The sequence below is a fragment of the Anolis sagrei genome, chromosome 3 (genome assembly GCF_037176765.1).
Source record: "Anolis sagrei isolate rAnoSag1 chromosome 3, rAnoSag1.mat, whole genome shotgun sequence".
Taxonomy (NCBI): Eukaryota; Metazoa; Chordata; class Lepidosauria; order Squamata; family Dactyloidae; genus Anolis; species Anolis sagrei.
Genome location: NC_090023.1, coordinates 265,270,352 through 265,395,902, shown reverse-complemented (window position 1 = coordinate 265,395,902; position 125,551 = coordinate 265,270,352). Strand labels below are relative to the sequence as shown.

The 125,551-nt window shown below is 43.1% G+C and overlaps 3 protein-coding genes across 5 annotated transcripts; 1 reads left to right on the top strand and 2 right to left on the bottom strand.

Moving 5' to 3' along the window:
- Positions 1-13,143: 13,143 nt before the first annotated feature.
- On the bottom strand, positions 13,144-43,850 carry EIF4E2 (eukaryotic translation initiation factor 4E family member 2). Of its 3 annotated transcripts, none has more exons than XM_060767331.2 (8): positions 43,742-43,850; positions 41,534-41,648; positions 36,303-36,437; positions 28,701-28,805; positions 27,019-27,171; positions 25,564-25,700; positions 21,081-21,161; positions 13,144-13,621 (listed from the first exon to the last, which is right to left on the bottom strand). In XM_060767331.2, exons 1-7 carry the CDS (start codon positions 43,825-43,827, stop codon positions 21,116-21,118), a joined length of 777 nt encoding a protein of 258 aa, XP_060623314.2. In that variant the 5' UTR covers positions 43,828-43,850; the 3' UTR covers positions 13,144-13,621; positions 21,081-21,115. The 3 variants fall into 3 exon arrangements, with proteins under 3 accessions (XP_060623314.2, XP_060623316.2, XP_060623315.2); XM_060767333.2 differs by having other exon boundaries at positions 41,587-41,648; positions 43,742-43,831; XM_060767332.2 differs by lacking the exon at positions 21,081-21,161.
- A 10,028-nt stretch (positions 43,851-53,878) lies between these two features.
- LOC132770407 (cytochrome P450 2A5-like) lies at positions 53,879-80,247 on the bottom strand. Its single transcript, XM_060767334.2, has 9 exons — positions 80,035-80,247; positions 76,613-76,775; positions 74,889-75,038; positions 67,819-67,979; positions 63,746-63,925; positions 60,829-60,970; positions 57,100-57,287; positions 55,242-55,383; positions 53,879-54,421 (listed from the first exon to the last, which is right to left on the bottom strand). Exons 1-9 carry the CDS (start codon positions 80,200-80,202, stop codon positions 54,228-54,230), a joined length of 1,488 nt encoding a protein of 495 aa, XP_060623317.2. The 5' UTR covers positions 80,203-80,247; the 3' UTR covers positions 53,879-54,227.
- An 18,245-nt stretch (positions 80,248-98,492) lies between these two features.
- LOC132770408 (cytochrome P450 2J6-like) lies at positions 98,493-124,522 on the top strand. The gene is made up of 9 exons (XM_060767335.2): positions 98,493-98,673; positions 101,496-101,658; positions 107,778-107,927; positions 112,186-112,346; positions 113,950-114,126; positions 116,521-116,662; positions 118,667-118,854; positions 122,638-122,779; positions 124,341-124,522. The coding sequence occupies exons 1-9, from the start codon at positions 98,503-98,505 to the stop codon at positions 124,517-124,519; spliced, it is 1,473 nt and encodes a 490-aa protein (XP_060623318.2). The 5' UTR covers positions 98,493-98,502; the 3' UTR covers positions 124,520-124,522.
- Positions 124,523-125,551: the final 1,029 nt, after the last annotated feature.

The window sequence follows — 125,551 nt, the reverse complement described above, 5'->3', positions numbered from 1 at the left end:
CAAATCAATGGTATTTCCCGTAGTCACCTATGCATGCGGGAGCTGGACCATAAGGAAGGCTGAGCGAAGGAAGAGAGATGCTTTTGAACTGTGGTGCTGAAGGACAGTGCTGAGAGTGCCTTGGACTGCGAGAAGATCCAACCAGTCCATACTTCAGGAAATAAAGCCCGACTGCTCATTGGAGGGAAGGATAGTAGAGGCAAAGATGAAGTCCTTTGGCCACATCATGAGAGAAAGGATAGCTTAGAGAAGACATTGATGCTGGGGAAAATGGAAGGCAAAAGGAAGAGGGGGCGACCAAGGGCAAGATGGATGGATGTTATCCTTGAAGTGACTGGCTTGACCTTGAAGGAGCTGGGGGTGGTGATGGTCAACAGGAAACTCTGACATGGGCTGGTCCAGGAAGTCACAAAGAGTCGTAAGTGACTGAACAAATAATCAACAACAACAACAACAATAATAATAATAATACCATTACAGCAGATATAGGGGTCATACTGAATTAATCTCTTTCCAAGTAATATAAGTCTTGGATTGCAATGTATTTTCTTTGTTGTTTTCCCAGAACTCCATGTTTTTTTGAAGTGAGCTGATGTGGATGAGCTGTGTAGCAGATGGCCGAAAGAATAATAATACAGTGGGTTGTTGTAGGTTTTTTCGGGCTATATGGCCATATTCTAGAGGCATTCTCTCCTGACGTTTCACCTGCATCTATGGCAAGCATCCTCAGAGGTAGTGAAATCTGTTGGAACTAGGAAAATGGGTTTATATATCTGTGGTATAACCAGGATGGGACAAAGAACTCTTGTCTGTTGGAGCTAGCTGTGAATGTTTCAACTGACCACCTTGATTAGCATTTGATGGCCTGGCAATTGTTTGGTGTGTCTTGTTACCACTTTATTTATATTATGCCTCATCTCCCCAGAGGGACTCAAGAGCTGATTACAATACATATTTATAAGGCAAACATTCAATGCCTTTTACACAAATGACATACAACACACAGATAAGGTAATGGCTTTCCCCTTTTCCATTTCTAGTGTCTGGAGACAATGCTTGTTAGGGCATGTAAGAAATCAGTTAGTGTGTGTGTGTGTCAACTGTAAAACAAAAAGCATGAAGCTGATTGGTTGGGCTATGCCCAGGGAGCTAGCTGCCTTGGTCCTTTCACTATTGGCTGCTACTTCCCGGCGGATGTCAAGTGGTGCAATACCGCCTAAGCGGTGTAATTTCTCCAGTGGTGTAGGGTGCAGACACCCCATGATAATGCGGCATGTCTCATTAAGAGACACATCCACTGTTTTAGTGTGGTGAGATGTGTTCCACACTGGGCATGCATACTCAGCAGCAGAGTAGCACAGTGCATGGGCAGATGTCTTCACTGTGTCTGGTTGTGATCCCCAGGTTGTGCCAGTCAGCTTTCGTATGATATTGTTTCTAGCACCCACTTTTTGCTTGATGTTCAGGCAGTGCTTCTTGTAGGTAAGAGCACGGTCCAGAGTGACTCCCAGGTATTTGGGTGCGCTGCAATGCTCCAGTGGGATTCCTTCCCAGGTGATGTTCAGAGCTCGTGATGCTTGTCTGTTCTTGAGATGAAAGGCGCATGTCTGTGTTTTAGATGGGTTGGGGATCAGCTGGTTTTCCCACCAAGGTGGTACCTATTGATCTACTTGCATTGCGTGCTTTTGAACTGCTAGGTTGGCAGAAGTTAGGACTGTACTGTCGGGAGCTCACCCCAACTCGTGGTTTCAAACTGCTGACCCTCTGGTCAGCAGCTTTTCCTGCAGCTAGCGGCTTTAACCACTGTGCTATACATAACTCAGAACTGAACTATATACAACTGAACTATATACAACTCAGAAACCTTTTTCAAGGCGTCTAATAATTTTGCCCATTTGGTACACCTTTCTGGTATTAAATGATTTCGCTTGTTTTGTTAGATCATTTAATATGTGTTTAAGCCGCACCTTTTTAAAAACTGCTTTCTATTTTAAATTGATTTTATCCATGCTGAGATCCATGCGCATGGGGCAGAATTATAAATTTATTGAGAAATAAAATGAATCGTAAGTAATAAAATGCCAGAAGAGGAGACCGTCTGCTGGCAAAGAGAATCACCTTGCTACCAAAGTGGTGTCAATTTGCATCACTGCACAGAAAACATCCCCCCAAGTTAATCATTTTCTCCATATAATAATTCCTATGCAGCAGTTAAGGACATCAACTACCATGAGAAAACTATACACGCAATCTGGTTTATTATTCTTCCCAACGGGGTTTCCCGACTATTAGGAAGCCCATTTCTTTTTTGATTGGGAACAAATTGTTGCAAATATTCTTTCCGTTCCTACTACATATGGCTCCACTAGGTATTTTTTAAGGTGACCCTCTCTATGGGCTTAAATACTGCAGAACATTGTGGTCTGTACCCCACAATTATTTCACATACTCCCCATCTACAGTCCTAGTCCATCTACACCAGTGTTTGGGAGACCTTCAAAACTCTGGCATAGACACTGAGAACTAGGAAGCCCTGGCCTGTGAGCACTCCAGCTGGAGGTCAGCTGTGACCACAGTGCTGCAGAATTTGAAGAGGCACGAATGGTGGGCAAAAGAGAGAACCATGCCAAGAGGAAGGTGCATCAACCCAACCCCGACCAGGACCGCCTTCCACCTCAAAACCAATGCCCTCACTGCAGGAGATAGTAAGTAAGTACACCTTTGTTTCTCAGCCTGGGGGTTGAGACCCCCCTGGGGGGTGTCACGAGAGGGTGTCAGATGTGTCGCTGAAGACCATCAGAAAACACAGTATTTTCTGTTGGTCATGGAGGTTCTGTGTGCCAAGTTTGGTTCAATTCCATCATTGGTGGAGTTCAGTATGCTCTTTGATTGTAAGTGAACTACAAATCCCAGCAACTACAACTCCCAAACATCAAGGTCTAATTTGCCCAAACTCCACCCATGTTCACATTTGGGCCTATTGAGTATTTATGTCAAGTTTGGTCCAGATCCATCATTATTTGAGTCCACAGTGCTCTCTGGATGTAGGTGGACTATAACTCCAAAACGCAAGGTCAATGCCAACCAAACCCTTCCAGTATTTTCTCTTGGTCATGGGAGTTCTGTGTGCCAAGTTGGGTTCGATTCCATTGTTGGTGGAGTTGAGAATACTCTTTGATTATAGTTTAACTATAAATTCCGGTTCCGGTGGGCAAACAGCTGTAAGATCTCAAGCTGTGCCAGCTGAGGAGTTAATCGAGCGAAATCTAAGGTGATCAATTCCCCAACCCTCCCAGTGTAAGGAGATTTGGATCTGGAACAACTAGGGGTCTTGAATGAGACCTTAATGGTCCAAATCGGCCTGAGGGAAGAGAAAGAGGCTGCGGGGCAACGAGGTAGAGCGCCGCCATTACATCTCGGCAAGCTCCCTCAGAAATAATATCCTACCTGATAACTAGGACCCTGGTATTGCCTCTGCAGGGTCCTAGCTTCCTTCCCTGGCAGAGATTGAAACTCTCCCTGCCTATCTGCCTCATTTAATCAGGGAGGAGGCGGGGGGAGCTCAGGTCGACTGCTGCCTCTGCTGAGCCAAGGGAAACTCCTGCGCCAGTACTCCGGCTGGCAGCTTCTCCTTTGACAGGGGGAGTTAATGCCCGCTAGCCCCTGCGAATAGCTTTCATCCGCCATCAGGGGAGTTGAGACACACCGCAGGCCTGCCGAGGTGACGCTCCTCCATTTGGCCCTCCTTCCTGTCGGGCCCATACCATCAGAGGCAGCCGAAGCTTGAAGCACTCCGCGGGCCCACCAAAAAGAGGCTTGGCCTGGCCTACAGAAGAGGAGTCTCCATTACATCACCACGAGGCTGCCCACCCGCCTCTCTGGATCCAGCGTTTTGGTCAGCGTCTGTTATTGCTGCCATCGAACTCATAGGAACATTCGACATCTGCCAACACTGCCATCTCTGGCTAGAGGTGTAAATAACAGCAATACTATCCACTGCCATCGAACTCATAGGAACATTCGACATCTGCCAACACTGCCATCTCTGGCTGGAGGTGTAAATAACAGCAATACTATTCATTGCCATCGAATTCATAGGAACATTCGACATCTGCCAACACTGCCATCTCTGGTGGGAGGTGTAAAGAACAGCAATTTATCCATTCTGCTGCAGGAAATGGTGCTACGCTTTTCAGCCATTGCCCACGTTATAAAGACCATCTCCCACTAACTGCACCATCTCTTCTCCTAGGACAGTCGAGAAGATACGGGGTCCGGGCTGAGGGTGCCGGTTTGCTCGTTCACGGGCTCTGCAGCTGGGTCCTTTGTTTTGAATCGACTGCCCTAGTTGAGTGACTTTAGGAATCGACAAGGGCACTGCTCTGTTAAAGCACTTTAACCTAGCACTTTAAGTCTGTTGGCCCTATTAGTACTGTGTCTTAGATAATATCAAGTATTACTGTTAAGCACTTTAACCCAGCACTTTAATTTTGTTGGCCCTATCAGTACTGTGTCTTAGATAATATCAAACATTGCACTGCTAGCCTGCACTTTAATCCGTCTGGTTTTGCCTGGTCCCAAACCATCATTACTGCTGCTAGACTGATTGCACTACAGCACTCTAGACAAACGTTGTGATTTACCTGGCCTAAGTCCTTGCTGTGATTTACCATCTGTTTCGCGACAGCGCCCTCTCTGGCTGGAAGTGCAATAACACCTACCTTTTGGAGTCACTGCCCACAATATATAAGACCAACTCCCTCTGACTTCCATCAGATTCTCTGGACGGCCAAGAAGAACTAGGGACCTGGCCAAGGGGTGCCGGCTTGCTGTCCACGGGCCCTAGAAGTGGGGTCCTTGTTTTGATTGGCCCACTCTAGTTGAATGACATGGGGACATCTATGTGGGCACAGACCTTGAGCTACTGAATTATTAAGCACTTTAGTCCAGCACTGAGACCAAATGGGTCACTAGAATCTGAGCCATAGAAAGTCATTCAGTTCTGTAATCTAGCACTTTAATTCTGCACTTTAGTCTGCCTGGGTTGCCATAAGCTATTAACTGGTTCAGAGCCAACAAGCTGCTGTGAGGTGTGGTATTATAGCACTGTAGCGCTTTACTACAGCACTGTGAATTTCAAAATCGCCTGATGTCATCGCAGTTGTCATTTTTGGTAACGCTGATAGTCCTCTCTGTTAATACTACTCAAATGCACTTTACTGGAAGCAAGGATGGGGCGGACCCTAGGGGTTTAGAGTTTTATAACCACAACAATGTCTGTTATGATTATTATGCATTAACATCTGATACCGCAAGTGAGGAAGTGAGAGGGAACTCCCCTGGGACGGATGGTTCTATGGGTGTGGGGGCTGCTATAGAGGTGGTGACAGGTAGAGGAAGATACGGGAAAGGGAGAACAAACTACTCAATCCGATCCAAAATTTTCAGCAATAATTTGGCAAACCTAAAATGCTCTAAGAATGTAAGACAAAAACAAATCCGGCCCAAAATTTACAATAGAACATTGGCAATCCCAAAGATTACCCATATTACAACTTCACAATCAATTCGGCCTGAAAATAATAGGAATATATTGGCGATTCCAAAAAAAAATCCTCCCGACAAGATACAACTGAGATGTCAGGATGGTGGTCCTTCTGGGCTAAGGGTGGTGCTGTTCAATGCCAGGTCGGTAAATGGGAAGTCCTCCATTATTCGAGATCTAATTCAGGAGGAACAGGCCGACCTGGCATGTATAACGGAGACCTGGCTGGATGAGGGGGGAGGTGTGAACCTCTCCCAGCTTTGCCCGCCAGGTTACTCTGTCCAGCACCAGCCAAGGCCCGGAGGGCGGGGAGGAGGAGTGGCAGTGGTCTATAAGGTTTGTATTCCCCTAATCAGGTGCCCCATCCCACAATCATCTACATTTGAGTGTGCCGGCTTCAGGTTAGGTGACCGGGACAGGATAGGGATTCTGTTAGTGTACCGACCACCCCGCTGCACGACAGTCTCCCTTCCTGAGCTAGCAGGAGTGGTCTCGGACATGGCGTTGAGCTCCCAGCGGCTTATAGTCCTGGGGGATTTCAATGTTCATGCCGAGACTGCTCTGTCAGGTGCAGCTCAGGACTTTATGGCCACCATGACAACCATGGGCCTGTCCCAACTAGTATCTGGTCCCACCCATATCGCTGGGCACACACTGGATTTGGTCTTTTCGCAGGGATGGGGTGATAGTATCGGGGTGGAGGAGCTAACCATCGCTCCTTTGTCATGGACCGATCACCACCTGATTAGGTTTAGACTGACTGCTCCTCCCAACCTCCGCAGGGGTGGTGGACCCATTAGAATGGTCCGCCCCAGGAGACTTATGGATCCTAGTGGTTTCCTGACGGCTCTTGGGGAATTTCCCACCTCCCTGGCTGGCGACCCTGTCGATGCCTTGGTCTCTCACTGGAACACCGAGATGACTAGGGCAATCGACACAATCGCTCCAGAACGCCCCCTCTCGAGTAACCGAGCTAACCCGGCTTCTTGGTTTACTGAGGAGCTGGCAGCAATGAAGCGAAAGAAGAGGTGGCTAGAGCGCGTGTGGCGCAGTAACCCGACTAAATCAACCCAAACACATCTGAATACCTTCTTAAGGTCCTACGGTGTGGCAATAGAGGCAGCACAAAAAACATCTTTCGCTGCTAATATTGCATCTGCGAAGAATCGTCCAGCTGAGCTCTTTCGAGTTGTCAGGGGTCTGTTAAATCCGCCGAAAAGCGAGATCCCTGACAACTCTGGAGCTCGCTGTGAAGCGTTTGCTCGATTTTTCGTAGATAAAATTGGGCGGATTCGGTCGGGTTTTGACACCACTTTACCTGCAGTCTCTGAGAATGTAACGAGAGCATCTGCTTGTCAAGTTTTATTGGATTCTTTTCAATTAGTTCAGCTTGAGGATGTGGACAGGATCCTTGGAGAGGTGCGGCCTACCACATGCATCCTAGACCCCTGTCCATCCTGGCTTATAAAAGAAGCCAGAGGGGGTTTGGCGGAGTGGGTGAAGGTGGTGGTTAATGCCTCCTTACAGGAGGGCAAGATTCCAGCGAGTCTAAAACAGGCTATTATCAAACCGCTGTTGAAAAAACCATCACTGGACCCCACTCAATTAGACAACTATCGGCCAGTTTCCAATCTCCCCTATTTGGGCAAAGTCCTGGAACGTGTGGTGGCAGCTCAACTCCAGGGATTTCTGGTAGACACTGATTATCTTGATCCGGCACAGTCTGGCTTTAGACCGGGACATGGAACGGAAACAGCCTTGGTCGCCTTGGTAGATGATCTGCGCAGGGAACTGGACAGGGGGAGTGTGTCCCTGTTAGTTCTCCTGGACCTCTCAGCGGCCTTCGATACCGTCGATCACGGTATCCTTCTGGGACGACTCACAGAAATGGGACTTGGGGGTACTGCTTTGCAGTGGCTCCGGTCATTTCTTGAGGGACGGTCCCAGAAGGTGTTACTGGGTGACACCTGTTCGGCTCCACAACCATTGTCGTGTGGAGTCCCTCAGGGATCTATTCTGTCCCCAATGTTGTTTAACATCTACATGAAGCCGCTGGGGGAGATCATTCGGAGTTTCGGACTGCGGTGTTATCTCTATGCAGATGATGTCCAGATCTGTCACTCCTTTCCGCCTGTCACCAAGGAGGCTGTCCAGACCTTGAATCGGTGTCTGGCTGCTGTGTCGGACTGGATGAGAGCTAACAAATTGAAATTGAATCCAGACAAGACAGAGGTCCTACTGGTCAGTCGGAAGGCCGAACAGGGTATAGGGTTACAGCCTGTGCTGGATGGGGTTACACTCCCCCTGAAGACGCAGGTTCGCAGCTTGGGAGTGATCCTGGACTCGCCGCTGAGCCTGGAACCCCAGGTCTCGGCGGTGGCCGGGAGAGCTTTTGCGCAATTAAAACTTGTGCACCAGTTGCGCCCGTACCTTGGGAAGTCTGATCTGGCCACGGTGGTCCACGCTCTTGTTACATCCCAGATAGACTACTGCAACGCGCTCTACGTGGGGTTGCCCTTGAAGACTGTTCGGAAACTCCAACTAGTCCAGCGTGCGGCAGCCAGATTGCTCACCGGAGCGACATACAGGGAGCATACCACCCCCCTGTTGTGCCAGCTCCACTGGCTGCCGGTTCAATTCCGAGCACAATTCAAGGTGCTGGTCTTAACCTACAAAACCCTATACGGTTCTGGTCCAGTGTATCTGTCCGAACGTATCTCCCTCTACGTCCCACCTCGGAGTTTGAGATCATCTGGGGAGGCCCTGCTCTCGACCCCACCACTCTCACAAGTGAGGCTGGTGGGGACGAGAAGCAGAGCCTTCTCAGTGGTGGCCCCCCACCTGTGGAATTCACTCCCGGGGGAAATCAGAACAGCACCAACCCTCCTCTCCTTCAGGAGGAGGGTGAAGACATGGCTGTGGAACCAGGCCTTTGGGCAACCAGGCAATTAGACAATGACAACCAAATAAGACAATCAGATGTGTGAGATCGGCAGGATTGTCGAAATGGAACCAAAACAGATCTTTGAGTTAATTGTACACTGATGGGTAGGAGGAAGTTCCAGGTTTGTATTGTTTTTACTGATTTTATCATTTTACTGATTTTATTGGATAATGTTGAATTGTGGGAATTTGTACTGTTATATTTTTTGTGATGATTGTTTGTGTAGCAGGCGTCGAAGTGCGCCTTGCAGCTGTAAGCCGCCCTGGGTCCCCTTCGGGGTGAGAAGGGCGGGGTACAAGAACCCCAAATAAATAATAAATAAATAAATAAATCCCAACAACTACAACTCCCAAATGACAAAATCAATACCTCCTCCCCAACCCTACCAGTATTTCAATTTGGGGATCTTGGGTATTTGGTCCAGTGAATGAAAATACATCTTGCATATCAGATATTTACATTACAATTCATAACAGTAGCAAAATTACAGTTATGAAGTAACAACGAAAATCATGTTGTGGTTGGGGGTCCCCACAACATGAGGAACTGCATTAAGGGGCCGCAGCATTAGGAAGGTTGAAAAACACTGATCTACACTATAGAATTAATGCAGTTTGGCACCATTTTAACTGCATGGCCCAAAACTATGGAATCAGGGGAGTTGTAGTTTTTCAAGCTCCTTTGGCCTTTTATGCCAGATAATGCTGGTGCCTAATCAAACTACCACTCCAAGGATTCCATAACATTGAGGCATGGCACTTAAAAGTGATGTCAAGCTGCATCCATTCTACAGTGTAGATGCACCACTGGAGTTGCGGTGGCGCAAAGGGTTAAATCTTTTTGCTGGCCTAACTGTTGACCTGAAGGTTGGCAGTTCAACTCTGCAAGACTGGGTGAGCTCCAGTGTTCTGGCATGGCAGTGCCAGGAGATTTTAATTTATTTGCTTGCATTGTTAGTTTGCATGAATCTATTCAAGCTATGCTTTTTTTGCAATTGGGTAGCTTTCCCCAGGTTACAATCATAGGGCCAACAACCTATCAATCATCATTAGAGCCTTTAGATCTGCCCCTTTCTCCAGGTTTTGGAGGGAAAAGTGGACTTTTAGTTCAGTCTCACAGTTTGGAGCCCTACAGTAGATGTGTAGGCTTTTCTCTACCCCACCTGTAAAAAGCTTCGCTTCTTACAGCTCTGCCGGGGTTAAAGAAATAGATCTTACAGCTCTGCTGGGGTCAAAGATATAGATCTACAGCCAGCTTTTGCTGGGGAAAAAGGAAAAGCTCTGCAGCTTTGCTGAAGAGTAAAGTTACAGTTCCACAGCCTTCGTGGAGAAACTAAAAGGACACCAGTTTGGCAGATCTGCAGCAACCATTGCCTGGTAAGGGACCACTCGGGCTATCCATAACGCAGCTTGGAGCCGGGAGTTGGGGCCTCACGCCAGCAGGGTTAAGAAAGATTGCTCAAGGAGGGGTTGGAAGGTTTCCCTAAAGAAGATGGGAACAGTTTATCAAGCAGTTGCCTGTCCCTTGTCAGCAGATCGAGAAAGCTACCACGTTTTCAAGATTATATGGCATTTTGTTCATTTGTTCGAAGATTTAAGCCTTAATAAAGAACTTTGTTGGACTTATTTCAAGCCTCTACAGAACTCTGCTTTGGGAAACCTAAGGGACCCTTTACTGAGGCACCCCGGTGTCCCGTTGGGCACACAGAAAGCACGTCCTACAAACAGACATTATCATAGGCCCAGCGCGTGACAGCACATCCAGTCTGTCAGCCCCAACTTCCCATGTGGGGACATGAGAGAAGCCTCCCACAGAATGGTAACACATCCGTTCATGTCCTGGACAACATTCTTGCAGATGGCCAATTCTCTCACACCAGAAGCGACTTGCAGTATATTCTCAATTTGCTTCTGACATTATAAAAAAAAAAACCCCCACTGGATAGGGAGGGAGAACCCCAATTAATCTTTTGCCATCCTGCTTTTTTGCACCTGCTTTTAAAATGTCCTAGATGGCCTGGAACAGATAACGAAGAGGGTGCGTGGCTTGGCATCTTGGTCATTGAGATACTGATCCCAAACCTGATGAAAAAAATATGCCAAAACCACTTTCAGACTGGGGAATTAAAATATTCAGAACACTACTGAAGTGGCTCTGAATGGAAATTGAAACCAGAGGGAGAGACACCTTCGAAACCCGTCTTATCAATGTACTTGCTGCAGGAAGGCAGCATTTTCCAGATTGAACAGCAGGCCTCTTTCCTTCGCAGGGGCTTGTGAACCGCATGCGAGAGCAGATGAAACAGCAGCATTTTGTTCAGGCCACAGCTGGGAGCGGGAGCGAGAGTAAACCCTTAAGTGCCATCATTTGCAAAACAATTAATGTTACGTGGCAGGTAGGGGACTGCAGCGGGCAGCAGAAGCTTTCTGCAGATGGATATTTCGTCAGCTTAGAGTGCTCAAGTGCTATTAGACCGGGGGAGCAAATCCCCCCCAACCAATATTGGAAATGGCAGGGGTCGTGTGTTTATCTGGAATTATTAATGTCATGATCACCACCATGGTGGCAACTTGCTAGCTAGGAAGTAGCAGCAAAATCACATTTGACTGGGACAAGATGAGTATCAAAGGATTCTGACAAGTATATATGGGAGGCGGAAATGTAGTGTCTAGATTGGTAGGGCCAGCATATAGAGCAGGCATGGGCAAACTTTGGTCTTCCAGGTGTTTTGGACCAACTCCCAGAAATCCCAGCCAGCTTACCGGCTGTTAGGAATTGTGGGAGTTGAAGTCCAAAATACCTGGAGGACCAAAGTTTGCCCATGCCTGATCTACAGTATAGAATTGATGCAGTACATAGAATCATAGAATAATAGTATCAAAGAGTTGGAAGAGACCTTCTGGGCCATCCAGTCCAACCCCATTCTGCCAAGAAGCAGGAATATTGCATTCAAATCACCCCTGACAGCTGGCCATCCAGCCTCTGCTTAAAAGCTTCCAAAGAAGGAGCCTCCACCACACTCCGGGGCAGAGAGTTCCACTGCTGAATGGCTCTCACATGAGTTCTTCCTCATGTTCAGATGGAATCTCCTTTCTTGTAGTTTGAAGCCATTGTTCCGCGTCCTAGTCTCCAGGGAAGCAGAAAACAAGCTTGCTCCCTCCTCCTCCCTGTGGCTTCCTCTCACATATTTATACATGGCTATCATGTCTCCTCTCAGCCTTCTCTTCTTCAGGCTAAACATGCCCCGCTCTATAAGCCGCTCCTCATAGGGCTTGTTCTCCAGACCCTTGATCATCTTAGTCGCCCTCTTCTGGACACGTTCCAGCTTGTCAATATCTTTCTTGAATTGTGGTGCCCAGAATTGGACCCAATATTCCAGGTGTGGTCTAACCAGCCACCTTAAAAACTCTGGCATAGACACTGAGAACTGGGAAGCCCTGGCCCTTGACCGCTCCAGCTGGAGGTCAGCTGTGACCAGCAGTGCTGCAGAATTCGAGGAGGCACGAGTGGAGGGTGAAAGAGAGAAATGTGCCAGGAGGAAGGTGCGTCAAGCCAACCCCGACCGGGACCGCCTTCCACCTGGAAACCAATGCCTTCATTGTGGGAGAAGATGCGGATCAAGAATAGGGCTCCACAGCCACTTACAAACCCACAAGAATAGTCATCAAGGAAGACCATCTTACTCGTCCAACAAGGGATCGCCTAAGTAAGTAAGTAAGTAACCAAAGCGGAATAGAGGGGCAGCGTTTCTTCCCTAGATCTAGACACTATGCTCCTATTGATGCAGGCCAAAATCCCATTGGCTTTTTTTGCCGCCACATCACATTGTTGGCTCATGTTTAACTTGTTGTCCACGAGGACTCCAAGATCTTTTTCACACGTCCTGCTCTCGAGCCAGGCATTGTCCCCCATTCTGTATCTTTGCATTTTGTTTTTCCTGCCAAAGTGGAGTATCTTGCATTTGTCACAGTTGAACTTCATTTTGTTAATATTGGCCCATCTCTCCAATCTCTCAAGATTGTTTTGAATTCTGCTCCTGACCTCTGGAGTATTGGCTCTTCCTCCCAATTTGGTGTCATCTGCAAACTTGATGATCCTGCCTGTATGGCCATGTTCTAGAGGCATTTTTTCCTGACGTTTCGCCTGCATCTATGGCAAGCATCCTCAGAGGTAGCGAGGTCTGTTGGAAGTAGGAAAAAGGGTTTATATATCTGTGGAATGACCAGGGTGGGACAAAGGACTCTTGTCTGCTGGAGCTAGCTGTGAATGTTTCAACTGACCACCACCCTGGTCATTCCACAGACATATAAAGCCATTTTTCTACTGCCAACTGACCTCACTACCTCTGAGGATGCTTGCCATAGATGCAGGCGAAACGTCAGGAGAAAATGCCTCTAGAACATGGCTATATAACCTGGAAAAACCTACAACAACCCAGTGATTCCGGCCATGAAAGCATTCGACAATACATTGTAGTATACATATTTTGTAAATAAAGATAAAGTACCGCTTTTGTTGAAAGCTGAATTAATGAGTCCGGTGTTTTTCCAACTTAGTACCTTCAAGAAGAACTTGCAAGGTCGAAGCAGCTGAGATAAGAACCGTGATTTATCTCAACTTTTTTTTGTCAGACACAACAATAACAAGAGGAGAGAACAGAGGTCTAATCCTTTATTGGCAGAAGTGGAAAGGGGGAGGACGCCTGCCAATTATCCTGCTGCCTCTGCAGTGGAGACGCTTGTAATACTGGAAAAACCCTAGGCAGAGTGGCCTATGGGAGAGGACACCTGCCCTACCCAACCAGTCCTGAGCAGAAGGCAAAGAGGGAGGCACTCCAGCTCCTCCAAGGGAAGCACCACACCAACACCTGCTCTGCCAGCAAAAAAGGTTTAGGCCCCAAAAGGTCAGTCTTTTAATGTAGATGTAAAAAGAAAGAAATGCTTGGGGAGGTCAAGGAACTAGATAATCCTGCACATCTTTCCCAACCAGGACAAATGGCAGGGTGCCATATGAAGACCCCCAATGCCACACTTTCTCAGGGCCGGATGGAGCAGGAGGAGCTGAGTGCTGTAACCCCCTCGCCTCCTCCTCCTCATAGTGCGATCTTGGTATTTCGGAAGCTTGAATTATCCCTGAAAAACAAAGGAAGAAAGGAGATTAGGACACATAACAGGTAAAACAGGGCAAGCTGTGTTTGGCCTATGGGGCTTGAAGGCAAAGCTATTGAAGGTTGGCTATTGAACTAGAACTAGAAAGGTCTGAATTCATATTGTTGCTCAGCCTTGACATTTGTCTTATGACTTCTAACATGTCATTCTGCATAAATCACAAGATTGTTTAAGGAGAAGGAAACATGAATACTGTCAGGAGCTCCTTGGAGGAATTTTGTTGTTGAAACCACAAGTTCTCTTGAAACCCAACTCCAAAAAACAAAAGCCAACTCCTGAAACAAAGATAGGAAAAATGGAGGCATCCCATGCTTCTGAGCCAGTGTTTCTCTGTAGACTAGGATATGGCTGGGTCCCAGGAGTGAAAAATCTGCCCAAAACAAAATGGTGATTTGTGCCATCACTAGAACATTAAGTAGATTGTCCTTGAAGTCTCTATATGCAGGTTCATGCCTCTCACATGTTTATGAGCAGAGGGCAAGGAGAAAAATGGGAATTCTCATTCCTTTCCTTCTTATCTAAGCTAATGGCACACTTGGGTCACCAACACATGTCTGGTGTGATCCAATGATCTGATGAAACAGGCATAATACTCCCTGCTGGGCCACTTTCTATCCATGGGATCAATTATTGCACATCCAACAAAATATGTTCTGCCTAGGTATTTTTAGGTTCTCCAGCACAACTTTATGAAATTCTTGGGCCAGAAGTCATCACTTCAATAGGGTTTGATGTTCTCCACAGTTTCACATATTCATGTGAAGTCTGAGAATGTATCCACTGTGGATAAGGGTGTGTGTGTGTGTGTGTGTGTGTGTGTGTGTGTCATACTGTACACCAGGGGTCCTCAAATTTTTCTAACAGAGGGCCAGGTCACAGACTCTCAAACTTTTGGAGGGCCGGATTATAATTTGAAAAAAACATGAATGAATTCCTATGCACACTGTACATATCATATTTGTAGTGCAAAACACTTAAAAACAATACAATAATTAAAATGAAGAAGAATTTCAACAAATATAAAATTATTAGTATTTCAATGGGAAGTGTGGGCCTGCTTTTGGCTGATGGGATAGGATTGTTGTTGTTGTTGTTGTTGTGTGCTTTCAAGTTGTTTCAGACTTAGTTTGACCCTGAGCGAGGGCCGAGCAAATGACCTTGGAGGGCCGTATTCGGCCCCGGGCCTTAGTTTGAGGACCCCTGCTGTACACAAACAAGCGCCATTTCTGAATTTTGCACAGAACCTTGTTTACTGGAGCTGTCGATCCACTCAGATCATAGTTCCCCTAACTGTATAACTTGGGCCCCTTCCACATTACATATTACACAAATTCAAGCCTTTGATGCCACTTTAACTGTCACAGTTGCATCAGATGGAAACCCGAGTTTTTTAGTTCTGTGAATTGCCTGTCAGAGGGCTTCAAACTACAAATCCCAGAATTGTGTGTGTGGTGGGGAGTTATAGTTGTGAGTTAAAGCAGCATCAAAATGTCATTAACTGTGTGGCATTGAGGGACTGCAGAGTAGCATTCTCATCTCCTTTGGGCTAGTAGTAGTCATAATAATAATAATAATAATAATAATAATAATAATAATAATAATTTATACCCCGCCACCATCTCCCCAAAGGGGACTCGGGGTAGCTTATATGAGGCCAAACCCAATAACACGTTGCAGCAAAATAAATACAGAATGACAAAAATAACATCACAATAAAAGAAGTTATTTTATTGTGATGTTAGGGTGGATGTTAGGGAAGTAATGCTACCCCTCTATTCCGCTTTGGTTAGACCACACCTGAAATATTGGGTCCAATTCTGGGCACCACAATTCAAGAGAGATATTGACAAGCTGGAATGTGTCCAGAGGAGGGCGACTAAAATGATCAAGGGTCTGGAGAACAAGCCCTATGAGGAGCGGCTTAAAGAGCTGGGCATGTTTAGCCTGAAGAAGAGAAGGCTGAGGGGAGACATGATAGCCATGTATAAATATGTGAGAGGAAGCCACAGGGAGGAGGGAGCAAGCTTGTTTTCTACTTCCTTGGAGACTAGGCCGCGGAACAATGGCTTCAAACTACAAGAAAGGAGATTCCATCTGAACATGAGGAAGAACTTCCTGACTGTGAGAGCCGTTCAGCAGTGGAACTCTCTGCTCCAGAGTGTGGTGGAGGCTCCTTCTTTGGAAGCTTTTAAACAGAGGCTGGATGGCCATTTGTCAGGGGTGATTTGAATGCAATATTCCTGCTTCTTGGCAGAATGGGGTTGGACTGGATGGCCCAGGGGGTATCTTCCAACTCTTTGATTCTATGATTCTATGGACCAAGAAATTTAGGGTGGATGGACCAAGAAATGCATGGGCAGTGAAAATATTTCCAAAGCAGAATCTAACCAACACTAAGGAAAGACCTAAAGGATTTTCAGAGGGAGGAATTCAATCCCAACTCTCCATTGGATTGGATGAAAAGGCGGAGAGGTTTGTGAAGGTGACCTCTCTGAATGGTGGCCATTGTACCTTCACTCTCCTGGTAGTTGTTGAAGTGAAAAGAAGCTCCCTAGGAACTATGGGAGTCTGGCCACAGTTCAAATATTCCTGAATGCCAATATAAGGCACTCACATCTGCAGAAGGCGATAAAACCTCTATCTCAATACTGCATTGAGATAAATTGAACTGGGGGCTTTGCTGGATTTTTTGGTCTTTATTCTTGGTTGCTCCCATTAATGGGTTTTAGTGTTTCAACGGTCAGCCGCTGCTGGCTCTCTGGGTAACACAACCCAAGGCTTCTGTTGTAATCCAAGAGGACTTGGCTATCTGTTCAGAGGAAGAATTTGGCAAAGGAGGACAGCTTTGTGTTCGGGAAGGTCACCGGAGAGCCTTTCTAATAATAGAGACCATTTTCAGGCAGGGCTTCAATCAACATTGTCATCCTGTTGGCTCTGTGCTTAAAAATGAGCGAACACACAAGGCTCAGAGACGCAAGGGCCAATGCCCCAAGCCTGCTTTTGTCAAGGAGATGGACTGAGCAGATCAAATAACACTAGTTCAAGGCCAAGATGGTGAATATTCAAAGTGATTGTCACATTTAATGACGCAGACTCAGGCAGGAAGCTGGGAAGATGCACAGCTTCTGCCTCCCAATTTGGGTTCATGGGTTTGTTTTGAGTCTTATGAATGGGCAATGCATTTTCAGGCAAAATGGGATATTATTATTATTATTATTATTATTATTATTATTAATTTTATTTCTATCCCATCTTTCTCGCAGAGGGAGAAAAGCCCCCATCAGAAAATGGACTCATTCCCAGCTCTTCTATTATGGAACCATCCTCTAGATCAGGTATGGGCAAACCCAGGCCCGGGGGCCAGAGTAGGGTTCTTCTCTCAGGCCCTACTCTCTCACCATCATATCCTTCTTGCCTTCTCTCTTACCTTCATCCTTTCCCTCCCTCTTTCTCCTTCCCTCTCTCCCTTTCGCCCTTCCTTCCCTCTCTCCCTTTCTGACCTTCCTTCCTTCTCCCTTTCCTCCCTTTCTTCCTTTTTGACTTTCCTTCCTCCTTCCCTTCCTTCGATCCATCACACTCTTTCATCCTTCCTTCCCTTTTGTCTTTCCTTCCTTCTCTTTCCTCCCTCCTTTCCTCCATCCATCCCTTCTACCCTTTCATCCTTCCTTCCTTCTCTATTTCCTTCCCTTCCTTCCATCCATTCATCCAACACACTCTTTCGTCCTTCCTTCCCTTTTGTCTTTCCTTCCTTCTCTCTTTCCTGCCTCCATCCATCCATCCCTTCCACCCTTTCGTCCTTCCATCCTTTTCTCTTTTCTTTATCCTTCCTTCCTTCCTTCATCCTTTCTTCCCTTCTTCCCTTTCTTCTTTTTCCTTCCTCCTTCCCTTACTTACTTCCATCCTTCCCTTCCATCCTTTCATCCTACCTTCCCTTCCTTCTGTGTTTTCTTCCTACCCTCTTTACCACTTTCTCTTTCAATTCTTCCCTTCCTCCCTTTCGTCCTTCCTCCCTTCTCTCTTTCCTTCCTCCTTCCCTTCCTTCCTTTTTGACTTTCCTTCCTTCCTTTCATCCATCCATCATACTCTTTCGTCCTTACCTCCCTTTTGTCTTTCCTTCCTTCTCTCTTTCCTTCCTCCTTCCCTTCACCCATCCCTTCCACCCTTTTGTCCTTCCTTCCTTTTCTCTTTCTTTCTTTCCTCCTTCCCCCCACCCCTCTTTCTCCTTCTATCCTTCTCTTTTGTCTTTCCTTCCTTCTCTCTTTCTTTTATCCTTCCCTTCCTTACTTCCCTTCTTCCCTTTCTTCTTTTTCCTTCCTCCTTCCCTTACTTACTTCCATCCTTCCCTTCCACCCTTTCATCCTCCCTTCTGTGTTTTCTTCCTACCCTCTTTACCACTTTCTCCTTCAATTCTTCCCTTCCTTCCTTTCGTCCTTCCTCCCTTCTCTCTTTCCTTCCTTTTTGACTTTCCTTCTCTCATTCCTTCCCCCTTCCCTTTCTTCCTTTCATCCATCCATCCATCCATCATACTTTCATCCTTCCCTCCCTTTTGTCTTTCCTTCCTTTTCTCTTTCCTTCCTCCTTCCCTTCATCCATCCCTTCCACCCTTTTGTCCTTCCTTCCTTCCTTCCTTCTCTTTCTTTCTTTCTCTCTTTCCTCCTCCCCCCCACCCCTCTTTCTCCTTCCATCCTTCTCTTTTGTCTTTCCTTCCTTCTCTCTTTCTTTTATCCTTTCCTTCCTTACTTCTCTTCCTCCCTTTCTTCTTTTTCTTTCCTCCTTCCCTTACTTACTTCCATCCTTCCCTTCCACACTTTCATCCTACCTTCCCTCCCTTCTGTGTTTTCTTCCTACCCTCTTTACCACTTTCCCCTTCAATTCTTCCCTTCCTCCCTTTCGTCGTTCCTTCCTTCTCTCTTCCCTTCTTTCTTCCCTTCCTTCCTTCCATCACCAGGGAGCCAGTCCTCTTAGCAGGGAGTGTGAGCATGAGGCCCCCAAGTTTAAGTTTGCCCATGGCTGCTCTAGATGCTGCTGGACTACAACTCCCAACAGCTCAAGGATGGCAGAGTTAATGGTAAGAGAAGCAGTTCAATGATATCTATAAGACTAAACAACCCTCAGAATGGGCACTCCTTCATTGTAAGAGTGGGGACGGCCACCAATACAAGATGACTATCCCATCTGTACTTTCTGCATTTCCACTAAGCCAACCACCACAGGAGATGATGGCAACACAACACAACCCTGTATCCATTGGACAAGTATCTGCAATCTGATAAAACATATCCTCTCTTGGCATTTTCTAGGACCTCCAGCATGATTCTATTATATTTTTGGGGTAGAAGTCATTTCAATGGCATTCGCTATTATCTGCAATTTTGCAAATTCAAACAAAATCCAGGAACGTATCCCGTCATGTTGTACAACCCCATTTCTTTTCTCTCCTCAGCTTTTAATAAGCCCCAGTTCTGCAGAGCCAGGTCAGTTTCAAGAGATCACGTTGGGCTCATGCAAGCTGCCAGCCCAGCCCCGTCCAGCCATGTGCTTGTCAACCCCCAGCCCTCCCACAACATGCATGCTGCTCTTGCAGGCAATGGAAACAAGCACACGGCTGGTTGATGTGGGCTGGGCTAGCCACACGTGAAAGGTCTGCAGGAATGTGGCCTTGCTCCGTTCCCATTCTAGCAACTGGCATTCTCACAACACAAGCAAGCAAAGGCAGACCTCTCAGCCCCACAAGGCCTCCCCTTCTGACTCAGTAGCCGTGCAAACAGGCAATGAGGAGCTGATTTCCACGGAACATCTAGGGCAAGCTGCTCTTGCCAAGGGGAAGCTAAGGGTCACCTACCAACAGGTTTACAAAAGCAGTTTCTACTTCCACTGAGTGCCATGTTTGACTATCAAAATGAGTATTTGGGCAGAAGGAAAGAGATAGTTTGGTGAACTAATATCAAAGCAGCATTGAGTCGTAGCAAAGGAGGATGACACAGCTGCTTTGGTCATATACTTCGTACATCATTAAGGGTGAAGGGGCAGCTTGAAAATATGTTTAATAAATGCCCCAAGTATGACCTTAAGAAATGTATCTATCTTTTTAAAGGATGAACTTAAGGTATAGCTCCCCATATACAAGGGGTATTTTTAAAGTACGGTCCGTTTTGATGTAGACACTAGTAGTTTGCGCGCATACCGCAACGAGCGCATGCGTCGTGTACCGGCATGCCTCGGGAACAACTGTGCTCAGTTTCCGCTCTGTAGCTAACCTGTACGGTTCTGTTCTGTGCTTTAAAAATGTTTAAGACTATCAACTCACCCTCCGCATGTGAGGTTTATTTATTTATTTATTTAGAAGTTTTCTATACCGGCCTTCTCACCTCGACGAGGGACTCAGGTAGGTTTACAGCATATAAAATACAATAATATATAGGTACAACAAAGTGCAAAATCGTCACATATTAAAATAGTACACTGAAATACAATAAAAACATAATCACTCAGTGATATGGTTTCTGTCAGCAAGGAACCTGCCTACTGCAGAAATCCATCGACAGATTTGTGAAGTGTACGGTGATACTGTTATGAGTGAAAGCAAAGTGCGTAAGTGGGTACGACAATTCAAAGATGGTCATGACAACATCCATGATGAGGACTGCTCCGGCCGCCCTTCTTTGATTACAGATGATTTGGTGGCTTCAGTTGAAGCGAGGGTTCGTCAGAACAGGCGCTTCACAATAACAGGTCTCTCAAATGAATTTCCTGATGTGTCGAGATCAATGCTTTACAATATTGTTTCTGAAGACCTAAAGTTTAGGAAACTGTGCTCCCGTTGGGTCCCGAAACTCCTAACAGAGGACCACAAAAACCAAAGATTTGAGTGTGCGATCAAATCAAATCGTCTGTAATCAAAGAAGGGCGACTGGAGCTATCCTTATCATGGATGTTGTCAAGGCCATCTTTGAATTGTCGTACCCACTTACGCACTTTGCTTTCACTCATAATAGCATCACCGTACTCTTCACAAATCTGTTGATGAATTTCTGCAGCAGGCAGGTTTCTTGCTGACAAAAACCGTATCACTGAGCGAACCTCACATGCGGCGGGTGAGTTGATAGTCTTAAACATTTTTAAAGCACAGAACAGAACCGTACAGGTTAGCTACAGAGCGGAAACTGAGCACAGTTGTTCCCGAGGCATGCCGGTACATGACGCACACGCTCGTTGCGGTATGCGCGCGAACTTCTAGTGTCTACAACAAAACGGACCTTACTTAAAAAATACCCCTCGTATCTTGGGTATGTATCAAGGCTGGAGGGAATGGAGGAGCAATGGGTCTAGCCCTGCACCCATGTGTACATATGCCCAGGAAAGGGGGAGGCTTCAGCAGAGAGGTGTGCCACACAACCATGTAAGAAGAAAGATGAGGCCCTACCCTGGGTGTGTGAGAGAGGGAGGGAGAGCGTTCACTCAGCGACCGCCGCTGTTCACCAGGCCGTGAAACTCTTCCCAGGCCCTGGCAAGCCAGAGGGGAAACAAAACACAAAGAAACAAACAGAAAAGAAAAAATAATAAAAGGGAGGGGGAGAAAGAGAAGAAAACAAACACACACACACACACAAAGAAAAGAAAAGAAAAAAACGAGCACTTCAAACCAAAGGCTTAACTCTGAACAAGAGCAAAGACAAAATCGCGTGCAGTTTTTGCAGGACTTGGCTGAGGGCACAAAGCGGTATTGGCAAGAGAGCCCCAGCAAGGACAGGAAACAGCCCTAAAAAGGCAGCCCTCGTGTCAGAGTTGCAAGAAGCAGCTTGGGAGCTATTCGTCTCCTCCCCAAATGAAGCCTGAGTAGGTGTAACAACATTTGCTCACATTCATTCCTCCTTGCCCCCTTCTCCTCTCTCTTACGCTCCCCATCCCTTGTTGTGATTGTGCCTTCACCACTGGAAGCAAAGTCCTTGGACCAAAGCCCTGCCCTAATGTCACTTCAGTTACTTACTCTGTAAAAATTCCATGCATCTAATAATCTTGAATTAATAATAATAGTAACAAACACAAAAATACAGCAAATCACTAGGGAAGCAAGTAAGATGTGGCTGCTGGTCAGTCTTAACTCGGTGTTGGCTGCTTTAAAATTTTAGGCTTTCCAAACCTGATTGAACCTGGCACCTGTCAAACCAAAACCCCAACACATTTGGGCTTGACCACTTCTATCCAGCTCAGAGCTTGGAAGGATTCTAGGTGCTGCATCATTTTGCAGGCTGCATGTGAGTCTGTTAATGGATAAGGTTTTTGATTGGAAAGGGGAAGGCAACTGTCACCAGTCATGTCTTGCCTTAAATCTCCCTTGCTAATGGCACCTATAATAAACATAAAAACATCATTAACTATCAGTGGCAAAAGCTCTTTCAGATAAATCTTGGGGAATAGCGGGGCTGATGTCGCCTCCACTGGCAGCGCAATTTTTCTCACTGATGAGCAGAGTGCTTGGGAAGGGACAAAATCTGTGCGCTCTGCTAAATCAGATAAATTAATATGATGTAGAGAGATGATAGCTCAGAGGTAAGTGGCAGATCGAACGACTAACAACAGGCCTAATGGCATTCTTCTGTTGAGGATCATAAACTCAAGACTTGGAAGGGCCCACAAGGGCCATCTCATCCAACTCCCTGCCATGCCGTTATGCACAACTCAAGCACTCCCAAGCGATGGGCATCCAATCTCTTTTAAAGATCATCAAAGGAGGAGACATTACTACCCTTGGAGGTAGCCTATTTAATTGTTAGACATAGAATTTTTTTGCCATTTGAGTTTCCTCATCCACAAGCCCCTTGCAGGCTGCATTGCCCACTTCACGCTACTCCCAAAAAAGAGAGTTGGCTATTATTCATGGTTCCACCCAACCATGCAAAGTCAGGAAATGTATCCCTTGTAGATAGGGGTGTCAGAAATATTACAAAAATATGTACTAAAAGGGCTAAATGGATGCAATGACTCAGTTCTACATAAATAGGTATGTCTGTATCGTAGTAGGTCTCTGTGTTAGTTTGCCTCAGTGGGAGAAAGGTCTCAGTCTGTGAGAAGGTGTTGGGACTCAGCCTGTGTTTGAGCCTGAATCTGTTATAGTGTTTTCCCCTTCTAATGTTTCTGGGTCTGACTTGGATAGTGAACCTGATGTGAGCAATGTCAATGAGGATGAGGCGCAAAATGGAGACACTTTGGACAATAAGGTAACTGCAGACTCTGATCAAGAAGGGTCAGGGGAAAGGCTAAGTTCTCATGAAAATGTTCCTGCAACAGAAAGACAGGAAAGTTTACTCCCTTCTCCAGGCTCGAGCTTGCAAGATAGTTTCACACCTGCTGCACCTATTGAGGAGATAGATAAGACCGTCTGGAAATCAGCCAGAATCGTAGAGAGGCCCAATGTTTACGCAGGTCAGAAAGAATTCGGCAGTTAAGGCCAAAAACTGGGGGGAGTAGGAACCAGTTTTTGGGACTTAAATTGAGCTCTTGGGGAATTTTCTTTAGACCAGGCATCGTTTGGTATCAAGTCAAGTCTCCTGGATATTCCTGTTTCATGTGGCCTCGCCTCCAAGGATTCCTGGCTTTTCAAGTGGATTGGTAGTGGCTAAGTTCATGGTTTTATATTGAAGGTTTTTTGGTATTTCTCTGCATTTGGATTATTACAGCAAGCTTTTGGAACTTTGTTATTATTCTTATGTTTATTATTATATTATTCTTATTCTTATATTTGGCTTTTTGCTTTTGGACTTCTATCAGCTTTACATTCATCTCTTTTATTGGCTCAGTTATTCTTCAAATAAAAATGACTCTTTTTTCATCCAAGGTGTTGTGTAATTAATGATTAGAGGGTCCTGTTCCTGCTCTAGGGTGCAACAGAAGGCCTCACAGTGTGAGGTTGGCCTTAGTCTGTGAGAGACACCTCCGTGTGAGGTAGGCCTTAGTCTGTGAGATAAGCCTCAGAGTGAGGTAGGCCTTAGTCAGTGAGAGAAGCCTCCATGTGAGGTAGGCTTTAGTCTGTGAGATAAGCCTCAGTGTGAGGTAGGCCTTAGTCTGTGAGAGAAGCCTCTGTGTGAGGTAGGCCTTAGTCTGTGAGAGAAGCCTCCGTGTGAGGTAGGCCTTAGTCTGTGAGAGAAGCCTCAGTGTGAGGTAGGCCTTAGTCTGTGAGAGAAGCCTCTGTGTGAGGTAGGCCTTAGTCTGTGAGATAAGTCTCAGTGTGAGGTAGGCCTTAGTCTGTGAGAAGGCCTCAGAGTATGAGAAGGCCTAGTGTGAGAAGCTTCGGTGAGAGGAAGCCCCAGGTCGAAGGCCTCATGTCTGAAGCTCAAGTTTGAAGGTTGAACTTTCTGCCATGAAAACCTTGTTGTTGTAAATAGTAAATAATGCAACCATATTATTTTGCTATAAAGGAAAGCCTCCTATGGAAGAAATAACATCGGTCTGTGTGTTTTTGTTCTTTTTATCACTCAGGGCTACTGGTACTGGGTCACACTGCTACTGCTAAGTTACTCTGCTATGAATTTATGAGGAGGGTCTTTTGTTGATAAGCTCACTCACCCAACAAGGGAGCCATACTGTATATATTTTGTGCACAAACAACGCAGAGACCCTTTTATATTTGTTCTATGCCTCCTTAGGAAGACCTTGTTTCTCCCCATCAAGAACCATGGCATGTGAACCATGGATTGAACAAGGTTCACCTGAAATCTCTGCCCAATTTTTCCTTTGGTTTTTTTCCCCATCTTCTGACTATATGAATCTCTCAGGGCTCATCCATGTGAACCGGGCTGAGTCTTTGCTTACAGCACCCTTAAGTGAAAAAATATTTTTTTCACATTCTTCAACCGCAATCTGAAAGCTCTTTTTTAAAACAAGCAGCAGCCCCTCATCACTCTGGAGAAAAATAAAAGTCATCTTGAATGGCTCAGCATGATAAACTAGAACGGTCTTATCTAAAATACAGTTGTCCTCTCTGTTTACTATAATCCTCTGTTCTGGTTAAAGAGCCTCTGTCATGAGGGTGGTGGAAGGATTTAATATACAGCATTTATTATTATTAGAAATAATTTGAACAGCGCAGTAAATTTACATAGCGCCTTCCGGAGAACATTTATAAATCTAATGCGCCTGTAAATCCCTGTTAGCTTTTCTATTTTATTGCTCCAGCTATGCAGTGCACTCAAGTAACACCCTCCCCTCCTTGCACCTTGGCTTGAAAGAGGGAAAACACACAATCCCACTGCTGCAAACCAAGTAGCCATTTAGAAGAAAAGGCTAGGCTGAGAGTTTGCAGAGTCTGTTTTGGGAAATGCTCCTTTCCTTGGATGCTCATGGGTGACAGATCCTTGGGGGGAAAATTGGTCATGGTAGAGAAGAATGGCACTTTACTCCCCATCTCTGATCTTCCACCAATGAGGGAGACCAGATATGTCCCCAAGCAGTGATTCACAAACATGGCCCTCCAGATCTTTTGGACTCTGAGATTCTCTGACCAATTGCTGGGGCTTCTGTGAGCTCAAGTCCAAAACATGGCTTCCATATCACCCCACCTGAAGCAAGGTTGAACCTGAGACCTTCCTTTATGTCCCTATAATCTCCCAGAGCAGAGCAAGTGTGCGTTTCTTGGAAGGCTGACAGATATAGGAAGAGGGAAAATCTGAAAGCCACTAACCAAGGTCACTGACAGCAGAAAAGACTTCAGCACTCAAAATAACGACCCTGCAGCCAAAGCAGTTGCACAAAGTAGTAGGAATGCCCTTTGCCAGCCACTTGGATGGCACCCAGAGGTTTAAGACACATACAAGGAAGGCCTTGCTTCATTTTAAAGCTGTGCCATGCATTCCACGTGGAGGAGCCAAGCATAGAAAAAGCAGTATTTGCTCATCCCACCCTGTACGTACTTGATGCTGTCTGTGTGCGTTTTGTATTCCATGATGGTGTTAGGGGGAAGGTTGAGCACTCGTCGTAATGTGTCCCTTATCCGGGCTGTGGTTGCTTGGTCACTGGCTGTCTTGTTCCATATGGAGATGATATCCTCCTAGAAGGTGACCGACGGGAGGTTAAAAAGTAGAGACAAGAGGTCTACACACCTAAGTCACCAACTCTGCGCCCTCCACACGTTAATAATAATAATAATAATAATAATAATAATAAACCTTTATTTGTACCCCGCTACCGTCTCCCGAAGGACTCGGTGCGCCTTACAAGAGGCCGAGACCAAATACAATAGTAAAAACAACAGCAACAACAAACAACAAAATAACTCAAAAAACAAAGCAATAACATTAACCACACACAATGATGCAATTAAAATCAATGGCAGGGCCAAATGTAATAGAATCATAGAATCAAAAAGTTGGAAGAGACCTCATGGATTTTGGGACTTACTGAACCACTTAGAATCATAGAACCAAAGAGTTGGAAGAGACCTCATGGGCCATCCAGTCCAACCCCATTCTGCCAAGAAGCTGGAATGTTGCATTTAAATCACCCCTGACAGATGGCCATCCAGCCTCTGTTTAATTAAAATTAAAAGTGCTGGGCATGACCAGGTGGAGTGTTTGGAGGGGGATGGGCATGCAGATATCCTGGATCTCTGATAAAGTGCGTTGGGACATAATGCTAGGAGTTTCCTTATTCTGGGAAGGCACACTGGAACAACCACGTTTTCAAGCTCCTCCAAAAGATTGCTAGCGACGGGGCCTGCCTGATGTCCTTAGGGAAAGAGTTCCAGAGTCGAGGGGCCACCACTGAGAAAGCCCTATCCCTCGTCCCCACCAATCGCGCTTGCGATGCAGGTGGGATCGTGAGCAGGGCCTCTCCAGATGCGGTCACGCAGGTAGGCGGGTCCCAAACCGTTCAGGGCTTTGTAAGTAAGCGCCTGCACCTTGAATTGGGACTGGAAAATGAATGGCAGCCAGTGGAGCTCCTTAAACAGGAGGGTTGACCGCTCCCTATAAGGAGCACCAGTTAACATCCTGGCCGCCGCCTGTTGGACCAATTGAAATTTCCGGGCCATTTTCAAGGGCAGCCCCACGTAGAGTGCATTACAGTAGTCCAATTTGGAAGTGACTAAGGTGTGGACCACCCTGGCCAGATCTGCCTTCATGAGGTACGGTCGCAGTTGGCGCACGAGTCTTAATTGTGCAAAGGCCCTCCCAGCCACCACCGACGCCTGAGCTTCAAGCGACAGTGATGAGTCCAGGAGGACACCCAAGCTGCGGACCTGTGACTTCAGAGGGAGTGTAACCCCATCCAGCACAAGTTGCCACCCTATACCCCGATCCGGTTTACGATCGACCAGGAGGACCTCTGTCTTGTCGGGATTGCCCTCCCTTGCATGCAGGAACACTTACCTGAAAACGAACAGATACGACTGCCCCACAGATCTCTTCCCCCACCATGAATTGTTCCCCCAGCATTGCAAGAATAAGGTTCTCCCAGCAGCGAGATGCTAAGCCCTTTCGAAGGCGGATAATCCACTTGCCCCCATTCTTGTTGGCATCATCCTAGGGAGAAAGGAAGGGAGGAAACAAGTTACTGCCTGAACTATTTCCCCATCTGTCTGATACTAAAAGGACAGGACGTGAAGGCCGAACAAGGTAATTTTCCTAGCAGAATTAATCTAATGAATAACACCAATTATAAGCTGACAAGTAAAAGATGGGATCTCTTGTATTGATTAGCCTCATCTTTGAAAACAGGTGCCAAAATATTTTTCTGTTACAGTATATGAATGTATATGATTAAATTTTTGTAAGGATCGTCTCCTGTGTGTGTGTTGAAGAAAAACACCTGGATAATTGAAGCAATTAAGCTTGAACCACTCCCTGAATGTAGTATAACATGAGGAGTATTTCTGGTGGATTTTGGGACTTACTGAACCACTTAGAATCATAGAGTTGGAAGAGACCTCATGGGCCATCCAGTCCAACTCCCTGCCAAGAAGCAGGAATATTGCATCTAAATCACCCCTGACAGATGGCCATCCAGCCTCTGTTTAAAAGCTTCCAAAGGAGCCTCCACCACACTCCGGGGCAGAGAGTTCCACTGCTGAACGGCTCTCACAGTCAGGAAGTTCTTCCTCATGTTCAGATGGAAGCTCCTTTCTTGTAGTTTGAAGCCATTGTTTTGTGTCCTAGTCTCCAGAGAAGCAGAAAACAAGCTTGCTCCCTCCTCCCTGTGGCTTCCTCTCACATATTTATACATGGCTATCATGTCTCCTCTCAGCCTTCTCTTCTTCAGGCTAAACATGCCCAGCTCCTTAAGCCGCTCCTCATAGGGCTTGTTCTCCAGACCCTTGATCATTTTAGTCGCCCTCCTCTGGACTTACTTCAAGACTTGTCTCCTTGCACCATTGAGGAAGAAGAAGATGCAAGGATTTAATGCATAGGACTTTGTGTGAGTTTTATTTCTGCAAATGGACTGAGTTATTTTCAAAGCTGGATATTTTTGTGAAGCTGCTTATTTAACTCTGCTACCTAAGAGTAAATTTTCTTTTTCCCATTTACTTGGCTCATATTTACTCTTTGTGGATGAACAAAGGGCTGGGAAGTCTGGACAGGACTACACAATTACTGGATTAGCTTTCATATAAAACGCAACATTTTCTTCATGGCTTTCTCACCGTTCTTTCCCCCCACTTTCCTCCACCTCCCTCCTATCTCTTAATCACACAATCAAGAATTCTGTACCAAGGGAACAAAAATAGACAAATGTTACAAAGGTTTTCATGGCCAGAATCACTAGAGTGTTGTGTGGTTCCCAGGCTGTATGACTGTGTTCTAGCAGCATTTTCTGCTGATGTTTCGCTGCACCTGTAGCTGGCATCTTTAGAGGATCTGATGCCCAGAAACCACACAACACTCCAGTTACATAGGTCTCTTTCATAAGAAATGATCAATTAACAGGTGGAAAACTAATGTTATGAGAAATTGGCCCGGGAGTGAGACCAGAACAAGTCTCTTACTGGTGGGCCCAAATACAACTTAGACTCCTCAAGCATTAAGAGTCTGTCTTAAGGAGATGTCAGACTCACTTCCCACATGGGTTTAATTCCTTCTTTGAAAAGATGAAAGTCGCTGTGGCCTGTCAGGTCCCCAGGACGGATCATGTGGCTGTAAAACCTCCAGAACTGCTCCACCTGCAACAAAGCACACATTCACTGACTTCAACTGTTCCTTTATTTCCTGGAAGCACTTCAAGAACCAACAGTAAATGGCCCCAGTCCAGAGTCTGCCATTTTGAATAGTACTGGCTCAAAAAAGAAAAAGGAAAGTCTCTTTTTGTTCTAACTTCTGCTGTCCTACCAGCTCATTTGACCCACTGCCACATTTTTTCTACTCAGTCGGTTATTTAGCTATCAGAGCAGCATCAGGTGGTTTGTTATGTGGTCCTTGAAGTCTCTGTCACCATTGTACTCCAGAGCAGGAACACCTCTAACCTTAAACACCACGCCAGATTAGTAAAATCAGCAAGCAGTTTATTGACAATTATATGTAGGCAAAGAAGTACGAATGTATTCTCCCCTATGAACCATCAAGAGTGTCATCTGGAGAGGCCCTGCTCTCGGTCCCGCCATCTTCGCAAGCGCGTCTGGTGGGGACGAGAGACAGGGCCTTTTCTGTGGTGGCCCCTCAGCTATGGAATTCCCTCCCAAATGAAATTAGATCTGCCCCCTCCCTCCTGAGCAAGCTAGTGAAAACCTGGTTGTGCAACAAAGCTTTTGTGGAATGATGTCTGATCATGGTACTAATGGTACTGATCACAATATATGGACTGGACATACAGACTGAGTTGGACACGATTTTATCCTGGCGAACTGCTTTTATGTAATTTTATGTAATTCATGTAAAGTAATTGGTAACTTAATGTTGCGTATTATGTTTTAGATTTTCAGTGTTAGCATTGAATCTTTGCTGTTAGCTAGTCTGAGTCCCTCTGCAGAGGTAGAGAAGATCGGGATATAAATGTTTTAAATAATAATAATAAATAATAAAAACAGTATAGTCCCAAGATAAAAAAAAATAGTCCATGAGCTTCAAGGCACAAGGTAAAACACAAGATTCAAAGGTACAAAATCCATTAAACGAGGCAGCGTGAAAATCCAATACACATATCAGAAGCCTGGCATAACTTGGTACATGAAACTAGGAACACTTGGAAACAAGACCATCATCAAATTCCAACGTTGACGAGACTGAAGCAATTTTAACCCGTGTATCAATAAAAAGCCTTTCCTGACCACAGAACTGAAAGGAAAACATTTCTCTTGCCCTTACAACCAGATAAGCGTTTGTTATCTCTCTTTTCCTGCAGACGAATTGACCTTCATTACGCCTGAGAACTTTGCCTCTGTTTACAAAAGACATTCTTTCCATCTTCACTCTCATTAAATTCTGCACCTGACAAATCATCTTCAAAAGACAGTTTCTCCGAGAAAGACTGTTAAAGGCCTCTCCCAGGAATGTGACCTTGTGAATCTTCATGAGACACCTCGGGCCTCTCGTATGGGTTTAACTCAACCCCAGGCAAAGCCTCACCCCCATTGTGTTGTCCCCAAAATTAAATACATCTCATAATTGTATGCTGCTAACTCTAAGTGGAGTCAGCACTTGTTAGGACTTGTTTGTAAGACTTTTAATGAATATTAGGTGCTGTAGGCCAGCGGTTCCCAACCTTTGGTCCTCCAGGTGTTCTGGACTCCCACAATTCATAACACATGATAAGATGGCTGGGTGTTCTGGGAACCATTGCTGTAGGCTATATTTCAGAGGACTGGCAAAACTATTTCTAAGTATTCCAAGGGTCACCATAAGTCAACAAGCAACTTGAAGGCACCCCCAAGATCTAACCTTGGTCCCTTTTCCTCGAATGCTATAGGCCAGAACTTCCATAACATGGGGAAAGGTGCTGTTAGAGATTCTGGAAGTGGCAGTTCAAAACAAAGAATCTCCGCCAAGAGCAGAAGGACTAACAAGGAATGCTATGTGCTGTAGGCTGTATTTCAGAGGAAGAAAACCACCTTTGGAGATGCCTCCTTGCAAAAAATCCTATAAAATTCATGGAGTCCTTACACAAGTCTTGAAGGCGCACTCAAAGACACAGTTCTGCAGAGCACTGCTGCCCTCTTGGGTCTAAACATGGATTTGCAGCACGTTTACTATAAGATGTTCAACCAATCTTAAGCTAGTACACCTCCAAAAAGGTTCCATTCCACTGAAGGAGTTTACTTCCTGCTAAGTGTGTCCTGGATTTATGTTGAAGGCTGTATGCAAGGGTGACAGAAACACTGGTATGAAGCACTATATCAGCATGGAGACCAACTCATAGAATAAAAGGAGTATGAATTTTGTACAGTCACGTACTAGTTAGGATAAATCCTGACTCATACATTGGTCTCCTACTCCAACACACATACTATTATACCACACTGACTCTCTATACTTCTATATGTTGCTTGTTGATGTATGGTGAATAATCCTTGCTTTCTTAAGCAAGGAATTCCCAGATTTAGTTTTGACAGTTCCTTCCTAGGAAATAGTGTCAACAGCACCACAAATTCAATGGCAGCCTAACATCCAAGTACTAACCGGGGCTGGCCTTGCTTAGTTTCCAAGATCAGATAGGATCTGGTGCTTTTAGGGTATTCAATCTCTCTCTGTGTGTATGTACTTTAAAGTCTCCTCTTGTTGACGTATGATGACCCCATAAGAGTTTTCGCAGGCAAAGTAGTTTGAACAGTATCTTCCTCTGAAATATTGCCTACATCAACTGTTATTCTTCGATGATCTATCTATGTATGAAGCAGGGCTGACTTTGCTTAGCTCCCAAAATCAGACAGGATCTGGTGACTTTATGTATTTGGGCTTTATATATTAAAGTAGAGTCTCGCTTATCCAACTTTCGCTCATCAAACATTCTGTATTATCCAAGGCAGTCTGCCTCCTGTCGGGATACACATCTGTTTCAATACATTACCATGTTTTGGCGCTATATTCATAAATACAGTAATACTACATAATGTTACCATGTACTGAACTTCTTTTTCTGTCGATTTGTTGTAAAACATGATGTTTTGGTGTTTAATTTGCAAAAACATAACGTAATTTGACGTTTCATAGGCTTTTCCTTAATCCCTCCTTATTATCCAATGTTTTCACTTATCCAACATTCTGCCGGGCTGTTTATGTTGGATAAGTGAGACTCTACTGTAATAGTGAAACCAGGTATTTATTGTTGATGGCTATGTAACCAAAACAGGGCTACTGAAAAACAAAAGGGAGTCACCAGCAAGTTTAGGGAAACCCAAAATTTGCAGGAGTTTGCATCTTAGTTTTTCCCTGCAACTAAGAGACCACTTCTCCATTTTACTAAAAAGACACCAGACCATTACAAGTTCAAAGGAATGGAGGGAAGTCTCTTGAAAGAACACTATCTGGAACACTTCACACTGCAGCATTTATGATGGAGGTAACATCTAGTATCTAGTACTCTGCGCTACAGTCATTCCAATAGCTAAGGAGGCCCCGGTGGCACAATGAGTTAAACCCTTGTGCTGGCAGGGCTGTTGAACGAAAGGTCAGCAGTTTGAATCTGGGGAGAGGGGTGAGCTCCCTCTGTCAGCTTCAGCTTCCCATGTGGGGACATGAGAGAAGCCTTCCACAGGAAGGTAAAACATCTGGGCGTCCCATGGGCAATGTCCTTGCAGACAGCCAATTCTCTCACACCAGAAGCAACTTGCAGTTTCCCAAGTCGCTCCTGACATGAAAGATAAAAATTCCAATAGCTAACTGGTTTAAATTTATATCCTTAGTTCAGCTGTTGGAAAAGAAGGCACATTCCTCATTTGGGTGGATAAGAAAAACAAAAATAAAAGTACAAAATTTGGGGCAGTGGTGCATAAAAGGAACTGTTACTAAATTAGTTTCCTACCACACCTTCCTGCAATTTAAACATTTGTGCTGCCAGGTAAATTTCAATTTCATTACACCAAACCTGTTCTGCGAGTGGGATTTTTTTTTCCTATTCAACAAATTCCAACATTTCTGGCCAGGCATTACCAGGGCACTTTCTAAGTGAAGCATGCATACAAGACAAGACTGACTGAGTCAAGTGAACTACTGTTTCTGGTTCATATTCTGTCTTTCATACAAAAGGTTTTGGACACTTTAGAATAGTGATTCCTAGCTAGGAAATTGCCCTGGGAAGAATTTTAGCCCCTAAACATGCCCTTGACTTATACATGAGTATGTATGGAAATTGCTTACCATCACTTCATGGTATTTTATATTTTAAATAATAATAATAATAATAGTGTTGCGCAGATGATTCATTGGAACCTGTACCACAAATACCATCTGCCTGCGATAAAGAACTGGTGGGATGACAAGGTGGAAAAAGTTACAGAGAATGAACACGTCAAACTCCTCTGGGACTTCCGAATTCAGACAGAGCATTCTGGAGCACAATACTCCTGACCTCACAATCATGTTAAAAAACAAAGTTTGGATTGTCGATGTTGCAATCCCAGGTGACAGCAGGATTGAAGAGAAACAACTGAAAAAGCTGACATGATATGAGGATTTAAAGATCGAACTGCAAAGACTCTGGCACAAGCCAGTCAAGGTGGGCACACTGGGTGCAGTGCCTAAAGATCTTGGCCTGCACTTAAAAACAATCGGCACTGACAATATTACCACCTGCCAGCTGCAGAAGGCCACCTTACTGGGATCTGTATGCATTATTCCCCAATACATCACACAGTCCTAGACACTTGGAAAGTGTTTGACGTGTGATCAAACACAACAGCCAGCAGAGTGATCTTGTCTGCTGTGGACTCATCTTGTTGTGTTTCAAATGATAATAATAACTTTATTTTTATACCCCACCTCTATCTCCCTGATTCAGGGTGGTTTACAAAGGGACAAGTCCAGAGAGCACAGAGTTAAAATGTAATGCAATAATAATAATAATAATAATAAATCCAGACCAAATAGAAACATAATTAAATAAAACATAACATGAAAACAGTACCATGGGAGCAATAAAAGTGCTGAGTTCAGAGGTCTCTGAGTTTGTGCAATATTCCTAGATAGAGCTAAGGGAAAGTGCAAAATTCAGTTGCAGGGATAGGAGAGTAATGTCTTTGGGCTTTATGATGTCAGGATTGAATAGTGGAGGGCCATGCTAAAGTGCCAGAAATTAGGTATGAAAGGGCCATTTCTATGGAACTGCCTAATCAAAGGCACAATGGAACATCCATGTTTTTAGGTTCTTGCAGGAGGACAGGGTAGGTGCCAGTCTGATCTCCCTAGCAAGAGAATTCCAGAGCCCGGGGGGGGGGGGCACCACTGAAAAGCCCCTCTCCCTCGTCCCCACCAACCACACCTGAAACGATAGCTGATCTTAGGGCTCCTGTTGGTTCATAGGGGAAGATGCGATCACAAAGATAGGCAGGTCCCAAACCATTTAGGGCTTTTTAGGGAATCACCTGCACCTTGAATTGGGACCAGAAACTCATTAGCAGCCAGTGGAGATGTTTAAACAGATGTTGACCGCTCTCTGTAACTTGCTCCAGTTAGTAATCTGGAAGTTAGTAATTTAGTCCTATTGCAATGTTTATTTCTAAGTATTTTTCCCCAGGTTTTTTTTTTTCTGAAAACAAAATAGTATATTTGAACAGATAACTGTCTATTCCAGGGATACATTACAATGACATATTTCTATATATCTATTCACATTCTTTAAAGATTCATTCGCATTACATTTTGTATTTTTTTCAATAATATCTGATTGGATTTGCTCAAATAAATAGTTATTCCAATTTTCCAGATTCCATTTTTTTCATCTCACCACCCCCAGGCTATTACCGCCTTTCCTGCTAAAATCATTGCTTTAAATAAGTCTTGGTTCTTCACAGCAATGTTTTTCTTCCCTGTAACTGCCATTAACATAAATTCCATATTGACACGGATTGTGATTTTGAAAAGTTTCCCCATTTTGCTAATTATCTTATCCCAAAAAGTTGTTGCATTTAAATAGTCCCACCACATATGTGCATACCAGCCTTTCTCTACTTTACAGCGCCAACACATTGGGCTTAATCCTGTTCCCATATTTGCTATTTGAGCTAGTGTCCTGTACCATTTCCAGATAAATATCCTTTCTAATTCTTTATATTTTTCCATTTTAATTTTCTTGACCCCCTTCTTTACTTCTAAGAATGTGTTGAATTGCATGTTAAGGTGCATTGAGCCCCAATTTTGGGGAAAAGATGGACTACCATTATTATTATTAACAACTAGCCATCCCCTGCCACATGTTGCCACAGTCTGTATATATGTGTTTTGTGTGTGTATATATGCATATATGTGTGTATATATACTTGTGTATATATGTGTATATGTGTATATGTGTATATATGTTGTTTGTTGCATGCGTTGTAATGTATTTTTTTGTTTTTTGGCTTTTTAAGTCTCTTCTGCTGTGTTTTTCAGTGTATTTATGAGTGATGGTCACTTGCTGGCCCGATAGGTGTCTTGCACAAATGCATCTGGCGGGGACGAGAGACAGGGCCTTCTCGGCGATGGCCACTCGCCTATGGAACACACTCCTAAATGAGGTAAGATCTGCTCCCTCCCTCCTGGCTTTTAGAAAGAAATTAAAATAATGGCTTTGGGATCAGGCCTTCGGACAGTAGATGTTTGTAGAGTTTAAAGGATATGGACTAGAATGACAATACGACTGGTGAGACTGTTTTTATTATTTATTGTTTTAATGATTGCTTATGAACTGTCTAATTATGATTTATGTTTAATTGTGGTTTTATTATTGTGGTTGTTATGGTTTGGCATCACGTCAGTGTCCAATGTATGGCACTGAAGTTTTGTCAGTTATGTGTAAACTGCTTTGAGTCCCCTGCCACGCGTTGCTGTGGCCCACATGGGGGTTCTGTGTGGGAGGTTTGGCCCAATTTTATCGTTGGTGGGGTTCAGAACGCTCTGTGATTGTAGGTGAACTATAAATCCCAGCAACTACAACTCCCAAATGTCAAGATTCTATTTTCCCCAAACTCCACCAGTGTTCACATTTGGGCATATTGAGTATTCTTGTAGAGTTTGGTCCAGATCCATCATTGTTTGAGTCCACAGTGATCTCTGGATGTAGGTGAACTACAACTCCAAAACCAAAGGACACTGTCCACCAAACCCTTCCAGTAGTTTCTGTTGGTCATGGGAGAACTGTGTGCCAAGTTTGGTTCAATTCTATTGTTGGTGGGGTTCAGAATGCTCTGTGATTGTAGGTGAACTATAAATCCCAGCAACTACAACTCCCAAATGACAAAATCAATTTTTTTTGCGTGAAGGACATACATTGGGTTGTTAGGTGTATCGTATCCAAATTTGGTGTTAATTCCCCCAGTGGTTTTTGAGTTCTGTGAATACCACAAACGAACATTACATTTTTATTTATATAGATAATAAAAAATAACAACAAGGCATTTCTAAAATAATGGATATGGAGGAAAGTGGAGGAGATCCATTCCTCTCTATATGCAGATAACACAATATACACGGGTACACACATATTCAAAACCAGCTAAACTCTAAATAATGACACAAAGGCAATGAGAACTCACGGAAGCAAAGGTGCCAATTTGTTTGATGTTCTGTTCATAACTCTGAGAGCTGGTGGGCCTCCCAGGCGTCCGTCTGGAGTACCAGAAGGTGTAATTATACTGCAGAGGATGCTCCGCAGGTCCTGGTACCACAGCCTGTGGGCAGAATGAAAATAAAAACTCATTTCTCCATAGGCACATCCAGGAAGAGAAAGCTGAAAAGATGTTTGGAGCATTAGAAGCCTGTCCATTCCTGACAGCACAGAATGCCAAAGAACAGTTTAGCCCCATTTTCTTTGTGAACTTCCATCTCTGTTAACAGCCTGAAACAGACCATTATTCTGCCAAAAATCGACTATACTTCAAGGGCTTATCAACCCTCTGCACGCTTGAGTTTTTCCAAGCTGGACGAGACTGGGCCCCACAAGGAATACTTTATATTTCTTGATACCAATTAATCAGACAGTTCCAGTTCACGAACTCTGCCTACCTCTCTCCATGTCTCCAAAGAAAAGAGATAGAAAAATCCCACCTGATGTGGTCATGGAGGCTTTGATTGCCTCTCGATGAGAGGAAATGGAATGAAGGAAATCTGGAGAATTCCACCCAAGATTTCTAAATCAGGCAACAAAACCAAATGGCTGCAACTGTTATGCTTGTTTTTAATATTGCTGGGTCAAAACACCAGCCATCACAGCTCCCATTTAACAAAGAATAAACCAGGAGAATCTGGTTTTTCCTTTTTCCTAAAATAGTCACAAGATACCGAGTCTAATGGGAAAGTGCCCTTGGCAAGCAGATTAAAAAGCAAAGGAACACAACCAGGGAGATTATTACAACAGAATTAGTGAGGGGCTGGTTCAAGCCCATCTCTTGCACACAGGAGAGAAGTGGAACAGATGGTAGATCTCCGTCCTGAAATGCCATAAATATTCAAGCGTAAGCCCCTTGGGGCTGAGTTCTGTAACAGCTGTTCTCTGTGCATTTTGGTAGTCTAATACACATAAACCCTGAACTTAGAGTAAGTTATAGTTCACCTTTAAAATCTGACAGTTTTAACATGAGCACAATAAAGGCTCCCACAATTCTGTCAGGGAGCATGGGCAAGTACAAAAAGAGTTTGGGGTACAGTGGTTTGAGTGTTGGATTAGTACACTGAAAGGGTAAAGGCAAACGTTTTCCCCTGACAATAAGTCCAGTCATGTCTGACTCTGGGGGTTGGTGATCATCTCCATTCTAAGCTGAAGAGTCGGCGTTGTCCATAGACACCTCCAAGGTCATGTGGCCACCATGACTGCATGGAGCATCATTACCTTCCCGCTGGAACAGTACCTATTGATCTACTCATATTTGCATGTTTTCAAACTGCTAGGTGGGCAGAAGCTGGGGCTAACAGCAGGGGCTCATGCCGCTCCCTGGATTCGAACCTGCAACCGTAAGCAAGTTCAGCAGCTCAGTGGTTTAACCCACTGCACCCCCGGGAGCTCCAACACTGAAAGAGCAGGGTTCAAATCCCCACTCAGCCATGGAAATTCACTGGTTGAGTTTGGGTGAGTGGGGAGAAATGATGAATGTGTATGAAAAGCAAAGGGAAATGAAGAAACAGTATTTGTTTAGGTGGGTTTTCCCTTACCATCCTCTGACGCTGAAAGAGCGTAGTTTACCCAAGATTACTCAATATAATAATAACAATAATAATAATAATAATAATACGAAATCCAGCATATAGATCTAATTTGCTGTGACATACTGTGCTTTTGTGTCAATAATAATAATAATAATAATAATAATAATAATAATAATAATAAATCTTTATTTATATTCTGCCCTCTTTCCCCGAGGATTTCAAACAGACAAAAAAGGCAAACATTCAATGCCTCAGTGCAATACCAGATACAAACATAATAGCCCAAACAATTTATAACATAACGTCTACAGGTTAAATAAAATGTAACCTAACAAAAAATTACCTCAACATAAAATCTAAACATAAAACATCTGCATTCATTTATAGACGCCAACAAAAAATCATTAAGATATGTGAGTTTATTATGTGGCCAGTGGTGTTAACTGGGCAAACATGATCTGACCAAGCCTGAATACAATAATACTTTTCAGTCAAGGTTCTAGTGGTGGTCTCTTATCATCTAATCCTCCTCCTCTCTGTATGCTAGTGAGCAAATGTAAGTTTTCAGTTGTTTTTTGAAGTACAAGAAAGAGGGGGCAAGCTTTCTTTCTTTAGGAAGGGAGTTCCTGAAGTGGGGGTGGCCACGAAGAAGACCCTCTCTCATCAGCTGTGCTTGAGATGGGCGTGGGACCGAGAGCAGGTTCTCCTCTGCTGATGGCAGTCCCCAGGTTGGTTTATAGGAGATGCGATTAGTAAAATACCCAGAACTCAAGTCAAACTAGGAAATACATCTTCATATGCTAAATAGATAGTCACTTGCTTGATTTGTTTTAAAACCCTAAAATGTGTCAGACAAAACACTGGCCTTCTTAAGGGCTATACTAAACAGATACTAATATAGTTCCATTTATATTACTAGAACAACAAAAAGTTGGTTATATTCTCTAAAAACATATTGGTTACTTGTTTCTACATAACACATACCTTTATATGGGGCACAATACCTTTACACATATACTTCTAAAGTTGTATATTGCACCCACAAAAGAAATTATGCAAAAAAATAATAGACCATCATCCCTGGATATCTGCATATGAATCCAAATAGTCAGATAATAAAATGAATTAATTGTTTCTTTGGAACTGGCAACAAGGACATCTGATGCAACCATTCTAGCCGGTATTGCACCACCTGACATCCGCCGGGAAGTAGCAGCCAATAGTGAAAGGACCAAGGCAGAGACATCTCCAGCTCATCCCTTGTTTGGTTATCAGCCAGCACGTCAATGACTTAAAACAAGAAATAGTTTTCTAAGATCTACAGATACACTTGCTGGAACACCCCAGCAAGCAAGAGTCCAAAAGTGGCAGGCTCAGACCCAGAACCTCAATCAATGGCTGATACCAAATGAGAGACTCCCCCCTGGGCACACAGAAAACAGGGCAACTTGGAAGGCGCTGAACAGACTGCGCTCTGGCACCATGAGATGCAGAGCCAACCTTAAGAAATGGGGCCACAAAGTGGAATCCAAGACATGCGAGTGTGGAGAAGAGCAAAACACATACTGCAATACAACCTGAGCCCTGCCACATGCACAATGGAGGACCTTCTTGCAGCAACACCAGAGGCACTCCAAGTGGCCAGCTACTGGACATTTAATCAACTACCAAGCTTGCAAACTCTGTTTTGTCTTTTTGCTAAAAATTTGTTTAAAAATGTAATACAATTGTCTGGTTGATACTGACACGATAAATAAATAATATTCTAAAAGTGTTGAGCTTTCTAAAACAAATACAGCAAGTGGCCATCTATTATCATGTGGAGCTATGTCTCTTAATTTGCCTTCACTGATTCTGAGCAAAACACGCTCTCTCAGCTTCAGAGGAAGGCGAGGACAAATCCCCTCTAAAACAAATCCCCTGCAATAGGTTTGCCTTAGCATTGCCACAAGTCAGAAATGACATGGAGGCACACAACAACTAATAGTGCAAAATCCCCTGGAAAGGAGATGGCAGTATGGTCCATCAGTGCTACTCAGGACTCCCAATGTTGTTTATGCTGATGACTGTCATTGTCAGGGCTGATGGGAGGATTTGCCTGCAGGCTGTGTTCCTCAAGTACAAAGGTTACATTTTTCACACAGAAACATTGACATTCATTGATGTACCAGAGGACATAAAGAGATGATTGCAAGGAAAATGTCTGTGGTTCACAGCCGTAAAAAATTAGGATTGTCAAGATTGTTTTCACACTACATGACATTCTGTTTTCACACTACATGACAATCACAATATGACATTGTCCTGTCCAATAGATCCACAGTTCAGAGATAATTCTCAGCCAAAACCCTGTAGTGTCTCATCATACTATCAATCCCAGGATCTTATGGCACTGAAATTGGAATAGTGGTACTACAATTCTGAGTCCCCCCTCAGGGGTGAGAAGGGCAGGGTATAAATATATGAAATAAATACATAATAATGTTAATGAACTCGGTTGTTGTATGCTCCATGTTCTAGAGGGGACGAGAGAGAGGGCCTTCTCAGTGGTGGCCCCCCGGCTGTGGAACTCCCTCCCTGCTGACGTTAGACAGGCCCCCTCCCTCATGGCCTTTCGAAAAGGCCTGAAGACTTGGCTCTTCGAGCAGGCTTTCAACTAAGTGCTATGTTAATGGTATTGACAACCGGAACGAATTATGACTACGAGATTGACTATGATTCCATAATATGACGGAGCGGATGTTTTAGTGTAAGTTAGATGTTATGTATTAGTGATGTTAGTTGTTGTTTTGATCTCTTTGTAAAGTGTCTTTTTTGTACTGTACACCGCCGCGAGTCGCCCTAGGGCTGAGAGCGGCGGTTAATAAATGCAAGAAATAAATAAATAAATAAATAAATAGAGCAGGGGTCCCCAAACTAAGGCGAGAGGGCTGGATACGGCCCTCCAAGGTCATTTACCCAGTCCTCGCTTAGGGTCAACCTAAGTCTGAAATGACTTGAAAGCACACAAGAACAATCCTATCTCATCATCCAAAAACAGGCCCCCACTTCCCATTGAAATACTAATAAGTTTATATTTGTTTAAAAAAATCTTCATTTTAATTATTGTATTCTTTTTAAGTGTCTTTTGCACTACAAATAAGATATGTGCAGTGTGCATAGGAATTCATTCATATTTTTTTTCAAACTATAATCCGGCCCTCCAACAGTTTGAGGGACTATGACCTAGTTCTCTATTTACAAAGTTTGAGGACCCCTGTTCTAGAGGCATTCTCTCCTGATGTTTCGCCTGCATCTATGGCAAGCATCCTCTGAGGTAGTGTGAATGAACTCCTTGTATTGGGAATTGGACTTTAGAAAATAAATCTCCACATCAACAACTCAATCCTTCTAGTGAACTGTAGAAATGGTGTATTACCTGCATTACAGATTCTGCTTTCAAAATCAACACACTGGAAAAGTTTGCACTGTTTTCTTTCACAAGGAGATAAATGGAATAGAGGCCTGATGGGCTTTAATATGACTTATTCACAGGTATCCTCTTGGTTCTGGAGCAACAGGTTAAAACCCCCCTGTCACAATCCTCCACTAGACACTTCAGTCTAGGGAAGAGGCAAGGACATACCTTCCTCTTGATGCTACTTTGGGATTTGTCTCTATCGTTTTTTTCCTTCTCACCATCTTTCTGTGTGCTGTTCTCTTCATTCTGGTCATGATCTCCACTGTCATCATCCTTCAAACTAGCAAAGAAAGGAAGGAAGGAATCAGTTTGAAAGCATGAAGGAGCAACTATGTTTAGCATAGAACAAAATCTAAAGGACAGACTGTGGTTATTATTAGACCAGACTGATGGATTCAGGCTACTGAGACAGAGCAGAGATTTTTAAAAGAAGCAGAAATTGCACTTTGGATGCTGAACAAGTGTCCTGTTACTTGTCCTTTTCTGTTCAGTCGGGTAGTTCTGAAAATTTGGTCCTCCACATGTTTTGGACTTCAGCTTCTATAATTTCTAAGAATTGGCAAAACTAGTTAGGGACCAAATTCCAAAATAGCTCATGGATTACAATTTCAGACCACTGATTCAATGTGATAAAAGAACTTTTCTGCATTACCATCCTAAGAATTTGTGGGTTTTACATGCAGGGAAAACATGGACAAATTCAGCTTCAGAGTCGTGGAAAATGGGAACACACAGAATGAACTGAACAGATGCATGTGTTTACACCAATTTCAAGTGCAGTTTTTAATGCAAGTTGAGGATCCATTATTTGAAATGCATGGGACCAGGAAATCCACATTTTGGGTATTTTTGGTTTTTAATCATTGCAAATGCATAATGTGAAATCTTGGAGGTAGGACTGAAGTCCAAATGTGAAATTCATTCATGTTTCATATGCACTTTACACACATAGACTGAAGGTAATTTTATACAAAATATTTTTAATAATTTTGTGTATGAAACAAAGTTTGTGTACACTGAACTGAACCACCAGAAAGCAGCAGTGTAACTATCCCAGCCACTCATGTTGAGCATTTTGGAGTATTTTGGAATCTCAGATAAGAGATGCTCAACCTTTAGTACTTAGTTACCTATCCCTACTGTATGACATTGTGTAGATAAGGTAAATGGTAAGGTAAGGGAAAAGCCATTGCACTCAACTTCACTAGATGTTAAACTAAATAGATTGGATCTGAAAGTGCTTCATTATTGGATGGCTGCAGATGTGGCTAACAGAAAAATGTGCACATTTCAAATGTGTGTAAAAATACAGCACAACCAGACACAGTCAAAGGGGGAAATCTATGCACACAAAATCAGACTTTAATAAATCACCCAAAAGAGACAATTTCATCTTGTAATATTCCCTAATGTGGACATAGGAAGAAGTCAGGAGATATTTATTTATTTATTATTTAGGACATTTATAGCCCACCCTTCTCACCCCAAAGGGGACTCAGGGCAGCTTACATAATTGGCATTATTCCATGCCCAAACAGCAATATCAATTAAAAGCAATTAATCAACCATTTAAAACAACATTATAACAACATATGTAAATATTACATGACTATTGTGCATAGATCCAAAGCCAGAGAGTCAAATAATCATATTCATCAATCCAGGGCCAATTCCTGCTGTAATGCCCAGCACCAACGGCCACTCTGGGGCCAGAATAAACAAGGGGAGCCAGGAGGACATTGCCATCTTGTCCCCTGTGACATCAGCGCCCCTCCCCCAGCAATAATGTAATATTATGTAGTACTAGTGTTATGAATGATGTAATAGTACTATGGTAGTTATGTATTATGTAGTATGTTGTATGTATTTATGACTTGTAAGCCGCTCTTCTGGGGTTATTATTTATTTATTTATTTATTTATTGTATTTTTACCCTGCTCTATCTCAACCCCGAAGGGGACTCAAAGCGGCTTCCAAATTGGCAATAATTCAGTGCTACATTACAACATACAAAATACATTGTGCATTAAATCATAAAAGAGCAACAAATAAATATATTTAAATAAGCAGTTGAGATATAGCACATAACCCCTGAAATCATAGTCCAAAAGCCATTCCAATCACAAGTTTTGATTTATATTTACAAACAAGTATTTCCAAACTTGGGTCCTCCAGGTGTTTGGGACTCCAACTCCCACAATTCCTAACAGCCTACCGGCTATTAGGAATTGTGGGAGTTGGAGTCCCAAACACCTGGAGGGCAGGCCCAAACTCGACCAGGCCTGTAGGAATGCCATTGAAAACTGTCTGCTCCTTCCTTTGATTTAGGATGTTGCCTTGAGGCCTAAAAGCGCCACTGAGGCCCGGACTCACGCGTCGAATTTGTTGTTCATCCTCTTCGGTCGTTCGCCAGCCGCTGCTTTGCTTCTTGCCCCGGACTTCCGCTCCTCTGCCTCCATACGCTCCCTTCACTTCCGCCCAGGCGGAACCAATCTTTTTCCGGTTGCTGTTTCCACCCGGACCCGGGACTACAATCCAGGCCACACTACTTCCTGTGGGCCGCTCTTTATGCCGCGAGTTGTCTATGGTTGTAAAATTAGCCGCGTTCGAAAGACTCGAAAGACCGCTCCCCGACAGGCAGAGATAGAACATATAGAGTGGTATCTCTGTACTTCTAGATGTGATATTTCCGGGTTCACTTTGGAACATTGTTTCTTATATATATCGACTTGTAAACTTAGGACAACATTTCTCATAAACATATAGAATCATAGAATCAAAGAGTTGGAAGAGACCTCATGGGCCATCTAGTCCAACCATTCTGCCCAGAAGCAGGAATATTGCATTCAAATCACCCCTGACAGATGGCCATCGAGCCCCTGTTTAAACATATCTCAACTTGTAAACTAATAAGATTATTGATTATTGACCTAGATCTCAACTTATAAACTCAGGACATCATTCCTTATAAAATAAAATAAATCTAAATAAAATAAAATAAAAATAAATCTAAATTATTATTATTATTATTATTAAATAATAATAATTATAGTTTATAATATTATATTATAATAAGTATACTATTATTATAAAATAATAATTTAGATAATAAATCTAAATAAATAAAATAAAAATAAATCTAAATTATTATTATTATTATTAAATAAATAATAATTATAATTTACAATATTATTATATAATATTATAATAATTATATTATTATTATTATAAAATAATAATTTAGATAATAAATCTAAATAAATAAAATAAAAATAAATCTAAATTATTATTATTATTATTATTATTAAATAAATAATTATTATTGTGATGGCACACCAGGAACATCTAATAAGAAACCTAAATGTGTCTGGCTATTTTCCCAGTGACCATCGATATGCCCTAATTACTATTATTCCCCCAAAATAAAACTCTATAAACAAGAATAAGTTTAACAATTGTTTACTAAATAATCAAGGTGAATTACAACAATGTACAAAGGTGAAGATTAATTATGATGGTATAACTCTGAGGTAAATATAACTATACACTATGGGGAATGATGTAACTATCTATCTATGAACTATCTATTATAAACTTTAGGGCAAATACTATCTATTCTATCTATCTATAAGGCATTTACAAACTATCTATCTATAAACTCTAAGGCAAATACGGCTATAACTATTCTATGTATATGTACTATCTAATCTATCTATAAGGCAAATCTAACTATTCTATCTATGACTATCTATCTATAAGCTTTGGCAAATACGTGATTAGGATGGCCTGTTCAAATTGCTAGGCCAGACCAGACACTATCTGGCAACTATCTATAAGCTAAGACTAACAAAGAAAGGGAAACAAAGTTCTATAACCAGCCCATTCTGGCTCTGAGTCAGAATGGGCTGCACACCAACCGAGCTCGGCCTCTAGGGGGAACCTAAGCTCTCCCCTAAACTTGGTAAAATGGAACAGTCCAACTGAGAAATAAACAGGCCAAGACATCACACTCCCCGCTCAAATTTGGAACAAATTTGCATATACAAACTATAACAAATCACTTTATACAATTAAATACAACAAACTTTAAACTTTTAATAAAACCACCAAGTCTGTGATAAGTCTTTGGTGAGTATCAGTCTTTCAGTTGGAGTCCGTCTTGATTGGAGTCTTCCTGATATGGTCATCCACACTCGGACACTCTTCTTGGGTGACACCCATAAGCCAATAGTTCCAGGAAGCACTTTGGTCCTTTAAAGCAATGTCTCATACCTTGATGTCCTCGTTGGAGTGCTGTCAAACCTTTCTTCTCTGGAGTTGACTCAGGAAGCTCTGGAAAGGTGTTGTCCTTTGAAGAACCTGGGTCTGCGAGGCATTCGGAACCCGACAGCCAGCTGGAATGCAGCAACCTCCGAGCAGACGCCCCTCGGGAAATGATATCTGCAGGTCTCTCCTCAGCGGCAACATGAATCCACCGACTTGGCTCAGCACAGGAAATGCTCTTGTTGCTATCTGGCCTATTGCTGGTATCAGGCACAGTGTTCGGCTCCAAAGGAATGGAATCCTGACAAGCTGACTCTTTAAGCAATGCCTTCTTGTGGGATGGCAATGCTGCAGGGAACACTGCCTCTGTCGCCTCAAGCTGCTCAGAATCACAATGGAATGCATGAGCACTGGACCCCAGAAAATCTGGGTTGCAGCCACTGGAACATGGAGCCTCTTTCTCAACAGTTTTGGCAAGCAGCACCTGCTGTGAGTGTGGAAGGCTAGGTGGAGTGCCAGATGTATCACTGGAGTCAAAGGCTGATCTCACTTTGTCAGGCTTATTGTCTTTAAAAGGAAGGGGAGCTATCCAGCTTCCCTCTTCCGACTGCACTCCTTCTTTGCTTGGAATGTCCAGAAGTCTTTGCTCTTCTTTGGAGAAGCTCAAATCATCACCCTTATCTTTTAAGTCTCTCTTGGGGCTTTTGAAGAAGGAGGGGTTCCAGGCCACAGATGGCATGGAAAACATTTGATTTCGTGCAGAAAACACTGCCTTTTCCCTTTCTGCACCTTCGCCCTGACCCAAAGGAGACACACCTGAGGCTATGGTTTGATTGGCGAAGGAATTCTGGACACAAGGTGCATTGTCCAAAAACTCCACTTTAACTTCTTTCTCAGGTTTGGGGTCAGGGAGGGACCAGGTGGCAGGAACAGGGGAACAGGTGGAGAGCATAAAGGACTGGCTCCCCGCTGTAGACTTCTGCACTTTGACAGGACCCTCATCTTCATGAAAGACTGATGCTGATGGCTGATGGTTATGCTGAGGTGCAGATCTTTCCCCCTCCGCATTAGGCAGATCCTCTATTGTGTTGGTATAGATAGGGCTTAGCTCTTTGGTGGTGACATCTTTGTCAGACAGGAGAAGAAATGACATCTTTGATTCGATGTCCTCCTGAGGCAGCAGCTTAACATTTTCAGGAATCAACTCGTCCTGAAAAGCTTTGGCAAGAATTTTTGCCTTAACTGCAAGCTTGACCGCTTCTTTAGCCTTTTCAGTTATATTTCTTTTGCTTTGTAAAGCTGATAACTGGGCTTCCATTTCAGCTTGCTGAATGGCCTGTCTAGCTTCTAGTTGAGAGAAGTCTAGCTCTTTCACAGCCATAGCCGATTCAGCTTCTGCCTGCAATATTTGCGCCTTGAGCTTCATCCTCTCAACTTCTTTGAAATGTTGAGCTGCCACAGAAGAAATCTTACTGCAGGAAGATGAGGCACTTTTGCTGGAATGTGAATGGTGGCTAAGTGATCTGACACTTAGGGGACGCTGAGGGTAGAAACCCTTGCTGGACTTGGGGCTTCTAGGAGGGGATAAAGAGTAAGCCTCCCTCAGCTGAAATTCCTGAAGCCGAAACTGTGCAGCTTCAAGCACGGCATTAAATTCTCTTTCTTTACTTTGATAGTCCAATGACAATGCTTGCAGTCTTGCTTGGGCATCATCATCATTGATGTTTGTAAGGACTTGTTGTTGCCTTTCTATAATAGTTTTCCAGAGTAAAAAAACTATCCTGGAGCTCTTCTTTATGCACTGCTATTACCTCAGGGTCTCTGGAAGCTGACAAGGTGTTCATGCTATACTGCACGTGTTTCCAAGCACTTTCTGCCTTCACAATTAAACGACTTTCCCTTTCTAGCAACAGCTGTAGGGCCTTCTCTGTGGGGTGCCTAACCCTATGTGAACGGGAAATGTGTACATGTCTGTCTGCACTTCCATCAGAAAGCCCATCCATTCTTGTTGTTTGCTGGTTGCCGAGGCAACAACTCTATATGGGTGAAGAGGACTGAGTGTGAGGCAAAATGTTCACACAGCCTGCTGTCACCACCTATACTATAACAGCAAAACAACAATTTACTGGAATAGGTTTAAGAGTATTGTAACTCCTTTTCCTCAGAAAAATGCGAAAACAGGCCCCAAAACACCTTTTCCCGCTCTTTCTAAACTATAAGCACAAATCCCATAGAAATCTATATAGGCAAAATGGCTGCCGCTTCTTTTTGAGGGGACAATAAGGCTGTCACAGTTCTGATGTTATTATAGTAGCCTTAAAGGATGAACACAAAATGGCTGCCAAACTGTAAAAAACCCCTTTTGGCGCCAAATGCCCCCTTAAGACAAATAGCAGATGCTAGCCTTGCCCCTTTCACTCTCTGACAGGAAACAAGCCTCCAATATCTTTTAAAAGGGCAGGCAGGCAGCTTTTTTACTTTAAAAGCTGCCCCTAACTCTCCTTACTATAAAATTATTCAATTTAGCAACACTTCACCCAAGTATTCCCACAACGTTGCTACACCTTCCAATGGAAAAGTGGAAACAGTGCCTTTTTCTCTCACACACACACTGAGGGAGTGGGCTCTCTCTATAAGCAATCCGAATCGGCTACAAGGCCGATCAGGCACCTAATCACTGTGAAAACAGTGCTTTTTCTTCTCTCACACCCCCTTTGCAGGGAGTGGGCTCTCTCTTATAACTTTCTATAAGCAATCTGAAACGGCTACAAGCCGATCAGGATCCTAATCACTGTGATGGCACACCAGGAACATCTAATAAGAAACCTAAATGTGTCTGGCTATTTTCCCAGTGACCATCGATATGCCCTAATTACTATTATTCCCCCAAAATAAAACTCTATAAACAAGAATAAGTTTAACAATTGTTTACTAAATAATCAAGGTGAATTACAACAATGTACAAAGGTGAAGATTAATTATGATGGTATAACTCTGAGGTAAATATAACTATACACTATGGGGAATGATGTAACTATCTATCTATGAACTATCTATTATAAACTTTAGGGCAAATACTATCTATTCTATCTATCTATAAGGCATTTACAAACTATCTATCTATAAACTCTAAGGCAAATACGGCTATAACTATTCTATGTATATGTACTATCTAATCTATCTATAAGGCAAATCTAACTATTCTATCTATGACTATCTATCTATAAGCTTTGGCAAATACGTGATTAGGATGGCCTGTTCAAATTGCTAGGCCAGACCAGACACTATCTGGCAACTATCTATAAGCTAAGACTAACAAAGAATGGGAAACGAAGTTCTATAACCAGCCCATTCTGGCTCTGAGTCAGAATGGGCTGCACCAACCGAACTCGGCCTCTAGGGGGAACCTAAGCTCTCCCCTAAACTTGGTAAAATGGAACAGTCCAACTGAGAAATAAACAGGCCAAGACATCACAATTATAATTTACAATATTATTATATAATATTATAATAATTATATTATTATTATAAAATAATAATTTAGATAATAAATCTAAATAAATAAAATTAAAATAAATCTAAATTATTATTATTAAATAAATAATTATTATTATAATTTATAATATTATTATATAATATTATTATAATTATACATTATTTAATAAAAAATATTTTATAATAGTATTTGCGATACATTCTATTTTCATATATATATATATAATACTGCATAAAATAAAAATAAATCTAAATTATTATTATTATTAAATAAATTATTATTATAATTTATAATATTATTATATAATATTATAATTATATTATTATTATAATATAATAGTTTAGATTTATTTTTATTTTATACAGTATTATATATATGAAAATAGAATGTATCACAAATGCTATTATAAAATATTTTTATTAAAATAGGCATGGATTCATAGGCTTCATAGTCTACCATTTTGCAGGTAAAGTCGCTCAGATACGCCTTGAGCTCGACTCCAATTCCATCGCAGTGCCTGAAGAGGTGATGGAGGCATCTGCTTGTCCAATTTTGTGGGATTCTTTTAGGCTTGTTCTCCCTGAAACCGTAGAGGAGGTTCTTGGGGCTGTGAGGGCGACCACCTCACCTCTAGACCCATGCCCATCTTGGCTCATTAAATCTGCCAGGGAGGGGTTGGTTGACTGGTTTGTATTGATTATCAATGCATCGTTGGAGCAATGGATTTTTCCATCTGGTCTGAAACAGGCTGTGGTTCGCCCACTCCTCAAAAAGGCTTCCCTTGACTCCACGGTGCTGAATAACTACAGGCCAGTCTCCAACCTCCCTTTCTTGGGTAAGGTGCTGGAGCGGGTGGTCGCCTCGCAGCTCCAGGGCTTCCTAGACGATACCAACTACCTAGATCAGTCACAGTCTGGTTTCAGGCCTGGTCATGGCACTGAGACAGCCTTGGTCGCCTTGGTGGATGACCTCCGCAGAGAGCTGGACAGGGGGAGTGTGACCCTGCTGGTTCTCCTGGACATCTCAGCGGCTTTTGATACCATCGATCATGGTATCCTTCTGGGTCGTCTCTCTGGGATGGGCCTCGGGGGCACGGTTTTGTCGTGGCTCCGGTCCTTCCTGGAGGGACGGACCCAGATGGTGAAGCTGGGAGACGCCTGCTCGGACCCCTGGCCTTTGAACTGTGGGGTCCCGCAAGGCTCCATTCTGTCGCCCATGCTTTTCAACATCTACATGAAACCGCTGGGAGAGGTCATCCGGAGTTTTGGAGTTGGGTGCCATCTTTATGCGGATGACGCGCAACTCTACTACTCCTTTCCACCTAATTCCAAGGAGGCTTCTCGGGTGCTGGACGAGTGCCTGGCCGCTGTGTCGATCTGGATGAGGAAGAGCAAGCTGAAGATCAATCCCGACAAGACAGAGGTCCTCCTGGTCGATCGTAAACCGGACCGGGGTATAGGGTGGTTACCTGTGTTGGATGGGGTTACACTCCCCCTGAAGCCACAGGTCCGCAGTTTGGGTGTCCTCCTGGATTCTTCGCTCACACTTGAGGCTCAGGTGTCGGCGGTATCCGGGAGGGCCTTTGCACAATTAAGACTTGTGCGCCAACTGCGACCGTACCTCGTGAAGGCTGATCTGGCCGGGGTGGTCCACGCCTTGGTCACCTCTAGAATGGATTACTGCAATGCGCTCTACGTGGGGCTGCCCTTGAAGACGGCTCGGAAACTTCAATTGGTCCAGCGGGCAGCAGCTAGGATGCTAACTGGAGCTCATTATCAAGAGAGGTCTACCCCTCTGTTTAAAGAGCTCCACTGGCTGCCATTTATTTTCCGAGCCCAATTCAAGGTGCAGGTGCTCACCTACAAAGCCCTGAACGGTTTGGGACCACCCTACCTGCGTGACCGCATCTCCATCTACGAACCCACACGCTCACTCCGGTCATCTGGGGAGGCCCTGCTCGTGATCCCGCCTATGTCGCAAGCGCGCTTGGTGGGGACACGGGACAGGGCTTTCTCTGTGGCGGCCCCCCGACTTTGGAATGCCCTTCCAAAAGAGCTTCGTCAGGCCCCTACCCTAGCAGTTTTCAGAAGGAACCTAAAAACTTGGCTGTTCCGATGTGCCTTCGCAGATTAGGAATCCCCATCCCAAGTCCTAGATGCACTTTAGCACAACTATTGTTGCTGCACACTGCACTTTTAATCTTACGTTCCTCCTGCCATCTCAGCACTTTTAACCCTGTACCCCATTGCGCTGGCCGAACCAGTTTTAATAATGTCTTGATGTATTGTCATTGTGGTTATTTTGCTTAATTGTTTTGATTTACTTTGTTTATTGTTGTGTTATGTTTCTATTGTATTGTATTTGAGGCTTCGGCCCGTGTAAGCCGCATCGAGTCCTTCGGGAGATGCTAGCGGGGTACAAATAAAGTTAATAATAATAATAATAATAGCTCCAGTGAACATAACAGAGTTACACAATGTACACAATAATAATAACTGTAATAATAATAAACTTTCTTTAAATCCTTCCCTATCTCCTGGTGGGGACTCAAGGCAGTTTACAACAGGCAGCAGTAAACATTCAATAGATGTTTGAATAGATGTTTGAAATGGATGAGGACACAACATATCTGACGAAAATCTTTTATTGATATTTTCCAATACATTTAAAATATTCTTATTTCCCATAGACTCACAGGTTTCTTTTTACATTCACCTACAGACTTCGTATCCCACAGTTTTGAAAGCGCTAATTTATTTATTTATTTATCTACAGTATTTATATTCCGCCCTTCTCACTCCGCAGGGGACTCAGGGCGGATTACAGTGTACACATATATGGCAAACATTCAATGCCAATTTTGACATACAAACATATACAGACATACACAGAGGCTATTTAACTTTTTCTGGCCGCCAAGGGAGCTGTCGCTTTCATCGGCCACCTACGACGCTGATGAAGCACTTCCGCATTCCCCGCATGCTTTTTGCTGGAGTGCTTTGCTGGAGTCTTTTTTATGGCCTCATAAATTAGTTAATTTAGCCTCCCCACACTTTAAGGTGGTACCTAGTTTTCCTACTTGACAGATGCAACTGTCTTTCGGGTTGCAAAGGTCGACAACAGGCTGCACACAATTAGTTAGAAACCCACTCCAACCTGGGCTGGCTTCAAACTCATGACCTTTTGGTCAGAGTGATCTTAATGCAACTGACAATCCCGGTGCTAATTAAAACAATGACTTCCAAATCTGCTTCCCTCTTTTGGTGAAACAATAAAGAAATGCTGGAGGAATAAAGGTGCAAATTACTAGATATGAGAGGTCAAATTGATTTACTGTCACATCTGTCCCAATTATAATTCAGGAGATGTGGTCTAAAGGTAAAGGTAGTCCCCTGACATTAAGTCCAGTCATGTCTGACTCTGGGGTGTGGTGCTCATCTCCATTTCTAAGCCGAAGAGCCGGCGTTGTCCGTAGACACCTCCAAGGTCATGTGGCTGGCATGACTGCATGGAGCGCCGTTACCTTCCCGCCGGAGCGGTACCTATTGATCTACTCACATTTGCATGTTTTCGAACTGCTAGGTTGGCAGAAGCTAGGGCTGACAGCGAAAGCTCACACCGCTCCCCGGAATCGAACCTGCGACCTTTCAATCAACAAGCTCAGCAGCTCAGTGCTTTAACCCACTGCGCCACCACTAGATGTGGTCTAGTTTATAACAATAATCCAGGTCACTTGGTAACATGGCAGCCCCTGGTGGTGCAATGGGTTAAAGCCTTGTGCCAACAGGTCAACCATTCGAATCCGGGGAGAACAGGTTGAGCTCCCTCTCTCAGCTCTAGCTCCCCATGTGGGGACATGAGAGAAGCCTCCCACAAGGATGGTAAAACATCAAACATCCGGGTGTCCTCTGGGCAATGTCCTTGCAGACGGACAATTCTCTCACACCAGAAGCGACTTACAGTTTCTCAAGTCACTCCTGGCACAAAAACAAACTGTTCTGTCACCACTGGGCCTATAGCTAGTTGACTTTAGATATAGGATGTGTAACCTTTACCCAGCGGGAAGCCAGGGGCCCTAGGAAAAGTTCTCAGAGGCTTCCTTTACAAAAGGAATCTTCAGATGGCTTAAAAGGTACAACAAAGTCTTTTATTAATGAATCCAACAGGAATTGTAAAGCTTTCTTGGCAAAGTATCAGTTCTCTCAAACTTGTCCACAGGGAACAGGCACTATCTTCAATAACTTTCTTCAAAGGAAAATTCCCCTTTTTAACTTCTCCCAAGGCTAACTAAAATCCAACCCTCACTGGTGTGGGCTCCTCTGCCAGGCCGAACTGTTTCTCGAAACACTGAGAAGACCTACCAGACAGGCAATGGATGTTCTTTAGAGTTTAAGGCTGTCTTCCTGGAAACTCTCAAGGCTGTAGGAAGGAATCCCTGGAGTTCTTAGGAGACTCTTAAAGCAGTGGGAATGCTTCCCTGGCATTCTTTCCCTGGAGCTCTTAAAGGTTGAAGCCTTTGTACAGGGGAAGTAAACACATCCTATACATTGGCTACCTTGCTGTGACTGATTGGAAAAAGCTCCCCTCCAAAGCATAGAAAGGGGGTGGAACCAGGGAACCCAATGATAATTGACAGGTGGCTTGCCCTATGAATGCAGCCAAAAGAAGCCACCTATCTGCAGAGTCCCTGAAACTTAGAACTATAAACAAACACTCAGTGCAAAACACAAAATTGGAGCCCCTGGAACAGCCGTTCCAGAACACAAACAAACCAACCGAAAAACGTGATATCATAATCCCACTGGAGTGAAGAAGATGCGATGATGAAGAATCCTTCTCCTACTGGCAGCAATATAGACATCACTATGGTGCAGAGACGCAAAACCTTCATAAATTTCATTCTCACTAGTAAAAATGGAACAATTTTTCCATTTCCTGCTTGAAACAAGAAGCTGTCAAGAATTGCACAGTTTTGGACACAATCTACATTTGGGTGTATTCTGTGCAAATGCGTGTGTTCTTTTCATCTTAAAAAAATTGACATTTTGTGGACAAAAACTGTTTCTTATTTTCCTGTTTTGGCAATGTTTATTTCCTGTGTCAAGCTGCTGCCTTGCGAGGAACAGCGCGGATCATATATGGAAAGGGCTGCACGGCAAACCTCCCTTGCACCGGCCTTATGCTGAGTTCCTTGGTTCCTTCCAGGTGCTTCATTGTGAATGCTTGAAGTAGATTTGTGAGGAAAAGGAAAAGCTCCATTTTTGCAAGGTTCTCCCCCAGACACAGGCGCTGCCCTGGAGAAGGAAAAGTAAACCATTGAATGACAATAGAAACTTCCCCAAGAAAAATATGCTCAAAAATATCTTTGAAATGATAAAGAATGTATTTTATCAAGAACTGCCAATGGGAAGAATCCAAGACTACAATAATCTTTGCAATTTGAAACATATTTTGTATAAAATCTGTACAGAGATATTTTGCAAAGGAAATTGTATTTTCTGTACAGAAAATTGTATTTTCTGCACATAAATTAATATTTCCACATAGAAATAGTGTCTGGAATCCCGTTGGGGAGTTATGAATGCATAAGCCATATGGTTAAGGTGCTGTGCCATGATATGACCTGCGCAGTAATTGGAAATCTGTTCCTCTGTATGTTGTCGAAGGCTTTCATGGCTGGAATCACTGGGTTGTTGTAGGTTTTTTCGGGCTATATGGCCATGTTCTAGAGGCATTCCCTCCTGACGTTTCGCCTGCATCTATGGCAAGCATGCTCAGAGGTAATATTGACTGCATGGATTGCATGGATCTATATAACCCCATCAGATTTTAGAGTTTGTCTTACCCTGTTAGGTTAATTCCTTTATTATAAACATTTTTATTGTGCACATGAGCCACTTTGAGTCTTCTTGTGGAGAGAAAAAGCAGCGTATAAATAAAGATGATAATAATAAACATAACAACAACAACAACAACAATAACAACAACAACAACAACAACAGGGAACTGCTTGATATTGACTCAAACAATTGCTCTGTCTTTCAAAGGTCCAGTATTGTTGACCCTGATTGACCTTCCTTCTATTTTTTGTACCAAACTCTGGATTAAATTTACCTAATGAAAATGGAATGAAGGCATCTCGGGTGAAGAATTTCCCATCCTTGTCCAGGAAGTGATTGGGGTTGAACTGATGGGGTGTCTCCCACTGTTCGGGGTCATACAATGCAGAAGCAATATCAGGTGCAATGACTGTGCCCTGAAAAAGAATATATATAGAAGCTTCATTTATTTAGTTAGTTAGTTAGTTAGTTTTATCATTTCTGTAACAAACTGGATCATGTCCAGAGGAGTACAAACAAAAATGACAAAACGAAATGTCAGGCGAAACGTCAGGAGAAATGCCTCTAGAACATGGCCATATAGCCCGAAAAAACCCTCAAGAACTGAGTGATTCCAGCCATGAAAGCCTTCGACAATACAAAAATGACAAAATTTCAAGAAAATGTGGACCAATTACATTGTGAATATAGACTGAGGAGTGGTATGATTAGCCATCTCGTCCATTCCATTCCATTCCATCATGTATAGCTTCCAATACCATTTGGAGAGCTTCATGTTACATCAGAGCTATATCTCATTTAATAAAACAGATGGGTTTAAATATGCGCTGGGCCTGTAACAGCTGTACTTTTCTATAGGACGTATACTTTAGCCCAGCGGGAAGCCAGGGGCGCCTCAAAGAGAGGTTCTTAGGGATTTTTCTGAAGTGATGGTCTTTAGAGTCTTTAATGATGCAACAAAGTCTTTATTATGGAACAAACAACAAATCTTCAAAGATTCAAACAACACTTCAAAGGTTCAAACAAGACTAGTCTTCAATGGACTGGTACCTGACTTTGATCAACTGAACCTTCTCTGTAGGAAAAACCCCTTTTTAACCTCTCCCAGGCTGATTTCTATCTATTAGGGCTGTGCAACCACGGAAAAATTTGTTTCTAAACTCGATTCGTTTTTAGAGGGTTTTTGCGTTTTGTTATTTAAAAGAATTCCGAAAATTTTCTTTTAAAAAGTTCGATATTTACGAAATTTTGGAAATTACGAATCAATTACGAATCAATTATGAATCAATTACGAATCAATTACGAAACAATTACGAATCGATTCATTAATGGCGGACGCGACCGCGCAATACGCTAAAAAAACCTCCAAATGGGACAGGGGGAACTTCTGAAGCTTCCCTCTCCCTCTGTTGTTGACTGTTGGTGTGATAATTATATATTTTTTTCACTGATAAAACAAACAACAACTATAAAACTTGCACCAGACATGCGGAAATAATAACGAAACGATTACGAATCGATTACGAATCAATTACGAAACAATTACGAAACAATTACGAAACGAATTGAAAAATTCGTTTCAATTTTTAGTTGCTCCTGAATGGTTCAATATCGATTCATTATCCGAAAAATAACGAATTAATAACGAATTACGAAATTAACGAACGAAACCGCACAGCCCTACTATCTATGCCTCATCGGTGTGGGTGCTACTACCGAATCCAAGTGCATCTGGGTATCGAGCAGACCTTACCGGCTGAGGCTTGAAGATATTTCAGCTGAGTTCAGTAAATTTCAGTTTCTCTGGTTGATCCTTTTCCCTTGGACTTCAGTTTCCCTGGATGGTCGGTTTCCTTTTTTCCCTGGAAGCTCTTAAGAAAGGAAGCTTTTCTATGGGACGAGCTGGTCTACGTCCTATAGCTTAGCTACCTTGTGTGAGACTGCCCAAAATGGCTCCTTTCCCTCCCAGAGCCTGAACAGGGGCGGAACCAAAGCTTAATTAAGATGGACAGGAGGCCTGCCCTATAACTGCAAACTTTAACAGAAAGAAATAAAGTTGGAGCTCCTGGTACAGCCGTACCAGCACATGCACCTATATAGATGTAGCTAGGTGTATTGTTCACATTCTCTACCTTTTTAATTGGAAACCCAAGTACAGCACCATCTTTTGCACATAGTCTGAAAGTTCCAACTAAGAGGACAAATTTGAAGCGCTGGATTTCATGAATGACCGCATTGGTGTACGGCATGTTCTTCCGGTCCTCATAGAAGATTTGTTGGGAAGGTGTCAGAACGGTGTCAATCTCCTCCTGAATTTTCTCTAAGGAAGTACAGAAGTGGGACAGTGTTATTGCAGAATCAACAAAGTATCGTATTGTGCATGTCTGGAAATCAACACGCCCTCTCTGCCAAAGCCTGAAGGCATTTCCCATTGCCATGAACACAAATGTCAAAACTTTAATCAGCTGATTAAAGTTTAATGGTTTGAAATAAATTAACACTGGATAGCTGTAATTGTTGTCTTAGAACAGGGACTGTAAATCCTCAAGTATTTACTTCCTCTTCATATGCAAGAACCACTAGGGAGAAAGCATATATTCCTCAACAGCATGTATTGTCGCACTTCTGTATTTCCTAAGAGGAAATTCACAAGGAGACAGCACAAAGTGTTGTGAAAAAATAAGTATCTAAAGAAAAATATACACATTTCTTGCACAAAACCTTTTTTTCCATACAGAAACAGGAAACAGGAAACTAATTTTCTGTACAGGATAGTTGTTTTCTGCATGGGAAACTATTATTATTATTATTATTATTATTATTATTATTATTATTATTATTTTACTGACACAAAACCACAGTATGTCACAGCAGTGAGATAGATATGCTGGATTTTATATCACAAAATCACAAGTCGAACACTTCCTAAGCATTTAGGACTGTGTGATGTATTTTCGAATGACAAGTGCAGATCCAAGTCAGGTGGCCTTTTGCAGTTGACAGATCGTGATTTTGTCAATGTTTATTGTTTCCAAATGCCAGCTGAGATCTTTTGGCACCTAGTGTGCCGACGACCACTGCAACCACTTGTACTGCTTTATGCCAGAGCCGTTGCAATTCGATTTTGAGGTCCTGATAATGGCTGAGTTTTTCCTGTAGTTTTTCGTCAATGCGACTGTCACCCGTTATGGCGACATCAATAATTCAAACTTTTTCTTTTCCACAATCATGATGTCTGGTATATTGTGTTCCAAAACGTTGTCAGTCTGGATTCGAAAGTCCATCATCATCATCATCATCATCATCATCATGATCGTGCCATTACTGCTCAAGCAGGGAGCTTTGAAATGGTAGAACAGAAGCTCTCTGAAGCTCTAGGTGCTCTCACTGCCTATTACAGGGAAAACCAGCTGATCCCTAATCCATCTAAAACACAGACACGTGCCTTTCACCTTAAGAACAGACAAGCATCCCGAGCTCTGAGGATTATTACCTGGGAAGGAATCCTACTGGAGCATTGCAGCGCACCCAAATACCTGGGAGTCACTCTGGACCGTGCTCTGACCTACAAGAAGCACTGCCTGAACATCAAGCAAAAAGTGGGTGCTAGAAACAATATCATACGAAAGCTGACTGGCACAACCTGGGGATCACAACCAGATACAGTGAAGACATCTGCCCTTGCGCTGTGCTACTCTGCTGCTGAGTATGCATGCCCAGTGTGGAACACATCTCACCATGCTAAAACAGTGGATGTGGCCCTTAATGAGACATGCCGCATTATCACGGGGTGTCTGCGCCCTACACCACTGGAGAAATTACACTGCTTAGCCGGTATTGCACCACCTGACATCCGCCGGGAAGTGGCAGCCAATAGTGAAAGGACCAAGGCAGAGACATCTCCAGCTCATCCCCTGTTTGGGTATCAGCCAGCACGTCAATGACTTAAATCAAGACATAGTTTTCTTAGATCTACAGAGACACTCGCTGGAACACCTCAGCAAGCGAGAGTCCAAAAGTGGCAGGCTCAAACCCAGCACCTCAACCAATGGCTGATACCAAATGAGAAACTCCCTCCTGGGCACACAGAAGACTGGGCGACTTGGAAGGCGCTGAACAGACTGTGCTCTGGCACCACGAGATGCAGAGCCAACCTTCAGAAATGGGGCTACAAAGTGGAATCCTCGGCATGCGAGTGTGGAGAAGAGCAAACCACTGACCACCTGCTGCAATGCAACCTGAGCCCTGCCACATGCACAAGGGAGGACCTTCTTGCAGCAACACCAGAGGCACTCCAAGTGGCCAGATACTGGTCAAAGGACATTTAACCAAATACCAAACTCACAAGTTTTGTATTTTTCTGTTTGTTTGCTTTGTTCTGTTAGAAATGTAACATAATGGACTGGTTGCTCTGACACGACAAATAAAAATCATCATCATCATTAGAACCACAACAAGAGTAGTGCACAACAAACAAGATCATTATGCTGGCTGTTGTATTGGATCACACGTCGGACATTTCCCAAGTGTCTAGGACTGTGTGATGTATTGGCGAATAATGAATGCAGATCTGAGTAGGGTGGCCTTTTGTAGCTGACAGGTGGTAATTTTGTTACCACCGATTGTGTTTAAGTGTAAGTCAAGGTCTTTAGGCACTGCACCCAGTGTGCCGATCACCACTGGGACCACCTTGACTGGCTTGTGCCAGAGTCTTTGCAGTTCGATCTTTAAATCCTCATATCGTGTCATCTTTTCCAGCTGTTTCTCTTCAATCCTGTTGTCTCCTGGGATTGCAACACTGACAATCTATACTTTGTTTTTTTACACGATTGTGAGGTCAGGAGTATTGTGTTCCAAAACTCTGTCAGTCTGAATTCAGAAGTCCCAGAGGAGTTTGACACGTTCAGTTTCTGTAACTTTTTTAGGCTTGTGATCCCACCAGTTCTTTGTCATCATCATCATCATCATCATCTTCATCATTATGTTTATTAATACCCCATTTTATCTCTCTGAATTAAACAAGACTGGGCATAAATAAAGCAGGATAACTGTCAGGTTTTACAATGTATTGTAATGTAATATAGCTGAGTCATGCACTGCTAATAGGCTTCTATTGGAAATGCTGAGTCATGCATTAACTGTATACAGAACTTCATTTGGGGAATGTGTTCTGGCCTAGTCCAGGTGATTGTGAATGATGCAATCCTGGGTCTGAGTTAAGTTAATGAGTTGGGAACCAATCAGAGATTGCGATGTGTAAATGAATTGTATATAAGGAAGTCATGTACAGTGTATTTTCACTCTTTGTGCTGTGATGCTGTTCGTCGAAGGCTCTATGTAATTGATTAAAAGAACCTGTCTGCTAAGATGTGGTAAGTTTGTAGTGTCATCTAGATTGGAGGGGAAAACAATAGTAAAACTGACAATGGCCGGGCATGTGCTCAAGTGTCTGTAAAAGAGTTCCAGAGTGACTGCAGTTTGTGGGAGCAGTTGACTGAAGATACTGTGCAGAAAGAAGCTACTGGAAAGCGCTGAAGTTGTGCAATTGATGTGCTGTTGAACTGTGAAATTAATCTCAACAATAACACAATATAATGCAATGAAATGCAAGTATTGCCTTGGGGCAAACAACATTTAAAAGAAAAACAACAACACTTCTCAGCCCAGCTATATCTTGTGCACTGGTTTCTTTTCACATCTACAGAGAAAAACTTTACGATGGGAAACTATTGTCTCATGCTACTCTCACACTTCAAAAACAAACTCTTAGAAAAACAACTCCTGCTCTTTTGGTTAATTCATATTTTTGCATGAAACCATTCAAGATATTCTAAGTGCACCCTGTGGCCCCAAAAGCTTACCTTGAACATCTGGATGCACCACCATGAAGAGCAGTGCCCACCGCAAGGTGGTGGCAACGGTGTCCGTCCCCGCCGTGAAGAGGTCGTAAATAACATAAACCAAGTTGTCTTCATCAAATGTCGATGTAAGATCGTGTTTTTTCTGTTGCCGACAATTTAAAGAATAATTACTAAACCTCAAACCTCACTGAGCTAATCTATTGTGTTATTCTCAATCTCACTTTCAAGAGGTATGGATATACTAATCTATTGTGAAGACATGTTTTTGTTTCATTTTCATGGAATTGTATCATAGCGTTGGAGGAGATCCCAAGGGTCATGTGGTCCAATCTCATTTTGCCGTACAGGAACACACAAATACACAAAGCATGTGATGCCGCGAGTGGCGCCACCTGTGTGTAGAACTTTAAAGTGCAAAGGTTTAAACTGTATAACACGCTTATACTTGCTTAGTTTGTAAATGTATAGTTGGATTGATTGGTTATTTATAGCTGTCAATCAATGTTGTTTGCACCAGTTATATTGCTTCCTCAGCTCAATTGCTTGGCTCCACCTCTTCCTGGAGGAGGGCAGAGCCTTTCCTTTTCCATTCTACTATCAAACTTTCTATCACATAGATGTGAGAAAGAGACTTGACTCTAAAGCCCTTAATTAAGTTACCTCTCATCACCAATTCTAAGGTTTTTACCCTTGGGACTCATGCTTCATGCCCAGATTGTCCTGGACAACGTTGAGGAGACCCAAGAGCCTTCAAACTGGTCCTTTGGCATCAAAAGGAAGACTCTGTGCCTTCAACATAGGCCATTGGACCGGGGGTTGTGTTTGTTCTGACTTTCACAGCCATTGAGAAAAGAGGGAACAGGAAAGGCTTCTCGGCTGCGAAATCTCCTTGGACCCAAGACAACCAGAGACTGTAATGTATATTTCCTTTACCCTCTTTGAAACTTCCAGCTTATTGCCTTAAAGGGATAACTCTTTGTGAAAAATAAAACCTATTTTGAGTTATCTACAGTGTTTTGGTCCTTAGGAGTTCCAGTTCTCTAAAGGAAGGCAAGAAGCAATCTCCTGGGGGAAAGATGTCACGTCTATGCCTCTTTCACTAAGAGTTATAGCCCCCAGGCGCGACAGCATAAAGCAGACCTGAGAGATGGCCATCCAGCTTCTGATTAAAAACCTCCAGAGAAGAAGACTTTAACATGCTCCAACTGCCAGCTGGCTTTTACCACTAGCAGATTCTTCCTAATGTTTGGGTGGAATCTCTTTTCATGAAGGTTGAATCCAATGTGTGTTTACTCTGGTGTCCCAGATGCTGGATTAAGCCCACTTGACAGCTGCAGGTCAGTTCTGTTTTGGAATCAACCCAGCAGTATTGATACCTCAAACTCTGGGGAGAACCCAGATATGGTGCAGGATTTGGGTTTCCCCCTGAGTTAACTTAACCTGGGGAAAAACTGTTTTAAGGTGGCCTTCCTCTGGTTAAACCAGATTATCCTCACACAGCATTTAGTTACCACAGGCTTGATCTAAAATCATACCTATCTAAGTTGAGATGTGCCCATAGTCTCTGGAGCAGCAAAAAACAAACTTGCTGCCACCTCAATATGACATTTTTTCAATTATTCAGACATGGCTATCATGTCCCCTCTTAACCTTCTCCTCCTTGGGCTAAACTAATTCACCTCCTTAATTTGCTGATGGCTTCCAGAACCTTGCCCATTTTGGTTGCAATTCTCTGAAAATGTTTCTGCTTGTCAATATCTTCCTTGATTTTTGTGCCCAGAACTGGACACAGTAATTCAGGTGAGGTCTGATCAAAGCAGAATAAACTGGGACTATGACTTTTCTTGATCTAGACGAGTGTTTCTCAACCTGGGGGTCGGGACCCCTGAGGGGGTCACGAGGGGATGTCAAAGGGGTCGCCAAAGATCATCAGAAAACACAGTATTTTCTGTTGGTCATTGGGATTCTGTTTGGGAAGTTTGACCCAATTCTATTGTTGGTCGAATTCAGAAGGCTCTTTGATTGTAGGTGAACTATAAATCCCAACAACTACAACTCCCAAATGTCAGGATCTATTTTCCCCAAACTCCACCAGTGTTCTCATTTGGGCATATTGAGTATTCGTGCCAAGTTTGGTCCAGATCCATCATTGCATGAATCCACAGCACTCCTTTGGATATAGGTGAACCACAACTCCCAAACTCAAGGTCAATGCCCACCAAACCCTTCCAGTGTTTTCTAATAGTCATGGGAGTTCTGTGTGCCAAGTTTGGTTTAATCCATCGCTGGTGGAGTTTAGAATGCTCTTTGATTATGGGTGAACTATAAATCCCAGCAACTACAACTCCCAAATTACAAAATCAATCCTCCCCCAACCCCACTAGCATTCACATTTGGGCATATTGGATATTTGTGTTCAATTAAGTCCAGGGAATGAAAATACATCCTGCATATCGGATATTTACATTACAATTTATAACAGTAGTACAATGTCAGGTATCAAGTAGCAACGAAAACAATGTTATGGTTGGGGGTCAACATAACATATGGAACTGCATTAAGGGGTCATGGCATTAGCAAGGTTGAGAACCACTGATCTAGACACTATATTCCTATTGATGCAGCCTACAATCACAATGGGTCTTATCCTGCCACACTGGACTATTTACACATGTTCCGTTTATGGTTTACCAAAACTCTTAGATCTCTTTCATATGTACTATGGTCAAGTCAGGTGTCATGCATCCTATTTCTGATTAGTTACATTTAGGTTTGAGAAATTCAATATATTCAAATTTCTTTCTATTTGAGCAACTCTTCCCCTCCCCTCTTCCCCAGTTTTTCTAAAAATCACTTTATGGATAAAGGAAAAGTGACAGATTTCCCCATCAACTTGACAGTCACAATGATCACTTACTTTGTCAATCTCGTCCAAGTAGAAGTCAATGAAATCCTGCGGCTCATCCTCTGGTTTCTTCTTCTCCAAGTGTTTTTGAATTTCATTCCTCCCAAACAAATGGATAAATTCCAAGCATGAAAAGGCCTTCTGATGAGGTCCGGGGAGATGGCGCATGAGCCATGGGGAAAGTTCATACAACTAGACAGAGAAGATGGAAAACGAGAAGACAGTGAGCAAACACTGTTTAGTATGCAGTAGTCATGATTAGATGTGTTGCTCAATATTTGATGTGGGTAGTTGATGTTTGCTGAGGTTTGGCTGTAAATCACCCCCCCCCCTCCCCCAAAAAAAAAAAACCCAGGCAGAAATGTGGAAGGAAGCCAGGGGTGGCTGTGGAAAATATTCTGCTGGACCCAGAAATGTGCCTATTAGGATTATTTAGAATGTGTATCAGTGCAGGAGATGAAGAAATTTGTCGATATTGCTTTGTTGACTAATAAGAGCCAAAACTTGGAAAGGGGAAAAAGAGTTATCTATTAAAGATTGGAGAGATAATTTAGCAGATTATATCCAAATGGCCAAGCTGACAACTAGCAGCAGAGGAGGAAATAATGAAGAATTTGCAAACAAATGGAGGCTGGCACTTGGGAATTTGGAAAAGAAGACAAAGGTAAACTTGAAGATTTCCATAAAGGGGATTCAGTGAAAGACAATATTTGGGTAGTTGTTGTTTAGTAATGTGATCCTGTTTTGAGGGGTTTCGGAGGTCAGGGGGTGGGGTTCACAAATGCATTTGGGGGTGACGAATAACTGTAAGGGAGCGGTGAAAGCATAAAAGAAAGAAGAGAAGATTTAGAAAAATTGATTTCCAGGGGGTAGGCCAAATAAGTTTGGGAACCACTGCTATAACTAAATAGAATGCATAGAGTGGTTCTAAGGCAGATCCAGACAGGCCTTTATCCCAGGAGAATTCACGTTTTAAAAATGAGGATTTTCCTGGGGGCCTGTCCACACACATTGCAGAAAGTGAGCACTTTCTGAGGTGGATGTCCAGATACTCTTGCGGGACTGGGCCACAAGAACACCTGGAGACCCTACCCCACTCCCCCAAAGCCCCCAGACCCCTTGGAAAAGTAAAATACACTTTTCTGGTCTCCATTACAGTCTTGAAGCAGCTGTCCCTGCATGTAGAAATGACATGCCAGGAGAGCAGAGGGGGGAGCGATCCCCCCCCCCCCCCATTCTCCTGGCACATTATTTCTAAACATCCATCATTTCATCCCTTATGTCATGACCTTCTTTCCTGGTTTTGTGTTTTGGAACCAGAACAGAAGGCCATGCCTTGGCCTGTGCATATTTGAAACAAGGAAAGGAGTTTCAATGTATTGTCGAAGGCTTTCATGGCTGGAATCACTAGGTTCTTGTGGGTTTTTTCAGGCTATAGAGCCATGTTCTAGAGGCATTTCTCCTGACGTTTCGCCTGCATCTATGGCAAGCATCCTCAGAGGTAGTGAGGTCTGTTGGAATTAGGACAATGGGTTTATATATCTGTGGAATGGCTGGGGTGGGGCAAGGAGCTCTTCTCTGCTGGAGCTAGGTGTGAATGTTTAGGCTGATCACCTTCATTAGCATTTGAAGGCCTGCCTGAGCCTGGGAAAATCTCTTGCTGGGAGGTGTTAATCTGTGCCTGGTTGTTTCCTCTCTGTTGTTTTGCAGTTGTAATTTTAGAGTTTTTTAATACTGGTAGCCAGATTTTGTTCATTTTCATGGTCTCTTCCTTTCTGTTGAAATTGTCCACATGCTTGTGGATGTCAATGGCTTCTCTGTGTAACCTGACATGGTGGTTGTGAGAGTGGTCCAGCATTTCTGTGTTCTCAAATAAAATGCTGTGTCCAGGCTGGTTCATCAGGTGCTCTGCTATGGCTGACTTCTCTGGTTGAAGGAGTCTGCAGTGCCTTTCATGTTCCTTGATGCGTGTCTGGGCACTGCGTTTGGTGGTCCCTATGTAGACTTGTCCACAGCTGCATGGTACATGGTAGACTCCTGCAGAGGTGAGTTTCAGTGGAAATGAGAGCAAAGAAGTGGAGAGGCCAGGGTGAGGGATAGGAAGCTCGAGGGAAAGAAACTGTCAGTTGGGACTTTGTTTTGTAACTGCACTGTATGCTTTGAGAAATAAAGCCTTCCCATTCTGTCTGTGAGTTAATTTCTTTGCCAGAAAGTTGCAGATCAGGACACTGTAGCCTTTTCTTCTCCAGGTTAAATATAACCAGCTTCTTAAGCTGCATCTCATGGGGCACACTTTCCATTGTACAGTATTATGGTCTGCTCTATCTAACTTTACATATACTAAGTTACGTAGCAGAGGAGCTAAGAATCTCTGTTAATGAATTACAAAGACTGTGATAGGACAGCAACAAGAGTAATAATAGTAATAATAATAATAATAATAATAATAATAATAATAATGGGTTGTTGTAGGTTTTTCCGGGCTATATGGCCATGTTCTGGAGGCAATTTTTCTCCTGACGTTTCGCCTGCATCTATGGCAAGCATCCTCAGAAGTAATGAGGTCTGTTGGAACTAGGAAAAAACTAGGTTTATATATCTGTGGAATGACCAGGGTGTGACAAAGGACTTTTGTTTGCTGGGGCTAGCTGTGGATGTTTCAGCTGATCACCTTGATTTGCATTCAATGGCTTGGTAGCGCCTTTGAGGGGAGGGGAGGTGATAAATTGTGATAAATAAATATTTGAGAACACAGAAGTGCTGGACCACTCGCACAACCACCATGTCAGACTACACAGAGAAGCCATTGAAATCCACAAGCATGTGGACAATTTCAACAGAAAGGAAGAAACCATGAAAATGATCAAAATCTGGCACCCAGTATTAAAAAACTCAAAAATTACAGCAGCAAAACAACAGAGGGGAAACAAACAGGCACATAATATCACTCTCAACAAGGGATTCCCCCCGGGCACTTCCAAGCCATTGAATGCTAACCAAGGTGATCAGCTGAAACATTCACATCTAGCCCCAGCAGACAAAAGTCCTTTGTCTCACCCTGGTCATTCCACAGATATATAAACCATTTTTCCTACTTCCAACAGACCTCACTACCTCTGAGGATGCTTGCCATAGATGCAGGCGAAAGGTCAGGGGAAAAATTGCCTCCAGAACATGGCCATATAGCCCGGAAAAACCTACAACAACCCATGGATTCCGGCCATGAAAGCCTTCGACAATACAATAATAATAATAATAATCCTTTATTTATACCCCACTACCATCTCCCGAAGGACTCAGTGCGGCTTACAAGAGGCCAAGCCCAAATACATCAGTAAAACAACAACGACAACAATACAATAAATAAACTCATAAACAAAGCAAAAACAATAACAATAATATCACGACACATTAAAAACCTGAGGCAGGGTTAAAATTTAAAAAATGCTAGGCATGTCCAAGTGAAATAGGATAGATATTTTAGGGATAGGTGGGTGAGCAGACAATCCTAAATCTCTCGTAAAGTGAATTTGGGACACACTGCTTGGATTTTCTTATTCCGGGAAGGCACACTGGAACATCCACATTTTCAAGCTCCTTCTAAAGACTGCTAGCGATGTGGCATGCCTGATGTCCTTGGGGAGTTCCAGAGTCGAGGGGCCACCACTGAGAAGGCCCTGTCCCTCGTCCCCACCAATCGTGCTTGTGACACAGGTGGGATCGAGAGCAGGGCCTCTCCAGATGATCGAAGAAACCGTGTGGGTTCGTATACAGAAATGCGGTCACCAAGGTAGACGGGTCCCAAACCGTTTAGGGCTTTGTAGGTAAGCACCTGCACCTTGAATTGGGACCGGAAAATGAACGGCAGCCAAAGTACCTCAATGGGCTTCAACATTCTCTAGTCAGAGTCCTGCTGCACAAAGGAGCCAATGCAAAACAGGACTGATGTGCATTGTGCATCGTTCCCACTGCATATCAATCATTACGAACACTCGCTTTCCTGGCTGTGGGTATTAAAGGAACAAGGATACAGAGAGTATTTAGAAGAGTAATATGATTATTTAAAAATTGGCAAAATGACTCACCAAGTGAAATGTGGAGAGGAAAAAATGTGCCATATACTCAATGCATTCAATCAGCTTGCTAAAGGTTTCATCATGAATGGAGAAATAGTGTCCAAAAACCACGCTGGAGATCACATTGGAGATGGAGTGGAACAAGGGCAAAGACGGGTCAAAAGCCTTCCCTTGAAAACAACACAGGTACTGAATGTCACAATTAACAGTTTGGGTGTGATAAAGCTCTAATGAGGAGAAGAACAAATCCATGCAATACATTTGGACTATTCACCTCCCTCTCACAATGAAAGGACATTATTCCTTTGTGTCTTGAATCCTGTTGATGAAAAACATAAATGGAGTGGAGTCTCAACTGACCAGCACCCATAGAGATTAGTAGATGCCAGATAAATACAGATTCTGGTCAGTTGAGAGTTACTAATAAAAATACTCCATACCATACCACAAACTCTGTATTGACTTGATGTAAATAATTAAAAGAAAATTAAGACAAATAAAGACATACTTAACACATTGTAACACAGTTTTATTGTATTATAAAAACAGCTTTGTGAATAAAGTATGCAATACAGTATTACTTCTTCTGCTTCTGGTTGCTTGAGAGTTCTGATTTCTTGAGTTCTGGTTAACAGAGAGTCTAAGGTGTAAGTTGCACTATGTGTGTGGAAGGGTTTTTTGGATATTGTGGAATGTGTCTAGTCAATAATGGCAGAATTGTGGAAGGTACGTACACAGTTTACCTGTCCAAACTTATCTCCCTCTATGAGCCAACTAAGAGATTAAGATTGTCTGGGGGAGTCCTACATGTTCAGATTCCATCTGAACATGAGGAAGAACGTCCTGACTGTGAGAGCCGTTCAGCAGTGGAACTCTCTGCCCTGGAGTGTGGTGGAGGCTCCTTCTTTGGAAGCTTTTAAACAGAGGCTGGATGGCCATCTGTCAGGGGTGATTTGAATGCAATATTCCTGCTTCTTGGCAGGGGGTTGGACTGGATGGCCCATGAGGTCTCTTCCAACTCTAGGATTCTATGATTCTATGATTCTTAGTCCCACCCCCTTCGCAGGTGTGGTTGGCAGGGCCTTCTCAGTGACGGCCCCTCGGCTATGGAACTCCCTCCCAAATTAAATTAGATCAATCCACTCCCTCCTGATCTTCAGGAAAAAACTAAAGATGTGGCTCTGGGATCAAGCGTTCAGTCATTAAGCCATGAGAATAATGAAATTATGCAATGACATTTTGGAATGGCCTGGATTATGATTTTGGACAACGTGATTTTAATAAGTGTTTTTAAGGTTTGGTGTTTTCAATGATTTTTTAAAAACAAATTTGTTTATTTTTTATGAATGTATGCCAGTGTTTCTCAACCTTCCTAATGCCGCAACCCCTTAATACAGTTCCTCATGTTGTGGTGACTCACAACCATAAAATTATTTTTGTTGCTACTCTCATAACTGTAATTTTTCTTCTGTTATGAACTGTAATGTAAATATCTGATATGCAGGATGTATTGCCACTCACTGGACCAAATTTGGCACAAATACCTGATATGCCCAGATTTGAATACTTTTGGGGTTGTGAGGGAATTGATTTTGTCATTTGGGAGTTGTAGCTGCCAGGATTTATAGTTCATCTACAATCAAAAAGCATTCTGAACTCCACCAACGATTGTAGGTGAATGACTTGGCACACAGAGCTCCCATTACCAGCAAAAAATACTGGAGCTCTTTGGGATAAATTCACCTTGATCTGGGGAAGCTGTAGTTTACCTACATCCAGAGAGCATGTTGAACCCAAACATCAATGGATCTGGACCAAATTTGGCATAAATATTCAATATGCCCAAATGTGAACACTGGTGGAGTTTGAGGAAAATAGACTTGGGAGTTGTAGTTGCTGGGATTTATAGTTCATCTATAATCAAAGAACATTCTGAACCCCACCAGTGATAGAATTAGAATAATAGAATCATAGAATCAAAGAGTTGGAAGAGACCTCATTCAGTCCAATCACCTGCCAATTGGGCCAAACTTCCTACACAGTACCCCCATGACCAACCGAAAATACTGTATTTTCTAATGGTCTTTGGTGACCCCTCTGACACCCCCAAGGGTCCTAACCCCCAGGCTGAGAAATGCTGATGTATGTTAACATGGCATTGAATCATCGCCTATATATATGTAAAGCGCCTTGAGTCTCCTATGGGGTTGAGAAAGGTGGGGTATTAATAGAGATGTGGCTCTTAATGAGACATGCCACATTATCACAGGGTGTCTGCGCCCTACACCACTGGAGAAACTACACTGTCTAGCTGGTATTGCACCACCTGACATCCGCCGGGAAGTAGCAACCAATAGTGAAAGGGCCAAGGCAGTGACATCTCCAGCTCATCCCTTGTTTGGGTATCAGCCAGCACGTCAACGACTTAAATCAAGAAATAGTTTTCTAAGATCTACAGAGACACTCGCTGAAACACCCCAGCAAGCAAGAGTCCAAAAGTGGCAGGCTCAAACCCAGAATCTCAATCAATGGCTGATACCAAATGAGAGACTCCCTCCTGGGCACACAGAAGACTGGGTGACTTGGAAGGCGCTGAACAGACTGCGCTCTGGCACCACGAGATGCAGAGCCAACCTTCAGAAATGGAGCTACGAAGTAGAATCCTCGGCATGTGAGTGTGGAGAAGAGCAAACCACTGACCACCTGCTGCAATGCAACCTGAGCCCTGCCACATGCACCATGGAGGACCTTCTTGCAGCAACGCCAGAAGCACTCCAAGTGGCCAGATACTGGTCAAAGGACATTTAATATAATGCCAAGTCCGCAACTTTGTGTGTTGTCTGCTTGTTTGTTTGCTTTGTTAAAAATGTAATACAAATATCTGGTTGCTCCTGACACAATAAATAAATAAACAAATAGGATAAGTAAATAAAAAAATTAAAGGTTACTTTGATTTGATTTGTTAATGCAAAAGGGATTTTTGAATAGAAAAGAAAATTGAAGTTAGAAGGAAAAGATGGCAAATTTAGTAATTGTTGATTAGGTAAGGTGTTCTAGTAACTTTGAAAATACTTGTTTTACATATCGAAATACAAATTACTTTAATGAAATAGTTAGATGAAGCAACTTAAATCCTTGCCTTGAAAGAGATCATTAAGCCTCATTTTATAAAGATAATTAAGGGGTATTAAGAAGTGAGAACGGTGATTAAGTAATTATCCCTTTTTCAGTTTACTGGAACACAGTGTTCACGTTCACTATTGCACAAAGTATGTTGAAGTCCTAGAGGTACAGAAATCTGACGTCATGCTAGGCAACATCAAAACTGGCTTAGAATGGATTACCAGCAAGAATCTCTCCGGGTTTCCGTGTGCCTTGTGAATAGGCGGTGCCTCTGGACTACAGAAGTAATACTTTCAAACCACTTTAAGTGCTATGGCTCAGTGCTGTGGAATCATGGGAGTTATAGTTTTGCACTATGTGAGGTACCAGCACTATTTGTTAGAGAACGCTAAATGTCTTGTATAAATATTACTCTGGGATTCCATAGTATTGGCTCAGATCAATTACAGGTGGTGTTAAGCCATTGATTCTACAACAGTGTTTCTCAACCTGGGGGTCGAAACTCCGGCGGGGGGGGGGGGGTCACCAAAGACCATCAGAAAACAGTATTTTCTCTTGATCATGGAGGTTCTGTGTGGGTAGTTTGGGCCAATTATATCATTGGTGGGGTTCAGACTGCTCTTTGATTGTAGGTGAACTATAAATCCCAGCAAATACAACTCCTAAATGTCAAGATCTTTTTTCCCCAAATTCCATCAGTGTTCACATTTGGGCATATTGAGTATTCGTGCCAAGTTTGGTCCAGATTTATCATTGTTTGAGTCCACAGTGCTCTCTGGATGTAAGCGAACTACAACTCCAAAACTCAAGGTAAATGCCCACCCAGAGGCGGCCCTAGGTAATTTTCAACGGTAAGCAAACAGTATTTTGGCACCCCCTCCCCCCAACCAATCATTGATATATATTTTCTGTTTGTCGTGGGAGTTCTGTGTGCCATATTTGGTTCAATTCCATCATTGGTGGAGTTCAGAATGCTCTTTGATTGTAGGTGAACTATACATCCCACTAACTACACTTGCCGCACTTGCTCCCTTGCCTGGCCCGCTTTAGGTCCAGAGGCGTGCCTGAAAACCCCGGTGTGTGGACCAAAAGTCACCTCTTCTCCTGACTTTCTCCTCAGCCATTGGGACCAAGAGAGAGAGAGAGAGAGAGACAGACAGACAGACAGAGGTGGAGATGCCCACCTTTCCTGAAGGTAGGCGCAAAAACAAAGGAGGGAGCGGAGGTGGGAGATACCTCCAGCCGAGGGGCTCTCTCTCTCTCTCTCTCGCTCTCTCTAGGTCCCAATGGCTGAAGAGAAAGTCAGGAGAAGAGGCAACTTTTGGTGCACACGCTGGGGTCTCCAGACACGCCTCCGGACCCGAGGCGGCACAGGTGTAGCGGCTCCGCCCCTTGGCCCACCTGCGGATTGGGGAGAGGAGAGGAGGCGGGTGGAGCGCCGGGGGATCGGGAAAGGGAGCCGGTCATGGGGAAGGGATCGAACGCGGAGAATGATTGAGCACCGGCTCTGCTCATGCACCCGAGAGGGGCTAGGCGAGGCTCAAGGACCCGGCCCCTTTGGAAGAGGATCGTCCGGCAGCGAGGCAAGAAAGCCGAGGCTCCCCCCGGACTGCTAGGGCTGTTGTGAGCTGAGGGGGCGCTCCTCAAGTGGCAGTCGAGGGGCATTTACAGAGGCGCCTCTGCGCCCCTGGCAAAAAAAAGTGTTCTGCGACCGGTTACTTCACGTAACAGACGAGCCGCCCCTGTGCCCACCAAACCCTTCCAGTATTTTCTGTTGGTCATGCGTTCTGTGTGCCAAATTTGGTTCAATTCCATCATTGGTGGAGGTCAGAGTGCTCTTTTGATTGTAGGTGAACTATAAATCCAAGCAACTACAACTACAAAATCAATCCCCTCCAATTCCACCAGAAAATTACAGTTATGAAGTAGCAATGAAAATAATTTTATGGTTGCGGGTCATCACAACATGAGGAATTGTATTAAGGGGTTGCGGCATTAGGAAGGTTGAAAACCACTCTTCTACAATATAGATGTTTCCAGGGAGGTTACATCTTCATTTATTTAATTGCGTGTAAGAGTGAACATTTGAAAAGTTTTCTTCCTTCTGGGGCAATGACAATTTGGTTTTGCAGGTTAAAACTTTGTTATGAACATTTAATGCAAAAAATGTGCAAAACATTATTTGTGCCTTTTGAATAAACCTAAATATTTTGTGCTAAATATCGGCTGGTATGTAGCTCCATATTGATGCGACCACAAGCTGGTTTTGCAATCTTGTAACCTCTGGCATTTGTGTTTATGGTCATGTTCCATTTTCCAGGAGCATAGTTTGCATTACCTTTTAGTTGCATGGGATAGTGTTCTTTTGCATTTCCCCAGGGCTGCTACAGACCCAGCAGCAGCCTAGAAGTTAAATAGTATCAGAGTCTGCAAAGCCAGACTGCAGACCCTCTGCAGTTATTGGTTTAGAAAAGTATCTCTTTGGGTCTAGAGACCGCCCTTTTTCCAGGGGATGAGATCTCCATTTTGGAATCTCCCCTGCCTCCTTCAGTTTTAGAGAAAAGCCTCAGATGTGCTGTAAGGCCAGTCAGAGAGCTCTGAAAAAAATCATTGTAAGTAGAATTGAGTAAAGGAAAGGATTGAGTTGATTGAGTGACTGAGTTATATAGATAAAGAAGCTAATTGAGATAGATAGCAATTGAGTTATAGATAGCAATTGAGATATAGAAAAGTTATTGAATATTATTGAGCAGTACTTCATCTCCAAAGCTAACCTTGAACTATAGATAGGAAAAATCTGTTTTTCTAACCATAGCAGCTCAGGGTTAGGGTGAAAGGATCCCAGGATATTTTCTACATTTTGGGGAAGAGTTACCTCAGTAACTGAAGAAAAAAGAAAGAAGGATCATCTCTTTGGTTTCACCCACTGACTGTTTTGTTTGTAACTTTGACAAGCTGTGCCAAGCCTGCAAGGACTTTGAGAAATAAATATTCTGTTTTGGTGTTCAAAACCTGTAGTAGCTAGGGCTGGGCGGTTTCGTTTCGTTAATTCGTAATTCGTTAATAATTCGTTAATTTTTTCAATTACAAAACGATAACAAACCATTCTGGAGCAATTATTTAAAAAAACGAATTTTCAAAAACGTTTTGTAAATGCTTCGTATTTCGATATTGTATTTGTTTTGTTATTGTTTAGAGGTCATTTCGTTATTATTGCCGCATGTCTGGGCCAGTTTTATGGTTTAATTAGTGAAAAAAATTATAATATCACACCAACAGTCAACAACAGAGGGAGAGGGAAGCTTCAGAAGGTTTTGGAGGTTTTTTAGCGTATTTCGCAGTCGCGTCCGCCATTAACGAATCGATTCGTTATTGTTTCGGAAATCGATTCGTTAATTTTTTACCATTTACGAAATTTTGTAAATATCGAACTTTTTAAAAGGAAAATTTTGTAATTATTTTAAATATTGAAACAAAAAAACCCCCCAAATACAAATCGATTTTAGAAACAAATTTTTCCATTGTTACCCAGGCCTAGTAGTAGCCTCAGTTGCTGGGAATCTCAAGCTTCTAAAGAAAGACCCCCGCGGTCCGCCCAGACAAAGAGAGAAACACATCTTAGTTTTATTTTTATAGGATCTGGGTGTGACGGCACAGGCCATGAGTGACTAAATGTACCCCATCCCCAAATTAACCCCTTAAACCCAAGAGAAGAGCTTCTGAGCGAATGAATGAATGAGCTGTTGTTGATGGGAGGCTGGGAAATTGCAATTGCAGTGCCTCTCTCAATGTGCCCTGAGAAAGGATTTTGTCATTATTTCCCAGTGCAGAACCTACAAAAACAGATATTGCAAGTCTGATTCTATCCGCAGGCAGAACCCCCTCTCCACAGAAAGAAACAAATGGTATTATTTGGACCATAGAATTGCAGCCTTAGAAACAACAATCTTCCTCACCTTTCTTGCTTGAAAAAATCTCCACCAGCTTGCCAGCCTCCTCTTGCACTCGATACTCTAAAGACTTCCTTCCCAGACCTAAAGACCTCAGCGTGACCATTGCAAAACGCCTTTGCTCCTTCCAGGCAGGTCCGCTTGAAAAGAGAATTCCTGTGGGCACAGACATTTTTGTTAAACAGGATAGGAGTATAGTGTCAAGATTGAGGGAAGCTACAGCCTCCCTCTATTCTGCTTTTGCAGACCCCACATGGAATAAGAATGTGCCCAGTTGTGGCCATTACAATGCAAGAAGGCGATGGACAAGATGGTATTGGACCTGTAATAATTGTCTTTGAAATAGGACGTGCACCTTGTGCCCAGCGGGAAACCAGGGCACCATGAAAGAGGCCCTCAAGGATTTTCCTGAAGAAATGGTCTTTAGATGGCTTGAAAGGTTAAACAAAGTCCTTTATTATTGAACAAATTAAACAGATATTTCTCAAATCTTCAGTGAGTCAAACAAAGGCTTCAAGGCTTTAAATCAACTGGTGGCTTCCTTAATCTTGTCCACAAGGGACAGGCAACTGTCTTCATTAATTGTTCTTATACTTTGAGAGGAAAACCCTTTTTTAACCTCTCCCAGGCTGTCTGTTATCTAAGTTTTGTTGGTGTGAGATCTACTACCGATTCCAAACTGCATCTTGGTACCAAGTAAACCTACCAGACAAAGCTTATAGATTCTCCAGCTGGAGTTCTTTGGGTCTGTAAAGCTGTTTTCCCTCTGGAATTTCTTTAAGACTTTAGGGCTGTTTCCCTCAGATGCTGAGAGGCTGCAAGCTCCCAACCAGAGCTTTGGGAATTTCCCCCCAGAATGTCTTGAGAAATGAAGCTTTTCTGCAGGTGAAGCTTGTCCACGTCCTCTAACTTAGCTTTCCTCACTAAGACTAACTAAAATGCCCCCCTCTTCCCTTCCCATCTCCCTGGGAGAAGGGGTGGAGCCAAACTTAACAATGATAGACAGGTGGCTTGCCCTATGACTGCAAACCAAAAGAAGCCACCTTTTTGCAGAATCCCTGAAACTTTGGAATGCATGCAAACACTTAATAGAAAGAAAATAAAGTTGGAGCTCCTGGTACAGACGTACCAGCACAGTAGATGTCCTGAGAAGAGAGACCAAAATGGTCAGAGGTTTGGAAACCAAGCCTTTTGAGGAAAGACTGAGGGAGCTGGGTATGTTTAGCTTAGAGTAAAGAAGGCTGAGAAGGGACATGGAAGCCATGTTTAAACATTTGAAAGGGTGTTGGGTTATTGTAGGTTTTTTGGGCTGTATGTCCATGTTCTAGAAGTATTCTCTCCTGAGGTTTCGCCTGCATCTGTGGCAAGCATCCTCAGAGGTTGTGAGGTCCTCTGAGGATGCTTGCCTTAGATGCAGGTGAAACATCAGGAGAGAATACTTCTAGAACATGGACATACAGCCCAAAAAACCTGCAACAACCCAACACTGACTCTGCCCATGAAAGCCTTCAACAATACATTTGAAAGGCTGTTACATTGAGGAAAGTTTTAATACAAACACCTGATGACCTATGCAAAGCTCAGTACTTTGGGTAGCAATCTTAAAGTTTGGCATGGAATCGAGAGTGGATTAACTTGCCCATTAACCTGACAGAGACAAACCACCACTGTTGACGCTCCTATTACAGTTGGGTAAGATGTTTGGAGAAGAGCACTATCAGTAGGCTTACCTTTCCCCTTCATTGAGTCTCTGATAAAAGGTGTCACCACTCGCCAATTAGTTTCTTCAGCCTGGTTTATGAGAACTTGCTTCACTGCATGGAACCCATTCACTACAACAATAGGCATGGGCCCAATCCAGATGGTGAAGACTTTCCCATACACCTCGGATAACTGCATGATAATTTCAAAAAGCACAGTTTTGGATACAAGGATGAAAGCCAGTTCACATGAGCAAAACATGAATACAGGCCGCCCCCGAGTTACAAATACCCAACTTACATGTTGGCTATGTTATTGTTTAATTTTTGATAATGTGTTATTACTTTTGACATAGATGTGGTTTTGTTCTGGGTTTGGGTAACTTGGGTTATTTGTCCTGGTCTAGTTTTTATGACATTGAATGTTTGCCAATATTTGTTGTTAACTGCCCTGAGTCCCCTTGGGGAGATAGGGTGGGTGTGCTGGCACAGCAGTGCCAGGAGATTTTAACCTCTTTTTCTTGCACTGCTAGTTTGTATGAATTTATTTAAGCCATGCTTTTTGCAATCAGGTAGATTCCCCAAGTTGCAGTCATAGGGCCAGCAACCTGGCAATTATCATTAGAGTCTTTAGACCTGCCCTTTCCCCCAGGGTTTTGGAGGCAAATGAGGACTTTTGTTCAGTCTCACTGTTTGAAGCCTAACAGCAGGATGAGTGGGTTTCTCTTTCCCACTTACACAAAGGCTTCACTTATCACAGCTCTGCTGGGGGAGTAAAGGAATTTCCTCAGCTTTTGCTGGGGGAATACAGCCAGCTTTTGCTGGGGCTAAAGAAATAGTTCCCACAGCCTTCATGGAGAAACTAAAGGACACCTTTCAGCTTGGCAGATCTACAGGAACCTTGCCTGGTAAGGGACCACTCGGGCTATCCATAAAGCAGCTTGGAGCCGGGAGTAGGGGCCTCACGCCAGCAAGGTCAAGAGAGATTGCCCAGGGAGGGGTCAAAGGATTTCCCTAAGGAAGAAAGGAACAGTTTACCCTTGTTGGCAGATTGAAGAAGCTACTGGTTTTCCAATGTTAGAAAGGGTTTAATTCATTTGTTTGAAGATTTAAGCCCAAATAAAGAACTTCGTTGAACTTAACTTGAGCCTCAATAGAACTTTGTGTTGGGAAATCTAAAGGGCCTTTCAGCTGAGGCACCCCAGTGTCCCGTTGGGCATACAGAGAGCACTTCCTGTAAACAGACATTATTTCAGGCCCAGCGTGCGACAGCACAATGGGATATAAATACATTATTATTATTATTATTATTATTATTATTATTATTAGAAACACAACAAGATGACTCTACAGCAGACACTGCTGGCTGTTGAATTTGATCACATGTCGGACACTTCTCAGGTGTCTAGTACTGTGTGATGTATCGGCAAATAATGCGTGCAGACCCCAGTAAGGTGGTCTTTTGCAGCTGACAGGTGGTAATTTTGTCAGCGCTGATTGTGTTCAAGTGCAGGCCAAGGTCTTTAGGCACTGCTCCCAGTGTACCGATCACCACTGGGACCACCTTGTCTGGCTTGTGCCAGAGTCTTTGCAGTTCGTTCTTTAAATCCTCATATCGTGTCAGCTTTTCCAGTTGTTTCTCTTCAATACTGCTGTCACCTGGGATTGTGACATCAACGATCCATACTTTGTGTTTTAACACGATTGTGAGGTTCGGGAGTATTATGCTCCAAAACTCTGTCTGTCTGAATCCAGAAGTCCCAGAGGAGTTTGACGTGTTTATTTTCTGTAACTTTTTCGGGCTTGTGATCCCACCAGTTCTTTGTCGCAGGCAGATGACATTTGTGGCACAAGTTCCAATGAATCATCTGAGCAATTGTGTTATACCTCTGCTTGTAGTCTGTCTGCGCGATCTTCTTGCAGCAGACATGATTTGTTTATTAACATGATTGTGAGGTTATTATTATTATTATTATTATTATTACAAATGACTCATAGTTAAGAATGGGGGTGAGACAACAGAAAGTGAGAAAAATCTACCCCTTGAAAGGTAAATTAACTCCTGAAAAAGTTACTGTCATGGGGAATATTGGGGTTACTGTCATGGGGATCTCTACTGAAGATTTATCACCAATACTTGTTGACACGGCAAGCCAAAATGTTCAAAATCCAGTTCTCAAAGGGACAGAAAGTGAGGTAAAATTGTCTGAACAGGGACACAGGCAGCAAAACAAACACCACAGAGGTGTTAACCCTTCTCTGTGCTATCCAAAGCAAGATAATAATAATAATAATAATAATAATAATAATAATAATAATAATAATACTTTATATTCTGCTCTATCTCCCCGGAGGCACTCAGGGTGGATTCCAAACATATAAGGCAAACATTCAATGCCTCAATACAACAACAATACATCCATACGAACAAAATGTAAACAACACAACATATAAATACAAAATTGTACCTTTACAACTAAAATTAAACAAAAACACAGCCTGTTACAACAGATATAAGACAAAACATAGCAGCGTTACAGCAGCAATTCTCAACCTGGGAGTCAGGACCCGGGGGGGGGGGGGAGTTGTGAGGGGTTGCCAAAGACCATCGGAAAACACTGTATTTTCTCAGTTCTTGTGGGTTTTTTCGGGCTATATGGCCATGTTCTAGAGGCATTTCTCCTGACGTTTCGCCTGCATCTATGGCAGGCATCCTCAGAGGGTGAGTCCTCAGAGGCATCCTCAGAGGCATCCTCAGAGGCATCCTCAGAGGCATCCTCACCCTCTGAGGATGCCTGCCATAGATGCAGGCGAAACGTCAGGAGAAATGCCTCTAGAACATGGCCATATAGCCCGAAAAAACCCACAAGAACTGAGTGATTCCGGCCATGAAAGCCTTCGACACTGTATTTTCTGTTGATCATGGAGGTTCTGTATAGGAAGTTTGGCCCAATTCTTTCATTGGTGGGGTTCAGAATGTTCTTTGATTGTAACTACAAATCCCATCAATTACAACTCCCAAATGTCAAGATTTATTTTCACCGAACTCCACCAGTGTTCACATATGAGCAAATGGAGCATTCATGCCAAGTTTGGTCCAGATCCATAATTGGAGAAATATCAAATTCAACCAAATGTTGGAATGCACAAATATAAGGTTTCTAATAAACTAAAAGGGGGAGGGGAGGATGTCACAGTATTTTGGTCCAATGTACTCTTGGAGCCTTCCTCACTTTCCATGAAATGAAATAGCATCTAAAATTCACAGTGTATGATAACAATATAAGTCCAGCATAATACTTACTAAACTTTTTTGAAATCCCAGAAACACAAAATGCAAACAAATGACTAGCTGGAGTATCTAGAGTATCTAGATCTTTCAAATCTCAGTTCAGCATTCTGACCATTGCATCATAAATAATAGATACATTAAAATGATGGGGAAAATATACCTTTGAGAGAGTGTTTTGTTGCCAAGAGAAGCCAAAACACCAAAGAGTCCCCAGGATAGGGACCGGCATTGGTCCAGGTGGAAACTGCCGACGGTCCCACTGTAACTTTAAAAACAATAGAATTAAAAGAAATACCACTAAAACTGTCCAATATCCACCCGTCTCCATCTCTAGTCTGTTTTGGAGTATCGAGTGCAGGAAATACTGGTGCTTCCTTCTTTGAAAGTCGTCTCCGCCCCATTAATCTCAGTTATTTATTGGCCAGTCGTGTGAACTGTCAGGGTACTTTAGACCAAATATGTGGGTGGCATAATCCATGGAGATAACATCTAACCATTTTTCGGGGATGGGCACTGGGCCACCCCCCCCCCCCCCCCGCACAGCTGAATAAATTCCCACATTATTGGCTTTGAACTGGAATATATGTCAGTGTGAACTCAGATACCCCTAGCTGTTGAAAGAACATAACAGTATTATTATTACTATACTGACACAAAAGCACAGTATGTCACAGCAAATGAGACATATATGCTGGACTTCGTAACACAAAATCACAAGTCAAACACTTCCCAAGCGTTTAAGACTGTGTGATGTATTTTCGAATGATGCGGCAGATCCAAGTAAGGTGGCCTTTTGCAGTTGACAGATTGCGATGTTGTCAATGTTTATTGTTTCCAAATGCTGGCTGAGATATTTTGTCACAGCATCCAGTGCGCCAATCACCACTGGGACCACCTGTACTGTTTTATGCCAGAGCCTTTGCAGCTCAGTTTTGAGGTCCTGATAACGGCTGAGTTTTTCCTGTTGTTTTTCCTCAATTCAACTGTCACCTGATGTGGCGACATCAATATTCCAAACTTTTTCTTTTCCGCAATCGTGATGTCTGTTATACTGTGTTCCATAACTTTGTTAGTCTGGATTCGAAAGTCCCACAGTATTTTTGCGTATTTATTTTCCATGATCCCACCAGTTCTTTACTACTGGCAGGTGGTATGACATAAGTTTGGGCCACAGTGTTGTGCCTCTGTTTGTAGTCCGTCTGTGCAATTTTCTTGCAGCACCTGTGAGTTGACATACAAAAGCTTAGTGCATTCTGGGGCAAACTAACATGTCAATCTATTTGAAAATAACAACTATCTTCCTGGATCAGACCAAAGGTTCCAGTAGATACCACTCTGTTTGCACATACACTAACCCAGGCATGGGCAAACTTCAGCTCTCCCGGTATTTTGGACTCTAGCTCAAACAATTCCTAACAGCCTACCAGAATTATGCTCAAATTTTGTGCAGAATACATCACAGCGTGTGAACACCGCAATTTTTGAAGACTTGACCTTTAGGGTAAATTATTTTGTGTATGAAATTAAATTTCCTCCATCACATAAACTCCCTACCCTATTAAGTCTTTCTTCAGTCCACGTGCAATGGATAGCTTAATAATAACATGCTGTAAGTAAGTACTACTTCCAGGTAGTGGTTTTTCTCACATTATGGCTTGTGACATAGATTTATGTAATAGAAGACCTTTCTAAATAAGTTAATTACAAGTTCTCAAATTAGGTTGGTGCTTTTCCTTGTAGCACAAATTACAATAGGAACTTATTTCAGCATCTTATTTCAGCATCTTAGTTTGTAACTTTTGTCACATCCTCCATTCCATATGCATATGATTTGTTTTTAATTTATTTATACTGCAATGCTATACATTTCTCCAAAACTCAATATTATGTTTTCCCTAGCAGTGTTGCTCATGAGTTAAACAATGGCTTTAATCTTCCAGTTAGAATTAGTTGACACATGAAATCCATGGGATTTCCTATATTTTGACTGCTGCTCATTTGTTTCTTACCATTTTTTCTAGACATCGAAACCACATATTACAAATAAAACATACAAAACTGCATTACATAATTACTTACTTAAATAACTCCTACAAACAAATACTTCCCACAAAATAAATATGATTTCCCACTCCCGAGTTAAAGACACAAATGAAAATATAATTGCTGTATTTAATTTAAATGTAAATAAACATATGTAAATAAACATATTTTTCAGTGGTTCTATTCTAGGTTGTTGTAGGTTTTTTCAGGCTATATGGTCATGGTCTAGAGGCATTCTCTCCTGACGTTTCGCCTGCATCTATGGCAAGCATCCTCAGAGGTAGTAAGGTCTGTTGGAACTAGGAAAAAGGGTTTATATATAGCATATAGTGACCTGACAGCACCTTTTGTTGAGAGGTGATTGATTAGATGTCCTTGTTTGTTTCCTCTCTGTTGTTTTGCTGTTGTAATTTTAGAGTTTTTTAATACTGGTAGCCAGATTTTGTTCATTTTCATGGTTTCCTCTTTTCTGTTGAAATTGTCCACATGCTTGTGGATTTCAGGCCATTATATGCTAATCAAGGTGGTCAGTTGTAACATTCACACCTAGCTCCAGCAGACAAGAGTTCTTTGTCCCACCCTGGTCATTCCACAGATATATAAACCCTTTTTCCTAGTTCCAACAGGCCTCACTACCTCTGAGGATGCTTGCCATAGATGCAGGCGAAACGTCAGGAGAGAATGCTTCTAGAACATGGCCATATAGCCCGAAAAAACCTACAACAACCCAGTGATTCCGGCCATGAAAGCCTTCGACAATACATGGTTCTATTCTAGTTGGCACTAACCAATAAGACTATGAAGATTATGGCACATTTGTAAACATATGATGGTGATGGTGGTGGTGGTGGTGGTGGTGATGATGATTGCGATCATCATTATCAGTAGAATGTCTGAATGCATATGTTCCTCTGGCAAGAAAAAGATACTGATATGGAAGAACAGTAACTATTAAGAAATATGAATGGGAAGAACAGTTGGTGTGTATACTTACGTCATGTCCTTTTGACCACAGTCCATTGCCAATATAACTTTACTGCATCCTGACATTTGCCCGGGGATCAAGAAATGAGGCAGGAGAGCAAATCCTTCAATACAATTTGATCATCATCATTGTTTATTTGGCCCTGGAGACCTAAATTTCAGGTATTCCTGTTCTACCTCTTTACCTCCTTGGTGCTGTATTCCCTCTAGTGAATCATCTCCCTTTGCCCTAGGCACCAATTTTCTTTTGGGAGACAACCAAGATGACAAATGCAGTAGTTCTACCTTTTTTCTGCTCCCTGTTAGGATTTTAGTATTAAAACTTGTGCGCTAGCCGCACCCGTACCTTGGAAAGTCAGACTTGGCCACGGTGTTCAACGCTCTCATAAGATAGACTGTTGCAACGCACTCTACGTGGGGTTGCCTTTGAAGACTGCTCAGAAGCTTCAACTAGTCCAACAAGAGGCAGCCAGGTTGATAACTGGGGCGGCATACAGGGAGTATACAACTCCTGTGTTACGCCAGCTCCACTGGCTGCCAGTTTGCTTCAGGGCACAATTCAAAGCCCTAAATGGCCCCGGCCCAAATTACCTGTTCGAACGCATCTCTCCCTAAGAACCATCACGGAGATTAAGATCTTCCAGGAAGGCCCTGCTTTCCGTCCCTCCATTGTCACAGGCACGATTGGTGGGGATGAGAGACAAGGCCTTCTCGGTGATTGCTCCCCAGCTACGGAACTCCCTCCCTGCTGAGATCAGGTCGGCCCCCTCCCTCCTGTCCTTTAGAAGGATGGTCAAAACATGGCTGTGGGACCAAGCTTTCAGTACAGGGCAATAAAACCGCAATAGGAAAGATTACCTGGCCAATTAGACTTGACATGGATGACTAGGATGGTTTTAAATGGTGTATTTTAATATTTTGATAAATGTTTTTAATGTTTATGTATGTATATAAGAATTTGTGTCACGGCATTGAATGTTTGCCGTATATATGCTGTGCTCCGCCCTGAGTCCCCTTCAGGGTGAAAAGGGCGGAATATAAATGTTTTAAATATATAAAATAAATAATAAATAGAGTTGGAAGAGACATCGTGGACCATCCAGCCCACCCCCTGCCAAGAAACAGGTAAATTGCAGCATTTCCTCCATGCAATTGGGACTCATCACAATTTAGGATTTATTTTGCACTAAATCTGCACTTGGAGGTTACATGGACAGGATTGTGTTTTCCTGGCAGTTTTACCTGGGATTTCACTGTTAAACAATGACTTTAATCCGGTTAGAATCAGCCAAAGCAGTCCTATTGAACCAATGCAATTTGCCTACATTTTGATTCATCATTCAATATTTTTTTCAATAGAATAACAATAATTCAGATTAACCAACAGAATGAAAGAGGGAATGTTATGGCACCTTCCGTTCATGTCCAAACATTATTTCCAATATTAACTTAACATTTGGCCTTCCCACTGTTTTTAATTATGTGTTGTTTTATTGATAATGTTGTTTATCTTATTGTCTATGTGTTTTAATTGCCTATATTGTTGTTATTATTGTTTGTACTGTTGTGTTTGGGCTCGGCCTCATGTAAGCCGCACCGAGTCCCTTGGGGAGATGGTAGCAGGGTACAAATAAAGTATTATTATTATTATTATTATTATTATTATTATTATTATTATTATTTGTAAACACATCATAAGCACAACCTGAGGGGTTCTAAATCAGGCTACACCAGTAGAATGACTGACTGTCTAGGTGACTCTGGCACAAATAGATATGTTGATCTGTAAGAACAGTGAAAATGGGGAAGTTTGGGTTTCCCTTTCCAACCTTGCCTAGAAGGGGAGGGCTATTTGTCCACCCCAAAAAAGAGACCAAGTAAGGTGGGTGGAGCACAACACTTTGGGTGTCCATCCCTCTCAACATCAGCAATGGAGCAATGAATTCTGACCCGCCCTACAGCAGTGTACCAGGGGTTGCTTCAAGGCTGGGTAGGAATTTTCCCCCCATCAATAGGGTTTTTTCCCCCTACACTGCTGAGGTTAATGGGTTGATTGGCATTAGGTGGAGCCATTAAATAGGCTGTTATACAGAATAGCAAGATGGATGGATGGCATCCTTGAAGTGACTGGACTGACCTTGAAGGAGCTAGGGGTGGTGACGGTCGCAGGGAGCTCTGGCGTTGGATGGTCCATGAGGTCACGAAGAGTCGGAGATGACTGAACGAATGAACAACAACAACATACAGAATAGAGGGATACAATTTACACCTCGGTGTGCACCTAAGGCACCCATTTTGATGAAGGTCAGGAATGGGAACCACCAACAGCGAGTTCCTCAATTGAGATGGGGGTGAACAGAAATGGCCTTGGAGCTGTGGGATAATTCTAATCCCTGAAATTTCTCCATTTGGGTTTTGAATACTCTATGCAGCTTCCCTAATCGGTTGCTTTGTTTACAACTCATAGTGAGTTACGTGGGGAACCCAGGTGCCCAATGTCAGCTGAGGAGTGGGTCTGGGATGGCCACTGCCTCTGCTTACACAACATCAAGTTCAAACCCCCACATTTAGCTGGTTGCAATTCATGAAGAAAGTTTAAATACGGTAGGTACCAATTTAATAATAGTTACCTATATTTATCCCAACACAGTTGTCTGGTCTCGTTATTTCATTGATGGGTGGGCAAATTAATGGGAAGCAGATAGCAGAAGCATACGAACACAGAGAGTGCTCACTAATGCTTCCTCTTCATCTTGGAAAGAAGTGACGAGCGGAGTGCCGCAGGGTTCCGTCCTGGGCCCGGTCCTGTTCAGGATCTTTATTAATGACTTAGATGAAGGGCTAGAAGGCATGATCATCAAGTTTGCAGACGACACCAAATTGGGAGGGATAGCCAATAGTCCAGAGGACAGGAGCAGAATTCAAAACGATCTTGACAGATCAGAGAGATGGGCCAAAACTAACAAAATGAAGTTCAACAGTGACAAATGCAAGATACTCCACTTTGGCAGAAAAAATGAAATGCAAAGATACAGAATGGGGGACAATGCCTGGCTCGAGAGCAGTACGTGTGAAAAAGATCTTGGAGTCCTCGTGGACAACAAGTTAAACATGAGCCAACAATGTGATGTGGCGGCAAAAAAAGCCAATGGGATTTTGGCCTGCATCAATAGGAGCATAGTGTCTAGATCTAAGGAAGTAATGCTACCCCTCTATTCTGCTTTGGTTAGACCACATCTGGAATATTGTGTCCAATTCTGGGCACCACAATTCAAGAGAGATATTGACAAGCTGGAATGTGTCCAGAGGAGGGCGACTAAAATGATCAAGGGTCTGGAGAACAAGCCCTATGAGGAGCGGCTTAGGGAACTGGGCATGTTTAGCCTGAAGAAGAGAAGGTTGAGAGGAGATATGATAGCCATGTATAAATATGTGAGAGGAAGCCACAGGGAGGAGGAGGGAGCAAGCTTGTTTTCTGCTTCCTTGGAGACTAGGACGCGGAACAATGGCTTCAAACTACAAGAGAGGAGATTCCATCTGAACATGAGGAAGAACTTCCTGACTGTGAGAGCCGTTCAGCAGTGGAACTCTCTGCCCCGGAGTGTGGTGGAGGCTCCTTCCTTGGAAGCTTTTAAGCAGAGGCTGGATGGCCATTTGTCAGGGGTGATTTGAATGCAGTATTCCTGCTTCTTGGCAGGGGGTTGGACTGGATGGCCCTTGAGGTCTCTTCCAACTCTTTGATTCTATGATTCTATGATTCTATGAATGGCTTGTCCTTCGGACCACAATAAACCCCCCTCACCCAATATTTGGCCAAGAATCAAGAAATGAAGTAGGAATGCATTTGACTGAATTTTGTGATACCTACAGTTTCTCTATCAGCAACATATTCTTCAGGCAATCAAATAGTATACTGTATACGTAAAGGTCACTGGGTAAACTACATATATGGTATACTCTTTGATTACCTGAAGAATGGATTTAATATAAAAATGAAATAAACTATATAATGAGAAAGAAAAGATGGAGGAACCCCATTCTGGAATCGAGAAATGCAATATGTTAGCAGATAATTCTGTTTTGATTGCTTTAAAAAAATCACACACATCATCTGCTCAATTTCCTCTAGATCAGTGGTTCTCAACCTGTGGATCCTCAGGCGTTTTGGGCTACAACTCCCAGCTATTAGGATTTCTGGGAGTTGAAGGCCAAAACATCTGGGGATCCACAGGCTGAGAACCACTGTGACTGAACAGTGTTTCTTTTAGGACAAAGACCTGGAATGCATCTACATTGCAGAACAAATGCACTTTAACTGCCATGCTTCAATGCCATGGAATCCTGAGAGTCGTAGCATTACAATGACAAATCCCAGGATTCCATAACATTGGGTCATGTTAAAATGGTGTCAAGATGTATTAATTACCTTAGAGTGTAGATGCACCCTAAGATAAAGAAAATGTTAAGATTTTATATCATATTAGCAGTCCCCTGCCACACATTGCTGTGGCCCAGTCTGGTGATCTGGAAAATAAAGTAATGAGAAAGTGTTGGTTTCTAATATATATAATTTCTTTCTGCTTGTGTGTAAATAGTATTTCTTGCTGTTTCTTTGTCAGGGTTGATGTGGAGAGTGTCTGGTTTGCCTACTCTGGAACATGCCACATATCATTGTCCTTCTTTAAGGGTCCCTTTCAAATCTTTGATACTGCATCTGCCATATACATATGTGTGTGTGTGTGTGAATGGCTGGATGGCCCTTTGTCAGGTGATTATGTTTTCTTGCCCTGGTGAAGGGAGTTGGACTGGATGGCCTTAAGGCACCATTTCTCAACCTGGGAAGTCAAGACCCGGGGGGGGGGTTACCAGGGGGGTGTCAGAAGCGTCACCAAAGACCACGAGAAAGCACAGTATTTTCTGTCGGTCATGGGGGTTCTGTGTGGGATGTTTGGGCCAATTCCATCATTCGTGGGGTTCGGAATGCTCCTTGATTGTAGGTGAACTATAAATCCCAGTAACTACAACTCCCAAATGTCAATGTCTATTTCCCCCAAACTCCATCTATGTTCATATTTGGGCACATGGAATATTTGTGCCAAGTTTGGTCCAGATCCATCATTGTTTGAGTTCACAGTGCTCTCTAGATATTGGTGAACTACAACTCCCAAACTCAAGGTCAATGCCCACCAAACCCTTCTACTGTTTTCCATTGGTCAGGGGAGTCCTGTGTGCCAAGTTTGGTTCAATTCCATCGTTGGTGGAGCTCAGAGTGCTCTTTGATTGTAGGTGAACTATAAATCCCAGCAACTACAACTCCCAAATGACAAAATCATAATTTTTTGAGTGATGGACACTCCTTGTGTTGTGAGACATTTTGTTGCCAAATTTGGTGTGATTTCATTCATTAGTTCTTTTGTTTTTAAGGTACTCATTTCGCACAGAACATTTTTATATAGATAGATATCTTCTAAGATCTTATATCTTATATCTTGTAAATCCCCTGTTAGCATTTCAGCATTTTCCCCATGTAATTCAGGCTCATCACATTCAGGATTTTATTAGTGAAGATTTATCTGTTTTGCACAATCTCATTGCTCAAGTCATTCTTCCTCCATTCTGTTCTTAAGTGCAGTGGATAACTTAATGACATGTAAATGATTCCTATGTTGTGCCATACAAAATAGATTTGTTTCCTTATAGTTCTTTCTAAATACATTGATTACAATTTCTTGGCATAGGTTGGGTTGTTTTCGTTTTGGCACGAACTGTATTGAAAGGAACTTACTCCATCACCTTATCTGCTCTCACTATTGTCATCACATTCATTGCATATGGAGATCTTTCTGTGAATGCCATTGTTAGGGCTTTTAAATTTATTCTGACCTTCTTATAGAAATACCAGAGGAATTTTTTTCCTACAACTTGAATCCATTGCTCCACATCTTAGGACTTCATCACGTGCAATAAAACCAGCATTTCCACTCATTTAAGAAACGGTTACCAATAGAGCCCAACACATGACACAAGCTTATACAGTGCGTTCCAGGTATTTCACCATTTCTAAAGTATGATGGCAATTACCCTTTCCCACTTGTAAAGTTTTATTTATTTATTTATTAGGCCTGGGTAACAACGGAAAAATTTGTTTCTAAAATCGATTCGTTTTTTGGGGTTTTTTGCGTTTCGATATTTAAAAGAATTCCGAAATTTTCCTTAAAAAAAGTTCGATATTTACAAAATTTCGTAAATGGTAAAAAAATTACAAAACAATAACGAAACAATAACGAATCGATTCGTTAATGGCGGCCGCGATCGCGCAATACGCTAAAAAAACTTCTGAAGCTTCCCTCTCCCTCTGTTGTTGACTGTTGGTGTGATATTATAATTTTTTTTCACTAATTAAACAAAAAACAACTATAAAACTTGCCCCAGACATGCGGAAATAATAACGAAACGACCTCAAACCAATAACGAAACGAATACATAACGAAATACGAAGCATTTACGAAACGAATTGAAAAATTCATTTCGTTTTTAAGTTGCTCCAGAATGGTTCGGTATCGCTTCGTTAACAAAAAAATAACGAATTTTTAACGAATTACGAATTAACGAAACGAAACCGCCCAGCCCTATTATTTATTTATTGTGTCATCAGCAACCAGACATTTGTATTACATTTTTAACGAAAACAAACAAACAAATAGACACAACACAGAATTTGCAAGCTTGGTAGTTGATTAAATGTCCTTTGACCAGTATCTGGCCACTTGGAGTGCCTCTGGTGTTGCTGCAAAAAGGTCCTCCATTGTGCATGTGGCAGGGCTCAGGTTGCATTGCAGCAGGTGGTCAGTGATTTGCTCTTCTCCACACTCGCATGTCGTGGTTTCCACTTTGTAGCCCCATTTCGTAAGATTGGCTCTGCATCTCGTGGTGCCAGAGGGCAGTCTGTTCAGCACCTTCCAAGTTGCCCAGTTTTCTGTGTGCCCAGGAGGGAGTCTCTCATTTGGTATCAGCCATTAATTGAGGTTCTGGGTTTGAGCCTGCCACTTTTGGACTCTCGCTTGCTGGGGTGTTCCAGCGAGTGCCTCTGTAGATCTTAGAAAACTATTTCTTGATTTAAGTCGTTGGCATGCTGGCTGATACCCAAACAAGGGATGGGCTGGAAATGTCACTGCCTTGGTCCTTTCACTATTGGCTGCTACTTCCCAGCGGATGTCAGGTGGTGCGATACCGGCTAGACAGTGTAATTTCCAGCAGATTGGAGGAGGGCCAATGTGGTCCCAATCTTCAAGAAGGGAAAAAAGGATGACCCAAAAAATTACTGTCCAGTCAGCCTCACGTCGATACCAGGCAAGATTCTGGAAAAGATTGTTAAGGAAGTGGTCTGCAAACACTTAGAAACAAATGCGGTCATCGCTAATAGTCAACATGGATTTATCAAAAACAAGTCATGCCAGACTAATCTGATCTCTTTTTTTCAATAGAGTTACAAGCTGGGTAGATGCGGGGAATGCTGTGGATGTAGCATACCTGGATTTCAGTAAGGCCTTCGACATTGTCCCCCATGACCTTATGGCAAGGAAACTAGGCCAATGTGGGCTAGGCAAAACTACGGTGAGGTGGATCTGTAATTGGTTAAATGGACGAACCCAGAGGGTGCTCACCAAGGCTTCCTCTTCATCAAGTGACGAGCGGAGTGCCATCAGCAGGGTTCCGTCCTGGGCCTGGTCCTGTTCAACATCTTTATTAATGACTTAGATGAAGGGTTAGAAGGCAGGATCATCAAGTTTGCAGACGACACCAAATTGGGAGGGAGAGCCAATACTCCAGAGGACAGGAGCAGAATTCAAAACGATCTTGACAGATTAGAGAGATGAATGGCCAAAACTAACAAAATGAAGTTCAACAGGGATAAATGCAAGATACTCCACTTTGGCAGGAAAAACGAAATGCAAAGATATAGAATGGGGGACAATGCCTGGCTCGAGAGCAGTACGTGTGAAAAAGATATTGGAGTCCTTGTGGACAACAAGTTAAACATGAGCCAGGAATGTGATGTGGCGGCAAAAAAAGCCAATGGGATTTTGGCCTGCATCAAGAGGAGCATAGTGTCTAGATCTAGGGAAGTAATGCTACCCCTCTATTCTGCTTTGGTTAGATCACACCTGGAATATTGTGTTCAATTCTGGGCACCACAATTCAAGAGAGATATTGACAAGCCGGAATGTGTCCAGAGGAGGGCGACTAAAATGATCAAGGGTCTGGAGAACAAGCCCTATGAGGAGCGGCTTAAGGAGCTGGTAATGTTTAGCCTGAAGAAGAGAAGGCTGAGAGGAGATATGAGAGCCATGTATAAATATGTGAGAGGAAGTCACAGGGAGGAGGGAGCAAGCTTGTTTTCTGCTTCCCTGGAGACTAGGATGCAGAACAATGGCTTCAAACTACAAGAGAAGAGATTCCATCTGAACATGAGGAAGAACTTCCTGACTGTGAGAGCCGTTCAGCAGTGGAACTCTCTGCCCCGGAGTGTGGTGGAGGCTCCTTCTTTGGAAGCTTTTAAACAGAGGCTGGATGGCCATCTGTCAGGGGTGATTTGAATGCAATATTCCTGCTTCTTGGCAGAATGGGGTTGGACTGGATGGCCCATGAGGTCTCTTCCAACGCTTTGATTCTATGATTCTATGATTCTATTTCTGTTATGGGTGCCCTGCAGCAGATCCGCCATTAGGGCCCCTTCCACACAGCTGAATAAGATCCCACATTTTCTGCTTTGAACTGGAATATATGGCAGTGAGGACTCAGATAATCGAGTTCAAAGCAGATATTGTGGAATTTTCTGCCTTGGTTTTGGGTGTGTGTGTGTGTGTGTGTGTGCAAAATACTGTTTGCTTACACTGGAAAATTACCTAGGGTCGGCCCTGCTATATCCCAGAATATCAGGGCAGAAAATCCCACAATATCTGCTTTGAACTGGGTTATCTGAGTCCACACTCAGATAATGTGGGATTATCTACCTGGATATTCTGGTATATAGGACTGTGTGGAAGGGCCCTATAATGTCATTGTGATGGATATCACAACCCTTCATTGGCATTTGCCAATTCCATCCACAATAAAGCAGTGAAAAGAAGGCAGACCCTGCTTTCAACTCGCATATTACTCACAAACTGTGCCGTCTCTCTGCTGCCTCACAGTGTGCAACCACAGGGAGCACAGGGAAGAACCTCATTTATTCTGCGTTTCTCACTGCCTGCCCTTCCCAATTATCCATAAAGCTTACGCCCATCTCAAACAGGGTACAAATAATTTTCTTCCCTTTCATAAAACCCTAAAATCACAGAGCTGGAATACAATCTGTGTATACAACGGCCATGAAGTCCACTCCTATTCTCCCATTCAAGAATGCCTACACAAAACACTTCTAATAGACATCCATCCAGCCTCTGCTTAAAAGCCTCCAGAGGAGGTGATTCCACCACACTCCAAGGCAGCGTATTCCACTGTTCATAGAATCATAGAATCATAGAGTTGGAAGAGACCTCATGGGTCATCCAGTCCAACCCCATTCTGCCAAGAAGCAGGACAATCGCATTCAAAGCACTCCCAACAGATGGCCATCCAGCCTTGGTTTTATCTCAAAAGGTATCATAGAATCATAGAGTTGGAAGAGACCACATGGGTCATCCAGCTCAACCCCCTGCCAAAGCACCCCCAACAGATGGTCATCCAGCTCTGTTTAAAAGCCTCCAAAGAAGGAGCCTCCACCACACTCCGGGGCAGAGAGTTCCACTGCTGAACAACTCTCACAGACAGGAAGTACTTCCTAATGTTCAGATGGAATCTCCTTTCTTGTAGGTTGAAGCCATTGTTCCATTGCATCCTAGTCTCCAGGGAAGCAGAAAACAAGCTTGCTCCCTCCTCCCTATGACTTCTTCTCACATATTTAGACATGGCTACCATGTTTCCTTCTCTTCTTCAGGCTAAACATGCCCCGCCCTTTAAGCCGCTCCTCATAGGGCTTGTTCTCCAGACCCTTGATCATTTTAGTTGCCCTCCTCTGGACACATTCCAGCTTGTCAGTATCTCTCTTGAATTGTGGTGCCCAGAATTGGCCACAGTATTCCAGATGTGGTCTAACCAAGGTGGAATAGAGGGGTAGCATGACTTCCCTAGATCTAGACACTGTGCTCCTATTGATGCAGGCCAAAATCCCATTGGTTTTTTTTGCTGCCACATCACATTCCTGGCTCATGTTTAACTTGTTGTCCACGAGGACTCCAAGATCTTTTTCACATGTACTGCTCTCGAGCCAGGCATTGTCCCCCATTCTGTATCTTTGCATTTCGTTTTTTCTATAATAATATAATAATACACTTTATTTGTACCCCGCTACCATCTCCCCAAGGGACTCGGTGCGGCTTACATGAGGCCAAGCCCACAATACATCAATAAAGAAAACATCAAACAAAACAAAACAATTCATATAAATCATCTAAACAAAAATAAGCAATAAGCAATCAACAGTGACATACAAACATTTAAAAACCAATGGCCAGGCCAAATGTAATAGATTAAAATTAAAATAATGCTGACGTGACGTGAACATTTTCAGAGAGAAGTGAGGGAACGCAGTCAGTCCTAAATCAATGGTAAAGTCCATTTTCAACTTTATTTATGTATTTGTTTGTTTGTTTATTTATTTATTTACTTTATTTGTATACCGCTTTCTCAGCCCTAAGGCGACTCAGAGCGGTTAACAACAGTAATTCAGTATACACAATAGGAAATCATTGGACATTTAAAAATAGTAGCATAGCAATTAATTAGACATCAATACAGCAATATAACAAATCCATCACATCTCATCAATAAAATCAGAATCCGGTTTCATTATCTATTATTCCGTGTTCCAATAGTCAACTACACTCAATTATACTGCTTGATTGAATGCCTGTTCAAACATCCAGGTCTTCACTCTCCTCCGGAATGCCAATAGGGAGGGGGCCGATCTAATATCTGCAGGAAGGGCTTTCCACAGCTGAGGGGCCACCACTGAGAAGGCCCTGTCTCTCGTTCCCACCAGGCGTACTTGTGAAGCTGGCGGGACCGAGAGCAGGGCCTCCCCAGACAATCTTAATGTCCTAACTGGTTCATAGGAGGAGATGCGTTCGGACAGGCAGGTCGGGCCAGAACCGTTTAGGGCTTTAAAGTAGGGCTGGGCAACCACGGAAAAATTTGTTTCTAAACTCGATTCGTTTTTTGGGGTTTTTTGCGTTTCGATATTTAAAAGAATTCCGAAATTTTTCTTTAAAAAAGTTCGATATTTACTAACGAATACGAATCGATTTGTTAATGGCGGACGCGACCGTGCAATATGCTAAAAAACCTCCATATGGGACGGGGGAACTTTTGAAGCTTCCCTCTCCCTCTGTTGTTGACTGTTAGTGTGATATTTATAATTTTTTTTCACTGATTAAACAAACAACAGCTATAAAACTTGCCCCAGACATGCGGAAATAATAATGAAACGATTTCGAAACGAATACGAAACGAATACGAAGCAATTACGAAACGAATTGAAAAATTCGTTTCAATTTTTTAGATGCTCCTGAATGGTTCAAAATCGCTTCGTTATCAAAAAATAACGAATTTTTAATGAATTACGAAATTACGAAACGAAACCGCCCAGCCCTACTTTAAAGGCTAAAGCCAGCACTTTGAATTGTGCCCGGTAGCAAATTGGCAGCCCGTGGAGCTGGCGCAACAGAGGAGTAGTATGCTCCCTGAGTGCCACTCCTGTTAGCATCCTGGCTGCTGAACGTTGGACCATTTGAAGCTTTGCATTTTAGTTTAGATTCAATTGTAATCCTGCCCAACCATGAAGAACACTGGAGAGATTATTCAGATTGCTCAACGTAAGGATATGATTGCTTCTTTTAAGATCAAGATCAACATCTGGACTGGTTTCACTGCTCCATTGGCACTGAAATCATCATCCCAATGATAAGGAATTCTGGGAATTACAATCTGAAGTCATCTGATGGGCATCATGTGTAGTATGGCATCACTCTTTGGCTCCCAAAGCAGGTAAGGCCAGCTCCTTCATGGTGGGCAGCCACTCATGAAGCCAGGCTTGCTTTGCAATCCTCTGGTCTTTGAGGAGGGTTGCCTAGTGGCCACTTGGGCCTCAAGGAGGCACTAAGGTGGCTCCAGCTGCTGCCGGGGTTTGCTTCGCCCCTCCGTCGGCCAGTCCTTCTCCTTCCTTTCCTCTTTCCTTTCCTCAATCCCTCCCCACCCCAAAAGAAAGAGGGCTCTGCCTTTGTGCATGAGCTAGGTTTCTCTTCCCTCACAACGATTGGTGTATCATTCTTCTTGCGTGCTGGGGAGAGGGGCTTATGCGCATGCTCTGTAGGGTATTTTTTCTTTTGAGGGAGTTTTAAGTTATTTCCCCTTCATTTTTAAAGTTTTTTTGAAAGACATAGATTGGATTAGTATGTGTTTTGCTGCCAAATTTGGTGTCAATTCATCCAGTGGTTTTTGAGTTATGTTAATCCCACAAACGAACATGACATTTTTATTTATATAGACCAGTGTTTCTCAACCTTCCTAATGCCGCGACCCCTTAATACAGTCCCTCATGTTGTGGTGACCCCCAACCATAACATTGTTTTCATTGCTACTTCATAACAGTCATTTTACTACTGTTATAAATCATAATGTAAATATCCGATATGCAGGATCAGTCCCGTAGCCAGGATTTCATTTCGGGGGGAAGCTGAGTTTGATTCGGGGGGCGGGGGAGGGGGCTGAGTCTAAGTGAAAGACGGTCTACCCTAGCAAACCTTTTGTATTGTTACCCCAATACCCCCATGCACCCAGAACTCCCATGACTAACATGGGCATTGATGGGCATTGACCATGAGTTTGGGAGTTGTAGTTCACCTACATCCAGAAAGCACTGTGGACTCAAACAATGATGGATCTGGACCAAACTTGGTGCAAATATTCCATATGCCCAAATATGAACACAGATTGAAGTTTGGGAAAAATAGACCCTGACATTTGGGAGTTGTAGTTACTGGGATTTATAGTTCACCTACAATCAAAGAGCATTCTGAACCCTACCAATGACAGAATTGGGAAAAACTTCCCACACAGAACCCCCATGACGAACAGAAAATACTTAAGGCCATCCAGTCCAACTCCCTTCACCGGGGTAAGAAAACATAATCAAAGCCCTCCTGACAAAGAGCCATCCAGCCATAGATATAGATAGATATATATGATTCACACACATACAGATATAGTATCGTAGATTTGGAAGAGACCTCTAAAGTAGGACAATTATATTTTGCATGCTCCAGTGTTGCTCCAGTCAGGGCCATAGCCAGGATTTTGTTTCGGGGGGGGGGGGGGGCTGAGTCTGAGTGAAAGAGGGTCTAGCCTAGCAAACCTTTTGTATTGCTACCCCAATACCCCCATGCATATGGGATATATTGAGCATGGTGATCAGATAATGATATGAATAAACATAACAGTATAAATAATGTACCAGTAAGGCCCGGTGGCGCAGTGGGTTAAAGCGTTGAGCTGCTGAGCTTGTTGATCGAAAGGTCGCAGGTTCGATTCCGGGGAGCGGCGTGAGCTTCCACTGTCAGCCCTAGCTTCTGCCAACCTAGCAGTTCGAAAACATGCAAATGTGAGTAGATCAATAGGTACCGCTCCTGCGGGAAGGTAACGGTGCTCCATGCAGTCATGCCGGCCACATGACCTTGGAGGTGTCTACGGACAAAGCTGGCTATTCGGCTTAGAAATGGAGATGAGCACCACACCCCAGAGTCAGACATGACTGGACTTAATGTCAGGGGACTACCTTTACCTTTAAGGCCTTCTCACGGACTACCATGAGAATTTCGGGGAGGGGGGGTGCTTGAGGGGCTTAATGCCTGTGCAGGATGTATTTTCATTCACTGGAACAAATTTGGCACAAATACTCAATACGCCCAAATATGAATACTGGTGAGGTTGAGTTTGTCATTTGGGAGTTGTAGTTGCTGGGATTTATAGTTCTCCTATAATCAAAGAGCATTCTGAACTCCACCAGCGATGGAATTGAATCAAATTGCGCACACAAAGCTCCCATGCCAACAGAAAACACTGGAAGGGTTTGGTGGGCATTGACCTTGAGTTTGGGAGTTGTAGTTCACCTATATTCAGAGAGCGCTGTGGACTCACGCAATGATGGATCTGGACCAAACTTGGCACAAATACTAATATGCCCAAATGTGAACACTGGTGGAGTCTGGGGAAAATAGACCTTGACATTTGGGAGTTGTAGTTGTTGGGATTTATAATTCACTATAATCAAAGAACATTCTGAACTCCACCAATGATAGAATTGGGTCAAACTTCCCACATGGAATCCCCATGACCAACAGAAAATATTGTATTGTTGAAGGCTTTCATGGCTGGAATCACTAGGTTCTTGTAGGTTTTTTTGGACTATAGGGCCATGTTCTAGAGGCATTTCTCCTGACGTTTCGCCTGCATCTATGGCAAGCATCCTCAGAGGTAGTGAGGTCTCTCTGTTTTTGGGTGAAACTAGGTCTATCTGAAGCACCAGGATCTAGTGTTGAGTAGTCCTTGCAGCAACAGAGAGACCTCACTACCTCTGAGAATGCTTGCCATAGATGCAGGCGAAACGTCAGGAGAAATGCCTCTAGAACATGGCCCTATAGCCCAAAAAAACCTACAAGAACCTAGAAAATACTGTGTTTTCTGATGATCTTTGGCGACCCGTCTGACACCCCCTTGCAACCCCCTCAGTGGTCCCGACCCCCAGGTTGAGAAACACTGATATAGATGATGTGAAGGCCCAGATACACCCACAGTGGAAGATGGAAAGTAAGACACGGGGCAGGGGTGTGACAGGATTATCCCGTATGACTCTTAATGTTGAATTCCAGCCATCCACTAAATTTATCACTGCAATTATTAGGTCAGAGTGCCAGATGTAAGTGCTGATTTCAAACCGTAGGGTATCTTTGTCAATACAAAGAAAGACATTGATAAGGTGTAGCTTGCCCAAGCAATTCCTCCACCCTCTTAGAAGGCCATCAAGCACTTAATAATACGGATTGCCTTGCCGCCTTTCTGCTTTTAGTACTTGCCAAAAATACATCTGCTTGGAATGAAGTTTCCAAACTCTTTTGATGTTTTAATTGTCTGGTTATTGCTTGGGGATGGACAAACCAGACAATAGTGCCATTGGGTTGAAGATGAAAACATAATGATGTGAATATGTCGCCCATGTCCTCTGTTTGTAATCAGCTGGCATTGGCCAGAGATTCCATGAAGCAGAATACCTTTACGACTCTACAACAAAGATCGGGTGTGACTGGCTGATAGAGTTTCCTCATTTTATAGCAGATTATCCCATTAAAAACAATCCTTGCAACATCCTTCCCTTCCACACCTTTCTGGGTTTTTTTTTAAATTGGCATCATCAGTTCATGCTGAAATTATTTGGGAATGGGCAGATGGCAGGTGTAGTAGCAAACCAGGCAACTCTGCTCAAGATAGGAACAAAACCAAAAGGAAGATGTGGGGAATCAGTCAACTTCTTGCCGCAGCGCTCATTTGCCTCCTGGTTTGGCAGTTTCTGAAGCTGAGATGGGCAAGTCGGGAGTTGCCGCCAGGACCAATTCCTTTCCCTCTCATTGGGAGTGTCTGGCGTCTGGATCTGAAACTCAACCAAGAAACATTCACAAAGGTATTTATTTGCCGACAGGAATCTTTTTGTGCTATTCAACCTAGTTTTGCTATTAAAACCTGGATGTTCGAGCAGGCGTTCGGTTAACCCAGTGCAATAAGTGTAATGATTGAAGGACTGGCAATTTGGACGACGAAACTGGATCACGTTTTTAGTCAAGAGATGTATTGGATAGTTTATTGATCTATGTATTGTGGATTATGTTTTTATGCTTTTTAAACTGTATACTGTTGTTTGTTATAAGTTGTTGTAAACCGCGTTGAGTCGCCGGCTAGGCTGAGAAACGGCAGTATACAAGTATAGCAAGTATAGCAAATAAATATTACCATATATACTCAAAGATAAGCTGAGTTTCTCAGACCTTTTTGGGGCTTACAAAGCCTCCCTCGGTTTATAATGCGGTCAAGTCAGACAGCGGAGCCTGGAGGCCATTACCTCGTAACCTGAGGATGATGGTCCTCCAAGTCTAGTATCTTGGCAGTGAATCTGTAGGTGGTTGTGGAGCCCTATTCTTGATCCACATGTTCTCCGCAGTGAGGACATCAGTTTTCAGGTGGAAGACGGTCTCGGTCAGGGTTGGCTTGATGTGCCTTCCTCTTGGCATGTTTGGGCGTTTCGCCCTCCTTTCGGACCTCTTTGAATCCTGTAGCACTGCTGGTCACAGCTGACCTCTAGTTAGAGTGCTCAAGGGATAGGGCTTCCCAGTTCTCAGTGTCTATGCCACAGTTTTTGAGGTTGGCTTTGAGCCCATCTTTAAATCTCTTTTCTTGTCCACCAATGTTACATTTCCCGTTCTTGAGTTCAGAGAAGAGCAACTGCTTTGGGAGACGGTGATTGGGCATTCAGACAATGTGGACAGAGTATTGTTGAAGGCTTTCATGGCTGGAATCACTAAGTTCTTGTGGGTTTTTTCGGGCTATATGGCCATGTTCTAGAGGCATTTCTCCTGACGTTTCGCTTGCATCTATGGTAAGCATCCTCAGAGGTGAGGTCTGTTGGAACTGACCTCACCTCTGAGGATGCTTGCCATAGATGCAGGTGAAACATCAGGAGAAATGCCTCTAGAACATGGCCATATAGCCCGAAAAAACCCACAAGAACTTAATGTGGACAGACCTAGGTCCAGCAGACAAGAGTTCTTTGTCCTACCCTGGTCTTTCCACAGATATATAAACCCATTTTCCTAGTTCCAACAGACCTCACTACCTCTGAGGATGCTTGCCATAGATGCAGGCGAAATGTCAGGAGAGAATGCCTCTAGAACATGACCATATAGCCCGAAAAAAACCTACAACAACTCATCATATTCATGTTTAAATATTTGAAAGGATGTCACATTGAGGAGGGGAAAAGCTTGTTTTCTGCTGCTCTGGAGACTGGGACGCAATGGAGCCATGGGTTCCAATTACAGGAAAAATTATTCCATCTAAACATTAGGAAGACCTTCCTGATGGTAAAAGCTGTTCAGCAGTGGAATAGGCTGCCTGGAAGTCCGGTGGAGTCTCCTTCTTTGGAGGCTTTTAAACAGAGGCTGGATGGCCATCTGTTGGAGGTGCATTTCCTGCATGGCAGCAGGTAGCACTGGATGACTTCAGTGGCATCTTCCAACTCTATGATTCTATGAGCTTAAAATTTATTTATTTATTTATTTGTTTGTTTGTTTATTTATCTATCTATCGTGTCAGGCAACCAGACAATTGTATTACATTTCTAACAGAACAAAACAAACAAACAGACAAAACAAAATTTGTAAGCTTGGTAGTTGATTAAATGTCCTTTGACCAGTATCTGGCCACTTGGAGTGCCTCTGGTGTTGCCGCAAGGAGGTCCTCCATTGTGCATGTGGCAGGGCTCAGGGTGCATTGCAGCAGGTGGTCAGTGGTGTGCTCCTCTCCACACTCACATGTTGTGGATTCCACTTTGTAGCCCTATTTCTGAAGGTTGGCTCTGCATCTCGTGGTGCCAGAGCACAGCCTGTTCAGCGCCTTCCAAATCGCCCAGTCTTCTGTGTGCCCAGGAGGAGTCTCTCATTTGGTATCAGCCATTGATTGAGGTTCTGGGTTTGAGCCTGCCACTTTTGGACTCTCGCTTGCTGAGGTGTTCCAGCGAGTGTCTCTGTAGGTCTTAGAAAACTATTTCTTGATTTAAGTTGTTGATGTGCTGGCTGATACCCAAACAAGGGATGAGCTGGAGATGTCACTGCCTTGGTCCTTTCACTATTAGCTGCTACTTCCTCGTGGATGTCAGGTGGTGCAATACCGGCTAAACAGTGTAATTTCTCTAGTGTTGTAGGGCGCAGACATCCTGTGATAATGTGGCATGTCTCATTTAGCGTGGTGAGATGTGTTCCACACTGGGCATGCATACTCAGCAGCAGAGTAGCAAAGTGCAAGGGCAATTGCCTTCACTGTGTCTGGTTGTGATCCCCAGGTTGTGCCAGTCAGCTTTCATATGATATTGTTTCTTGCACCCACTTTTTGCTTGATATTCAGGCAGTGCTTCTTAAAATGAAAATGAAAAATTAAGAAACAGCAATAAAGCTTGAACATTGAGTTATGAGTATGATACAGGTCCACAAATTGTTGCAGTTGCACTACTGTATATAAGTGCAACATTGGAGCAAGTCAACTGGTATGTATGTATCTACTATCAATGATAACTCAGTTATAGTGGAATAGCAGGTTTTGTTTCACAGTCCATATTTTCCATTTCATCTGGTTCTTTCTTCAAATATACCCAACATTAAAGTCAGTGATTAGTTATGTTACAATTGTTACCACCAATGTTTATGTTGAAAATGTGACTTTTCTTGCCATTTTCAGATGTCAAAGAGTTATGGGAAAATCTTCACCATGTGGTTTGGGCACAAACCTATGATTGTATTGAATGGGTTCCATGCGGTGAAGGAAGCATTGGTCACAAACTCTGAAGAGATGACTGGCAGGCCCATGACACCCTTTGTTAATGATACAATGAAGGGGAAAGGTAAGCCCTGCGACATCCTATAAATCCTGGGAAGAGACTGTTGGAGCATGCAAGGAATGAGTTAATGTGTGTGTATCAACTGGAAAATAAGATGCATGAAGCTGATTGGTCTGGCAATGTCTGGGGAGCAGGCTGAGCCCGGGACTTTTGGTTACTGTTACATTTTTGTTCAGGCTTGAGCTAGCAGGTGTTCTGAGAGACAATGTTTGAAGAGAGAAGCAAAGAGAGAAAGTTTGGAATGCACTCTTGCTTCATGAGCTGTTGAAGTTTATCCAACATGGACAATGAAATACTATTTTAAATCTTTCATAAAAGGACATTATGTGAGTTGATGCAACTGATTACATTGTACATATATTGTTCTGAATTAAGAAGAGTAAACTACTTGTTCTTTATTGTCCATCTAGAGACTAGGATGTGGAACAATGGCTTCAAGCTACAAGAAAGGAGATTACATCTGAACATTAGGAAGAACCTCCTGACTGTGAGAGCCATTCAGCAGTGGAACTCTCTGCCCTGGAGTGTGGTGGAGGCTCCTTCTTTGAAGGCTTTGAAACAGAGGCTGAATGGCCATCTGTTGGGGGTGCTTTGAATGCAATTTTCCTGCTTCTTGGCAGAATGGGGTTGGACCGGATAGCCCATGAGATCTCTTCCAACTCTATCATCTGCGTGGCATATTTTCTTTCTCTGGCAAGGCAGTGTGTGGGCTGATCATACGTGAACTACATGCAGTATATTTTACATTACGCCATAGAGACAATACAGAATAATGTCAAACTAGGATTCAGGGAGTAAGAGTTTGAATCCCTTCACAGCTGTGCCATCATGCCTGGGGGCTATAGCTCTTAGTGAAAGAGGCATGGACGTGACATCTTTCCCCAGGGGATTGCTTCTTGCCCTTCTTTAGGAAACTGGAACTCTCAAAGACCCAAACACTGTAGATAACTCAAAATAAGTTTTATTGTTCACAAAGAGTTATCTCTTTAAGGCAATAAGCTGGAAGTTTCAAAGGGGCGAAGGAAAATATACATCATAGTCTCTGTTTGTCTTGGGACCAAAGAGTTTGCAGCTGAGAAGCTTTTCCAAGTTTCCTCTTTCCTCAATGGCTGTGAATATCGGAATAATCACAACCCCAATTCCAATGGCCTATGTCTGAAGAGACAAGGCCTTCCTCTGGTGCCAAAAGAACTGGTTTGAAGGTGCTTGAGACTTCCCAACATAGTTCAGGTTGATCTGAACATGAAGGATAAGTCCAAGGGTAAAAACCTCAGAATTGGTAGTGAGAGGTAACTTAATCAGGGGCTTTTAGAGCCAAGTCTCTTACTCACGTCCATCTGGTAGAAAATCTGATGGTGGAATAAAAAAGGGAAGCACTTCCCTCCTCTAGGAAGAGGTGGAGCCAAACAATTGAGCTGAGAAAGCAATTCAACTGGTGCAAACAACATTGATTGACAGCTATAAATAACCAATCAATCCAACTATACATAGGCAAGGTAAAAAGGCAGGATTAAGCATGATACAACAGTTTAAATCTTGTAACTAACAGTTCTACACATAGGTGGCGCCACTTGCACCGTCACAACAGCCATTGACACCCACTGGGTGACCTTGGGCAAGTTGCACTCTGTTAGAATCAAAGAATCAGGGTTGAAAGAGACCCCTTGACCAGTGCCAACCAGTCCAACCCCATTCTATTATACAGGAACACACAATCCAATTACTTCCAACAGATGACAATCCAGCCTCTGCTTAAGAATCACCAAAGGAGGAGGTTCCTCCACTCCAAAGCAGCAGTATATTTCCCTGCTGCACAGTTCTTGCTGTCAGGAAGTTCTTCCCAACATTCAGGCAGAACCCTTCCCTCCAATTTGAATCCATTGCTCCATGTCCTGGTTTCTGGAGTAGTACAAAACAAGCCTACTTCATCTTCAAGCCTTAGAGCAAATGTTTATGGAGTACATCTTTCCAAGGAAACCCTAAGATGGGGCATCATCTTGGAGCAAATGTGGTGTTGCAGTTTGGGTGTTAGTCTAGTACTCGAGGAAACTAGTGTTTGCATCTGTAGGACTCCGCTGGACAACCTGGTTCAAGGGTGTGGTAAGGGGAAGCTACCTTTGAATAAGTCTTAACATGAAAATCCTCACATTGATGCCCTGTACCAGTGTTTCCCAACCTTCCTAATGCCACAACCTTTATAGTTGCTCATGTTGTGATTATGAATCGTAATGTAAATATCTAATATGCAGGTGAGGTAAGGGGAAGCTGCCTTTGAATAAGTCTTAACATGAAAATCCTCACATTGATGCCCTGTACTGGTGTTTCTCAAACTTCCTAATACCGCAACCTTTAAATACAGTTTCTCATGTTGTGATTATGAATCGTAATGTAAATATCTGATATACAGGACCAAATTTGGCACAAATACCCAATACACCCAAACTTGAATACTGGTGGGGTTGGGGGGGGGGGGATTGATTTTGTCATTTGGGAGTTGTAGTTGCTGGGATTTATAGTTCACCTACAATCTAAGAGCATTCTGAACTCTATGAACAATGGAATTGAACCAAACTTGGTATACAAACCTCCCATGACCAACAGAAAATACTGGAAGGGTTTGGTGGGCATTGACCTTGAGTTCTGGAGTTGTAGTTCACCTACATCCAGAGAGGACTGTGGACTCAAACAATGACAGATCTGGGCTAAACCCACCCCAGAAAGTGCAGGCTTTCTGTGGTGGGTGTCCACACGTTCTCTCAGGACTAGCCCAAGAGAACATGTGGAGGCTCTAACCCCTCCCTCCAAGCCCCCAGATCCCTTGGAAAACTAAGAAAAACTTACGTGCCCTCCATTTGAAGCCTTGGCAAATTAATGCAGGACTGTCCAGAATGTTGTCTGGACAGCCCCTCTTTTATTGCGGGAGTTACTGCAATAAAGGTCCTATCTGGACGGGTCCTTAGTGTTTCTCAACCTTTCTAATCATGCAGCCCTTTAATACAGTTCCTCATGTTGTGGTGACCTGCAAACATAAAATTATTTTCATTGCTACTCCATAACTGTAATTTTGCTACTGTTATGAACTGTAATGTAACTATCTGATATGCAGGATGTATTTTCATTCACTGGACCAAATTTGGCACAAATACCCAGTATGTCCAAATTTGAATACTAGTGGGATTTTTTTTTTTGGGGGGGGGGGTTGATTTTATTGTAGTTGCTGGGATTTATAGTTCACCAACAATCAAAGAGCGTTCTGAACTCCACCAAGAATAGAATTGAACCAAACTTGGCACACAGAACTCCCATGATTAACAGAAAATACTGTGTTTTCTGATGGTCTTTGACAACTCTGTTTGATACCCCCTTGCAACCCCCTCCCCCCCCAGGGGTCCTGACCCCCAGGTTGAGAAATGCTGCATATCGAGTCAGGCCAAGTTGCCGAATCCAGACAGATGTGGCCCTGGGGTACGTTCATACTTACTTACTTACTTAGGTGATCCCTCATAGTCCGAGGATGATGGTCCTCCAAGTTGAGTGTTCTGGGGGTGGGTTCGTAGGTGGCTGTGGAGCCCTATTCTTGATCTGCATTTTCTCCCACAGTGAGGGCATTGGTTTCCAGGTGGGAGGCGGTCCAGGTTGGGGTTGACTTGATGCGCCTTCCTCTTGGCATGTTTCTCTCTTTCACCCTCCATTCGTGCCTCTTCAAATTCTGCAGCACTGCTGGTCACAGCTGACCTCCAGCTGGAGCACTCAAGGGCCAGGGCTTCCCAGTTCTCAGTATCTATGCCAGAGTTTTTAAGGTTGGCTTTGAGCCCATCTTTAAATCTCTTTTCCTGTCCACCAACATTCCGTTTTCCATTCTTGAGTTCAGACTAGAGCAACTGCGTTGGGAGACGGTGGTCGGGCATTTGGACAACGTGGCCAGCCCAGTGGAGTTGATGGTGGAGGACCATTGCTTTTATGCTGGTGGTCTTTGCTTCTTCCAGCACGCTGACATTTGTCCACCTGTCTTCCCAAGAGATTTGCACGATTTTCCAGAGACAGCGCTGATGGAATCGTTCCAGGAGTTGCATGTGACGCCTGTAGACAGTCCACGTTTCGCAGGCATATAGCAGGGTTGGGAGGACAATAGCTTTATAGACAAGCACCTTGGTATCCCTACGGATGTCCCAGTCCTCAAACACTCTCTGCTTCATTCGGGAAAATGCTGCACTTGCAGAGCTCAGGCAGTGTTGTATTTCAGTGTCAATGTTGACTTTTGTGGAGAGTTGGCTGCCAAGGTAGCGGAAATGATCAACATTTTCTAATGTTACACCATTAAGCTGTATCACTGGCATTGGAGAGGGGTTGGCTGGTGTCTGCTGGAACAGCACTTTGGTTTTCTTGATGTTCAATGACAGGCTGAGCTTCTCGTATGCTTCTGCAAAGGTGTTTAGAGTGGCTTGTAGATCTTCTTCTGAATGCACACAGACGACGTTCATACTACAAGTTATTTGATCCCAGTTTAATTGTCATGGCATCATCCTATGGGATTTGTAGCTTAGTGAATAGCTTGGAATGCCCCATCAGTGAATCCTAATGCTTTATTATTGATAGCCTCAGTACTTGGTTTTCAGCCATGGTAGACTTAGCAATTACAGATGTAAATGGGACCAGCCTTAAAACTTCACCAGTTCTACATTTCTTGACATTTGGATTCATGTCAAACCACAGGAATTACCAGTTGGTTTACTGGTGGTAACATTTTCCCCCCTTTCTCTACACCTCTACCTTCCATGCCACATAAAGGAAGATTGCAAGCGAGATAACAGGGAGAATGGCGAAACAGAAGCAAAGAGAGTGAGGAACACTGATTGATTTTCACAGTGACATGTTGATGCATGTTGTACTTTTACCAAATATGTACTAAAAGGTATGAATCAGCAAAACACTCTATTAACAAAGCCTTTAAGGAGCTCCGTTCTACAAAGTCTTTTGACAAGTGTGCAGCCTCACTTTTCATTGCATCCTCCATCTAACTCAATGATTCTCAACCTTACTAATGTTGCGACCCCTTAATACAGTTCTTCATGTTGTGGTGACCCCCAACCATAACATTATGTTCATTGCTACTTCATAACTGTAATTTTGCTACTGTTAAGAATCATAATATAAATATCTGATCTGCAGGGTGTATTTTCATTCACTGGACCAAATTTGGAACAATTTTGGTCCAGAAATAAAATTTGAAGAAACGGCACTCTCTAACTTAACGCCTTCCAAAGGTCTTGGGCAAATGCCCCCATAACCCCCAAGTCACATGGCCAGTGACCAAATACACCCAATGACTTTGTCATTTGGGAATTGCACTTGCTGGGATTTATAGTTCACCTACAATCAAAGAGTATTCTGAACTCCACCAACAATTGAATTGAACCAAACTTGGCACAGAAAACTCCCATGACCAACAGAAAATACTGGAAGGGTTTGGTGGGCATTGACCTTGAGTTCTGGAGTTGTAGTTCACCTATATCCAGAGAGCACTGTGGACTCAAACAATGATGGATCTAGAACAAACTTGGCACAAATACTATATATGCCCAAATGTGAACACTGGTGGAGTTTGGGAAAAATAGACCTTAACATTTGGAAGTTGTAGTTACTGGGATTTCTAGTTCACCTACAATCAGAGAGCATTCTGAACCACACCAACGATAGAATTGGGCCAAACATCCCACACAGAACCCCCATGACCAGCAGAAAATACTGTGTTTTCTGATGGTCTTTGGCAACCCCTTTGACACCCACTTGCGACCCCCTCAGGGGTCCCGACCCCCAGGTTGAGAACCACTGATCTAACTGGAAGTGTTGCAGTTTTCTAAAGTCTTTAGCCTTCTCAGCCATAGCGCTGGTGCATTACTAAACTACAAATCCCAGGATTCTGTAGCATTATCTCCCTTGCTATCTGATTGTATGTCTTATGGAAAAGGGAGGGCTCCAGAAAGGAGGGAAAAGGCATTACTTGCTTTTTCAATTAGTCTCTAAAGGGCTACAAGATCCTTTTGCATCTTGACAGGAAAAACAGGGTGCAAATTGAACAAAACAGCTGAACAACATGTATTATTTTTCCCCCACAACACCAGGAGTTCTGTTTGCAACTGGCCACATCTGGAAGCAGCAGAGACGTTTTAGCTTGATGGTTCTGCGGAATTTAGGCCTGGGAAGGAAAGGCCTGGAGTACCGAATACAGCAGGAGGCCGGGCATCTCATCGATTTCTTCCTCAATGAAAAAGGTCAGAGACATTACACTTCTACTACAAAAGTCATTGTACAATGGTCAGATTATAAACTGATCAATGCCAGAGTTTGGAAAGGCAGTTTTAACCATCAATACAGAAGATCCCCAAAGCAATGGATTGAGTATCCTTTATCTGAAGTTCCAAAATACAAAATATTCCAAAATCCAAAATTATCCACATGGGTGGCTGAGATAGTGACATCTTTGCTTTTTGATAGTCCAGTGTATCCATATTTGTTAAAACATTGTGTGCTGCCACGCGCTGGGCATGTAATAATTGATTTTTTAAACAGGACGTGCTCTTTGTGCCCAGCGGGGAGCCGGGGAGCCACGGGTGAGAGGCCTTCAAGGATTTTCCCATACACAGTCTTTAAAAGGCTTGAAATGTTTAACAAAGTTTGTTATTATTGCTTAGATCTTCAATAAAACAACAAACACTTCTTGGATCTTCAACAGATTAAACACATGCTTCTTAACTTGCCCCAAAATGGACAGGCACCTTGCTTGGAAACCCCTTTTTAACCCGTCCCAGGCAATCTACTGTCTAGGCTTTGCTGATGTGGGTTCTACTACCGGTTCCAATCTGCGTCTTGGGTCCTGAGTAGACCTACCAGTCAAGGCTATGTAGATTCTCCAGCTGGAGTTCTTTGGGTCTGTAAAACTGTTTTCTTCCAAAGCTTTAAGACTGTTTCCCTCAGATGTTGTAAAGCTGAGAGGCTGTAAGCTCCCAGCCAGAGATTTGGGACTGTTTTCTCCGGAATATCTGCCCCGGATGCTGTAGGAAAGGAAGCTTTTCTACAGGTGGAGCTAATCCACATCCTGTAGCTTAGCTTTCCACTATAAGACTGAATTAAAAATGGCTCCCTCTCCTCCCATGGTCCTGGGGAAAGAGGTGGAACCAAAACTTAACATTTATTTATTTATTTATTTATTTACAGCTTTTATATTCCGCCCTTCTCACCCCGCAGGGGACTCAGGGCGGATTACAGTGTACACATATATGGCAAACATTCAATGCCAATTTTTGACATACAAACATATACAGACATACACAGAGGCTATTTAACTTTTTCTAGTCACCAGGGGAGCTGTCACTTTCCTCGTCCATCTGCCACGCTGATGAAGTAGTTCCGCATTCCCCGCATGCTTCCCCACTGGAATGCTTTGCTGGAGTCTTCTTTATGGCCTCATAAATTAGTTAATTTAGCCTCCCCACACTTTAATGTGGTACCTAATTTTCCTACTTGACAGATGCAACTGTCTTTCGGGTTGCAAAGGTCGACAACAGGCTACACACAATTGGTTGGAAACCCACTCCAACCCGGGCTGGCTTCGAACTCATGACCTTTTGGTCAGAGTGATCTTAATGCAGCTGACACTCCGCCAGCTGCGCCACAATCCCGGTGCAATGATAGACAGGTGGCTAGCCGTGTGATTGCAAACCAAGGGAAGCCACCTTGTTGCAAATGCATGGAACCTTGGAATATATGCAAACACTCAATAGAAAGAAAATGAAGCTGAAGCTCCTGGTGCAACCGTACCAGCACACATTGTGTAAACCTTCAGTGTACGAGGTGTAACTTGCCCAAGCAATTCCTCCACCCTGTTAGTAGATCATCAGGCATTTAATAACACTTGCCAATAATACTTTCCACTATCTGCCTGTAACAAAGCTTTCACACTTCTTTGATGTTTGAATTCCCATTGTCTGGTTATTGCTTGAGAATTGACAAACCAGCCAATAGGGCCAATGGGTTGAAGATGAAAACATGATGATGTGAGTATGTTGGTCATCTACTCTATTTGTAATCATCTGGCCAGATTCCACAAAGCAGAATAGCTTTGCCACTCTAAAGGGAGACAAAGATTGGGTGTGACTGGCTGATTGAGTTTCTTCATCTTATAGCAGATTATCATTTTATAGCAGATTTTGAAAATTTTGGGTGCTTCCAGACAGCCCTTTAATCCGAGAACATTGACGTTTTAGAAATGCAAATGTTCCTGGATCCTAATCTACACACACCCCAGAAAGTGCATACTTTCTGGGGTGGGTGTCCAGATGGTCTCCCAGAACTTGCCAGGAAAACGTCTGGACACTCTATCCCCCTCCCAAACCCCCTCCCCACACCAAGCCCTTTTAATATTAAAAGAACTTACCCGGCCTCCATTAGAATAGTGCCAGAGCTCTCCTGCCACATAGAAATGATGCACCAGGAGAAAGCGGGGGGAGGAGGAAAATCGTGCCAGGAGAGTTCCGGCACCACTCTAATAGAGGCTGGTAAGTTCTTTTACTTTGGGGGCTTTTGGGGAGGGAGTTTGTGTTCTCACGGTTTTCCGGGCTAATTTAGCCTGGAAAACCATGGGACTAGTCTGGACTACCCCAGAACTGTTGAGGGAATATTCCATTCAGCAGAAGCAGTGGGTTTATCCCACACCTTCCAAGAAGGTGTGGAATAAACCCATTAATAAATTAATTATTCACAGACCAGGGTTTTCCTGGTTTGTGGTCAATTAATTCGTGTTTCTCTAGGACGTTATCCGGACAGCCCCCTTTTAATTGCGGGAGCTCCCATGTTAAAGGGACTGTCCGGATGTGCCCTCTAGCTTGCTGTGGAAACAAGGATTGGTGAGAAAGCTTTGGTGGAGTCACCTTTTCCCCATGATAATAACTTTCGAGAGTGGATTTCCTTTCCAAGGGGTAGATTTCCTCTCACTTCCTGTTGTCTCTTCCCCATTCTTAACTAGCAGTTATATTTAAGTTGGATGTCTGTCACTTGCAGGCTGCCTAAATGTGAAATATAGATGAATTTTTCTGCTCAGGCTTGGGTCCCATCTCCAAGATATATCATGAATATATATGTAGATATGAATTATCACAAAAATCAGCCGTGGGATGGTCGGAGAATGCATTAGGAATGCTTTGCCTGTATCCTGTCATTCTTACAGTCCTTGATATCTTTTCTCGTGCACCAGCTGCACCCATACCTTGGAAAGTCTGATCTAGCCACGGTCGTCCACGCTCTGGTTACATCCCGAATAGATTACTGCAACGCGCTCTATGTGGGGCTGCCTTTGAAAATGGTTCGGAAACTTCAGCTAGTCCAACGGGCGGCAGCCAGATTACTAATTGGGGCGGCATACAGGGAGCATACCACCCCCCTGTTGTGCCAGCTCCACTGGCTGCCAGTCCATCTCCGAGCCCAATTCAAAGTGCTGGTTTTGACCTATAAAGCTCTATATGGTTCTGGCCCAGCTTACTTGTCCGAATGCATCCATCCCTATGTCCCATCTCGTAATCTAAGATCATCCAGGGAGGCCCTGCTCTCACTCCCGTCAATTGCGCAAATGCATCTGGCGGGGACAAGAGACAGGGCCTTCTTGGCTGTGGCCCCTCGCCTATGGAACACACTCCCAAATGAGGTAAGATCTGCTCCCTCCCTCCTGGTTTTTAGAAAGAAATTAAAATCATGGCTTTGGGATCAGGCCTTTGGACAGTAGATGTTTGTAGAGTTTAAAGGACATGGACTAGAATGACAATACGACTGGCGAGACTGTTTTTATTATTTATTGTTTTAATGATTACTTATGTACTGTCTAATTATGATTTATGTTTAATTTTGTTTTATTATTGTGGTTGTTATGGTTTGGCATCGCGTCAGTGTCCAATGTTTGGCACTGAAGTTTTGTCAGTTATGTGTAAACCGCTTTGAGTCCCCCGAGGGGTGAGAAAAGCGGTATAGAAATACTGTAAATAAATAAATAATAAATAAATAAATAAATTCTCTGTCTCTGTGAAATCAAAGTTCTGAAGAAATCTTGCTGAGAAACTTTGGGGTCACTATAAGTCAGAAATGACTTGAAGGCACAACTAGAAACATTACATTCATGTTTACACTCTGTCCATTGTAATGTTTCCTTTGAGGAGGAGGATAGAGAAGTGAAGCTTCACTTGAAGGCAGACATCAACAATGTGGGTGGGGAGGAGAATGGGAGCCAATGGGTCATCAAGAAAAGTGTCTCCAGTCATTGCACCATTGTTAGCTTTTCACACATGTTACAAGTAGTGCAAAAAAAATCAAGCACTTTTTTGTGGTAAGTGTCCTTCTTGAAATTGCAAGTTTTTCCCTCGTGCCAATCAAACCTTATTTATAAGATGGGATCAATCTTGGAATCCATTTTCTAGTTTGATGCTATTATGGTAAAATGCATTTGTCTCAGGGTTAGAGATGACAACATTTGTAAATTCTTTTCAGGAAAGCCCATGAGCCCATCGTTCCCCATCTTCTACTCAGTCTCCAATGTGATCAGTGCCATGGTGTTCGGACATCGCTTCTCTTATGATGATGAAAAATTCAAGGAGATGATCATGGCAGTTGACTTTATGTTTCATTTTTTGCCCAGCCCTTTCCGTATTGTAAGTTATTTTGTTGAAAACACACACATGAACACAACATGAACACTGTGAACTGCCTTGAGTCCCCTTCGGGGTTGAGAAGGGCAGTATACAAATATCGCAAATAAATAAATAAACTAAATGACCACAAATATCTTGGTTTGTTGTGGAATCAGAGTTGACTTGATGGCAGTTAACAACAATAATGTATATCTGCCCTGGTCGGAGCTGTACTTATTACCGAATTACAATGACACTGCTTTCATCTTGCATGTGCTACAAGCATGCACTGTTGTTTTAGTTTAGCCTGAGGAAGAGAAGGCTGAGAGGAGATATGATAGCCATGTATAAATATGTGAGAAGAAGCCACAGGGAGGAGGGAGCAAGCTTGTTTTCTGCTTCCTTGGAGACTAGGACGCGAAACAATGGCTTCAAACTACAAGAGAGGAGATTCCATCTGAACATTAGGAAGAACTTCCTGACTTGAGAGCCGTTCAGCAGTGGAACTCTCTGCCCCGGAGTGTGGTGGAGGCTCCTTCTTTGGAAGCTTTTAAGCAGAGGCTGGATGGCCATCTGTCAGGGGTGCTTTGAATGCAATGTTCCTGCTTCTTGGCAGGGGGTTGGACTGGATGGCCCATGAGGTCTCTTCCAACTCTTTGATTCTATGATTCTAGTTGCTGCTGGGTGTTTATAGGCACTGGTTTTATCAGATAGTCTGTCTTTTAACTACAATATTATGGTATGGTCTGGTATTGGAGGAGAGCCATGGTGTATGTGTAAAACTATTATTTATACCACACAAGGTGACACCAATCCTAGTGATGTCAATGGACAAAACACAAATGAGTCTTTCTTTATCACTAGTATTTGAACCGTGTCCTTCAGCAAATGGCTCCCTCACTCTCCCTCACATTTGCCATCTGAGGTTATGTCCTGCTTCTGCCTGATGGTTTACAGTCCTATAGATGGGGGCCCATCTGTGTGAGGAGAGGTTGAAGAAACTGGGCATCTTCAGCTTCATGAAGAGAAGATTGAAGAGCAATATCATTGTGCTCCTTAAAGAGAAGAGAGGGCAGGCTTTTAGAATAATAGATCTGGAAGAGACCACATGCACCATCAGTCCAATCCCCTGCCATGTTGTTGTTGTTGTTGTTGTTATTATTATTATTATTATTATTATTATTATTAACTTTATTCCAACTTTATGTTGGAAAAGCTCAATCAAGGTCCCCTTCTGCCTCAGAGGACAGGGTTAGATCTACTGGCTTGAAGTTACAGGACAGTAGGTTTCACCTGAACATTAAAAGTAACTTGTGGACAGGAAGAGCAGTTTGGCAATGGAAATAATTGTAATGGTGGTGGGGTCTCCTTCTCTGGACCTCTTTGAAAAAGCTGGGCACCTACCTGATGGGAACACTTTAGCTGGAGATCTTGTATTGAGAAGAAGTTAGACTCAGTAGCCCATGAAACTCCTCCAAACTCTATGATTTTATCACTACATGACCCATTTGGTCCTCACGAAAAACAGCATTGGTCCAGTGTAACTATAGTTTTATACTCTCCAGTTGATTGCAGTTAACATGACAATGACCAATAAATTAACATAATCATTGTTTCTTTCCAGGCTTATGATCTTTTCCCAAGCCTGATGCGCTTCCTTCCAGGATCCCACCAGAAGGCTTTCTTTTACCTGGAACTGGGGCACAAGTTCATAAGAGAAGAGATAAGGAGCCACGAGAAGACTAGAGATCCCGTTGACCCACAGGATTTCATTGACTACTATTTGGAACAGATAGAAAAAGTAAGTGACAGCTTTAAGTGGAGTTGGAGGTGGAGCCAGTAAATTAAAAGAAACCACCTAATTCTGATAGATGCAAAACCATGTATCTACAGGTTGTATCCATAAGAACCATCAGCAGGAGAGCAGGAGAGAAGTGTGGAGTAGTGGCTTGAGCATTGGATTAGGATAATGGGATATGAAGGTTCAAATCTCAGCTTGGCCATGGAAATCTGCTGGGTATTCTTGGGCAAGTCACACACTAACAGCTTTAGAGGAAGGCAAATGTTATCCCCGTTGAACAAATCTTCCCAAGAAAATGTTGCGATAGTGTCACGTTGCTAGGGCTCTACCTTGTTTAGGTAGAGATGAATCAAACTTCCAGTTTTAACAAACAGTTTAATTAAAACAGCACTTACTTGCTGGCTGTTTGTATAGTCCAAAATATAAAACACATAGATAGCACGCAGCTACAGAATAAACAAAAACTGATAGCAAAAATAACTTTGTAGTCAAAAGGGTCCAGTCCAATGGTTAAATGCCAAGAGTTCAATAAACAAAGTCCAGAGTCTATGCCATAGTCAAAAGCCAGTCTAAAGGTTCAAGGTTCCAGGATTCCAAGATTCAGAACACCAAAAAATCCAACAGACCTGGGAGGAAAAATCAGCAGCATCCACCACCAAAATACAACAGATACTTTTCTCCCAAAGATCAGTACCAAGGTTAGCTCCTTAAATCCAGTAACACCCAGCTGCAACCCATCTCCACACCTCCACCCCTAATTGCTTTCACCCATGAACTCCCACTTACAGATCACCAAACCCTCTAGAACTAATACTCACATTAACCCTTCCATCACCAACCACCATCAACTGCAGACCATATGACAGATAGGTTTTCTGAAGGCTTGCCATAAGTCAGAAATGACTTGACGGTACACAACAACTGTTCTGGAAATGCCTGCACAAGACTCATGGAGTGCTACTGTATGCAACATCTATACTCTCTGTGCAAGCTCAAGTTCAGGTAGATAATGGCCTAACAAATGATATTACAGTGGCTCTATCCTTTCCACATTCACAGTTAATAGAGACCAAGGACCTACATGAATTTGGAAAAAAGAACCTCAGAAATATATTCATATGTCTCTGATGGGTAACACGTTTCCCAGTCCATGGGGAAGCTGGTCCCTAAGACAGTCCACATTAAGTGTATCTGAACTGTAAATGAATTTGTATTGTCGAAGGCTTTCATGGCCGGAATCACTGGGTTGTTGTAGGTTTTTCCGGGCTATATGGCCATGGTCTAGAGGCATTTTTCCTGACATTTCGCCTGCATCTATGGCAAGCATCCTCAGAGGTAGTGAGGTCTATTGGAACTAGGAAAACGGGTTTATATATCTGTGGAAAGACCAGGGTGGGGCAAAGGACACTTGTCTGCTGGAGCTAGGTGTGAATGTTTCAACGGACCACCTTAATTAGCATTTGATGGCTTGGCAGTGCCTGGGGGAATCTTTTGTTGAGAGGTGATTAGATGTGCCTGATTGTTTACTCTCTGTTGTTTTGCTGTTGTAATTTTAGAGGTTTTTTTTAATATTGGTAGCCAGATTTTGTTCATTTTCATGGTTTCCTCCTTTCTGTTGAAATGGCTTCTCTGTGTTGTTCTCTGACATGGTGGTTGTGAGAGTGGTCCAGCATTTCTGTGTTCTACATAAAAACTCCAACCATCACCCAAGTAAAAAAAGAAGCACCATTAAAGCCTTGGCAGACAGTGCAAAAAGAATCTGAGAACCCCACCTCCTCCAAGATGAACTGAACCACTTCAACTGGGCTCTCCAGGCCAATGGAGACTCCACCTCAGACATCAGAAGAGCTGCAAGACCCAGAACAAGCCACGAGAGTAAAGATGAAGATCCACCCAGAGGGAAAGTGTCCTTGCCATACATCAAGGGAACCACTGACCGCATAGGGAAGCTGATGAGGAAACACAACATACAAACAATCTACAAACCCACCAAGATTCAACAGATGCTACGTTCAGCAAAGGACAAGAGGGATCCTCTCACTTCTGCAGGAGTCTACCGGATACCATGCAGCTATGGACAAGTCTCCATAGGGACCACCCAATGCAGCAGTATTGCCCAAACACGAATCAAGGAATATGAAAGGCACTGCAGACTACTTCAACCAGAGAAATCAGCCATAGCAGAGCACCTGATGAACCAACCTGGACACAGCATATTATTTGAGAACACAGAAATGCTGGACCACTCTCACAACCACCGTGTCAGACTACACAGAGAAGCCATTGAAATCCACAAGCATTTCATATAAAAGTCAGATTCATCTTCTGACCATCACATAATGCAAAAGAGCTGTAATCACTTTAACTCTAATGTCCCGCTTTCATTTTCAACAGACTAAAGATGACCCCGTCAGTACGTTTGATGATGAAAACCTGGTCCACTTAACTACTGACTTCTTTGCGGCAGGGACAGAAACAACATCTGTAACTCTTCTCTGGGCCTTGCTTTACATGGTAGCTTACCCCGACATCCAAGGTGAGTCAACCTCATGAATTTGGAAAAAAAATTTATGATTCAAAGGCCATTCTATGGAGAAGGAAAAGTGCCAGTGATGCTCCAGGGAGAAGGTTGACCCTGGCCAACAGCAATGCCATCTTCCTTTTCAAATGCCTGGGCATTTGAAAAGGCTAGAAACTGCACCATGATGTAGGGAGCAGAGAGAGCCTGTGTGTGTTTTAAAGGCTCTGGACTAAGTTTTAGTTTTTCACTACTTTTCTCAAAGAAGTAGCTTGTTCCTTAAAAAAACAAGAGTTAACGTACTCTACTTACAATGACCTGTGGACAAGTTGACCCTGTTTTGTTGGCTGTAATTTCTAGACTTCTACATGAGTATGTACAGTACATTTTAAAAATCCAAATGTCCTGTTTTAGTAAGAAAGCAAATAAGGTTTTATTTAGCTGTCCAAATGCATCTCCCTCTATGTACCATCACGGAGATTAAGATCCTCCGGGGAGGCCCTGCTTTCCGTCCTGCCATTGTCACAGGCGCGATTGGTGGGGACGAGGGACAGGGCCTTCTCGGTGATTGCTCCCCGGCTATGGAACTCCCTTCCTGGTGAGATCAGGTCGGCCCCCTCCCTCCTGTCCTTTAGAAGGGTGGTAAAAACTTGGCTGAGAGACCAAGCTTCCGGGCAGGCCCGTAGCCAGGATTTCGTTTCGGGGGGGGCTAAAAAATTTTCAGGGGGGGTTTCGGGGGGGGCTGAGTTTCGGGGGGGGGGGCTGAGTCTGAGTGAAAGAGGGTCTAGCCTAGCAAACCTTTTGTATCATTACCCCAATACCCCCATACATATGGGATATATTGAGAACGGTGATCAAATCATGATATTAATAAACATAACATTTTAAATAATGCACCAGTAAGGCCTTTTCGCGAACCACCATGAGAATTTTGGGGGGGGCTGAAGCCCCCCGAGCCCCCCCCCCCCCCCCCCCGGCTACATGCCTGCTTCCGGGGCAGGGCAATGAAGCGACAATGGGAAAGATGACAGGGCCAATTGGATTTGATGCGGATGGCTAGGACAGTTTTAAATTGTGCTATTTTAAATGGTATATTTTAATATTTAGATAAATGTTTTTAATGTTTATGTATTGTATCCAGGCATTGAATGTTTGCCATGTATATGTTGTGCTCCGCTCTGGGTCCCCTTCGAGGTGAGAAGGGCGGAATATAAGTGTTTTAAATAAATAATAATAAATAATTGCTGTACCCACCACACGTTGCTGTGGCCAATCTTTCCTCCCTCTTTCTCTTCTTCTTTCTTTCTCTCTTTCCTTCCCTTTTTCTTCTCTCCTTCCTTCCGTCTCTTCCCTTCCTCCCCTGCCTTTTCTTTCCCTTCCTCTTTCTTCCCTTTCTTCTTTCTCTACCTATTCTTGGACTGCAACTCCCAGCAGTCCGCCTGATCAATCTATCTATCTACCTATCTACCTCTATCTAACTATCTTATCTATCTGGAGGATTGCTGGGAGTTGCAATCCAGGAATAGGAAACTGGAAATATGCAGGAATTAGGATGCTCTCAAAGAAATCCAAGGAGAAGAAAGCTTGCATCTTGGAAGCAGTGCATTTGGATCCTCCTCTCATAAAAGGCCTGGTCTAGGGGAGTCTGGGAGCTGTAGTCCAGAGGAGAGTGTGGATATGCTATTTAAACAGAAGTTGGACGTACATCTTTAAAGGTTGTGCTTTAGTTGTGTGTTCCATCATGGCAGAGGGTTGGATCGGGTGGTCCTTGTGGGTCTCTCAAATTCTGAGATTCCGTTATTCTAGATCTCCATTACTATGTGTGTGCATGGACCAGAACATGAATCAACTGGTATTTATTAAGTTACTTTCTTTATAGATAGAAAGTTTTATTTTTAATATTTATACATAGCTGAAACATTAATTTATCAGCAAAGTCATTTAGAATATTCTGAGCAATATAATGCTTTCCTTTTCTTCTTAATCTCACAATTGAAGTGGTTTTGTGTTGACTTGCTTTAGAGAAAATCCACAAGGAACTTCGGGATGTCCTTCCACCTTGTCACAAGATCTGCTATGAGGATCGGAAGAGGTTGCCTTATACTAATGCAGTCATTCATGAGGTCCAGAGGATATCTAATATTCTGCTGGTTGGATCCTTCAGAGAATGCCAAAAAGATATCACCTTGCAAGGCTTTCTCATCAAGAAGGTATTTATTATTTACTAGTGGTCCCCTGCCACGCGTTGCTGTGGCCCAGTCTGGTGATTTGGAAAATAAAGTAATGAGAAACTGTTGGTTTCAAATATATGTAATGTCTTTATGCTTGTGGGTAAACAGTATTTCTTGCTGCTTCTTTGCCAGTGTTGATGTGGAGATTGTCTGCTTTGCCTACTCTGGAACATGCAACATATCATTGTCCTTCTTTAAGGGTCCCCTTTCAAATCTTTGATACTGCATCTGTCATAAACATGTGTGTGTGTGTGTGTGAATCATATATATTTATATATATGGCTGGATGGCTCTTTGTCAGGAGGGCTTTATGTTTTCTTGCCCTGGTGAAGGGAGTTGGACTGGATGGACTTAAGGTCTTCCAGGATCAGAATTCTTGTGACTCTGTAGGTGGCTGTGGAGTTCTTGACCTGCATCCTATTCTTGACCTGCATCTTCTTCCGCAGTGAGGGCATCGGTTTCCAGGTGGAAGGCGGTCTCGGTCGGGGTTGGCTTGACACACCTTCCTCTTGGCACATTTCTCTCTTTCACCCTCCATTCATGCCTCTTCAAATTCTGCAGTACTGCTGGTCACAGCTGACCTCCAGCTGGAGCGCTCAAGGGCCAGGGCTTCCCAGTTCTCAGTGTCTATGCCAAAGTTTTTAAGGTTGGCTTTGAGCCCATCTTTAAATTTCTTTTCCTGCCCACCAACATTCCATTTTCCATTCTTGAGTTTGGAGTAGAGCAACTGCTTTGGGAGATGGTGGTCGGGCATCCGGACAACGTGGCCGGTCCAGTGGAGTTGATGGCAGAGGATCATCGCTTCAATGCTGGTGGTCTTTGCTTCTTCCAGCACGCTGATGTTTGTCCACCTGTCTTCCCAAGAGATTTGCAGGATTTTCCGGAGGCAGCGCTGATGGAAATGTTCCAGGAGTTGCATGTGACGTCTGTAGACAGTCCATGTCTCACAGGCATATAGCAGGGTTGGGAGGACAATAGCTTTATAAACAATCACCTTGGTATCCCTACAGATGCCCCGGTCCTCAAACACTCTCTGCTTCATTTGGAAAAATGCTGCGCTTGCAGAGCTCAGGCGGTGTTGTATTTCGGTGTCGATGTTGACTTTGGTAGAGAGGTGGCTGCCAAGGTAGCGGAAATGGTCAACATTTTCTAATGTTACACAATTAAGTTGTATCTCTGGTATTGAAAAGGGGTTGGCTGGTGACTGCTGGAAGAGCACTTTGGTTTGCTCGATGTTCAATGACAGGCCAAGCTTCTCATATGCTTCTGCAAAGGTGTTTAGAGTGGCTTGTAGAATATAGACTAGCTGACACCAGCCATTGATTTGAGTCCCCTTGACAATCTAATGGGAGATTGATTCCTGGGTAGATCCTTCAGGCACATGTCCAATGAGCCAAAGCCACATGGAAGGAGAATGCAAATGATGGACCTCACAACCTCTGAGGATGCTTGCCATAGATGCAGGCGAAACGTCAGGAGAAATGCCTCTAGAACATGGCTCTATAGCCCGAAAAAACCCACAAGAACCTAGTGATTCCAGCCATGAAAGCCTTCGACAATACATCAAACGATGGAGAGTTTACAAAGGGAGTCTAAACAAGGAATTGACAGAGAAAGGTGTCTTTTACATGAAAGCAATCCCCTTTAAAAATAAAAAAGAATTACAAAGTTGAAAGGCAATATTAATCCCTCAGTTCTTGTGGGTTTTTTCGGGCTATAGGCATGTTCTAGAGGCATTTCTCCTGACGTTTCGCCTGCATCTATGGCAAGCATCCTCAGAGGTAGTGATCAAGAAAGGTCAAGAATAGGGCCCCACAGCCACCTACAGACTCTTTACCTCTGAGGATGCTTGCCATAGATGCAGGCGAAATGTTAGGAGAAATGCCTCTAGAACATGGCCCTATAGCCTGAAAAAGCCCACAAGAACCTAGTAATTCCAGCCATGAAAGCCTTCGACAATACAATATTAATCACACCCATTTGAATGTTTTTAAAAATCTCTAATGCAACTAAATAATGCTCACTAGCTGCCTTGTGGATCTCAGATATCCTTGGAAGCTGGGATCCAGATTCTTGTGTCTGTCTCATCCACAAACAGGGCCCTCCAGTCCTTGGCTTTTGTTCTCCCTTGCCCTCTCTCTCTCTCTCTAGCTCAGTGGTTCTCAAACTTTGGTCCTCCACGTGTTTTGGACTTCAGCTCCCACAATTCCTAACAGCTGGTAAGTTGGCTGGGATTTCTGGGAGTTGAAGTCCAAAACAAGTCCAAAACAAAGCATCTGGAGGACCACTGCTCTAGCCCCATGATCCCCTGAAGTTTATATAATGTATCTTTAGACCAGTGTTTCTCAACCTTCCTAAAGCTGCCACCCCATATAATTATTTTTGTTGCTACTTCATAACTATAATTTTGTTATGAATTGTAATGTAAATATCTGATATGCAGGATGTATTTTCATTCAGTGGACCAAATTTGGCACAAATACCTGACATGCCCAAATTTGACTGCTGGTGGGGTTGATTCTCTCATTTGGGATTTATAGTTCACCTACAATCAAAGAGCATTCTGAACTCCACCAACAATGGAATTGAACCAAACTTGGCACACAGAACTCCCATGACCAACAGAAAATACTGGAAGGGTTTGGTGGGCATTGACCTTGAGTTTTAGAGTTGTAGTTCACCTACATCCAGAGAGCACTGTGGACTCAATACTCGATATGCCCAAATGTGAACACTGGTGGAGTTTGGAGGAAATAGAGCTTGACACTTGGGAGTTGTAGTTGTTGGGATTTATAGTTCACCTACAGTTAGAGTATTCTGAACCCCACCAACCATAGAATTGGGCCAAACTTCCTACACAAAACCCCTATGACCAACAGAAAACACTGTGTTTTCTGATGGTCTTTGGCGACCCATCTTACACCCTCTTACGACCCCCCAGGGGTCCCGACCCCCAGGTTGAGAAACACTGCTTTAGACGCATCTTGGAAGCTTTGTCCACGAATCACTCTGATTAGCTGTTTACTCCTTGCAATATATACCACTGCAAACTCAAGTAATCATCAATCCTCTGGGTCTTTGTTGTCAGCTGTGTTGACCAGATAATGGGAGAACCATTTATTTATTTATTGTATTTGTATACTGCCTTTCTCAGCCTGCTAGTGACTCAAGGCTGTTTACAATTCAATGCACACAATATAAAAAATACAATTTAAGATATTAAAACACAATATAAAACCCCAACAGAAACAATAAAACCAAAGTATTGTCGAAGGCTTTCATGGCCGGAATCACTGGGTTGTTGTAGGTTTTTTCGGGCTATATGGCCATGTTCTAGAGGCATTCTTTCCTGACGTTTCGCCTGCATCCTGCTTGCCATAGATGCAGGCGAAACGTCAGGAGAAAATGCCTCTAGACCATGGCCATATAGCCCGAAAAAACCTACAACAACCCAATAAAACCAAATATCATTAGCGCCTCCTTGTTACAAACATTGTCCAATTCCATCATCTAGTCGTTATCACAGATTTCCAGTTGAAACTTTACACTATGTGGAGGAGATATTGGACTGCGGTCATGCTAATTTTACATGATGATTTATTTAACCTAAATCAGAGCTTGGAAATGTTCCTTTTTGGTACAACTGTTCCCCAAACTCTCCAGGAGCCGGTATAATTACAGCTACAGTTAAGAAATAACTCAAAACAGAACTTCCCTTGTTATTTGTCTTGGTATGTATGTATGTGCGTATTCTCTTTGCAGGGTACTGTCGTCATCCCAGATGTTGCTTCTGTTTTGTATGATCCTGAACAGTGGGAGACACCACGTCAATTTAATCCAAACCACTTCCTAGATAAAGACGGAAATTTCTTTTGTAAAGAAGCCTTCATGCCTTTTGGAGTTGGTAAGTGCAATCAGTATTCATACGAAAAACAAGAACATCACCCAAAGATTATTGATTGATTGATTTCCAAAATTTCCACCCTGCCCTTCTCAATCCCCGAGGGGGGACTCAGAGCAGCTAACACTGGCAATAATTTGATGCCACAATATCACAAAATAACAACAATATAAAACCATAAAAACACAATAGATTAAAACAATAGCCTTAATTATACAATCATAGCCATTTCCATTATCATAACAATCATCATGTGGTCCAATTCAATGTCCAAAGTGCCGTTGTGCCTGCTAGCCAAAAGTCTAGTTCCAAAACCATGATTTCAGTTTTTTCCTAAAGTAAAGGAGGGAGGACGCTGATCTAATATCTGTAAGGAAGACTGGAACTTTCTTCTGGCCGAAAAATCTTTTGAAAACCCTCTAAACACCATCAAACTTAAAAGCACTGATAAGCCCTTGGCTTACTGGAAGTATCTTAGGCAGAAGTGTGTTGGATTAGCCCTCAGGCATGTGTTCTGAGGTAACACTAAAATAATTGTTCTTTAAATTATACGTTGCCACCATAGACTCTTGTTTGCTGCAGGAAACTGCTTTTACAACTTCCCCCACAGAGGCACACGTGAGGCAGATGTTGTGAACAACAAAACAATGGTGTTTATTTAAGAGAACTGGAACAATTCAGGTATAAAGCTTAGCTGTTTCAAAGTATTGACATAAAAAGTGTGTGGTTACTTTAAGCAGTTCAGTCTTAGTTACACAGGAACACTTCTCTCTCCCTCCACAGAAGTTACTAACAGGATTTCCTTTCTGAAAGTAATTCTAAAACACCTCCACAGATAGTCCTACCCTTCCTATCTTAGCCTGGGAAGCAGAACGCTTGGGATTTCTTGCATTGTGATTCATTTGGGGCAATTGTTTCATTGCTTGTATCTGGGACTCTGGTTTGAACTTTGTCAATAGGATTGTGTCTCCTGTTTTTACCTGAAGATCTTTGGAACTATATTCTGCATTTAACCTGATTCTTTGGAACTTTGCAATGCTTATTCTTTATTTTGACTTGGATTTTTTCCTCAATAAACTATAAAACTACAGCTCTTGTGTGGTGGTGTTTGGAAGCAAGGTGAAGCTTACTCTGAGTTGCAACATAATGTTGCACTCTGGAGTGCCTTTATAAGCCACCCCGAGTACTTTCAGGGAGATGGTGGCAGGATATAAATAAAGTTTATTACTAAAGTTTATTATTATTGTGATAAAACTTGCTACTCATTTACTATGCTAAGCCCTCCAAGTGTCAGAATGTTTCACTCATCAACTGATTTTTAGGATATGTTTTGAAGTTCCCCTCAAATTTCTCTATAAATGACACACCACAACCAGGGCATAATTTCCCCAAGGTGTGAATGTAATTCTCCATTAGCCTTAATGGTGTCATATTTTGCATTCAACACTGGAGGGCAATGTGCCCTGTTTGTGTGCCTCTCAGGAATAAGTAAACAAGGAAAAGACTAAGCATGCAAACATGTAAACAAACTCAGAGCGTAACTTTCTTTTTCCTCTCCTTGCAGGCCATCGTATTTGTTTAGGGGAGCGTTTGGCAAAGACTGAACTCTTCATTTTCTTCACCAGCCTCTTGCAGACATTTAAATTCCAATCTCCAAAAGGAGCAAAGGTCGACATAGAACCTAAGACTGGAGGCCTAGCCATGGTTCCACAACCCTATGACATTTGTGCAATTCCTTATTAGATGTACATGAAAAAACTTGCTAGAGATGGGATGAAGATGAACTTACTGTGGAAGTTGGCTATAATGCAGATTTTGTTAATTAACCTGATTTTATTTGGGGCATTTGTATCCCGTCTTATCTCGACCTCCACAGAGGGACTCAGGGCGGCTAATTTCATTTTTTCTGCTTTGATTCAACTTGGGTCTGTTCCTTTTTAAGATAATATTGTAGTGTTTCCAGTGTTAAAAAGAAAAGATACAGCACCCTGGTCTTTCTTATTTTCACAGCATCCCAATAGAGAGGGTATGTGTTAAACCCAGCAAGGTCAACATTTTTAGTGCCTAACTAGCAACATGTTGAGCAATGGTAGAATGCCAGCGGAAATTGCAGTTTTGACTTTCTTGGCAATCTTCGTTCTTATATTGTATTTCTTACTAGCTAAACCCAACCACGCTTTGCTGTGGCTCAGTCTGATATGAAATGAATGAGATAGTAAATAAAACTATTGTTGCAAACATAGATTCACTGAGAAAACACATCATTCAATTAAATACCCTTCCTTGCGTTGCTGTGTCTATGTGGAATGAAAGGAAAGGAGAAAAAAAAGAGGTTTTATACACAAAGCTTTTTTGTTGTAAAGCTAGTAGATTCACTACGTTTCTGGTTTGTCCATTTTCTGCATAAAGATCTGATGGTTTACTGACTCTGGAGCATTTGACGTATAAGTGCCCATGAGAGAAGCAGTTGTTTTCTAAATTCAAACCTGTTGCACCTCAGAATAGATTCACCTTGCTGAAATCACCAGAACTGCACACAGACTGAAGTCTTTGTAGTTTATTAAAAAGCAAATAGTGTTCCAAAGATCAATAAACATAGCACTGTAAAGCAGAATTCCAAATGGCACCAACGAAACAAAGTCCCATGAGAACATGACAAAATCCCAAGACCATGGACACAAGAACTGTAAGATAATCCAGGCAAACGAGCACAAGCTGCTTGGTTGAGCGAGAAGTTGCTCTGACAAAGGTTTGTTTTCAAACTCTTGTCAAACA

Excerpts from the sequence above, each read along its gene's own strand:
- LOC132770407 (XM_060767334.2), bottom strand. The coding sequence starts at position 80,202 with ATGGAGACGGGTGGATATTGGACAGTTTTAGTGGTATTTCTTTTAATT. Across the intron at positions 67,980-74,888 it reads GATTTTTTCAAGCAAGAAAG|GGAAGGCTTTTGACCCGTCT; the intron begins GTGAGGAAGATT and ends GTTGTTTTCAAG. Across the intron at positions 60,971-63,745 it reads ACTTGGACGAGATTGACAAA|AAAAAACACGATCTTACATC; the intron begins GTAAGTGATCAT and ends TGTCGGCAACAG.
- LOC132770408 (XM_060767335.2), top strand. The coding sequence starts at position 98,503 with ATGTGGGGAATCAGTCAACTTCTTGCCGCAGCGCTCATTTGCCTCCTG. Across the intron at positions 107,928-112,185 it reads TTTCTTCCTCAATGAAAAAG|GAAAGCCCATGAGCCCATCG; the intron begins GTCAGAGACATT and ends AATTCTTTTCAG. Across the intron at positions 122,780-124,340 it reads CTTCATGCCTTTTGGAGTTG|GCCATCGTATTTGTTTAGGG; the intron begins GTAAGTGCAATC and ends CTCTCCTTGCAG.
- EIF4E2 (XM_060767331.2), bottom strand. The coding sequence starts at position 43,827 with ATGGAGGCAGAGGAGCGGAAGTCCGGGGCAAGAAGCAAAGCAGCGGCT. Across the intron at positions 28,806-36,302 it reads AAATTGGCACCTTTGCTTCC|GTGGAGCAGTTCTGGAGGTT; the intron begins GTGAGTTCTCAT and ends GCTTTGTTGCAG. Across the intron at positions 21,162-25,563 it reads ACGCACACAGACAGCATCAA|GGCCTGGGAAGAGTTTCACG; the intron begins GTACGTACAGGG and ends CTGGCTTGCCAG.